This window comes from Curcuma longa, chromosome 10, assembly GCF_044706935.1.
Source record: "Curcuma longa cultivar G26 ecotype Majalengka, Jawa Barat chromosome 10, ITB_CL_G26_1.1, whole genome shotgun sequence".
Lineage (NCBI taxonomy): Eukaryota > Viridiplantae > Streptophyta > Magnoliopsida > Zingiberales > Zingiberaceae > Curcuma > Curcuma longa.
Window position 1 is genome coordinate 5,420,553 of NC_133870.1, and position 114,078 is coordinate 5,534,630.

General features: G+C 38.3%; 15 protein-coding genes and 2 long non-coding RNA genes across 24 annotated transcripts; 8 read left to right on the forward strand and 9 right to left on the reverse strand.

Moving 5' to 3' along the window:
• The first annotated feature begins 1,239 nt into the window (after window positions 1-1,239).
• LOC141836413 (polyol transporter 5-like) lies at window positions 1,240-3,106 on the forward strand. Its single transcript, XM_074723901.1, has 2 exons — window positions 1,240-1,424; window positions 1,531-3,106. The coding sequence occupies exons 1-2, from the start codon at window positions 1,289-1,291 to the stop codon at window positions 2,955-2,957; spliced, it is 1,563 nt and encodes a 520-aa protein (XP_074580002.1). The 5' UTR covers window positions 1,240-1,288; the 3' UTR covers window positions 2,958-3,106.
• Window positions 3,107-4,232: 1,126 nt separating this feature from the next.
• Window positions 4,233-6,056, reverse strand: LOC141835756 (uncharacterized). Its single transcript, XR_012602420.1, has 4 exons — window positions 5,852-6,056; window positions 5,512-5,574; window positions 4,598-4,649; window positions 4,233-4,362 (listed from the first exon to the last, which is right to left on the reverse strand). It is a non-coding gene; the product is annotated as an uncharacterized LOC141835756 (long non-coding RNA).
• A 7,888-nt stretch (window positions 6,057-13,944) lies between these two features.
• On the forward strand, window positions 13,945-15,662 carry LOC141836204 (polyol transporter 5-like). The gene is made up of 2 exons (XM_074723640.1): window positions 13,945-14,129; window positions 14,236-15,662. The coding sequence occupies exons 1-2, from the start codon at window positions 13,994-13,996 to the stop codon at window positions 15,660-15,662; spliced, it is 1,563 nt and encodes a 520-aa protein (XP_074579741.1). The 5' UTR covers window positions 13,945-13,993.
• An 8,038-nt stretch (window positions 15,663-23,700) lies between these two features.
• On the forward strand, window positions 23,701-25,552 carry LOC141835928 (polyol transporter 5-like). Its single transcript, XM_074723334.1, has 2 exons — window positions 23,701-23,917; window positions 24,024-25,552. The coding sequence occupies exons 1-2, from the start codon at window positions 23,782-23,784 to the stop codon at window positions 25,448-25,450; spliced, it is 1,563 nt and encodes a 520-aa protein (XP_074579435.1). The 5' UTR covers window positions 23,701-23,781; the 3' UTR covers window positions 25,451-25,552.
• Window positions 25,553-36,338: 10,786 nt separating this feature from the next.
• On the forward strand, window positions 36,339-38,283 carry LOC141835723 (polyol transporter 5-like). The gene is made up of 2 exons (XM_074723094.1): window positions 36,339-36,563; window positions 36,676-38,283. The coding sequence occupies exons 1-2, from the start codon at window positions 36,428-36,430 to the stop codon at window positions 38,100-38,102; spliced, it is 1,563 nt and encodes a 520-aa protein (XP_074579195.1). The 5' UTR covers window positions 36,339-36,427; the 3' UTR covers window positions 38,103-38,283.
• Window positions 38,284-38,427: 144 nt separating this feature from the next.
• Window positions 38,428-40,092, reverse strand: LOC141835724 (cytokinin riboside 5'-monophosphate phosphoribohydrolase LOG7-like). The gene is made up of 2 exons (XM_074723097.1): window positions 39,829-40,092; window positions 38,428-39,128 (listed from the first exon to the last, which is right to left on the reverse strand). The coding sequence occupies exon 2, from the start codon at window positions 39,046-39,048 to the stop codon at window positions 38,428-38,430; it is 621 nt and encodes a 206-aa protein (XP_074579198.1). The 5' UTR covers window positions 39,049-39,128; window positions 39,829-40,092.
• A 6,913-nt stretch (window positions 40,093-47,005) lies between these two features.
• Window positions 47,006-48,746, forward strand: LOC141836197 (putative serine/threonine-protein kinase WNK11). Of its 2 annotated transcripts, XM_074723632.1 has the most exons (4): window positions 47,006-47,073; window positions 47,170-47,314; window positions 47,410-47,930; window positions 48,097-48,746. In XM_074723632.1, exons 3-4 carry the CDS (start codon window positions 47,427-47,429, stop codon window positions 48,559-48,561), a joined length of 969 nt encoding a protein of 322 aa, XP_074579733.1. In that variant the 5' UTR covers window positions 47,006-47,073; window positions 47,170-47,314; window positions 47,410-47,426; the 3' UTR covers window positions 48,562-48,746. The 2 variants fall into 2 exon arrangements, with proteins under 2 accessions (XP_074579733.1, XP_074579734.1); XM_074723633.1 differs by lacking the exons at window positions 47,006-47,073; window positions 47,170-47,314 and having other exon boundaries at window positions 47,398-47,930.
• Window positions 48,747-50,112: 1,366 nt separating this feature from the next.
• Window positions 50,113-51,692, reverse strand: LOC141836196 (cytochrome b561 and DOMON domain-containing protein At2g04850). The gene is made up of 2 exons (XM_074723631.1): window positions 51,619-51,692; window positions 50,113-51,473 (listed from the first exon to the last, which is right to left on the reverse strand). Exon 2 carries the CDS (start codon window positions 51,307-51,309, stop codon window positions 50,113-50,115), a length of 1,197 nt encoding a protein of 398 aa, XP_074579732.1. The 5' UTR covers window positions 51,310-51,473; window positions 51,619-51,692.
• Window positions 51,693-52,086: 394 nt separating this feature from the next.
• On the reverse strand, window positions 52,087-55,511 carry LOC141836761 (uncharacterized). Of its 2 annotated transcripts, XR_012602486.1 has the most exons (4): window positions 55,323-55,511; window positions 52,831-52,973; window positions 52,667-52,755; window positions 52,087-52,519 (listed from the first exon to the last, which is right to left on the reverse strand). It is a non-coding gene; the product is annotated as an uncharacterized LOC141836761 (long non-coding RNA). The 2 variants fall into 2 exon arrangements; XR_012602485.1 differs by lacking the exon at window positions 52,831-52,973.
• A 211-nt stretch (window positions 55,512-55,722) lies between these two features.
• On the forward strand, window positions 55,723-61,274 carry LOC141836262 (uncharacterized). 4 transcript variants are annotated; one of them, XM_074723703.1, is made up of 11 exons: window positions 55,723-56,103; window positions 56,688-56,762; window positions 57,088-57,141; window positions 57,362-57,440; window positions 57,533-57,654; window positions 59,088-59,171; window positions 59,332-59,415; window positions 59,577-59,728; window positions 59,871-60,021; window positions 60,357-60,710; window positions 60,787-61,274. In XM_074723703.1, the coding sequence occupies exons 1-10, from the start codon at window positions 55,723-55,725 to the stop codon at window positions 60,666-60,668; spliced, it is 1,494 nt and encodes a 497-aa protein (XP_074579804.1). In that variant the 3' UTR covers window positions 60,669-60,710; window positions 60,787-61,274. The 4 variants fall into 4 exon arrangements, with proteins under 4 accessions (XP_074579804.1, XP_074579807.1, XP_074579806.1 ...); XM_074723706.1 differs by having other exon boundaries at window positions 60,793-61,274; XM_074723705.1 differs by having other exon boundaries at window positions 60,816-61,274.
• A 1,011-nt stretch (window positions 61,275-62,285) lies between these two features.
• LOC141836414 (putative glucan 1,3-alpha-glucosidase) lies at window positions 62,286-69,182 on the reverse strand. Its single transcript, XM_074723902.1, has 6 exons — window positions 67,556-69,182; window positions 66,716-66,989; window positions 66,501-66,636; window positions 64,981-65,191; window positions 64,692-64,898; window positions 62,286-62,820 (listed from the first exon to the last, which is right to left on the reverse strand). Exons 1-6 carry the CDS (start codon window positions 69,158-69,160, stop codon window positions 62,452-62,454), a joined length of 2,802 nt encoding a protein of 933 aa, XP_074580003.1. The 5' UTR covers window positions 69,161-69,182; the 3' UTR covers window positions 62,286-62,451.
• A 1,624-nt stretch (window positions 69,183-70,806) lies between these two features.
• LOC141836509 (uncharacterized) lies at window positions 70,807-73,126 on the reverse strand. The gene is given in 3 exon segments (XM_074724015.1): window positions 70,807-71,223; window positions 72,435-72,566; window positions 72,568-73,126. Coding segments are annotated over 3 exon segments (825 nt in total). The 5' UTR covers window positions 73,102-73,126; the 3' UTR covers window positions 70,807-71,064.
• A 1,053-nt stretch (window positions 73,127-74,179) lies between these two features.
• Window positions 74,180-78,404, reverse strand: LOC141836606 (uncharacterized). The gene is made up of 3 exons (XM_074724108.1): window positions 77,859-78,404; window positions 74,700-74,771; window positions 74,180-74,534 (listed from the first exon to the last, which is right to left on the reverse strand). Exons 1-3 carry the CDS (start codon window positions 78,393-78,395, stop codon window positions 74,532-74,534), a joined length of 612 nt encoding a protein of 203 aa, XP_074580209.1. The 5' UTR covers window positions 78,396-78,404; the 3' UTR covers window positions 74,180-74,531.
• A 3,216-nt stretch (window positions 78,405-81,620) lies between these two features.
• LOC141836508 (putative linoleate 9S-lipoxygenase 4) lies at window positions 81,621-85,198 on the forward strand. Its single transcript, XM_074724014.1, has 7 exons — window positions 81,621-81,859; window positions 82,265-82,566; window positions 82,642-82,885; window positions 82,957-83,286; window positions 83,364-83,862; window positions 83,938-84,201; window positions 84,273-85,198. The coding sequence occupies exons 1-7, from the start codon at window positions 81,682-81,684 to the stop codon at window positions 85,039-85,041; spliced, it is 2,586 nt and encodes an 861-aa protein (XP_074580115.1). The 5' UTR covers window positions 81,621-81,681; the 3' UTR covers window positions 85,042-85,198.
• Window positions 85,199-90,347: 5,149 nt separating this feature from the next.
• Window positions 90,348-95,558, reverse strand: LOC141835950 (cyclin-H1-1). 3 transcript variants are annotated; one of them, XM_074723359.1, is made up of 14 exons: window positions 95,452-95,558; window positions 94,736-95,127; window positions 94,433-94,483; window positions 94,072-94,150; window positions 93,824-93,939; window positions 93,672-93,745; window positions 93,124-93,244; window positions 92,977-93,045; window positions 92,759-92,797; window positions 92,057-92,134; window positions 91,170-91,228; window positions 90,980-91,064; window positions 90,790-90,875; window positions 90,348-90,718 (listed from the first exon to the last, which is right to left on the reverse strand). In XM_074723359.1, the coding sequence occupies exons 2-14, from the start codon at window positions 94,793-94,795 to the stop codon at window positions 90,643-90,645; spliced, it is 993 nt and encodes a 330-aa protein (XP_074579460.1). In that variant the 5' UTR covers window positions 94,796-95,127; window positions 95,452-95,558; the 3' UTR covers window positions 90,348-90,642. The 3 variants fall into 3 exon arrangements, with proteins under 3 accessions (XP_074579460.1, XP_074579458.1, XP_074579459.1); XM_074723357.1 differs by having other exon boundaries at window positions 95,412-95,558; XM_074723358.1 differs by having other exon boundaries at window positions 95,360-95,558.
• Window positions 95,559-97,354: 1,796 nt separating this feature from the next.
• LOC141836671 (amino-acid permease BAT1 homolog) lies at window positions 97,355-101,114 on the forward strand. Its single transcript, XM_074724179.1, has 8 exons — window positions 97,355-97,558; window positions 97,662-97,922; window positions 98,573-98,591; window positions 98,679-98,898; window positions 99,000-99,181; window positions 99,673-99,962; window positions 100,071-100,200; window positions 100,585-101,114. The coding sequence occupies exons 1-8, from the start codon at window positions 97,452-97,454 to the stop codon at window positions 100,930-100,932; spliced, it is 1,557 nt and encodes a 518-aa protein (XP_074580280.1). The 5' UTR covers window positions 97,355-97,451; the 3' UTR covers window positions 100,933-101,114.
• Window positions 101,115-102,448: 1,334 nt separating this feature from the next.
• Window positions 102,449-111,787, reverse strand: LOC141836173 (sulfhydryl oxidase 1-like). Its single transcript, XM_074723595.1, has 11 exons — window positions 111,482-111,787; window positions 109,040-109,064; window positions 108,876-108,968; window positions 105,810-105,991; window positions 104,511-104,583; window positions 104,345-104,413; window positions 104,188-104,261; window positions 103,974-104,115; window positions 103,854-103,894; window positions 103,116-103,262; window positions 102,449-103,045 (listed from the first exon to the last, which is right to left on the reverse strand). Exons 1-11 carry the CDS (start codon window positions 111,676-111,678, stop codon window positions 102,562-102,564), a joined length of 1,527 nt encoding a protein of 508 aa, XP_074579696.1. The 5' UTR covers window positions 111,679-111,787; the 3' UTR covers window positions 102,449-102,561.
• Window positions 111,788-114,078: the final 2,291 nt, after the last annotated feature.

Sequence of the window (114,078 nt, forward strand, 5' to 3'; positions counted from 1 at the left end):
TGAGGAAATATCACGATTTAGAACAAGTCTATTGGACTTCTTCTCTCGCCGAAGTTGTGCGACTCATTTCTTATCATCGTCGTACGTTTTTGTCATAAAAAACCATAGTTTGAGGCAGCTTAGACTTGGTTTCAGTATCTAGAGTATGATTTTGGAAGTTGTAATACACGTTTATTGGAAATGAAACTTCAGTTTACTTTTCGATTGTTGGTTCAATTTTTGAGCATTTAAAGTCAAAAATTTTAAATTTTGATTGATTAATTGAGTTATGTTATGTTCTTGAATAGGTGTTAAAGAAAATAACTCCGGGAATGGACAGATCTTTATTTTAACTAGAGCCAAGGGCTAAAATTGAAAATTTCAAATGTAAGTTTGTTTTATATTTTATCAGATCTCCCTGGTAGAGTTAATATATTTTGAACATCAACTTAATAACTTTATTTTTGACATGCAATGTAATAATTAATTTCCTCATATTGCGGGGATTAGCGAGCTTATTAAAAGGATTGTTCAATTGAAGATATATCTAATGTATCCTTTAGTATATTTATTTTTGAAATTAACATTGTTTTTAATGTTTGTAATTGCAATTATAGAGAGAATATTTTTAATAATAAAAATAATTAAAAATTTATTTTGTAAGGTTGAAAGATAATATTTATTTAATATCATATATTAAGCGAGAAATGTTTAATATCATTGATAATAAAATAATTATTTAATATTTTAAAAATATGAAATCCAAGAGAATATTATTGTAAAAATACATAAAATTACTATATATGATTTTTATTATATATTTTATATTATATTAATTTTTTTTAATTTATTAAATCCATCCTGATTGGAAATCCGGACTAACCCATTAGGTGTGTGGTCAAGGATGGAGAAAACTGCCCCCACGGGCGGGGTCAGCTGGTCAGGGCATGGGTGCTTGCAGCATGAGGTGGGCGGTTCGAGGGCTCATGGTTGCATTTGCGATAACATCAATCTGTGCCATGTTTCCAAATCCCTCAGCCACCATGCCCTGGTCAGTCCCGCATTCACCGTGATTTACCTCTCCACAGAGATGGCGGTTTCCAACCTTTTTGCAGCAAGGATGGAGAAAACAAGCAAATAAGAAATATATGTATGGAAAAATAAATAATATTGTTGCCCCTTTTTCTCAGAATTCACGGATCTTCTTGGTCTATTTAAACCCAGCTCACCGCTGCAGTAGTCCACCATGCTTCCTATGGACTAGGAAATTTAGGTCTCTCCTTTAATTCTCTTAATTTCTCTACTGAGAATGGGGGAAAAGAAAGAGGATGGTGAGCAGTTGGCGTCGGTGGAGAAGATGGCGCCGCCGCCGAAGCAAGGCCGCAATATGTACACCATGGGCTGCACCATGCTGGCCTCCTTGGCCTCCATCCTTTTGGGCTACGGTACGTACGTGCATGCGGTTGATCATGGATGGTTTCTGTTTCGTCGTCGGCTTTGATTCTTGGTGGTTGTTTGTGATCGAATGTTTCTGTTTGGGGATTGGATCAGATATCGGAGTGATGAGCGGAGCTCAAAAGTTCATACAGAATGAGCTCCACATCAGCGACACGCAGGTGGAGATTCTGCTCGGCATCCTTGATGTCTACGCTCTCGTCGGTTCCTTCGCCGCTGGATTCACCTCCGACAGGATCGGCCGCCGGTACACGATCGTCCTTGCGGCCGCCATCTTCTTCGCTGGCGCGCTGCTCATGGGCTTCGCCATGAATTATGCTTTTCTCATGTTCGGCCGCTTCTTCGCTGGCGTCGGAGTTGGATATGCGCTTATGATCTCCCCCACCTACACCGCCGAGGTCGCCCCTGCCTCCTGCCGCGGCTTCCTCACTTCCTTCCCGGAGGTCTTCATCAACGTTGGCATCCTCCTAGGGTACATCTCCAACTACGCCTTCTCCCATCTCCGGCAGTCCCTAGGGTGGCGATTCATGCTCGGCGTTGCTGCCATCCCGGCGGTTTTTCTCGGCTTCGGCGTGCTCGCCATGCCGGAGTCGCCGCGGTGGCTCGTCATGCGCGGCCGCCTCGGCGACGCCAAGGAAGTTCTCGAGAAGACCTGCGACTCGCCGGAGGAAGCACGGCTCCGTCTCGCCGAAATCAAGATGGCTGCGGGAATCCCGGAAGAATGCGACGACGACGTGGTGGCGGTCCCCAAGAAGAACAGAGACAACGAGGGAGCCTGGAGGGAGCTGCTGCTGCGGCCGAGGCCGTCGGTGCGCCGTGTGCTGATCGCCGCCCTGGGGATCCACTTCTTCCAGCAGACGTCGGGGATCGACTCGGTGGTGCTGTACACTCCCCGGGTTTTCAAGGCAGCCGGGATCAAGTCGGATGACGCGCAGCTGGGGACGACGGTGGCGGTGGGGTTCACCAAAACTCTCTTCATCCTGGTGGCCACCTTCTTCCTAGATCGCGTGGGGAGGAGGCCGCTGCTGCTGGGGAGCTACGCAGGGATGATCGTGTCGCTGGCGGCGCTGGGGATCGGGCTGACGGCCGTGGACAGGCACGGCGATGGAGGGCATCAGCTCCAGTGGGCGGCGGCGCTCAGCATCAGCTCCACACTGGCCTACGTGGCGTTTTTCTCCATCGGCGCGGGGCCCATCGCGTGGGTGTACAGCTCGGAGATCTTCCCGCTGCGCCTGCGCGCGATGGGGGCCGCCATGGGGGTTGCCATGAACCGGGTCACCAGCGGCGTCATCGCCATGACCTTCATCTCGCTCTACAAGGCCATCACGCTGGGGGGCAGCTTCTTCTTGTATGCTGGAATGGCCGCTGTGGGATGGGTGTTCTTCTTCACATTCTTGCCGGAGACGCGGGGCAAGACGTTGGAGGAGATGCAGGAGCTCTTTGGGGAGGAAAAGAAGACGGCGGCGCCGGAGAATGGGAAGGACGACACCACCGGAGTCGAAATGGTGAACGGCGGTAATTAATACTAGAAAACCACAAGGGCACAATTTATCAATGAACTATTACTCTCTGTAAACGGTATTCCAGCAAACAGGAATATTTTGGGATTTGTAACGTAACACAATTCCATGTTAACACAGAGATCTCAGGATTTGATAATAGCAAAGTTAAAAGCAACTAATAATCAATAATTAATTGCTAAAGATTTATCATATTTGAACTATCAGTTGTTTCTATCATTTTTTTAATATATTTATTATAATATTTTCTATATATTATTTAAACCATCTGAGGTTAGTCTGTAATAATTATCAAATAAAAAAAGAAAATATTTTTCTTCTCTTTTACTTTTCTATATTCTTACTTAGTATCTATTGAAAAGTGGTGGATAGGAGTTATAGTACAATAATTTATATTGTAAAAATAATTTATCTTATAAAAATGATTTATCTTTCATCTTCACATTGTATGACTATTTATACTACTTAATAAAAATTTTAGATCATACATGATACATTATTGATTAGATATATGTATTTATTCTATCTAAATACATGAATTCAAAGTTCATGTACATCAAGCATTTACTATGTTTCATGTAATCATGTTTAACTCAATTTCTATCACTCCCCCTTAAACTTTAATTTTTAACCTCAGTCTTTGAAAAATTATCAAATTTGAATGACTTTATAAAAATATCTACAACTTCATCCATAGTCTTCACATACTCAAGTACTTCAACTTTTTTTTGTGATGTATTCTCGAATAAAGTGATATCTTGTATCAATATGCTTGCTACATTCATAAAAGATTAAAATTTTTATCAAACTTTGAGTTCACTACTAGAAAATTAGGCTTTTGAGACACAACAAAATCTGTCTTAAATTATAAATTTGCTGTCTCAAAATGTTTTTGAGACGGTGATGAGACGGTAATGTAGCCGTCCCCAATACAAGCGTCTCAAAATAATATTGAGACACTTGCACTGTCTCAAATGCGATTTAAGACGGTGAATGAGACAGTTGTTAAATTGTCTCAAAAATATTTAAGACAGTTATTTTTTGTCTCAAATGTTATGTCTTATCCTGTGAAAATACTAGAGACGCCAAATTGAGATGGTAATGTGCTGTCTCAAATAAAAGTGAAGACAGTAAATTACTGTCCCTAATGTTTTTATTTGTTAGATACACCATTTGTGATAAAAATTAACAAATATTTACTATACAAATTAATCTAGATCAAAATTCTTGAATTGTCATTTCAAAATAAAAGGTTCCATGTCGACATTTATCCAATAATAGAAATGTGTACATATCCATCATTAATTTGATAAGAAAAAACTACTATTCCAAAGTTACACAAGAGAAAGCCTAAAAACAACTCTTCATGATCTAGAGATAACTTCTATGATCCTTCTTCATCAGAATCCTGAACATTAAGAAAAAAAACTCTTTTTAGAAATAGACAATTTAACAAAGCCTATTGAATTCTAGAGGTGTGCATAAAATTTATTGTTCAGAAATAGAAAATATATATTGTTCAAAAAAATTAATAAATAGAACTTTTTAATAACAAATTTCATCATCTAACACATATAATCATGTTTCTTGCAATTATATATATTAACAAAAAAAAATGCTTGTGAAAGCAACTATCAATGTACCTGTTGATTTTTTACCCAATCCTTGTTCATGTGAAATAGTATTATCTGCAACCTAAAAAAAAGGTGTACATATTACAAACTATCAAAATTCATCATAAAAGTAAATTATTTAAATAAAATCAAGATACCTTTTGATTACTAAATTCAGTAGATTCCATATGAAGACGGTTCAATGGGGATCTACGATTCTCTAACTTTGATTGAAGTTCATCTATTTGGGATGTCATTTGATTTAGAATAGGAGTCACTACTTTCATACACTCTACTACAGCTTTCTCCATAACCATTTTGATTAACTCATTTGAATGTTCATTGGATAACAAGGGTTGAGTACCATTTCATCCATCCCAACAAAATCATCTTCTAATCCAAAATCATGGCTATTGTTGGCACCAAAAACATCTTGAACCATCCTAACCATATTATCATCTATATCCATATCACTTGTACCTCCAAAAGATGAGGTTGTTTGTTGAGAATTGTAAGTTTCCCCATAGTAAACCCAAACTCTATATTTGTTATAAAAGCCTCTAACAATAATATGCATCTTAGCATCTGCCTTAGAGACAAAATAACGATTCTTGCAATCACAACATGGGCAATAAATTCTTCTATTTTCAGTCTTGTCTTTGTAAGCAAACTCTAAAAATTCATCAACTTTTCTCCTATATTCTTCTAAATTCCTATTCTTTGAATCAATCCAACTTTTTTCCATATCACCGGTCTTTATCGAGGAACAGTTTACTGATAACATTCATAAAAGAAAAACTAGTTTGTTAGATTTATACATTTATGAAAAATAAGTTGTATGCTTTTGACAATTGTATCATTATATAACCGAATAAAAGTTAGTTCTTACTACATGGATAACACTTACAAGTACAATTAAATTTTAACTAATGAATGAACAATACCTTTTCTAGAAGTTCTCTCCAATGCGCTAAAGCTCTAACTTCAGAACTGTCAGTATTCAGTGCCTACAAAAATAGAAGATGAGTATCAGCTTGCATAAAAATTAACTTCAGTTGATGAGTGTTTGTAATAAAAATTAACAAAATCACATCTAACATGCTGAAATCTGAGCTATATCTCATCATGAATCTCACCGTGCAGAATTCTATAATATGCAATCATACCGCAGAACAAAGTAATCTATAAGCAACATATGAAATCTCAATTTGCATATGAAATCTGAGCTATAATACACAGAACAAATTCTTAAGCAAAAATAGAATATGAAACTATGAAACTTACAATTGGCATATGAAATCTGAGCTATAATACAGAACAAAGTAAAGCAGTGCTGCCGGAATCAATGCCTAACGGTTGCTCATCTTAGGTGGGTGCTTCCAGGTTTGCTTCTCTTCGGCGGCGACGGGATTTGTTGAGGCGGCGACGGGATTTGTTGAGGCGGAGCCGGAAAGTAGCAGAGCGACCTTCCCACTCAGCGCCGACGAGATTTGTTGAGGCGGAGCCGGAAAGGAGCAGAGCGACCTCCCCACTCGGCGCCGACGAAATTTGTTGAGGCGGCGACGGAATGCTTGAGGAAGGGATGTTTGAGGACGGCGACGGAATGTGTTGAGGAGGTGACAGGATTTGTTGAGGCGGAGCACTCGACGCCAACAGGATTTGTTGAGGCGGCGACGGGATGCGACGGGATGTTTGAGGACGGCGACGTTAGGGTAGGGTAATATGTTAAAACATTTAATTATAATTAAAGAACGTTTGGGTGTTTGTTAAAACATTTAATTATAATTAAAGAGTTTTAGGGTAATATGTACGTCATATTTTAGGGAAAATTTTTATTTATTTATTAATTTATAAATCTAATAAAACGTTAGGGTAAAATAGATTGTTAAAACATTTAATTATAATTAAAGAGTGTTAGGGTAATATGTACGTCATGTTTTAGGGAAAATTTTTATTTATTTATTAATTTATAAATCTAATAAAAATATTTATGTAACTGATTTTAGATTTGTATTAATTTATAAATATTAATTTATAAATAACTAAAGAGATTTTTTAATCATTTATTAATTTATAAATATAATTAAAATGATTTTATAAATGTAAGTAACAACGATTTTAAATTTTTATTAATTTATAAATATTAATTTATATTTGTCTAAATATTTATATAGGTGTATGGTTTTGTTTCTTTTTTAGACACAATCAAAATAATTTGAGACAAATACTTTTTTACCGTCTTATTTGAATGTCTTATATAATTATATCTTTAACCGTCTTTATTAGGTGTCTTATTTAATTGAATTTGAGACAACATTTTAAATACTGTCTTAAATTTAATGTCTCAATGTAAAATTTTAAGACACCTATAATTACTGTCTTAATTACATAGTATATGAGACGAATTTTATCACTGTCTTAAAATTTTTGTCTCAAAAGCCTAGTTTTCTAGTAGTGGTTGATTTATTATCAATCATAATCTCTATAATATCTTTTTGTTCTAAATGAAGTTCCTTCGATAATCTTCTCAATTATATACCTTGACAAGTACAAAAAGTGTCACAATAGTTTTTTTTTTTTGAACTCTACAAAATTACAACAATGTCTCTCATAAAATAACTATCACAATAGCCCATCAACTTGTACTTGTTAGAGGATGAATAAAGAATGTTATAATCAATAATACCTTTAATGTAACGAAGTATATCCTCTTAGCTGTCAACATGTGAGACTCAATTGGATTTTCCATAAATTGACTTACAACTCCAACTGTAAATAAAATATCGAGTCTTGTACAAGTCAAGTATCTTAAGCTCCCAATAAGACTTTTGAATGCAATTGAATCAATCTTTTCTTCTTTTTTTTCGTTTTAGATAGTTGTGCTCCAAATTGCATAGATGTATTAACTAATTTGCAATTAAGTATTTTGAATTTTTTAAGAACCTCTTTTCCATATCTTTCTTAAAAAAATAAAAGTTTCATCGTCCATTTACTTTACTTGGATTCCGAATAAATAAGTCATGAGTCTCATGTCAGCCATCTCAAATTCATGACTCATGGCTATCTTGAATTTTTGAAATATTTTTTGATTCTTTACTGTAAAATCAGACACGATTTCTCCAAGTCTTTTTATTAATTGACAATAGTTGAGTTCGGTAAGTTTCAATATTGAAAAGAAAAGAATTTTAATATCATTGGCTCGATACCACTTTGTTGGAAGGTGGTGTGATGTCAAATAATTTTCCAAGAAGAGAAGAAGAGTTGTAGTATAATGATTTATATTGTAAAAATGGCTTATCTTTCAACTTTACATTACATAACTATTTATACTACTCAATAAAAACATCTATACCATACAATATTATTAATTAAATACATGTATAATACTATTTAGAGAAAATTTCATATATCATTTCAGTGTGTATGCATCAAATTAATATTTACTATGCAATTATGTAACAGATGGCTCAGAGTCATTGCACTACCTCCTTGTTTGTTTTTTCCAAGCAATGATCATCAACTTTTCCCTATTCCTCCATCATTTATTTATATTTAAATAAATTTTATATTATTTTATTATTGATAATTAATTTTTTATATGAATATGTATATTTGTCATGATTTCAAAGTGAAGCAAAGCTATCAATTGAAACACTAAAATATTTTAGCTTCCACTTGGGCTGGTGGGCTTCTTCAAGGCCCAAAATGACGTGGGCTGGCCCATGTGCCGGCCCAAATCCTAGGTACTGTTTTCATTCATTCCATCTGAAAAAGCAGTTTTTTAAACGAATACAATAATGCACAACCGATTGACTCTTTAAAGCTACTAAAAAACATTTTTTAAAAAAATAACATCAGTGCATGCAGTCGTCGGATGGCCCTGGCATCTTCCTTGTTTCTTCTGCCATCTTCTCGATGACTTCAGCTAGCTCTCAGGCATACATGAACGATCAGAAATGTAATTCTGTTGCACAACTTTCCAGTCATGCTTTGTCCGATTTACCCTGATAGTCAGTGGAAAATTTTTATGGGACCGGACTGATCACTTCCAGGGATTGAGTCCATAAGACTGACTGGGATTTATCATTTTTTTTTATCTTCACTTTCATGTCCTCGGGCATGATGTCGTAGTAGGACATCCAGGTTGTCACCTAAGTACCTGCGGTTCGATCCCAACTACAACGTATTTATAGAAATTTTCTTTCAAATGGGGAGCGCAATCAAAAGATGTTAGACATCTGAAATGGTCACTGCGTGCACTTCCCGATTTACTCTGATGACCAATAAAAAATTTTCATGAGGCCAAATCGATCACCCTCAAAGATAATCAATAAAATTAACTGAAATTTATCATTTTTATCTTCACTTTCATGCATTGTCCGTGTTGTTCACTTTCATGGTCCAGAGAGTCTGATACTCTAAGTTCACTGTTTTCACTGTTGCACAGTCTCTCTCTCTCTCTCTCTCTCTTTCTCTGTAGTTCTTAGTTGAGACAGTCCACCACTCCACTCATTAATCTTCCTGTCAGTTTTCCTTGTCGGAGTTGGGAAGATAAGTCAACGCTTAAGTGAGACTTTGCTATTGTTCTAATTATCTATTAGGTATATTTGGATTACGAACTTAATTAAACATACTCAGTAGCAGCCTATACCTTTAAAATTTCTCTGAGTATTTTATCATTACATCACCCTCGCTCGGGACATTTAAGTGAGACAATCTTGTTCATGTCCATGATCGAGAAAGAGGATTAATCAAATTTTCTATTTCAATGAGATTTTGACGTTGAATAATAGTCTAGCTCACTGTATTCTTGGCATATAGTGTGGTTTTATAAGGATGGTTTTCTTGTCTTTCTTCATGTTTTTTGTCAGAAAAAATATGAAGTCGTCAAATAATTGACCTAGTGAATAAGAAATGCATTCTTTACTCAAGAGGAGAGAAGAGAGATGTGGATATATAGATTTATTAGATAAAATGACGATCGGTTAACAACCGAAGAGAAAAGACATGGAAATCCGTACCGATTTATTTTTGGATTCATTAAAAAACATTTAGTGTATTTTTTTATTATTTATAATAATTTTTTATTTTTAGGAGTTGAGGATATTTTTGACTTCTGGATGTTAAGATTTTATTTACAGTTTATTTTTTCTGAAAAATCTTTATAAAAAATTATTAAAAAATCTAGATTCCAAGTAATTAAATAAGCCCAGCCGATTAATCTTACTTAATTATGTCCTGAAAATAATTTATTTCAAGCACCGAGAAACCACATCGATCGACGTGATCAGTTCAAAATATTCGCCGAAAACCACCTCGATCGACGTGATCAGTTCAAAATATTCGCCCAAAACCACATCGATCGACGTGATCAGTTCAAAATATTCGCACCAGTTTGACTGATAGCAGATGCGACCAAACAGTACCTTCAAATATTTACGCACGATATGAACCATTCGGTCAGTATAATAATTACGAACTGACAATTATTATCAGCAAAATATATATCTATACAAATAAATATAATAAATATATATATATATATATTTATTTATTTAATGTCAAGACATTATTTTAATTTAACGTCGCGTCTGTTCATCACAGTGCAAGACAACAACGAAAAAAACTCCATTAATTATGGCCATCCAGCTTAATTAAGCTGTAAGGCCAATGCTCATCCTGCAGAACAAGTCTACGTGTATAGTATTGGATTTAATCTTTTAAAATAGATTTAATTATAATTTATATATGCGAATTTAATTAAGATTTATCAAATTTTAAATTATTAAATATAGATTAAATAGGTAAAATATGTTAATTTGTTCTATTACTATTGGATATGAATTAAATATGTAAAATTTGTTAGTTTATTTTGTTATTATTGGATATGAATTAAATATGTAGAATAGGTAAATTCATTTTGTTATTATCTATGAACTGATAACGAATCAAATTTTTATATATAGGATTTGGTTCATGAGAGTTTAGAAATTTTTTAACATCCCGTCTTTGTTTTTCATTAATGAAGGTGTTACGGCACTATCATCCAAATTTCCTTGATAGACCACTCTCGCTTCCGCTTCATCTTCTCCCATAGGATAGAGTAATTGATGTTGTAGGACAAGGATAATGATACGCTGTAGACTAGAACCTACTACCCTAGAATATTATTATACTTATTCATCTGACACGGATCTGAAGTAAATATAATAACCATAAACTTTGTCTTTAATTTATTAATGAAATATATGATACAAAAGTTTCATTATTAATCATCTCATAATTAGTTTTAGGATTAACACTTACAATAACGGTCTGATTTCAGATGATGAGCGTAGATCATATACAGTATTTTAGCCTTGTTTTAACGCTCATCTACTTGTGATTCATTGCATATGCTACACTTTGTCACACCTTATTCTTTTATATTGCATATTTCTACTCTTTTGCTCGGAGATCTGCTTTTTGTATTTTTTGTATGACAGGATGCGATTTTGAGCCAAAATGATGCATTATTGATGGTGGAGCAAATAGTGGAGAAAAGAGGCTCACACTGGCCGTGCTCGCTGTCACGGGTGAGTCTCTTATGCAGCAAACACGAAGAAATGGAGGAGAAGAAGAAACAAGACAGAACACGGCCGTGCCTACCAGGCACGGCCGTGCCTCACATACCCACGGCCTAGACACGGCCGTGTCCTCCAACAGAGCGACGACAGCAAGGGCCGTGCCTATCAGGCACGGCCGTGCCCACTTCTTCAGCTAGATCCAGCTAGGGGCCGTGCCTCAAAGGCACGGCCGTGCTTCATTCCAGAGACGCGCCAGGTGTAGGCCGTGCTTCTCAGGCACGGGCGTGCCTTCCAACAGAGCCGCGACCTTCTGAAACCGTGCCTCATAGGCACGGGCGTGCCTAGCAACAGAGCAGCGGCTGTACATGGCCGTGCCTCCTAGGCACGGCCGTGTGACGGAACGTACACGGGCGTGTCTACCTACCATTCTGGACTGCTCTGCAGACTTAAAGTAAAACGGGCATATCTTTCAGCTCCGATTGAACCACGGGCCGTGCCACCCCTCAAAATGAAGCTAACTTCGAGATCTACAACTTTGCTTCAGGGTGTACAGAACGTTGACAGCTCTAGGCCGTGCTAAAAGGCACGGCCGTGCCTCCAAACAGCGGCCGCGCTGGGTATTCTGCCCAAACTGCAGACCAAACTTCGAACCAACATAACTTTCGGCTCAGATGGAGTTATGGGTCGGTCCACCACCCAAATTGAAGATAATTCAAAGCTCTACAACTTTGGTTCAGGGTCCAATTGAAGAAAACCGGGTTTACTTGGTGAAAAACCCCTCGAGGCGGAGCCTTGTGAACCAGGGACAATCTGGGCAGTTTTGGGTGAGTATAAAAGGTGGAAACAAACCCAATCTTGGGTTATCTTGGGTCATTCTCCAAAACCCTTGGTCTTGGCTTGGCGGCTGCGCCTCCCCCTCTCTAGGGGAGGCCCTAAACGCTCCATCCTTCGCCGATCCACCTCGCCATTCATCTCCACCGATCCATCCTACACCGGAGCAAGAAGATCTTCAAGAGGGGATGCCACGCTTCAAAGATAAGTCTTCCCTTTTCTTGTGGATGACTATTTTCATGTATTTCTCTTGTAATCTTCTTGTAATGGAGTAGATCCTTGAGTTTAGGATGTAGGATGAACATCTATGTAATGATGGTGATGTATGAACTTGTTTATGACATTTTCCCTATTCAATGAAATGTTTACCTTTGTTTCATGTGTATTGTGCCTTGAACGTGTTTGATGAAATGTTTGTGTGAGCAAATATGCATGATTATGAGGGGTAGATTACTTTGTAGGGAGATCCTAGGCCGTATACCGGGGCGCCTGAGTGACGACGGGCAGACCTTGAACCGGGCGAGTCCAAAGTGATTCCTACATAGTGGTAAACCCCCATAAGGGATATCTAATGGTTGATGGCCACTAGGACAAGGTCCTTAACAAGATACCCTGTGACAGAGGGTAGGAATCTAGTAGTATTTCCGGGGCGCCTGGGTGACAGCGGGCAGACCTTGAACCGGGCTATCTAGAATCACCTTTACTAGAGGGCCACAACATAGGACTTCAAGGTCAATTGCCAACAAAGCCTGACGAGGTAGAGTTGGTATTTTGGTTAGAATCCCTACAAGGTGGTAGACATTGAGAATAAGGGAATGAACATGAATTAGGGACTTCACCTAGCATGGATGTGAAACCGAAATCCTAAACTTATCCATCTCATCCATAAACCCCAAGCCAATCTCTCTTCTTCTGTCACATACAACACCAATTCTCAACTCAACCATTTCACTCTGAGTCTAGATAACTATATTAGTGACATCACTATAGCTAATACACAGTCCCTGTGGATCGATATCTTTTTATTACTTGACGACATTCCGTGCACTTGCGGAACGCTATCACTCATTTCTTATCATCATCATACATTTTTATCATCGAAAATCATAATTTGAGAAAGCTTAGACTCGGTTTCAATACCTAGAGTGTGATTTTGGAGGTTGTGGTCCACATTGAATGGAAATAAAACCCCAGTTCACTTTGCGATTGTTGATTCGATTTTTAAGCATTTAAAGTCAAAAATTTTAAATTTTGGTTGATTAATTGAGTTGTGTAGTGTCCTTCAATAGGTATTGAAGAAAATAATTTTGGAAGATCGACGGATTATTATTTCAACTAGAACCAAGGCTAAGGTAGAAATTTTCAAATGTAAATTCATTTTAAGTTTTATCCATCCGATTTCTTCCGGATGGAGTTAATGTATTTTGAATACCAACTTAATAAATTTATTTTTGACATGTAAAGTAATAATCAATTCTATTATAAGATTACGAGGATTAGCGAGCTTATTAAAAGAATTGTTAAGATATATTAACTGTATCCTCTACTATATTTACTTTTGAAGTTAGCATTGTTATACTCGCAATTGGAATTATAGAGACTATTTTCAATCATAAAAATAATTAAAAATCTCACTTCGTAATCAATTGAGAGATAATAAAATAATTATTTAATATTTTTGAAATATGAAATCTCAAAAAAGATTATTATGAAAATATATATAATTAATATATGACTTTTATTATATATTTTATATTATATTTATTTTTTAATTTATTAAATTCATCCTGATGGGAAATCCGGACTAACCCACTAGCTAGGTGTGCGCATATGGTCATGATGCAGAAAAGAAGCAATAAGAAATATGTATGGAAAAATAAATAATATTTTTTCCCTTTTTCTTAGAATTCACTGACCTTCTTGTTCTATTTAAACCCAGCTCACTGCTCCACTCCACTCCACAATGCTTCCTATTATCGACTAGGAAATCAAGGTCTCTCCTTTATTTCTCTTAATTTCTCTACTGAGTATGGGGGAAAAGAAAGAGGATGGTGAGCAGTTGTCGTCGGTGGAGAAGATGGCGGCGCCGCCGAAGCAAGGCCGCAACATGTACGCCATGGGCTGCACCATGCTGGCCTCCTTGGCCTCCATCCTGTTGGGCTACGGTACGTACGTGCATGCGGTTGATCATGGATGGTTTCTGTTTCGTCGTCGGCTTTGATTCTTGGTGGTTGTCTGTGATCGAATGTTTCTGTTTGGGGATTGAATCAGATATCGGAGTGATGAGCGGAGCTCAAAAGTTCATACAGAAAGAGCTCCACATCAGCGACACGCAGGTGGAGATTCTAATCGGCATCCTTAATCTCTACTCTCTCGTCGGTTCCTTCGCCGCCGGATTCACCGCCGACTGGATCGGCCGCCGGTACACGATCGTCCTCGCGGCCGCCATCTTCTTCGCTGGCGCGCTGCTCATGGGCTTCGCCATGAATTATGCTTTTCTCATGTTCGGCCTCTTCGTCGCCGGCATCGGCGTTGGATATGCGACTATAATCGGCCTCACCTACAACGCCGAGATCGCCCCTGCCTCCTGCCGCGGCTTCCTCACTTCCTTGCCGGATGTCTTCGTCAACGTCGGCATCCTCCTGGGATACATCTCCAACTACGCCTTCTCCCATCTCCGGCAGTCCCTCGGGTGGCGATTCATGCTCGGCGTCGGTGCCATCCCGTCGGTTTTTCTCGGCGTCGGAGTGCTCGCCATGCCAGAGTCGCCGCGGTGGCTCGTCATGCGCGGCCGCCTCGGCGACGCCAAGGAGGTTCTCGAGAAGACCTGCGACTCGCCGGAGGAAGCAGGGCTCCGTCTCGCCGACATCAAGCGGGCTGCTGGAATCCCGGAAGAATGCGACGAAGTCGTGGTGGCGGTCCCCAAGAAGAACAGAGACGACAGGGGAGCCTGGAGGGAGTTGCTGCAGTGGCCGAGGCCGTCGGTGCGCCGCGTGCTGATCACCGCCCTGGGGATCCAGTTCTTCCAGCAGGCGTCGGGGATCGACTCGGTGGTGCTGTACAGTCCCCGGGTGTTCGAGGCGGCGGGGATCAAGTCTGACAACGCGCAGCTGGGGATGACGGTGGCCATGGGGTTCATCAAGACTCTCTTTATCCTGGTGGCGACCTTCTTCGTAGACCGCGTGGGGAGGCGGCCGCTGATGCTGGGGAGTTTCGCAGGGATGATCGTGTCGCTGGCGGGGCTGGGGATCGGGCTGACGGCCATGGACAAGCTCGGCGATGGAGGGCAGCAACTCCAGTGGGCGGCGGCGCTCAGCATCAGCTCCACACTCGCGTACGTGTCGTTTTTCTCCATCGGCGCGGGGCCCCTCGCGTGGGTGTACAGCTCGGAGATCTTCCCGCTGCGCCTGCGGGCGCTGGGGGCCGCCATGGGGGTGGCCGTGAGCCGGGTCACCAGCAGCGTCGTCGTCATGACCTTCATCTCGCTCTACAAGGCCATCACGCTGGGGGGCAGCTTCTTCTTGTACGCCGGAATAGCCTCCGTGGCATGGGTGTTCTTCTTCACATTCTTGCCGGAGACGCGGGGCAGGACGCTGGAGGAGATGCAGGAGCTCTTTGGGGAGGAAAAGAAGACGGCGGCGCCGGAGAATGGGAAGGACGACACCACCGGAGTCGAAATGGTGAACGGCGGTAATTAATTACTCTCTGTAAACGGTATTCCAGCAAACAGGAACCTTTGGGATTTGAAACACGTCAATTCCACGTTAACACGGAGATCTCAGGATTTGATAATAACAACGTTAAAAGCAACTAATAATCAATAATTAATTGCTAAAGATTTATCATGTTTGAACTATCAGTTGTTTCTATAAGAAATGAGATCACATATCATATTTTTTATTATATATTTATTATAATATTTTCTATATACTATTTACATCATCTGAGGTTAATTAGTTTGTAATAATTATCAATAAAAAAAAAGAAATTATTTTTCTTCTCTTTTACTTTTCTATATTCTTACTTAGTATCTATTGAGAGGTAGTGGATAGGAGTTATAGTCTGATTTATATTGTAAAAATGATTTATCTATTTATACTACTTAATAGAAATTATAGATCATACATTATTGATTAGATTCATGTATTTATTCTATTTAAATACATGAATTCAAGGTTCATATATAAATTTTGCTATACTTCATGTATTCATATTTAACTCAACTTTTACCACTTCCCCTTAAATTTGAATCTTTTTTACTATAAATATGAATCTCAATCTTTGAAAATTATCAAATCTGAATGGTTTTATAAAAATATCTACAACTTGATCCGTAGTCTTCACATACTCAAATTCAACTTTTTTTTGTGATGTATTATTGAATAAAATGATATATTGTATCAATATACTTGCTATACATTTATGAAACATCAAATTTTTTATCAAAACTTTGAGTTGATTATTATCAATCGTAATCTTTATAACATCTTCTTATTTCCTTCAATAATCTTCTCAATCATATAGTATGGACAAGTACAAGAAGTAGTTACAACATACTCAATTTCACAATTAGGAAGTGACACAATAGCTTTTTTTTTTAACTCCACAAAATTACATTATTTCTCAAAAGTTATATATAAATTAGTTGTGTTTTTTCTATCATCAATGTATTCCGTAAAATAACTATCACAATAGTCCATCAACTTATAGTTATTAGAGGATGAATAAAGTATGTCATAACCAATAGTACCTTTAATGTAACGAAGTATCCTCTTAGCTGCCAACATGTGAGACTCAATTGAATTCTCCATAAATCGACTTATATATAATTCCAACTATAAATAAAATATCGGGTCTTGTACAAGTCAAGTATCTTAACCTCCCAATATGACTTATGAATCCAATTGGATCAATCTTTTCTTCTTTTTCTTCACTTTAGATGTGTTCCAAATTGTATAACTGGTTTGTAATTAAGCATTTTGAATTTCTTAAAAACTTGTTTCCTATAACTTTCTTTAAAAATAAAAGTTTCATCCTCTATTTATTTTATTTGGATTCTGAAGAAATAAGTCATGAGTCTTATGTCAGTCATCTCAAATTCATTACTCATGACTATCTTGAATTTTTGAAATATTTTTTGATTCTTTACTGTAAAAATCAGACACTATTTTTCCAAGTCTCTTTAGTTGATTGACAATAGCAAAAACTCTTATAAAATTATCGGAGATATATTCACTCTCCTTTATAAAGAGGGATTCAAACTCAGCCCCTTAGAGTTTGAAATTGTACCTTCTTCACTTTGTCCACTCCCATAATAAAGTTGTGATGCATCTCTCATGCCTTTTTTAATGTTGTCTCATTAGTTATTTTCTCGAACATGTTTTCATCCAAATTTTGATGGATGATAGTAAGAATACATTAATCTCTCTTTCTTTCTTTCTCTAATTAAAATATTATTTTGGTTTTGATGTAGAGTTGTCACATCTGAAAACTCTTCAAAATCATTTTCAACAGTATCTCACACTCCTTGAGACCTGAGTATAACAGCTCCATTCTAAGTGATGAATTCTCATAGTTGAGTTCGGTAAGTTTGGATATTGAAAAGAAAAGAATTTTAATATCATTGACTCTGATACCACTTTGTTGAAAGGTGGTGAGATGTCAAATAATTTTCCAAGAAGAGAAGAAGAGTTGTAGTATAATGATTTGTATTGTAAAAATGACTTATCTTTCAACTTTACATTACATAACTATTTATACTACTCAATAGAAATCTCTATACCATACAATATTCTCTACTTCACATAAATATAGATATTTATGTGAAGTAGAGAATATCATATGAGAAATTGAAAATCAACATTAACAACTAAGTTTTTATCTCATGAGCGCGGCCCGCGTGCTGCGGATGCACCTTTTCGTAAAATTTTCCGCAGCGCGCGTCCCGCGCGCTGCGGATGTATTATAACTTTCAATAGCTTAGAGTTATGCAACACGCGATGTGCGCTGCAGATAGCTTAATTGCGCGCTGTAGAAAGTTAAATTTGTTGTAATGTCACTCAGTGTGATTAATTTTTTTGATCCTCCTATATTATTAGACTCAACCCCTATCACATCATTTATTTATATCTAAATAAATTTTATTTTTTTATTATTAATAATTAATTCTTTTTTTTTTCTTTATTAATATATATATTTGTGATGATCTTACATCGTTTAACTGTTCATTCTTTAGGAAGCAAAGTTTCAATTGGAACACTAAAATACTTTAGCTTCCACTTGGGCTGGTGGGCTTCTTCAAGGCCCAAAATGAAGTAGGCTGGCCCATGTACTAAGTCCTAACTACTGTTTTCATTCATGCCATCAGAAAAAAACAGTTATATAATCGAATACAATAACGTACAACCGATTGAATCTTTTAAGCTACTAAAAAACATTTTAAAAAAATAACATCAATGCAGTCGTCTGATGGCCCAGGCATCTTCCTTGTTCCTTCTGCCATCTTCTCGATGACTTCAGCCAGCTCTCAGCCATACATGAACCATCAGAAATGTAATTCTGTTGCACAACTTTCCAGTCACATGCTTTGTCTTCACTTTCATACATTGTCTCCATTGTTCACTTTCATGGTCCAGAGAGTCTGATACTCTAAGTTCACTATTTTCATCGTCTCTCTCTCTCTCTCTCTCTCTCTCTCTCTAGTTCTTAGGTGAGACAGTCCACCACTCAAATCTTCATACCAGTTTAGGGTTTTCTACCGACTGACATCACTCCGGAGAAATTTCTTTTCCGTGAGCAGTCAGAGTTTCTCAGTTTCCATCGTCGTGGTCGGGAAGACAAGTCAACGTTTAAGTGAGACTTTGCCTACAACTTATGCACACTCATACGTCTACCTTTAAAAGATTTAGACTATGATTTTCTTATTATTTATATGAGTGTTTTATCATTGTATTAGATTAAATTATTTCTGTTTCAATGAGATTTAGACGTAGAAATTTCTTTATGTTTTTTCTTCTTCGGACAAAATATGAAGCCAAATAATTGAGCTAGTGAATAAGAAACAATGCATTCTTTACATGGGCGGAGCCAATGTAGGCCTAGTGTAGGCGGTTGCCCACATTGGGATTTAGATCAAATAAAAAAAATATTAATTAGTTTCAAATTGAGTGGTTGATAGTAATTCTTTGCCTACACAACTAGTGGACCCAAATAAAAAAATGATTTTGTATTCAAAAGCTAGGGGTGGCATAGGAGAGTGGGTGTATGCCATCAAGAGAGGTCATGATGGAAAAGTATTTGAGTATACATTTGATTTTAAATATAAACTTTGGAGGTCACTTGCATCTGCTCTTGCTGATTATTTTGAAGCTCTTGGTTTTAGTTGTGTTGTTCTTGGTGGTTGTTGCCTCTACCTATTCGGTGGTAAAGAACCATCATAGGGATCAATGGGGCATGTAATCTTCTACAATGCAAGGACAAACAAAGGACACAGAGCTCCAAACATGCTTCTAAAATAATATTTCTAGTTCTCTTGATTAAAAATTGAGACATTTAATTTATTAGAGTCAATACTTTCATTTGATTTCGTATTCAATCTACACTTAATGAAATATGTCTTAAAAATTTTAAGTAAAATATCAACGACATTACAAAAGAAAGATTAGGATATTATGAATGTAATGGATTTGATACAGTACGCAAACACCAACTCCAAAGTATGAGAAATCTTGGTTGAAATTCATTTTTAGAAAAGGTTCATTAATGTTTTTTAGCAATATTATATTGATGTTCTTAAAATGGATGATATATTCACGTTTTATTGTATATGTAAAGAAGGATATATTTCTAATGGTTAATAATAAAGCTATTGTATAAAAGTTTCAAAATTTAAAGATTCAAAAAGAACAATTATAAAATAATTATTTTATAATACTTTATAATTATAAAATTATATATATATATATATATATATATATATATAATTTTATTAATTATATTATATTGGTGCCTACATTGAATCAAGATCCTAGCTCCGCCGACTTTATTAGAAGATGAGAGAAAAGATCGAGACGTGAGGGGATATAGACATTTATTAGCTAAAATGACATTTAGGTCGAGCCATGTTAGATTCCGATCGAGCGAGGAAAAGTCTAATTTGACTTGGATTGATTGGGACATCAAACAACTTGAACCCTATTTAAAGGAGTAAAAGAGGAACATAGCAAAATTTGACTAAGATTTGATAATAATCGATATCATGTGAAGATACAAGAGTATCCACAATGAGAGCTCCTTTTCATGACGTGAAGACTTGAATTCCCATTGTGATGTGTCAAATAGAACGAGCGACTTATAAATAAATTGTTGGGAGTTTTTTTTTTACAGTGTAGAGATGAATAAGATTTTTTACTTTTGATGTGGCATTATAGGAGTCATAAAAAACTCTTATGTGACTTCTGACCTCTACTATAGGGAGCATGAATATATACATGAAAATATAATTAAAATTGTTGGATAAGAGTATTAATGGAATAAAATTGAAAACAACATGGACTTTTCAAAATATAATTGCCATTTATTTATTTATTTATTTACAAAAAATGTCATGACAATGACCTTTTTTGTTTTTTTGTTTTTTGGTCCTGCCCACATTATTGACAATGAAGTGTAATAAAAGAAATTGGAATTTGGCCTCTCCTTTTGTGCTTTGATTAGTCCAAAAATGTGAGGCTCCAAGGCTTTTGGATTGTACCTGTGGGCCCTCTCCGATCACCAATCATGTCGTCGGAAAAGGACCCCCACTCCCTTGGGTGCCCTCGCAGCGTACCCATCACCCAAAGACTTTTAAGGCCTGTTTACTTGGACGGAATGGAAAAGTAGAGATTAAATTATAGATAAGGCATGTGCTTAACTAGTTAAATTGAGAACTAGGTCCTTGTTAAAAAATCTTTAAATTATTAATTATTGTTGTTAATGACTATAACTAATGTTGTTGGACTTATGTAATTATTGCCTCTATGTTGTTGGACTTAGATATTAATTGGCCACTAATAACATTAATAACATTTAATGATGAAAAAAATAATTTCTTAATAAAATATTATATTAATAAAAATTAATCAATGTTGAAGTTTACCTATATACAAGCAAAGGCATGCATAGTCCAGAAATTATAATTAAAAAGGAAAATTAATAAAATTAATAATAAATATTAAAATTATAGTAATTAATGAGAACTATTAGAGGATCAGAGAATAAGCTAAAAAAATGATAAATCTAAGCTAAAAGTATTATGAGTGGTGGAATTAACGATATAATTTATAGAAATTTTGTAAAAAATTATAAGATTTTTTGGGAATTAATTTAATAATTTTAGAATACCCTTAACCTAGCCATTTTTATTTGAAATAGGAGGTATACTTGCTGATATTAGCCCATTCTTTATCCAGTTGTTGCAGGGTTGATGTAGGAGAAATTGAATTTTAACGGATCATAATTTTTTGATTCAGATATCAGAATGAGACATAGTCGATTGTTAATCGAAACTCTTTTAGAAATCTCTATTCAACATAGGATGAAACCCATACTGATTCATTTTTGGGCCTATTAAAAATCATTTACTGCATTTTCAGATGCTCTGAACATATTTTTTTAATTATTTATAATAATTTTTTATTTTTAAGGATGGAGGGTATTTTTGACTTTTGGATATTAGGATTTTCTTTAGAGTTTATTTATTTTAAATGACTTTTAATTATTAAAATATTTTTTTATAAAAATTTAGAGGTGACGATGCTTTCTTTGTACTTGTTTTTTAAAATTCTTTTTAATATTTTATTTTCAAAATAATTATTATTCTATTCCACATCGCTATCCGAACTTAAATATAAAATACCCCAAACCCCAACTAAAATCTTTATTAAAAAATTATAAAAAAAATCTAGATTCCAAGTAATTAAATAAGCCTAGCCGATTAATCTTATTACTTAATTATATCCTGAAAATAATTTATTTCAGGCATCAAGAAAACCACATCGATCGACGTGATCAGTTCAAAAATATTCGCCCCAATTTGACTGATAACAGATGCGACCAAACAGTACGTTTAAATATACGCACGATATGAACCATTCGGTGACACATCTATGCAGTAATTGAATACACGTTCAGTATAATAATTACGAACTCACAATTATTGCCAGCAAAATAAATAAATAAATAAAATTTATTTATTTATTTATCGTCAAGACATTATTTTAATTTAACGTCCGCGTCTGTTCATCACAGTAGAAGACAACAAACAAAAAAAAACCTCCATTAATAATGGCCATCCAGCTTAATTAAGCTGTGAATTAAAGGCAATGCTCATCCAGCAGAACAAGTCTCATACGTGTATAATAATATTAAATTTAATCTTTTAAAATGGACTTAATTATAATTTATATATACTGATAGAAAAAAATTAATTTAAATGATCTAATTAAAATTTATCAAATTTTAAATTATTAAATATAGATTAAATATGTAAAATTCATTAGTTAATTCTGTTATTATTGGATATAAATTAATATGTAAAATTTGTTAACTTATTTTGTTATTATCAAATATAGATTAAATATATAGAATAGATCGTCACCCTAATTCGACCACCCACCTTATTTTCGTTTTATTTTTTTCCATAAAGATTGAATAGTTGACGTTGCAAGCAAGGACAATATCTCTCGAATTAAATTCTTTATCATTATTTATAAATTTTTTAAAATCATGTTTCATTGAAACTAATTTTTATTTTATTTATATTTTTAATTATTTAAGTTCTTATACCGTCTATATAACTTATACTATTTAAGATTTATAAATTTTATCAATCGGTATGTTCTACTTCATCATATTTCATAATTTATAATTGGATGAATGATTCATTTATATTTTAATTTTTTAATCTTCTATCTTGACGATGAATTCACCGAGAGACGTGCATAGAACTTAAATCACTTAAATTTTAACGACGAGTTTGAGTTTTCCTTCCTAAATCCTTGTTTTATCCGCAACTCCTTTTTGACAAACGCCTTACATTTATGCATAACATATTGTTGTTCTATGCACCATTTCCACACTCAACCTTTGTTTTTTTTTTCCTTTAATTTTCTTATGTGACACTGCACGTTCTCCAGTCCACAAGTCAAAGCGAGTAGCCGTCAGCCACTTGCGTACCTCAAAGTCGCGCCTCTCTGCGGCCTACAACACAACAGTACTCGATGGCGACGCGAAGCGAAGGAGACAACACTCTCCCAGTCCACCGTGGGGGTCCAAGTCCACGCACGTGGTCAACGTTTACACAACCCTACGTTAAAATAAAAAAGATGATCAATTATTTATCTTTAATCGAGATTTTACTCACCTCTAACTCTTAGTCGGCATTTATAATCAAATGATGGGCGTACACAGCTGTTGTTTGGGGTTGGCTGCAGCACACGGTGAAGCCACGCCCTCAATTATTCGAGACAGCCTTCGAGGGACGACAGAGTAGCAGGTAGTGCAGTAGTGCTAATTAATGTCTAAATGATCAGCAGTAAGAAGACAAGCTTAATCTTTAACAAGGATAATACGTGTGGTCATGGTTGCGGAAAACAAGCAAATAAGAAAATATGTAAGGAAAAATAAATAATATTTTTTTGCCTTTTTTCTTAGAATTCACAGGCCTTCTTGGTCTATTTAAACTTAGCTAGCTCATCGCTCCACTGCACCATGAGAACTGTTATCGACTAGATAGGAAATTAAGGTCTCTCCTTTATTTCTCTTAATTTCTCTACTGAGATGGGGGAAAAGAAAGAGGATGGTGAGCAGTTGTCGTCGGTGGAGAAGATGGCGCCGCCGCCGAAGCAAGGCCGCAACATGTACGCCATGGGCTGCACCATGCTCGCCTCCTTGGCCTCCATCCTGTTGGGCTACGGTACGTACGTGCATGCGGTTGATCATGGATGGTTTCTGTTTTGTCGTCGGCTTTGATTCTTGGTGATTGTTTGTGATCGGATGTTTCTGTTTGGGGATTGAATCAGATATCGGAGTGATGAGCGGAGCTCAAAAGGGCATACAGAATGAGCTCCACATCAGCGACACGCAGGTGGAGATTCTCCTCGGCATCCTTAATCTCTACTCTCTCGTCGGTTCCTTCGCCGCCGGATTCACCTCCGACCGGATCGGCCGCCGGTACACGATCGTCCTCGCGGCCGTCATCTTCTTCGCTGGCGCGCTGCTCATGGGCTTCGCCATGAATTATGCTTTTCTCATGTTCGGCCGCTTCGTCGCCGGCATCGGCGTTGGATATGCGCTTATGATCGCCCCCACCTACACCGCCGAGGTTGCCCCTGCCTCTTGCCGCGGGTTCCTCACTTCCTTCCCGGAGGTCTTCATCAACTCCGGCATCCTCCTAGGGTACATCTCCAACTTTGCCTTCAACCATCTCCGGCAGTCCCTCGCGTGGCGATTCATGCTCGGCGTCGGTGCCATCCCGGCGGTTTTTCTCGGATTCGGCGTGCTCGCCATGCCGGAGTCACCGCGGTGGCTCGTCATGCGCGGCCGCCTCGGCGAAGCCAAGGAGGTTCTCGAGAAGACCTGCGACTCGCCGGAGGAAGCGCGGCTCCGTCTCGCCGACATCAAGCGGGTTGCCGGAATCCCGGAAGATTGCGACGACGACGTGGTGGCGGTCCCCAAGAAGAACAGAGACAACAGTGGAGCCTGGAGGGAGCTGCTGCTGTGGCCGAGGCCGTCGGTGCGCCGCGTGCTGATCGCCGCCCTGGGGATCCACTTCTTCCAGCAGGCGTCGGGGATCGACTCGGTGGTGCTGTACAGTCCCCGGGTGTTCGAGGCGGCGGGGATCAAGTCTGACAACGCGCAGCTGGGGACGACGGTGGCGGTGGGGTTCACCAAGACTCTCTTCATCCTGGTGGCAACCTTCTTCCTAGACCGCGTGGGGAGGCGGCCGCTGCTGCTGGGGAGCTTCGCAGGGATGATCGTATCGCTGTCGGCGCTGGGGATCGGGCTGACGGCGGTGCACAGACACGGTGATGGAGGGCAGCAGCTCCAGTGGGCGGTGGCGCTCAGCATCAGCTCCACGCTGGCCTACGTGGCGTTTTTCTCCATCGGCGCGGGGCCCGTCACGTGGGTGTACAGCTCGGAGATCTTCCCGCTGCGCCTGCGGGCGCTGGGAGCCGCCATCGGGGTGGCCGTGAACCGCGTCACCAGCGGCGTCATCACCATGACCTTCATCTCGCTCTACAAGGCCATCACGCTGGGGGGCAGCTTCTTCTTGTACGCCGGAATCGCCTTGGTGGCATGGGTGTTCTTCTTCACCTTCCTGCCGGAGACGCGGGGCAGAACACTTGAAGATATGCAGGAGCTCTTTGGGGAGGAAAAGAAGACGGAGGCGCCGGAGAAGAGGAAGGAGGACACCACCGGAGTCCAAATGGTGAACGGCGCTAATTAGTACTACAAAACACAATGTATCAATCAACTATTATATCACTCGCTGTAAACAGTAATCCAGCAACCAGAAACCTTTGGGATTTGAAACACTGTTCCATGTTAACGCCGAGATCTTAGGATTCGAAAACAACAGTAATTAAAAGCAAGTTAGCAACTCTTGTATGTAGGGCAGATGACGTACGCGCCTTGTGCCGCACACGCTATAGAAAGCAACTCCCTTTTGTCCCCTCCGCTTTTGGCCGTATATGCAAGAAAAAGCATGGGAGGAGATCGGATTTGACGCCAATATCTTCCTTTTGACGGTATGTGCAGGGCTAAGAGGTTAGAGAGATGTAATGTCTAACGGTTTGATACACCCTCTATGCGGTGGCACAGAAAGGAGGGGTGTCAGAGGGAATCAAACTTGTGTTATTTGCAGATAAGTCCTTCGAGCGGCGGCGCCCAAGGATAGTGTGTCAGAGGCTAGGGACTAGTCTGAGTGAGGTGGAGTGGCTGAGACGGTATGTGGAGGTGAGGTTGGTTGAGATGAGAGCAGCCGAGACAAGGCTAGCCGAGATGAAGTCAACCGGGACGAGAGGGTGGCCGAGACGGATCTGGCCAAGACAAGAGTTACCTAAGACGGAAGGTGGCCGAGACGGATCTGATCGAGACGCGAGGTGACCGAGACGGATCCGACCGAGATAAGAGTCAACTGAGACGGAAGGTGGCCGAAACAGATCTAACAGAGAGACAAGAGTCCACTGAGACGGATTTGGCTAAGACAGATCAAGGTCATATCGTCTCGCGTTGACACTTTAGTCTGAAGGTCCGCAAGAGACCCACGTCATCCATCTTGACCATCCGCATAAGTCCCCATTCGATATGAAGATTCCGCTCGATCCAGTGGTTCAAGCCTCTCTTCAGAGTCAGCGTCTTCAAAAATGAATGGCGGACAGCCATCACTTTCTTTGACAGGTTAACCATGCACACAATTACCTGAATAATAGTCTGTGAATCGAACGGAACCATGCACATGGCTAGTGGTGGCCTCGCCTCTACGATCGCCACAATGGATTCAGGCCGAGAGAATTAAGATGTTGATCGGGTAGACTATAACTGCCATAAAATCGACGCAAGGTTGCCAAAAAAAGACGTGTAATTTATTCGACAATATAATTCTAGAGTGGAGAGGAGATATATATATACGACGAACATGCATTATTGGCAAACGAAATCAGGAATGATCATGCAATTGCGGCGGGCCCCATGGCTTGATCTTATATATATGTGGTTCCTTCGTGAACATCTACAAGATTAAATCATATCCACAGCCCATGCTGTATCCAGTTCTTGTAATCATCTGCAAATACAAGTGAATATATGTTTTGCAATAAATTAATTAATGATATATTCATGCATTAGTGAAAATAGAAACTTGTTCACAGACTTATCAACTGGAACATATATCAAATCATAGAAATATTAATGGATGATCCAAAAAGGAGATTCGATTCCTCGCACTGGATTTTATTGAAATGGTAACAGTTTATATGTTTTGTGCAAGAGGATATGAAAATTTTATTATTATTTTTGATAATTTTTATTCTTTTGTATTTTAAGATTTTGGGTCTATTGATGATTTTTAAGATTTAAAATTTGTTAAGATTTTTTTTTTTATTGTTGGGAATTTTTTTCCTTTTGATTCTAACGTTTTCCTTTTTCTTTGCCTCTTAAGATTTTGAATATATTTAAATAATTATTTAGTTAATATTTAGTGTGAAATTTTTGATTTAATAATATTTTTGATAGTGTCGTTTATTTCTTATTTACTGATATTCTACCGAATCAATAATATTAGAAGATTATTTTCAACGTTCGCAATCAATCAATAAAATCAATACTGCCCATAGGATAATTGCTATCCTTCAATTGATATTAAAGCTCTTTGAAAAAAGATGGATCTGTTATGACCTCAGCGACCCCCTAGAACTAACTCCACAAATATGGAGAAAAATAAATTTAGGTACACAAACAAGAAGCATCGTCCTAAGTTCTCTTATCTTAATTCTGCTTTCACTTTTAAAAACTCCTATCATAATTGCAAAAACCATGGTCGAAAGGAGCGACATGGAGATATTGGATTTCCAATTAGTTTTCTAAGTCTTAGATCAAAGAATTCATTGATTAGTTTAACGAAGTGGAGAAGAATTTTTTATTATGAGAAAGTATTTGATCGTGTGAAAGTGAAATTGGTTTGTTATCAAACTTAGAGGTCAAACATCCACATGGTGAGAGTAATTATGATGCTCACGTCACTGACAAGGTAGAGCCTGTTGGTGCAATCAACCTCAGGTCAATGTTGACCAAGTTGGTCAATCTCGGTTTGACTCGAGTTGGATTTTGATGTTTGATCAATGTGTTGATTAGGTGTCAAGTAAGTCTAGGTTGACTGAATACTTGACGGTGGGAAGTCCAAGAGGGTCGAGGAGCGAGCTCTTGGCATGAGAAAACCCTTACAGGGTAAGACAAATGGAGGAAAATCCTTGCGGATAAGGAGACCGGACGTGAGACAAAAAGGAAGTCCAAGAGGGTCGAGGAGCGAGCTCTTGGCATGAGAAAGTCCTTACAGGGTAAGATAAATAGAGGAAAATCCTTGCGGGTAAGAAGACCTGACGTAAGGCAAAAGGGAAATCCAAGAGGGTCGAGGAGCGAGCTCTTGGTACGGGAAAGTCCTTACGGTGTAAGGCAAATGAAGATCAAGAAGGTCGACGATCATACTCTTGATCAAGCGAGGAAAGAATACGGTAAGACTTCATTTCAGCTACTTAATCCTGAAATCAGTCAACTGGCATGGTAGGTCCAGTCGACTAATAGTAGGTTATTATGCCTGATACTTTGCTTTAGTTGAATGATAATCACACCAGTCGAGTCAGTTTCTCTGATCAATCGACTGATATTGTTTCAGAAGCAAACAGAAGAGAATCGACTGGACTGGTTCTCCACATCATTTGATTGACATCAATAGACTCGACTGAATCCTTGCATCAGTTGACTGTCTCTGTTTCGGAAGTAAACAGAATGGAAATTGACTCGACTGATCATTCACATCAGTCGACTGATAGCATAACAGTCGACTAATGGGAAAAATCAGTCGACTGGGATTTGAAATTCCAACAAAATCAGACATGACTTTAGCAGTTCAGTGGTCGTTTTCTGACATTGACCAAATCAGTCGACTAGCATGGTAAAACCAGTCGACTGATGACATAAAAAACTGAACCTGTTTAAATGGTGAAGAGCTAGACGTGGAGGGCTTCACCCATGACTGTTTTTGCTCCAAGTCTTTGTGCTATAGTGATCAAGAAACCTGCTGGTGTTCATCTATAAAACTTGGAGCAATCTCTTGAAGAAGAAGAAGCATACTCATCACGTTTTGTGTAATTTCTACTCTTCTTCTTCCTTGTATTATTTGGCTATTTTTGTACAACTTGTAATCTGTTGTAAGAAGGTTTCTCCGCCTTCGAGATTCGTCCGAGAATGAGAGGATATAGTGGAAGAGTGAGCTGAGTGAAGATCCTTGGATTAGTCGCCTCAAGAAGGCGGATACCATGTAAATCCCTCGTATTAGCATTGTTGAGTTGAGAGACTGTGTAACAAGAATACTTCATCGACAAAAGTTCAAATTTGTTCAAGTGGAGCTATTCAACCCCTCTTCTAGCTCATAAGGTCCTAACAAAGCCAAGATCATAGATTGGGAGAAGATGAAAGATCATTTTCTTCCCTTTGAATATACTTAATCTCTATCTCAGTAACTTAATACATTGAGACAGGATGCAAGTTCCAAACATATCTTAGTTGATGAAAAGTCACATAATCGAAAGTCAATGATTATGAGCAAACAAAACCGTTGGTCAACTCATCCTCAAGATTTGCATTCTATCAAGCAATCATCACAAGATAAAAATTTATTGATTGAGAAAGATATGAGATCGAGGCAACTAATGAGCCAATGTATCACAATGATGAGATTGACAAGGTATTTTATGATGATGACCATGAGACCTTAGTCGTTTGCGAGAGTCTGCTGACTCCGAAAGGGAATTCAGAGGATGATGACAAAAGTGGGATGATCAAAAATAGAGATGTTGCAGATTCGAAAGATATTTCTCAACTTTCTAAATCTCGTAGTGGTTGATTTTGTGGATGCTTCTTCAATTGTTGGAAAAGAAAGGAAATATTTTGAGGTCTACTGAACTTCTTCAAACCAGATAAAATATTGGTTACGTTAATAGCTTTGAACTAGCGAATCAGGTGATGATGGAAGCAAAGGAAATAAATTTATTGCCTGATACTTCTCCAAACAGTGCTCCACAACCTTTTATTCCTTTACTTGCTCCTTCCCCTATGGCAACACCATTACAGGACTACAAAATTATCAAGACAATATTCAGATATTCAACATATTCTTGGAAGTCAGGGTGTCACTAGTGACCTTCATCCTTCATGATATTTGTTCCATCCACTCTTCTAACCTCTCTGAAGGATCCTGCCCTATTAATGATACCATTGGGTTTGAGAGTGTTGTAGACTCTTCTAAACTCCTTGTTGCATGTTCAAAGGATGCTACTGTGAATGAATGTTGCAGACAAATCTATAAAAGTGTCATGCAAAAAAGCTTGTCTTGAAAGATAATTTGGAGGAAGAATTTGATCAGATGATTTCAAACCAGAGAGGTATGATTCTATTCCAAAAGAAATTCCTGACGCAAAAGAGAAAAAGTCTGACACGTGAGATGTGGATGAGGATGGAATATGGAAACCATCGAAAGATTCGAAGCCAAAATACAAGGGACCATGGAAACGAAGGAGGATCAAGAACCCAAACTACAAAGGGAAATGGAATATCCTGTAGATTGATAATCCTAAGTTTGAGGATTTTGACAACGGAATGGTGAACCACTTCGTGCAGGAGTTTAGGAAGCACAAGCGCAATCAAAGGATATTGGAAGCATATTTAAAATTAAAGGACATCAGTGGAAATCCAAAAAGGGCTCTATGGCGGCTCAGAATGACTTATGAGAGAACCAAGAGGACTCTCTCCTCCACTGCACGGATCACTCTCGAAATTGCTTCCCTGTTTGAGGGCATCGACTTCTACTCCACGATTGCCTGAGCTCGATTTGAGGAGCTCAACATTAACTCATTCACGAAGTACATAGAGCTGGTGGAGAAGTCCTTGTGGGACGTAAAGATGGACAAGAGAAGAATCCACGATGTAAAGATTCTCAAAGTCCAGCAATTGCTAGTAGATTTTACTAATTTGATGTTAGAGGATCTTTCTCCTAAACTACCACCTAATACTATTTTAAACTTGAGGATGAATTCAACTCGAGATGAGATGATATAGGAGGATCTGAATATTTTATTACTATTTGATTTTTTAATTTTTTGATAAATTTTATTTTATTTTTATATTTAGAGTATTTTTATAATTTTAATTTTTTATATTTTAGAATTTTTTTTATCCATTTAGAGTTTTTAGGGTTTAGAATCTGTTAAAATTTTTTCTGAAATTTTCTTTTCTTTTATATTTTAGGATTTTAAATTTATTTAAATAATTATTTAGTTGCTATTTAAGGATGAAAATTTTGATTTAATAATATTTTTGACAGTATCATTTATTTTTTTTATTTCTTAATATTCCTGCAAATTAAATTAACATCTTTTAAAAAATTATTTTCAACACTTACAGTCGATCAATAAAATCAATAATATCTGCAATAAAATTATTATGCTCGACATTATTTTATTTATTGATGGATTTTACGACATGAAGTTAAATAATGAGAATTAGATCCCGATAACTACCACTTAGACGACGAGTCTGTTCACCGTCGCATCCTCGACTGACAAAAAAATTATCAATTTATGATCAAATTAATTTTGTTGATCAAAATAAAATTTGATTGTTAAATAAAGACAAATGAATGATGGAGCAAAGATGTCGTTAATTTTTTTCCATTTCAATTTATATTTTATTATTTTTATTATTTTTAAAATAGATCGTTATTTTGTTCGTTATTGATTTTTAAAACCGTAAAATAATGACTGATCAGTCATTAATTTTTCGACTTTACTCTAATTTATGATCGAAATAAAATTTGATCGTACATTAACATTTTTTATCGCAAATAATGATAGAGCAAAGATACTTTATCGCTAATTTTTATTTTATTTGTTTTTATCATTAATGATCAATTTAAAAAATTGAATGATAAGCGGTAGGGCTTTTCCATGAGTCTTTTCTAATTACTATTTTAATGATTTTAAATTTCATATAACACAATGTGATTCAGACACCCTAACTAATAATTAAGGTGTTTGTGTAAAATGATTTAGCAACATCACTACCAGACAGACTTGACGAAATCATTGAGGTGGATTATCCTACTTTACCCATAAAGATGTTAGTATTATTCAAATATTCATAGTATAATCTAACCTCAAGAACTGATACGAGTGTATATTCTTTTTCTTTTGCAAAAAAAAAAAGTTAGTTGAAGTCAATGCAAATATAAGATACAATAAGTTTGAATATTTCATTTTCGTAGTACATGCGGGACATGTTTTCTATGTTAAGAAGAAGATCTAGTAAATGACTAGTAGTCTGTCGAATGAAGTCTTAGTCAATCATAGAAATGTCAAGTTCCATTATAACCCACAATCATGATGCATTTTAGAATGAGGAAGCAAAGAAATATTCAATTGATTCATGAATTTAAACTACATCTTAGTGAGTTATTTGTAGATATAAATATTACTTATGAGGAATTATATGATAAAGAAATGTTCGGTGAAGAGTTTGATGTACTAATGAAGTTAGGCCCTCAATGACTTAGAAATTATTAATGTCTATGATTCAAATTATGCTGACGATTAAAATTGTAGGATTGAAAACTAACTATGATATTGTAGTTTTTTAAAAATTAATTATTTCTTTCGTGATGTTTTTTTTTTAAAATTTGCCATCAATGTATTTTTGATATCATGTATGAGAGTAATAGTTAAGATGATGTTAAAATTGAGTAAATGTAAGATACATGTAGCAAATCCAACTTGCATGTAAACCTAACTATATCAAACATGTCGAATATAGTTTGTATTGATAATCTAATGTTAATCATTTATTTTAAAATACTTGACGTTTTTGGGGGTATGTCAATTCTGATTATTCCACGACTTTATTATTTGTTTGTTGTACAAAAAAAACTTTTTGAACGTCCGGTAGAAACCGATTTCGCTAAAGAAAAAGCTTTACTGCAGCTAAATTTCCTTTTTTTCTTCCAAATATTTTTATGAATACGTTTTTGACATAGAAGTACGTTTTTTGTATAAACTTGTGTGTTTGAATGACATTTGAAACTAGTATGTGTAATAATGTGATTTCCTAAGTATCATCATGACAAATCCCACACAAGAATAAGTTGATGATCGAATTGTGCTGAAAGTAATTGATGATAAGTATTTTTATTATATTTTAAATAATATTATTATCAATCCATTTTCATATAGTCTTTTTTTTATTATTTTAAACTATTTGAAGAATCTTTTTTTCATCAATTTAGATTATAAGATTAAAGAAGGACCATGAAAAATACTCATCCACTTCATGCATCTGAACATCCATGTTACCCCATATGTAAATCTGCTAATCCGTTAGGGTTTAGAAGCGTAAGGCTATATAAATAACGTTAGTAAGTGAAAAGAAGAAGATATGTTTACACTAATACTAACTTAAGTCTTCTAATCTTTTATATCTTGGAGTACGTGTGATGACTTAGGCATTAGAACAGTCTCGTCAGGACAACTCCCGACGAGCCCTCTAACCTATGTTATTCCTCACAGAGTCGATCATGTTACAAGAAGAAGACATCCTCAACGATCATAAATGAGGCGACATATTTCTAGCATATTATTTTGGCAATGTATGTGAAAACATAAGTGAAAGATGTTGTGAAATGCTAAAACAAAGAGATAAGAAAAGGGTCTAGGGTCGCTTCTGAAATTGGGGGTTTTCGATCCCTATCTTCTCCAAAATATCCTCTTCAGCCTTCGAACTTCCGGAGGATCCAGTGTCTTCACTTTCATATAATGTATCTCTATTTGTTCAATCATGGTTTAGAGTCTGATACATTGAGTTCATCCATTTCTCCTCATTCTAGTTTTTAAAAAAAAATTTACTCGTATTCAGATCTTACCTATCCAACTAATTTTGAAGATAGATGATATTTTCTTTTCCATCAGATAAATTCAAAAGTATAAGTGACTCTACGTCGATTCTTTATCCAATAATTAACGTCTTAGATTTTTTATTCTATTAAAAGAAAAAATTTTACAGTGTATCGTAACTAAGATTTAAATAGTTGATTAATCTACTAATATCTTGCTATTGTATCATGCTTGGGTAGATATAATCAGGGGCAAATAATCTTCCTCTTTGATTTATTTATTAGATAAATTTAAAATATAATTACACATATTCAAAAATTGAATTTTAAAAGATTATTCGATTTTTTTTTCAATATTATTTTTAAGTGTTTAATCATTCCACCCCACCGGAAGTGGATGAGACAAACTGATTCGCGTGGGTGATTAGAATTAAAGGTCAAAGATGACTGCGTGCGTCAATTAAACATTCTGTTCAATGAGATTTCGACGTGTGTATAAAATTACACTAATTAAATTTGTCCGTCTCTAAGTGAATTGGAATTGATATGTATGATAAATTCAGGTGGATTGATCAATTCGGATTCGCGACCCTTACTTCTTCAGTATAAAGGTAGAATTCATCATCTTAGCAGATCTGATATCGAACTCACGACCATCTATAAAGAGGTAAATTGAGAAGCTACAGTTGACCTTCAACCCTTACAAGTCATGCAATGATGAAATTGAATTAGTTCGCTGATCGAAAAATTTATCTTTATCTAAAATTTAATATAAAAATAAAAAATTTAATAGATTCATGAATTTCACTCATCTAATCCACAACTAAATTTAAAATTTTTAATATTTTTAATAGATTTGTGAATTAAATCCACTTAATTTGTAATTAAAAATAAAAATTATATAGATCCGTCTTTCTTTTAGAGATTTAACAATTCATCGACGGACACTTTCAGGGTATGATTGAGTTGGTTAATACGAGACAGATTTATTGAAACGACCGAAATAATACTCTCCTTCATAATGGTTAACTGTAATTTTCTAATTTACCTTCTCGCAGATAATTTTGAAATAGATTATGTGAGATCATTTAGAGACGGAGTCATGTCAGGACTATCCTGAGCTATAACCTAGCCCTTGCATGGCTCCAGCTGCATTGGAAAGCATGACTTGTTTGAAATTTAAACTAGTAAAAATGATTAAATAATATAATATTAAATTATAATATAATATTGTTTATTAAAATTAATTTTTAAAAAATTTTATGACTATTTTATTCTTAACTATTAATCAAATATTATACTTAATAAATAAATGAATTAAATCATCGAACACGAAGTGAAGATGTTGATTTAAAATCAGATTATAGTTAAACAAAATTTATCGGTAGGTGCGAAGATAAGGAATATGTTGGTCCAAGTTGGAATTGATTTAGATTTGATTTAGTAAAGTTATGGTCGAACCAAATTTAATTAGATTAAATCGGTTTGATCCATTTAAAATGAGTAAGGAAATTTTTAAGACTTTTTTTTATTCTCTTCCAAGTACACAGCAACTTGCACCTATATCTCATACGCAAGCCTCCACGTGCCAATTTTTCTTCTGAGCTTCCACTTGCGGTCACAACTACTCTCTCCGTGGCTAGACCCTTTCCCCTAGAGATGTAGTTGTTGACATGACAACCCTCGGTTGCGACTGTCATGACCGGATCAACAAATCCTCTACACCAATGTACCCTTACGAGTTCCATCTACGCCAGAGGCGAGCAATTGTGGATTGAGATCCTACGAGATAAGCTCAAGCACGACCTTGTGCTGTACTCGCGGACCGACTACATCTACTTGACTGTCAGTAACATGCTCTCTAATACCGCATCAGTGGCCAGGCCTTCCACCATGGCCCTCAAATTTCTAGCGTCTATGAATTAGATATCATTACCGGTAAATTAATTTAACAATTTCATAAATAAAGAAAAAATTCATTCAATAAAAATTTAAAATTAGATGAAATATGGGAAAAAAATAAGATGGTAACATGCTTGCATGAAGTGAACTCAGACCTCTTGACAGACTCGGCTAACTTGAGATTAGCTCAACCCAGCTCTCGTTCTTAGATTCGTCCTTAAGATCGTTGGAACGATGAATTCTATCTTTTATTGGAGTAATTCATCGACGGATCTGTTCAAATCCGTCTCGTTATAAAATTTTAATGAAATGATCCGTATCACAGTACTTGATCTGTTTGAGTGTTCCAACTCTACAAGACAAAAACTCCTTAAATGATGGCCATCCAGCGCCATGTCCACAATCAACCTTTACCTTTGTCTTCTTTATCTGACTGAGCATCTTCTCTAGTCCACAAGTCAAAGCAAGTAGCCATCAGCCATTTTGCATACCACACAGTCGCGCCGCTCTGCAGCCTGCAACGATTCGATGACGACGCGAAGGAGATAACGCTCTCCCACCCCACCGTTTGCTCCCGAGTCCACGCACGTGCTAGCCGGCTTTTCATAATCAACTGGACGTACACAGCTGTTGTTTGTGCTGCTGCAACGCAAGGTGAAGCCATGCCCTGAGCAGCAGAAGGCCTGGCCCTCAATTATTTGAGCAGGTAGTGCAGTGTTAATTCTAAATGATCAGCAGTAAGAATTCACAGACCTTCTTGGTCTATTTAAACCCAGCTCACCACGCCACTCCACTCCACCATGCTTCCTATTATCGATTAGCTAGGAAATTAAGGTCTCTCATTTAATTCTCTTAATTTCTCTACTGAGTATGGGGGAAAAGAAAGAGGATGGTGAGCAGTTGTCGTCGGTGGAGAAGATGGCGGCGCCGCCGAAGCAAGGCCGCAACATGTACGCCATGGGCTGCATCATGCTCGCGTCCTTGGCCACCATCCTGTTGGGCTATGGTACGTACGTGCATGTTACCATCATGTTCTTAATTTCTGTTTTGTCATCGGCTTTAATTTGATTCTTGGTGGTAGTCTGTGATCGAATGTTTCTGTTTGGGGATTGAATCAGATATCGGAGTGATGAGCGGAGCTCAAAAGTTCATACAAAGAGAGCTCCACATCAGCGACACGCAGGTGGAGATTCTAATCGGCATCCTTAATCTCTACTCTCTCGTCGGTTCCTTCGCCGCCGGATTCACCTCCGACTGGATCGGCCGCCGGTACACGATCGTCTTCGCGGCCGCCATCTTCTTCGCTGGTGCGCTGCTCATGGGCTTCGCCATGAATTATGCTTTTCTCATGTTCGGCCGCTTCGTCGCCGGCATCGGCGTTGGATATGCGGCTATAATCGCCCTCACCTACAACGCCGAGATCGCCCCTGCCTCCTGCCGCGGCTTCCTCACTTCCTTCCCGGAGATCTTCATCAACGTCGGCATCCTCCTAGGATACATCTCCAACTACGCCTTCTCCCATCTCCGGCAGTCCCTCGGGTGGCGATTCATGCTCGGCGTCGGTGCCATCCCGTCGGTTTTTCTCGGCGTCGGAGTGCTCGCCATGCCGGAGTCGCCGCGGTGGCTCGTCATGCGCGGCCGCCTCGGCGACGCCAAGGAGGTTCTCGAGAAGACCTGCGACTCGCCGGAGGAAGCGCGGCTCCGTCTCGCCGACATCAAGCGGGCTGCCGGAATCCCGGAAGAATGCGACGACGACGTGGTGGCGGTCCCCAAGAAGAACAGAGAAAACAGGGGAGCCTGGAGGGAGCTGCTGCCGTGGCCGAGGCCGTCGGTGCGCCGCGTGCTGATCGCCGCCCTGGGGATCCACTTCTTCCAGCAGGCGTCGGGGATCGACTCGGTGGTGCTGTACAGTCCCCGGGTGTTCGAGGCCGCGGGGATCAAGTCTGACAACCCGCAGCTGGGGATGACGGTGGCCGTGGGGTTCACCAAGACTCTCTTAATCCTGGTGGCGACCTTCTTCGTAGACCGCGTGGGGAGGCGGCCGCTGCTGCTGGGGAGCTTCGCAGGGATGATCGCGTCGCTGGCGGGGCTGGGGATCGGGCTGACGGCCGTGGACAGGCACGGCGATGGAGAGCAGCCGCTCCAGTGGGCGGTGGCGCTCAGCATCAGCTCCACACTCGCGTACGTGTCGTTTTTCTCCATCGGCGCGGGCCCCATCACGTTAGTCTACAGCTCGGAGATCTTCCCGCTGCGCCTGCGGGCGCTGGGGGCCGCCATCGTGGCGGCCGTGAACCGGGTCACCAGCGGCGTCATCACCATGACCTTCATCTCGCTCTACAAGGCCATCACGCTGGGTGGCAGCTTCTTCTTGTACGCCGGAATCGCCGCGGTGGGATGGGTGTTCTTCTTCACATTCTTGCCAGAGACGCGGGGCAGGACGCTGGAGGAGATGCAGGAGCTCTTTGGGGAGGAAAAGAAGACGGCGGCGGCGGACAAGGGGAAGGAGGACACCACCGGAGTCGAAATGGTGAACGGCGGTAATTAGTACTAAGAAACTCAAGATCAATGAACTATTTCTCGCTGTAAACAGCAGCAAACAGGAACCTTTGGAATTTGAAACATTAAATCAACAGCCAATTCTGTATCCAGTTCTTGTAATCATCTGCAAATATAAGTCAATATTTTGCAAGAAATGGTGAATGCATTAATGAAAATTAGAAAGTTCACAGACTGGTCAACTGGAACATAAAAATCAAAGAAATGGATGTTCTTAATCCAAAAAGGTGATCGATTTCCCTCGCACAGGAATTTATTGAAATGGGTAACAGTTGCAGGTTTTGTTTATTCTGCTGCATGCAGCTGAATAAGAATTAGATCCCCGACGACTGCCACTCGGGTGCGAGTCTGCTCGCCACCGCGTCATCCACCGGCACGTACTCCTCCAGCTCCCGGAGGAGCCCTTGCGCGTCGCCGGCGCAGACGAAGAGACGGCGCTGGTGCGGCGCAATGAAGCCCTCGGCCACGGCCTTGTCGACGAGCGCCAGAAACGAGTCGAAGTAGCCGTCGACGTTGAGCAGGCCGACGGGCTTGGTGTGGATGCCCAGCTGCGCCCAGGTGATGACCTCGAGCAGCTCCTCCAGCGTCCCGTACCCGCCTGGCAGCGCCACGAAGGCGTCGGCGCTGCGGGCCATCTCCGCCTTCCGCTGGTGCATGTTCGCCACCACCCTCACCTCCCCGAATGTCTCCCCTGTTATCTCCTTCGCCATGAGCGACCGCGGGATGATCCCCACGACGTGGCCGCCTTCGGAGTGGACGGTGCGGGAGACCAAGCCCATGAGCCCGACGCTGCCGCCGCCGTACACGAGGTCCACCTTGCGGGTCACCAGTTCCCGGCCGAGCTCCAAGGCGGCGTCGCGGTAGCAGTCGCGATTCCCCGCGCTGCTGCCGCAGAACACGCACACACTCTTGAACCTCGACGCCGTCTCCACCATGGCCGCCGCCGTCGATTGACCTCCAGCACAGATCTGATGGAACAGCCACAGAGGTGGAAATTACAGATACGTAAACAATTCTGCAAGTAAAAAAGAGAGTTTCAAGCTCAAATTGTAAAGAAACTTATTTTGGAAAATATTAATCGATCATGCATTCATGCCTAGTTTAGAATTTGTTTCCAAATTGTCTCTTTGAGCAGATATAATTTTATATCTTTTTTATGCATTTTGAAGTTCTTTCTTTCCACTCTGGTCAAATTTATGAAAAATAAAATGGGAAAGTTGAATGCAATATAATTCTTTCATCATTTCCGTTCCCAATAAAGAAAAGAAAGTGATAAATTCATTCCTTTGCCAGATTATCAAACATTTCTTCCTATTTTACCATTCTTATCATGAAACTTCAGTACTCAAGGAAAATAATAATTCACAAAGATCCAAAGAATCACACAAATAAGAAGAATAATCTACAGCACAGGCATAAGCATATATCTACATCAAAAATGCCCTATTTCCTAAACCAAACCTCTAAATCATGAGCACACACTTAAAGAAACAGCAATACATCATCAGATTGGAATAGTTCAGCATAACTTCTTGTTTCAGTAGCAATTTTATTTTGATTAGCAATGATTTATTATTGTAGAGCTGGCAGCTAATCCTGTGTAAAAGTATCAATCAGTTCATCTACTTGAAAAGTACAGTAATCTTATGGTGTTCCTCACAACACATTAGAAGGTCATAAAGTTAGCACCATGAAAAAAGAATGGCATGACTTACCAAATGAGAAGAGTCATGAGGTCGGCCGAGCTTCAGCTAACGGCATGCTTTTGCATAGCTCGCACGCATGTCAGATCATTATCTTTTCTCACTTGATGTCTTGATAATTGTAGCATTGAACAAAACTAGTCAAAATTCTTAGAAGACATCTTCTTGCCTGAATTATGTCTGCCGGTGAGATTTACCATACATCTCTGGTAATGCATCTCCAGACTTAATCAACATGTTTGCTGTGTTCTCCATTTCTTGGATTTTTTTAGTGGCTTCAAAGCTGCGAAGAATTGTTGTATCATTTACCAATAAGAATGATGTTTCAAAAACTGAGAAGAGAAAACATGAAGCACATAGAGAACATGTAATTTGACCAAATCTAAAACAAAATGCAAGAAAGTTTTGGTAGACTAGTGGAGTCTTCATTTCTGCTTACACATGATTGAGTCATCTCAAAATGCTTAGAGGAACCAATTGATGGAGAGTACAAAAAATGAAAAATACCCATCCACTTCCGGCATCTGAACATCCATAAAGCAAGCATCGAATTTGTGAGGAGGCTAAAAGCCTTCTAATAGCTTCCTTTCCACAGTTTGCACATTGCACATGTAACTATCGCGCCAAACCTTGTCAGGGTACCAGCAGCAACTTTTTGGTTGACTAGGTTGTCATCAACAACTAGGATGTTTTTTTTCCTCTGAGAATACTTCGAAGCGCCATTGGTTTCATCTTGGTGTGCTGCCGTTTCTGCCCCATGCCTAGTGCTTTCTGAAGACAAACAACAATCATACTCAAGCGCAGTGGTTTCAGCATACCATCAACATATCCTGCCAACCTCCAGTCATAAACCTCATTGGGGCTTAGGGAAGTCGCTATCAGAAACATCTTTAGTTGATGTTCTTGGTGCATCACAACACCATTCTTCTGATATTCTGAAAGGAGTCATGGAAATGAAATGCCTGATCCCTCACCCCAAGCATCTTTGTCGACAAGAATCAGGTCTATACGACTCCTGCCACATAAGATAAAATACATTACAAGTACTTCTAATCGTAAGATTTAACAGCTTCCCAACCTTATGTATATTGAAAGGTCACAATTAGAAATTGGAACATATCTAATAGGTCCTTCTATTAATTGAAAACATAATGGAAGGTCATGATTGTATTTCAAATTCAGATTCTAGTAAAAGAGAATTCTAATGAGAATCATCGTAGAGTGGGAGAGATATCAGAAGGGCTAAGATGGTAACAGAAACAAACGAAGGAATCAATCTAACAATAGTGACTCCAGATCTCTTTAGGAACTTCTTGTTAGTTATCGAGTTGGGTTATTAAGCACATTAACAACATAAGGGCAAACTGTTTGTCAAACTTACTTCATTCATACCTGGTACTGCAAGAGTCAAATATGGTTTCAAGTGCAGTTTTTTGTTTAATTACAACCTCAACAAGTATTCCTAATCTTCACAAATGATACTTGATGATTCTAGCACGGATATATCTCCCATCAACAACCAATGCTCTCATACCTTGGAAATCTGATACAGAAGAGTCAGCATAATGCCTTTTTACATCTCCTGAACTTTTGCTTCCTTCCTTGAATACGGCAGTGAAAGAAAATGTACTACCAATTCCAGGCTGACTGTCGAAGCCAATTTCTCCTCCCATAAGATTTACCAAACATTTGCTAATGCTCAGACCATACCAGAGCCACCATATATCAATGAAGTAGAACTGTCAACTTACATGTGTGAAAATACGGCTTTGAGCATCTTGAGGTATCCCCACACCAATGTCTTCAACAGTGACTATCAAGTTAATAGCATTATCACCTTCAGTTGAAGATTTCAACAATGTAAAATTGTCCCAGATTTTTTGTTTATATACCACCTGACTCCCACTCAGTGTTTCACGGATGCCATCTACCACACTTTTTACTTCTTTGATATGATAAACTGAGACAAATGCATGCCCCTCTTCTGTGAACTGAACAACAACAACAGGATAATTGTCAGATTCCTCAGTAGTAGTAACTGGTAAGACAAAGTACAAATGATGCAACTTCCAGAATGTATACATATATCCCGATGTATGATAGTTGAGAAAATTACATCACCAATATTATCAGTGTCAGCCACAACAACAAACCATGTTTTTCCCAACTATTTGGAGGTTGGACACATGAATCTTCCCTTCAATTGATATTCAACACAAGACTACATCACTACTAATATCCAAATCAATTAAATCATTTTTTGTTGCACTAAATAGAGTTTCTGTCTTCTCCTCTCCACCCCTCACATCTTCAACTCTAATAATGCAACTTATCTAAATATAAAAATATTTGTCTCCTTTAAACTTATCCATCTCATCTCAATTTATTTCCTTTTTATTTTAAGTAGGTCTAACGAGTATAGAAATTTAAATTTTTATCAGTGAATTCAAATTCCAAGAGTAGAACCAACATTAAATGGGATGAAAGAAAGAAAAGCAGTTGGACCAGATGATATTCCAATAAAAGTATGGAAGCACATTAAAATATGATAAGTTCAATTAAAGAAGCAACTAGAATTGATCTCTGGTTGATATAGACAACATTACAATTTCATGCCTACTAGTTACTTTTCTTCTTGCCGATTTGAATATATCAAAAAGTGTAAAGCATCTCTAGATTATGAAGAAAAACTAAGAAAAAGAAAAAGCAGCTCTATTAGTTAAAGCTGGCGTTACTATTAGTTCTTGTCACTAATTTTGCAGTAAAATAACATGACACTCAAAAAAGAAGCTACAAGTAGTTATTGACCTCAGAAGTTCAACTAGTAAGCGTGACAAAGGGTTCAACAAACAGATACATGAATGTGAACAAAAATATCCTTACTCCTTGTACTTGATTTACAGAATTCCAAAAGCTAGCTAGTAATGGGCAAAATCTCCATAGTCACACCATATCATGTTTGAATTATAGACCAAATTGCAATGGACAAAAACCAATAGTTGGGTGCTTTGTTGCATAGACTTGCTTTGTTAAATGATTTAATTGGCACATCAACAACATTAAGAGATGACACTGCCAGCAAAATTTCAATTTCTAATTTTTCTAGCACTCCTGTTAAACAAATGAGTTAAATCATCTAGTAACAAATAAGAAAATTTATCTTTCGATAAGTTTGAGGTGCATGTTAGGCAAACATTGACATAAAGAGAGAGATATAATTGTAATTGAACACGCACAAGAGTATTTCTATATTGAACATAGATTTGAGAATCACTACCATACCGATAACAAGGAATCCTACAAAGACCCGGTAATTTATTTTTTCATATGAGGCAGTACTACTCAGTAAATGCAATGGAAGACTATCATAGATATTATTCTGATGTTTTGGTTAAACAAGTATAAGAGAAGGATTTACAATCCACGTTCTTGATTGTCATAAATCTCTTAAAATACACGTGCATATCTGTAAATATATAATAAAAGAATAGCCTTCAATGAGTTCCCAACGAGATTTGTAATGATCTGCATGAAAAAACACATTTCATCCTCCAGAACCCTAATCCGAAGTAACAAACAGCAAGAGGATCTAAAGAGGGGAAAACAAAATACATTTTCACTGCGAGCAAACAACTATACCCAAAATGCTATGCTCCAAACTGATTCAAGAATCTGTAAGATTTCGGATTAGGGAACTCGAGTGATCCGCGGCCAGATTTGCGTACCTGGAATGGAGCTAAAGTCTTCCAGGGCAAGGGACAGTGGAAACAGAAGATCGGGGAAAATGAGAGGAGAGGAGCAAAGTTGAGAGGGGAGATTTCAATCAATCGTAGTAGAAAAAAAGGGAATCTTGTTGACCCGTACCGAAATCGAATGTTTCGCCGTACAGTCCTTTCTTTAATTATTTCAAGCCTAGATATTATCTCAGCTCGTGTTTCTTGGTGCGGATGCTGAAGCAGGGGGTGCATACGGTAGTGGGCATCGCGCGACGACGGAGACGGATGGCGGGCAGTGGTGGAGACGGAGGATGGGATGGTGGAGCGAGGCGGCGGCGGGGGAGGACGGTGCATGCAGCGGTGGAGATGGGTTTAGGGCTTAGGGTTTTAGGAGATGGCGAGGTGGGAGCGAGGGGGCGAAGATGATGTTCCGGGTCAGGATCTGCATCGGAGACGAGAGACAGATCCGGAACCGATTCAAAATAAATAAATCTCAGTTAACTCTATTGATTATCTCTAGAGTGATCAGTCCGACCTCACGGGATCCGAAACCGACTCAAACTTATCCAGCACATGGTGCGAGCGATTACATACTAAACGATGACGACATACATGGGTAAAAAACGACAATATAAAAATAAAATATCTAAATAAATTAATTAATTTAAAAATTAATATTTTAAAATAAAATTAAAATTAAAATAAAATATATTTTTGAATTTCTTTCTCTTTATTTAAATCCCAAATCGAAATGTAAAATTTTTTAACGATTTATGAACATAAAAAAGGTAAAATTTACCTTTCTTTTTCCTTCCCCTCGTTAATTCACTTCATCCCAAATAAAAATCAAAATTCTTCTTTCTCTTATTTATCCTCTCTTCTCTTTCCCTCACTTCCTCCCAAATAAAATATAAATATATTCAAACAACTATCAACTCATATATCACTATTATTTGAATCAATTAAAATTAGTAACTATTAAATCATAGGATAATAATTCTATACATTGTGGCACCCTTTTATCATGAGCATTTTATTCTGAATAAAAACAGTTTCATTTTAACTTTGATTAATTTGAGAAAATATTTAATCAATTATAATTACTACCTAAAGGATGGTACAACTAAGGAATCATAGGTTTTGAGACATAATTAATATTTCAATTTGATTTTAAATTAAGTTGAGATGCTTAATGAACATATTCAGTCAACTAAGAGGCCTACACATGCATTCATAAAAAGGTTTGAATAGCTTAAAGATTTGATCGGTTGATTAATTAAATTTAATTAGTAGTTAGAAGATAGATAACATATTGTCTTATTCATTTGAGTTGATTAATTAGAATGATTGTCAATGGATTAAAAGATACAACAATTCGATTAGTATATTGTTTAATCGATTAGAGAGTTGATTATTGGGAGATAAAACTATATATAACCTTAATTAATTGCAAGCTAAAAAAAAAATTCTATTTCAACCATAATCGTTGAAAGTTAGAGCAATCAAAGAGCAAAAGATCCCTTACAATACAATGGTAGAGCAACTCATTGAAGCAACCTCTTGATATTTAATGACTCCATCTTCCAATTGACACCTTTAATATCCATAAAATTGCTATGAAGACTTTTTATTTTTTTCTTAAATAATTTCACTAGTTTTGATCAACATATATTATTATTATTATTAAAAATTCTACGGTTAATAATTGTTATAATATATGTATAAGTAAGATGAGTAATTGGTTAAAATCGAATGGACCGAATCGAACAAATTGAATTTTTTTTGGACAAACTAAACTTTACAAAAATCAAATAAATCAAACTAATAAAAATCAATTAATTCCATATTTATTAAATTAATAGGATAATCAGGGTTATGAATCGAGAGTATTCTAGAGTCGCAAGTCAAGAATAACAGTCGACTACTATTGATCAATTAAAGTTGTAAATCAAGAGTATTCTAAAGTCGAGAGTTGGGAATAATAGTGATGTATCAATCAATTACATTTAATCGATTTAATCAAATTTAAATTTAAAAATCAAAACAAAATCAAATAAATTGATATTTAAAAAAATAAAATAAAATAATAAATTAACTAAATCAAACTTTCAAATTCGGTTAAGTCGGTTATTTCGATTTAATCAAGATTTTATTCACTCTTATATACAAGTGGTAAAATATTTATTACAGTAATTACTAAACTTAATTAATTGTGATAAAGGTATTTGGGTGAAACTAATTAATGAAAAAGAAAAGTCTTTTAATTTTTGCCAATATTATAAAATGATAGCTAGCTAGCTAGCTAGTTAGGTAAAAGGGTAGATTAGTTTCATATTTAATTAATCAAAGGGGAATGGATTCAATGAATGCCCACCATTTTCCCTTGATCAAGTGCAATCTTAATGTATCATATGTGATGTTTCATGTGAGTCGCTAGCAAAGAGAAAAGATCTCGTAGCAATTAGATACATATTATATGGCCAAAATATGTGTCATTTTCCTTTTATTTTTTTTCCTTTCTAAGTAATGTGACAATCACACAAACAAATTAAAATATCTCATCTTTAATGTCAAAGGGGGAGGAATTTGTATCTTTAAAGATTTAGGAGTATTTAATGTTAGATCAGTTGGAATTTCTTAACGTCACCTCTTATTAGGAGTCCTCAATCATTCCTTTATGAAGATTCTATATGATACCACATAAATCTACTCTGATACCACTATTAGATCTGATAGAATCTATATATATCTCCATAACAGTATGATATTGTCCATTTTAGATTCACACTTTCATGATTTTATTTTTCAATTTTACCCAAAAAAACTTTATATCAATGAGATATTTTCTATCTTATAACCTTAAGATCTTTTCTATATATTTATAATATAAGACTTTAATTGTATCTCAACATTTAAATCTTAAGAGAAATTCATAATTGTTTTTACTTTGTACAAAAACTAATATATATTTAATAATTTAGATATTCAAATTCTTTGAACAATTAATACATCAGTTTCGTCTGGTCCCACGGAAAGTTTCCACTTATCCTTAGTTTTATTTGATAATTATGTCTTATAAATGATTAAATTCGATTCACATTTTATTTGGTTAAGCAATTAATCAACTTCAAGAAATAAATATTCTTTTTAATACGCTCACATAATTAGTAAATAGTCGAATATGTATATATTTTTTCTATATAGAATATTTTTTAATAGTGTTGAATCGTCGTTAAATTAAAAAATTCTGAAATTTTGGAAGGAAAATGAAAATTTCGCAGAAGAAAATTTGCATAAAACGGTCAGAAAGATAGGAAAGTACGGAAATAGCCCTGGAGGCGAGATCCGAAGTGAAAACCTGCGCCCGCCTTATAAATAGCGCCTCCACTAGGCCGCCTTTGCTTCCCCTCCATGTGGCCGGTGACTCTTCCGCCTCCTCTTCGGCGAGTGTACGCCCGCCTCCGTCGTTCGATCTCGCCGCCCTCGCTTCCAGCCCTCCGCCGCCGCAGCAGCCGCCGCGGGATCGATTTAAACCCCCTCGGTTCGGATTCCGATCTTCTGTGTTTGTTTGTTTCTTCGGTTCCGTTCATAAACTGTGATCTGTTCTTTCTGATTGTTTTTGTGTTGATTTTTGCAGGCTTCTGGCCACGATTTCCATGGCTCTGACGGACTTGCATCTCAAGGAATCGAGAAGCTCCTATTTCCTTGTGATCTGTTTCCTCTTGGTCTTCATCTGATCGCCATCCCTTTGCTCGAGATATTTCCCCCCTTTTTTGGTCCAGGTATGGATTTTGTTCTAGGGATTCAGGTTTTTGTTGATTTAGGGTTTCGGGAGATTTTCTATCGGTGTGTTTTCCGTCGATTGCAAAAATTTTAGGTTCTTTTTGTTCGAGGATGCCGTGCGTTAGGCCCGATCCGGCGGACAAAGATGCTGAGCCATTCGTGGAGATTGATCCCACCGGGAGGTACGGGAGATACGACGATTTGCTGGGCGCCGGTGCTGTGAAGCGGGTGTACCGTGGATTCGACCAGGAGGAGGGCATCGAAGTGGCGTGGAACCAGGTGAAGCTCAGGATCTTCAGGGAGGACCAGCCGATGATGGATCGGCTGTTCGCCGAGGTGCGGCTTCTGCGGTCGCTGCGGCACGAGAACATCATCACTCTGTACAGCGTGTGGACGGACGACGAGGGCAACACGCTCAATTTCATCACTGAGGTCTGCACCTCCGGCGACCTCCGCGAGTACCGGAAGAGGCATCGCCAGGTTTCGATCAAGGCTCTCAAGAAGTGGTCGCGCCAGATACTGATGGGCCTCGAGTATCTGCACAACCATGAGCCCTGCATCATCCACCGCGACCTCAACTGCTCCAACGTCTTCATCAATGGCAACGTCGGCCAGGTTCAATCCGCCATCCAATTCAATCCCATATTTTGCACTTCGATCTTACGAAAAAAGGATCTTTTGTGGGTGTTTTATCAGTGAAAATGATCGATCGCGTTGTTTGGAAATCGTTTTCCATCAATCTCATCATTTAGGTGATGATGGCTTTCCTCATGCTTTACAGGTGAAGATAGGGGACCTTGGGCTGGCAGCGATCGTCGGGAAGAGTCACGCAGCGCACTCCATTCTCGGCACGCCGGAGTTTATGGCGCCGGAGCTGTACGACGAGGACTACACGGAGCTAGTAGACATCTACTCGTTCGGGATGTGCGTGCTGGAGTTGGTGACGCGCGAGATCCCCTACAGCGAGTGCGACAGCGTCGCCAAGATCTACCGGAAGGTGACAGCGGGGGTGCGGCCGGCGGCCATGGACAAGGTCAAGGACCCCGAAGTCCGGGCCTTCATCGAGCGTTGCCTTGCCAAACCGCGCGCTCGCCCTTCCGCCTCCGAACTCCTCAGGGACCCGTTCTTCCTCGGCCTGTACGACGACTGCTACAACGCTGGCCTGCAGGAACCACTACCTCTTCCTCAGCCTCGCCCCCGGCCGGCGACAGACGCCGTCGCCATCTCCTCCCGCCGGATTGCATGAATGGATAACAACCATAATAAACAACTCTGACCAACTGCACATATTAGTTTGACCTCCTTTTTCTAGTTTAAATTTGGTTTCCAATCCGGTGTTGCTTCCGAGTATTGGATCCAGATTTGTTTACTTGTTGGTTTTCCTTGACTTAGTTAAGCTTGCTGTTTAGAAATTATTTGATTTGTTTTAATTTTTTCCCTTAATTATTTTTTAAATTCTTCTTCCCTTTAACACTCCGTTTGGACAGAAAATGAGAGAAGATTCATTATTAAAAAGAGAAGAGAAGGGAAGAAAAAGAAGAAAAATAAAATATTTATGTATTTTTTTTATTTAGAAGGGATGGAAGGTTATTAACGTAATTTATGTTACCTGTTTGAGAGAGAACTGAAGAAAAATGAAGATTAAATATATAGAATTATAAAAATACTTTTATTTCTTAAAAAATATAATGTATATAGAAGACGGATAGAAAATTATAAAATTTTATTAATATTATATGTAAAAGTTGAAATACAAAATGTCCTTGAAAAGATTTACAGCGAGGGTTGACATTGATGCTAATGTCGTAGAGTGTGAGCGGTTAGACAATGAGTGGTGATGGCGCACGTTGTGCGTTGTGTGAAGAGCGACGACGTAAAAATTAGATTTTTAAATAGATAAGTTAATTTGAGAATTAACATTTTAAAATAGGGATAAAATTACAATAAAATATTTTTAAGTTCTCTTTCCCCTTCTTTACATCTCAAATTGAAATGTAAGAAATTCTAACAATTCATGAATATGAAAAAGTAAAGTTTATCCTTCTCTCCCTTTCTTCTTTTTAACTCATTATATCCCAAACAATGATCAAAATTCTCCATCTCTTTAGTTATCTTTTCTTCTTCTTTCCTTACCTCCTCTCAAACAAAGCATAAGTAATTATGTTCTAGACTTATGCTTTGTTTACTTTGAGGTGTCTAAGAAGAAAAGGAATTTAAGATGGAAAACATATTAAAAAAAAAAGGAAATAGAATAGTTGCATAGGGTCACTCGTGGAGTCTAGAGGATTTCTAATGTTTCACATGTAGTCTATATTATCACATTAGAAGAAATGACCCAGAAAAGAAAAGAATGTAAAGACTTTGTATACTAAGAAAGTTAAAAGGATTTTATTTAAAGCTTGAATATTTGATTGAACTTGTGTAATATATGCATATACTTGAAAAGATTCGTTTAGTATATTTGAAGTTTCTTGTGTAAATTCGGTCGACGGATGAGAGTATTAGCGAAGCCAGATTCGAACTTTTATCCTCTTCTACAATTCTATTTCGTCGTAACCAACTCAGCTATATCCTAAGATAAGATTGTTTACTTGTAAAACCATAGAAAACAACACAATTTACTAAATTTGCTACACAAAATTGCGATCAAAATGTAAATTATTTCGAACACAATCAAGACTCCTCCAGGACTACAAAGATCTCGCCCGAAACATGGCATTAACAAATTAAAAGATCAAATATATTAGAAGAATAATCAAACTCCATTAATTTAATTATGCCTCAGTACGTAGTTTCCTTAGCCTACCAGCTTGGTCTCCGTCCGGCGTCGCCCCTCGTCGTCGTCGTCCTCAGACGCCGCCCTCCGGCAGAAGACCACCCACGAGTTCACCTCCAACGCGACGCAGACGCCCACCACCGTGGACAGCCCCAAGCAGTAGGCCAGCTTCCAGTACGACCTCCCCATGCCCATGACGTCGAACCCCTGGAAGACGTTGACCACCCCCACCACCACGCTGCCGTAGCCCACCAGGTGGTGGTACGACTTCCAGTACTTGCGGTACTTGTTGGTGGTCTTCGGCCGGAGCAGCAGCGCGGCCGACTGCAGCCCCCCGCCGACGACCGCCGCCACCCCCAGTCCCCGGTGCAGCCCGTACTCCACCCCCTCCGACCGCGCCCCCATCACGATGCCCATCGCGAACCCCGCCGCCCCCATCAGGTACCCGGCGATTTGCACCACCGCGTGCAGGTAGAACCACGACGGCCCGAGCGGCCGCCGGAGGTACCGCGCCACCGCGACCCCCGCCGGGAGGAGGATCCCCCAGGCGGCGGCGTTGAGGGCGGCGTGGGCGGAGCGGAGCGCCGCCTCCGAGGAAGGCGAGGGCCCCGCGGCCTCGGTGGCAGTGGAGACGATGTCGATCGTGATGCGGGAGGCGAGGTCGGCGGGGGATGTGGGGTGGATCGTCGGGGAGTAGCCCTGCACGTAGAGCCCCCTGTTCCAGACGAGGTGGAGGCGGGTGCGATTGGGGGAGAGCTTGAGAGTGGCGAAGATGTGGACGCCGGCGCCGGCGCTGACGACGCCTGCGTGCCGAAGGGCGGCGGCGGAGGAGAGGAGGTGAGGGCCGAAGGGGCGGGAGAACAAGGGGGACTGCTGGAGCTTCACGGAGGGGTCGAGGAAGAAAGGGAGGAGGATGAGTCCGCCGGAGGAAGGGTCGGAGAAGGCAGCGAGGACGCGAGCTCCGGTCATGGAAGGGGAGTCCGGGTTGAGGCCCCAGGCGACCCACCCGGAGGGGGAGATGAAGTCGCCAGAGAAGGCGAGGTCGAGGGTGGCGTTGCGGGCGTGGTAGGTCCAGGCCAAGGCGGCGCCTTGGGTGGCCAGACCGACGCACTTGGCGAAGGTTCTCCCGAAGACGGTGGCGGTGCAGCGGGAGGCGGCCGCGGGGATCGCCGGCGAGTGGAGGAGGACGGCGATGAGGAAGATGAAGGGCGATGACATGGTTGAAGGAGATCAGTGGAATGGGAGGACTGTGAGTTGAAGCTGAGGGAATAAGACAGTGCAGTGCCATGCAGTAACGTTGGCAATGGCTTGGCTTCCAAGTGAAGGCAACTAAACGTGGGAGGTGAGATCATGGTGGGTGCAATCGAGTGAGTTCCATGCTTCTAAAACAATTAAGAATGATTATTTCAGGATTAATTCAAGAATTACTATTGCCTTGCCTTCAAAGGAATGTGATATCTCGTTCATGTAAAGAAAAAAAAACAAAATAAAATTGAAGACATGAAATGGATAGTGAAGTAGTTTTACCTTGAAATGGTGGTGTGCATGTGAGCTGACTAGGTTTTGATTTTGGAAGACATCATCATGTACTTTCTCCAAATCAGTAACCTGCAGAGAGTTTAAAATTCTACAGTTGGGAGACAATTAGTGATGGAAACCTTTAATTATGTTAAGAGATTAATATACTGATAGTGGGCATAATGATGAACTTCTAGTATGAAAAAGATAGTCAAGCCATGGAGATTAGCAATGTAGTTTACATAGATATCTTTTCATCTTCTTCACAAATTTAGTGTTACCTCAATGAGATGCTCAATGCTCATGGAAGAAGCAATGTGCCAAACCCTGCCAAAATTCAATGCATACGAGCAACAAAAGTTAGATTGTCCACTCAAATGTCAACCCATCATTTTCTTTGAATCCAAGTTGGACTTCCCAGAGATATCAGCAAGAATCACAATCAAGTAGGTTGCTAGTGTATAATGGTGCCAAACAGAACACTAGAGAAGACAAAAAGCAGACTAGCTTCCAGGCATTCCAGATAGATTGGATCTTGCCAGTAATGCAATTAAGTTTTTGAGTTACTACGATCTCATCAATCATGCTGTATAATGAATTTTTCGAGTTCCTACTGCCATTTTTATGAGATGAGCCTTACACAGGCACATCCTACATGCGCCACACCAATCTATGGATTACATTACCTGATCTCCAAATAGATTAGTATCTCCAGCATACTCATAATGTGAACTAATTCATCGATGAGTATGCTATCATATCCTTTAGGATCAGAAGATGCAAGCATTAGCCAGATCCAAGTCATTTGCAAATAATGGCATCGCATCTTGGTCCAATACCAGGGAAGGTCTTCATACTTCTGGGCAGATGAAATGTCACTTTTCCAACAAGGCAGCACTTCACAATCAACCTACATTAATGCAAATATATCAAGGACTGAGAGCCGGAACTAGAAAGAATAATTCTATTTCCAGTCATTAATTAGACAAACTTCAAAAAGACTGGGAGGTATTTCAAATGACTTAGAAGTTAACTGTAATGATCTGAAAAAACATGCCTGTACTTGCTCAAGAAGACGAAAATCAGCAGGGAATGATTTAAGTTTTTCGCCATCCGTTTGCAGATAGGAAATACCAAGCTTGATTTCTGGAAGTTCAGATAGCACATCAAGCTTGGTGAGATTGAGAGACAAAGAACCATTTATCTGGCAGGAATACTAACGCAACTATATCAAGCCAGCCATAGCAGCGAGGACAACCAGTTGTTGTTCCAAACTCCACAGCAACCCTAAAAAGGTCACCATCTTTACCCAAAACTTCAGTTGGAAATGGGCCAGAGCCAACCCGAGTTGTGTAAGCTTTCACCTACTTAACATTGAAGAACAATTTGATTATTGTGTGAGCTTTCACCATTCACAACCCAATCCTACCTTCCCAGTTAAGTTTGATTATTTGATAATCAAATATAATTCAAAAATTAATTCATTTCAAGTTGAACAAGAAAAACATCTACTTGTATAGTTTTGATACCATTTCAAGTTGGTGTGATGACCAAGAACTTGGAGGATTTAGTAGTGAACAATACCACAACAATACAAAATACAGAGAACTATTTGAGGAGAGTGTAGCACACGTACAAAACAGATGTAAGGGGGGAGAAATAATTTAATTTTAGAAATATTGACATTCTGCAACCAGCTTTAATTTGCAATATAAAGAGAAAATTTAGGTCAATGTTCTATCATCTATAACATTAACTAGATGTAATTGTATAATGATGAATCTCCTGGTAAAATAATATATATATTTGGAAAACAACATTACCAGATGGCAGCGATAAATCGAAATGGAAGCATGAATACTTCTCTCAATCTAAGAATATTGTATATGTTAATGAACATGTGAAGTCCAATTGCCCACACTGGGTTCTAGATAGATCTGTCATTCCCAACAGTGCAGCATTAAAAATGGAGGAAAATACGTGGGTGGAGATAGGAGACAGAGATTGAGGAAGAAGTATGCAAGGGTTGTAACGGATAAATAATTTATGTGTTTTAAAAGATTGAAATACATATAATAATTTACAACAAGCCAACCCATCTAACACACATAAATTGTTTATGTGTGGATAATCAAGGAGCAAACTTGTTTAAGACCAGAAGAAAGTTACACAACATCTGAAACCCATATTTAGCTATATGTCAGGTCACAAAGTGTAAAAAATAATCAACTCTTTTGTCAGCATATCTGAATGTTTGTTCAAAAACTCCTCTTGACTGAATGGATTAGGGATATGGAAGAAACGTGAACTCAAAACTGAATATAAGGCGACAAATCAAACAAAAAAAATCATTTCAGTTTGGTTCGGTTTTGGAATTTTCCAATATATTCAATTTTTGTCTGTCTTATCTGAATATTCCTATAAAATTGCTGTTGAGGAATTGCTTAGGGGTATGGAAGAAAACAAACTCAAACTTGGATATAAGAAGAAAAAAAATTGAACCCCCCAAAAATAATTTCATTTTGGTTGAATTCTGGATTTTTCAACATATATTGGATACATTATATTATCTAATATTTTATATAACTTTATATATAATATTATATTATATATTATGATATAATATATAACTTTATGTATAGTACATATAACTTCAGATTTTCAGGTTTTTCTACAAAGACCCAAATCCAAACACCACATATTTCAAAACCTTAACCCTACAACAAGAAATCCACATTTGGGTTGACTTTTCTATCCAGGCCAGTTTTCCATTTCAGTTTGAGGTTATTGACACTTCTATGTATAAATGATTAGTCAATTGGATATGTGCACCATTTGAGTAAAACTTATTGGTTAAGTTCAACTCTAATCCAATGTCAAAGTTCTTAGCATTCTTCATTCTTAAATTGCTATAGAAATTATCATATGCTTTGACTTCACCATACTTAAAATTTGGTCTAATGGTAACCAAGCTATATCGGTAAAGATTTCAACCAAAGGTCAAGATTTCGAATCTGTATAGTGTCACTATTGGGAGGGACTTAACCTTGTCGCTCTTGCACTGAATCTAATGTAGTGTGATTTAAGTATTATAAGTTATTTTCATCTCAACGTGTTTTCAATCTATAAAACATGTTTCTTTAACAAAAATAGTTTTTTCCCTTCAATTTCATCACTCTATTCCTGCAAATATGCCCTGTTGTTGACATCGCCATTCTCAACAATGGGTAAGGATCACTAGGGGCATGACATGAAGAACATAATCACTTATAATTATCAGGTATCTCCCTTCCTAACTACAGCTCACAAGGCATAATTACATCTCAAAATTCTCTTCATTTTTGTAACATTATCCTTAAATCCTTATCAACCACAATAACTACTACAGTTTACAACTAACTATTCATTTCTATAACACTATCCTCAAAGTCCTTATCCACCAGAATAACTACTATATTTTACAACTTCCCATTATATGAAATTTGGATCATCTATCATCTACTTCTTTAGTCTCTCCTCTCATCTTTTTCTATTGATTATGTTTGTTCTCCTACTGATCATCACTTTACCAATTCCAACTATTTTCTTAAATGTGTTCCTATACTTCCAAGTTTTTATCACCATGTACTAGCTACTTTACACTTGCTCAGTTCTACAATCCCCTTTTTGCCCACTTACCAATTGTCTGATAAAAAATAGGACAGAAACTTTACCTGGCACCGGGCAACGATATCAAAGCTCTTAGCGAGAATATCAACGAGTTTCCTTTGCCCTCGTCGCCTGAACTGACTTAGCGACGCCACACCCTGTCGACGGCGTCTCCGCGGCCGACCTCCTCAACGGCTGCGAGGGCTGCGGCGGGCACCACGGCTCTGGCCGATGGATCGATCTGTTACATCGGCTTTGGATTTGCGCCGGTGAACGGGAGTGGAAACCCTGAAATAGAAATACGGTCTTATTTTGTATTTTCAAAACATGAAGGGGCATTAAAGTATTTTGTAAAAATAAGGGTCATTTTATAAAAGAAACAAATTTCAGTAAATTTGGAGGGTAAAGTAAAATGTTACCTTGTTATCGTCTCGACTCTCAAGCGGAGTTGCGACGGCGACGGCGATGCGCAGAGCGACGGCGGCCCTCCCTCGGCTGCTCGCCAGACCTATTGTTTTCCCGCGTCCTCGCTTGACCTCCCTCCCTCCTTTAATCCCTCGAGCTCTCCCATGTTTGCGCCTCGGTTCCTCGCGGTCTCTTTCTTCTTCTTCTTCTTCTCCGGTCGCCACACTTGCCCCGTCGCCAACCGCTGGGGATCCTCCACGACCTTCGAGCGTATCCCATGCATACGCTGATCTGGAGCCTTATCTTGGATGCTCGATGCCGGGGAGGCGCCTCAGGGTCGCCGTCCTCCTCAGCGGAGGCGTCGATAGCAGCGTCGCCCTACGGCTCCTCCACGCCTCCGGACACGATATCACTGCTTTCTATCTTAAGATTTGGTTTCAGGTACTTTTTCCATTTCAACTTTTCTTCTCTACTCACCTTGCGTTTCGATGGATCGAGCTCTTTCACATCCCAGGCTGTGTTTAATTTATTAAAGTCTACATCTTGTAGTGATTTATGTTGTTTCTTACAATGGTCACTAGTAATTGCAAATTGGAGGCAATTTGAAGAAATTTGGACAACTAAAGAACATAAGGGTTTTCATTCGCATGTTCTTAACTGCCTGTCATCATTCAGAGAAGTAAACTAATAGCCTCTCGTTCTCTTGTAAAACACATTGGGGGAGGGAGGGCTTGAAAGGCTATTCCTTGTGTTATTTTCTATGGATATCCATAATAACGTTCTTCTAATCAAGCATTGATCTTATAATTATTAAATGGACCGATTCTAATTTGTATTTATAATTGACATATGGCGATTGAAATTTCCTTATGAGTATTACACCTTGCTGATGTTGTATCCTCAGGATCAAAACTTCTGTGTGAATGTTTTTTTGTGCGTGTGTATGTGTGTTACTACTTTCATGAAATACATATTCATGTCTATCAGACAACACAGTAGTTTTATTAATACATGTTTTTCTATAGGAAGATTTTGAAAACTTTTGGTCTGAATGCCCGTGGGATGAGGATATAAAATATGCTACCATCGTTTGTGACCAGGTGAGTTGCTTATTTTCTTTTCTCCCTATATGTGTAAGGTCAAGTTTACAGCAGTTACCTGTATCACCGATATTGAAAGAAAATTTCCTGTTTAACAATCAATTAAGAAATTCGAATAATGGTTTTGCTATGATCTATGAAATAGAAGTAATCAAGCTTTTTTTAGTCACCTCTTTCAGAATATGAACTAAAGTTTGTTTTTCCTTCATCTTGATTTTATGTTTAAAAGAAAAGGTGCAATGCCTCTTTAACTTATGTGCACTAAAGCATAGTTTGATGATGTTGCAAAAGGTCTCCAATCATGTGAGCTATTTTATTGACACAGGTTGATGTGCAATTTGAGGTGGTCCATTTAACAGATGAGTATTGGAAGAATGTGGTAAGCTTGTGCTGCTCTGCATCTGGTAACTAGTTTCTGAGCTCTAAAGTATATGCTGAAACTTGAAATGAGAATAATCTTGAATTTGAGCAATCAAGATATATATACCATGAATTTTGGTGATTCCTTTAATAGTTGTAGAACCAACAACATGATTACGTTGACTAATATCCAAAAATTCACCTCCAATACTCATGAAGTTGAACACTTACTGTCTTAGGTATCTCACATTATCAACGAGTATCGTAGTGGTCGAACACCTAATCCTGATGTTCTTTGTAATACAAGGATAAAATTTGGTACACAACTAACACCTTTTTAGTCAATTACCTGATTGTAATTTATGAGCTATTTTTTGAGTTTGAATAATGTCAAAGTTTATTTGTCTTAGGTGCTTTCTTGGAAGCCATTGGCAGTAGGGGGTTTGATTATGTTGCTTCAGGACACTATGCCCATGTTATCCACTCTTCTTCAAAAGATGGTCTTTCCATTCTGAAATTGTCAAAAGACATGGTACCATTTTGTAACTCCTGCTCAGTTTTTGTACAAGGCACTAAGCTAATTGATGTAGTTGTCCCGTTTTAAGTTCTTTCAGTAGGTTGAGTTATAAGCTTTGTATCCTTATGAACATGACAATTACTGTTAGATTGTTAAGAAATCTTTACTTTTGTATTCTTAATGAGGATTGACAAAGTTTTATTATATACAAAAACATGAATCATGTTTCCTAGGTGAAAGTCCAATCTACAGATGCTTTTATGTAGCTTCATAGTTGGCAATTTGTTAAAGAGACGCCTTGAAGTTTAATCTAAAATTTCAACAGCTATACTTTTTGCAAGTTGCTTGTTTTGTTTATCAAGCTTGTCATCCTTATATTTATTGCCTCAAATTTCAATCCTCATTAGTTTCCCTCCTACAGACAATTAGTTCTAGTGGTTGTGAAATGAAAGTTTTGCAAACATTTAATTGTATGCATGTTCCTCATATGATCTGGTCTACCTTATTGGATAGTACAGATTATCTATTGTGGCTTCTGCACAGTATGGTGTTGATATATTTATGGAATGGATAAGTTGATAATATACTGTCATTTATTCTTCATTGTTGTCAATATAAATAATTTTAATAATTTTTGGATATGGATTGTATATTCTCCCACATATATGTTATGCAATGTGTCGACCACATTGCACCTATATATAATTTTATCCTAGCATCAAAATTACTTAGTTAAATGTGTGAAGTTAGTAGTGTTGCAAAGAAAGTATGTAGGAGAAATCTAACCGACTTATATCATTCAAGGGATTTTCTAAAATGTTCTTACTAAATTGAGAATTTAAGAAATTGAAATTCTTTGTTCTCAGAACGTTGTTGTAGTAGACCCAGTATGCAGTAGCTCCATGCTACTTAATTTCCCTTTTCTTCACTGCACAGTATGTTCTCTTAATTCAGAAGTAAACACTGTAATAACTCAAATAGATATTAATTTTCTACGATGGATTTCATAATCTTATGTCAACTAAGCATTCATGTCAAATAAGCATGCAACAATAAAAAAACAAAATAATAGCATATTTGTCCCATCATCCGATAAAATATAAGGAGTTAAGGACTATATAAGAATATAAGATTAAGGAAACTATAAATGATATACTAATCCTAGTTCTATGTCCATATTGATAAACGATGGTGCCTTTGGAGTCCATTAGTAATTTCTGTTAATTGATTTTTCTTATCAGAATCAATATGCATAATATTTGTGCTATATACTAACCTGTCTGGCTGATTTTTCTGATAATTGATTTTCTTTGTGGGAATGAAAGGGAGATTTAAATGGTGAAATGTTTTCATTTCATGTTTGACACGATTATTAAGTTGATTAAGTAGATTGATTTATTTACCTCAAACATTATTAAGTTGATTTATTAAGCTAATCAATCTTGTAGGTCAAGGATCAAACCTATTTTCTTTCTCATCTATCCCAATCTCAGCTCAAAAAGCTTCTTTTTCCACTTGGATGTATCACAAAGGTAATATGACTCTAATTGATAAAGACCACTTGATATCTTAAATAATGATATTGAAAATTAATTATTTGCCTACATTGGGAATATATATGTGATCCATCTACCTTAACAAGTTTACTTTTTCCAGCCTTTGGTTGATATTATATTTGGTTGTTTGAAATAGGAAGAAGTGCGTCGGATAGCTTCTCTAATGGATCTACCAAACAAAGACAGAAAAGACTCCCAAGGGATATGCTTTCTTGGAAAGGTAAATAAGATACACCAATGAACAAAATACAAGGATTAAGTTGCCTTGAGGCCCAATAATGTTATATATCTTAGGTTTTGACAAGTGCTTCCCAATAATGTTATATATCTTTAGGTTTTGACAAGTGCTCTTATCCATGTTTTCTAAACCATTCCAAGTAGGTTAAGTTCAGTGAGTTTGTTGCAAAGCATATAGGGGAAATGGAAGGTATAATGCTTGAAGCTGAAACTGGAGATTACCTAGGAAAGCACCATGGGTTTTGGTTCTACACCATTGGTCAACGCCAAGGCCTGCGGCTTCCTGGAGGACCCTGGTATGCTGTATTGCTTCAGCATTACAATTGTGATAGAAATGCTTCTATTTTATTATCTGATATTCACTGCATCACATGATTCAGCTATAACTTATGGCTAATGTTTACCTCAGTTTCGTATTGCTTGAATCGATCATTGTAGGTATGTTGTTGAAAAAGATGTGCAGAACAATGTCCTTTTTGTATCAAGAAACTACTTTTCATTAGATAAAAGGCGGCGGACATTCCGTGTTGGATCATTGAATTGGTTTAGTGGCTCCTCTCCTATTAACGCTGAACAACTACAATGCAAGGTAAATGCTGAATCATGTCTCTCGCCTGTATAATATACTTTTTAAACTCGCTAGATTGCTTTACTCATGATTCTAATTTTGGTAGAATGTATTAGAATTTAAGGTCAAATATCAAGGTTGACGAATTGGTTGGTGTTCCACATGTAATTTCATATGATTTGATTAGAAAATCTTACTGAAGAAGACAGCAGTTTTCTAAAATTGGCTTTTAAGAATTCTGGCGAATCTTTGCTATTATGAAATATCCTCAAAGTAATTTATGCTTGGTTCAAAGTTCAAACTTCGAGTTTTTTTTTTCAAGTGTAAAAATACTGACAAAAGAAATTTACTATTAGGTCCGGCATGGTCCTGGTTTCTATGAGTGCAGCATTACAAGTGGATCAGGGATAAGTGGTGAAGAGAGTTTGGTTGTGCATCTATCCGAAGATGACCAGGGTTTGGCTGCTGGGCAATTTGCAGCTTTCTACCGCGACAAAGTGTGTGTAGGTTCAGGAGTTATTTTGGACTCCTGGGATGAAAAGTGCTTCCCCATTTGTTCAAGGGCTTTGGAGATTGCAAGGATGGAAGACAAGTCAAAACTTGGAAAACCAGTTAGAATAATGAACCTGGAAACGAGTAAAAATACAATTTGTCAATCAGAATGCTGATGACAGATTTGCAGGAGTATCAGATTTATGGCCCAGGCTCAGGTATTCATTTCTAAAAACTAATGTCCTTGCATGTTAGTTGTCTTAGCTTTGATTATTCTCCCCTATTTATTGGTAGCTGAAGCCTTTGGAAAGAATGGGGTGCAGGTGACTTGAACGATCATTTCGTACTTTTGTAGTCAAAATCCTGATACAAGATGAATTCCTGAAAGAGTCTTGATGGGTAAATCACCAAAAGTGTCAATTGTCATCGACATGCCACTGGAAGAGATTTAGGATTGCGCGACTAAATGCCCAAGTAATGTGGATCCTTGCATAGTAGAATGACTGGTAGAGCCCTTCATCAATTCATGAAGATAGCTGGTACACTTTGGAGGCTTCCACCAGTTGAAGGAGTTGTTGCCTCAAGTAATCTCTTCGTCCCCAAAAGAGTAGATTTCTGTATCATTTGCAGAATGATTGAAACTGCTTTCGGCAACTCATAGTTTGCTTTACTTAATTCAGCGTCGAATTCTATGTATCATATGTTTCGCTCACAAACTTGGTATTTAAGCAGAATGCCTTGAGTTCTTTTAAATAGGAATTGCTTGTGAGTTGCATGGTTTAGCAGAGTTCTGTTTCATCAATTCAGGTTTGAATTTTTCTTCTGTCAGGAACCTTTAAGCCCTTGGCTGATGAAAAACTTTCATAAGATCGAATCGGTCCGCTTCAAAATTAATCAGATCATAAATAGAATCATGTGATGGAAGACTGGGATCAAATAAAAGTAGATTCTGTCAATTGTTATGTACGAGTTTGATATTCTGCACGACTCTCTCGTGTGTGACACAGCGATCCATCGTCCATCACGCGATCACGTGCAGATCTGACTGTCCAAATGTGGAGAATGCACAATATTTCGCGCTCGACCCTGCCGCTGTCGCTGCGTCATCCGACCACCGCCGGCCTGGGTGCGATCGACGCGCCGCTCGCCAGTGCGTCGGCCGACATCGGATTCCGATCGGATTGTGCGATTGACGCGCAAATTGGCCGGAAATGCGGCCGGCAGCACGTCGGTGCAAATCGAAGTCGGACGACCAAATCGGTATGAGATCTGACCGAGGAAGGATCAAATGCGACCAGTCGGATTGTATCGGCCACCGCCGTCGCACGCCGATCCTTCCTCGGTCGGTCAATACACCGACAATCCGATCGAAATTTGGTCACCGACGAATCCGATCGAAATCAACGCCGATTTGGCCCGGCGAAACCGACGGACACCACTACCGGCCGCGTTTCCAACCAAATTACACCGGATTCTGACCACAATCCGATCAAAATCCAACACCGGCCGAAGCACCGACGAGTGGCGCGTCGATCGGGTCTGACCCGACGACCAACGGTGGTCGGACGGCGTGGCGAGGGCAACAGCAACAACGATGGGTCAGCTGTATCGTGCACGGAGTCGCGCAGCACGGATCGCACAGAATATCAAAACTCTTGTTATGTATATTAATGACTATATTTAATATATAATCAAATCAATTAAGACTCGATCGACAAAGCAGATAAAAGACTGAATTTATTAACTTGAAAAGGATGAAAACATAAATGTAGTCCAAATGAGAATGCAGGACGAAGATAAGCAGGAAGTAAAATCCAAATTTTCTACAAATACGATGTCTACATGAAGCAGGATTTGTGGAACCATAAAATGCATAAAACCAGAGCTAAGTTTCGAAAATTATACCGGTATATCTAAGAATAGTGTTAGCTGATCAACCAAAATTCATCACCAGCAAACCTATAATATCCTAATAGACCAGTCGTCTGCAACCCGAACGTTGGGCTTCCGGATTGTGCGCGCAATTGGCTTAGAACCTTTCCGGAGAGTGAGCGGACCAAGTTCGATGTTCATCTCATGATTTCCTGGTGCAGCCACTGCTTTTTTGGCTCCAGATGGTAGCCCAAGGAGTATAATTCTCTCAATGGTGCAATCTGAAGAGAATTTCTTCTCGCCTGCACGGGAAGGGCGGATGTCTATTGATGTTAGCCTATTATCGGCAAACACGAAACGGCGGTGGATGTAGGCTCCCTGCTCGAAGTCATAGCTTTTGCCATCGTCAATGTAGAGCTCCCCCTCCACAGCAAGTGAACCATTGAGAGCAATTACCTGGTACCACAATTCAGTTTCACAAGTTACTGGACAAACAACTGGAGTACTCTAAAGTGAGAAGAAGAAATAGCCCAACAACCGGAAGAGAAGGAAAGATAGTTGAGACATCTTAACATGAAAAATTTGCACCACAAACAAATCATTTATGATGGTTTCATAAGTATGAGTATAGAAAATAATTTTCTTAAAAAAATAAAAAGACAATGGAAACATGTGCGTAAGCGATCTGTCTTTCCCGACTCCAATGACCCATGCGATCTAGCCACCCTTCTGTTGGAACAAGGGTTCCTTGTAGGTAGGTTTGATCACATTATTTTGATAGTTTGACAATACAATTTAAGTTATATCGAGCTTGGACTTGAAGATCAAAGAAAAGTAAACTATGGATTATGCATGTTGTAATCTTGATTTTTGTTTCAAGGCTTAATATGCAACGATGTCGTGATTGCCTAGTAGGAGTTGACCACCTATAGTTGAAACATGAGACTTTGGAAGGAAGTCATGTTTGTTAGCGACTCAAATCATAAACCTTAAATGCATGTGACATGTAAGTGGTGGAAAGGTGTGTCAAGGATGCAAAGCATTGGGAAAACAAAATATTTTTGTGTGAGCAACAATTGACTAGAAGCATTTCATTCAGCTTGAGACAAGTAGTTTTCAATCGACTGGTGATACAACCATTATAGTCTAAAATCGACATTGTAGTGGTCAGCTAGAGGCGTCTAGTAAGTAAACATTGGAACCTCAGGTATAAGCTCTTATAAAGTTCAGAACTAACTGAAATAATCTAATTCTCCTGTGATTGAGTTGTTCAAGTGTTTAAAGAAATCAAAGAGCAAAAGATTGGAAGACTTCTTGGAGAAACCATTCTTTCCTCGTGGTTGAGCTTAACCACATTCTAGTCCCTTGTAATCCGATGTAAAATACCAGTGGGTTTGCAACACTTGAAAACCATACAATTTGTACTGAATAAAATGATGAAAACACGTCTACATAGGAAAGAAAAGGCAGGGACATGGGAAAACCAAGCAACACTCCTCTCTTGTAAGGTTACGAGGACAAAAGATGTGATTGCCACTAAAGCAAGAGCAGTCCAGTTTCAGAGTTTCTATTCCTGATCTCAGTGTTGTTGTGTCACAAACTATTTACAACTTTCAAAGATTGAGTTTGAATGTAGCCATGAGTGGTCAGCTTGCACAAGGAACTATAAGTAACACAGAATAAAAGCCTACGTGTATTTGTATATATCTAAAAAGAATAAGAATACAAGACAAAGTGATTTTTTTCCAATCTAAATTCCTTTTAGTATAAAAAGGATCCTTTCCCCGGACCCCGCATGGCGGGAGCTTCGTGCATCGGGCTGCCCTAAATTCCTTTTAGTATAAAGCTGAAACACTACCAGCTCACTTATGACAATTTATCATAGCAAGATTACCATGTCTCATCCTGAAGGAACACATTAGCACTTCCATCTTGGGGCAACGAGATATTACATCCTGTGTATGTAATGGTCTGGCCAATTACACATTTGCAATAGATGTAAGTTTCATATGATGGAATACTTATGCATTACCATTTTTTGGAACATAGCCCAATGGTTAGGAACTTTTTACAATCTTCCCCAGTTAAATTCTTGGAGTTAGCAATGATGCAAATATTGCATATAGATAATTAAAAACCATCAAATGTTTTGTGAGCATCCTTTGTGGTTAGGTTAATAGTGGTATAGTAGGTTTAGTCTTCTGCTTCTTGATTTAGGGGTTAACAGTATCTAACACAAAAATGTTTCAGAAGTAACTATAGCAGAAACCAGATTCTAACTAAATAGATAAAAGAGATAAGGCATATTTATTTGTATAATAATATACCAATGTGTAAGGATCATTGACCATCTGGGTGGAACTTCGCCTGAACCTGTCCTTTCTGGGAATAATAGTACCAGCTCTCTGGAAACTGGGTATACTATCTTCTGAAGCATCCAGTTTGAGTGAGACACCGCCATCAGACTTGACTCCATTTCTCAAATTAAACCAAGATGCTCCAGCAGGCAAATAAACTGATACTGACTTTTGATTCTGTCCAGTAACAAAAAAAGAAGAATTGATTACCTAGCCAACTCATATCAATAGAGGAGGCATATGCATGAATCATGTATACCTTCTCATAAACACCCTGGACTAACAGACTTGATCCAACCATGAAAGCCTCACCATTGTCATATGTTTCTTTATCAGCAGGAAATTCCAGCCACAAAGGACGCATGACTGGAATGCCACTTGTAGCAGCCTCTCTAAATAGTGTGTAGTAGTATGGCAATAATGAGTACCGGATATGTATTGCCTCTCTCATCAAAGCAGTATTTTCCTCTCTGGATTAATCAGAACAAAAGGTTACATGTGTCATGCTGTGTAAAATCAATTACGTTACAAAAAATATAGTGCACATGAGTAGGTACAACGCAAATTTCATTTACTAAACTGCCTTATTCAGAACCTGGTTAGAAGCGGATTCAGTTTTGTAGTCTACAAGTTGATGAAAACTAGGCAAATCAGGTTACCAGATATGATTTCAAGATTTAAACAAATAATCCATAGAGAGAAATAGCTACATGTTTTTTTAAAACAAAATATCATTGTGCAATAGAATTGTCTCAACAATTTATGGAAATAAAACTGTCAATTGAGTCTCAAGCCAGGTTGGAAAAAAGTTGGCAACCAACATAAAAAGTATCTTAACCTTACGAAGTTGATCCCATGTAATTGAAACAAACATGGCTTCTTATTGTTGTGATGTAGAGAATAATTGGGTGCTACTGTCATGACAAGTAATTAGACATGAGACCATCTAGATGTTGTGCATATTTCCTGAAGAATTCAGCTAAGAAGGATAGTGAGAATCATACCATATGATTAAGAAAAGCTAATACATTCAGATCCTTTTCTTTTCATAAAATTCTCTAAGAACCAACCAAGATTAGCACAATCTCTATTTCGATTCAGATCTAATTTCCAGAAGTTTCTCAGTGATGTTAGTGCCAATGACTATTTTCAAAACTACAAAGCATTAACCTCCTGAAAGCACATATACACAATTCTATGCCAAATCTAGTATGCCAGCTTAGAATGCTTTTGGGCCAGTCCTTGAAGCCTTTAACAGTCCTTATTCTTTGGATATAGAACTACATAAAAGTTTGCTGAAACATAGCCCAAACTTTTTTGTTATTTTCTGATGAAAATTTCGCAGTAAATCAATTCAACTTACAACAAAGCTTAAATGTCGGATATCTTGAGTACAGACGGCTAAGCAGCAAACTTAGATAGACTGGACATATAAGGACCTATAAACTCACCAGAACTTGGCCAAATTACAAAATAGTCATAAAGTATCTTAAGATAAATGAATCCTAGAGACAAGAATATATTAACTGAGTAACAAAAAATCACCATAGGCCTTTGCCTTGCTAGAAATTTGCACATTGTTAAAGTTAGAAAAATTCCAGAGCTTAAGAGCAATAGAATATGAAACTGGGGCATTTTAGCAAAAATCTATAAATGAATAGAACAAAATATGCCTAATTATCACAAAGGGACCCATTATGGTTAGCATACATAAGCTTTAAAAAAAGTGTTAGGTATTGCATCTAGATTGGACAATGCAACAAAGTAACTGATGAATACCCAAATAGCCAAGGTTCTCGTCGCTTGGTGTCATGATGTGCATGGCCTCTGAAGAATGGATAATAAGCACCAAGCTGGTACCATCGTACTAACAAATCTACTTCGGGGTTGCCAAAAAACCCTCCAACATCAGCACCTGTGACATTATCTTGGTTTTAAGAAAACTGGTATAAACTATTCAACATGCATCAAGCACTGAGTTGAAAATTACTTACCAGAAAATGACATGCCATTAAGACCAAGGTTTAGGATCATTGGAACAGAAACTCTGAGATGATCCCAATCTGCTGAATTATCTCCAGTCCAGATTGCCCCATACCGTTGACTTCCAGCAAAAAAGGCTCTTGATAACACGAATGGCCTGTCTTTTCCATTACCCCTCTTTAAGAGTCCATCAGCTGTAGCCATATGGAAATAGTAACCATATGCATTGTGTAATTCTCGATGCTCTACCTGCCCATGATGTATGGCATCCCTGGGCATGGTTACCTAATAAAGATGGATATGATTAGAATATAAAATTTATTTGCAAACCTTGCGAGACATGGGGCTCAAGGCTAAAATTTAAATTTAACTACTAGAAAAATCTGCAACTATGGATTAAAGTCTGATGATTGAGCAACTAAGCTGAAATTGTAACCTGAGGAAAAACTACTGATGACCAACAAAAGACTTCAAATTTCTGGAAAGAAACAAAAACAAAGAAAAAAAAAGAATAAAATTTGTGTCTAAATGGCCTCAGCTATCATGTATCCCTACACTTTCACTTTGATGTAAAGATAATGGAGCTTTCAAGTGTTGGCCTAGAACTTTACATTGCATTTAGTAGTCAACCTGAACGAGAATGAAATACTAGGCACAGAAAGCAAAAAAGTAGACAAAGAAAAGATGAATGCAAAATCATTAATTATGCCCGATTAATAGTTTGTACCCCTACTAAATGATAAATATTAATTAATCATCTCTGACCTGTAACCAAGATATTATGAAACAAAAAAAATGTTTCAAGTGGTAGTTATAAACATAGAACTAAAAGAACAAAATATCATGATTACCTCAGGACCATTGAAGACTGAAGGCTCATTCATGTCATTCCATATATATAATGATGCCGTTGAACCAACATAATTCTTGTAAGAGAATTTGTCAGCCCACCACTCTCTTATCTCTGGGTTCAACATATCAGTATACGATGAGGACCCTGGCCAACACCATCCATCAAAATCATTCCCTGATGCATCTTTGACGTAGTAACCCTTCTCAGTTGCCTCTTTATGCACATAAAAGGAATCATCCCGCTTAATGTGAGGGTCGACGATTGTCACCATGTGCCTCCCTTTGGCAGCCAACTTCTTCTGCATCTCCTCAGGATGTGGGAACAGCATCCGATCCCAAGTGAAGTATCGCTTCCCATCAGTATGTTCTATGTCGAGCCACAAAACATCATAAGGTATATCATGTTCGTCAAAAGCAGCATCCACAGCTGCAACATCCTCTTCATCCCTGTAATTCCACCTGCATTGGTGATACGCCACAGCAAACTCCTGTGGCATGGCCTGAGTCCCCGTCACAGACGCGTACTGTTTCAGCACGTCTTTTGGGCCTGGACCAACGAAGAAAAATGCATCTACCACTCCAGCCTCGCTCATCCAAAATGTGTCGATCCTCCCAGCGTTCGGCGCGGCAGAATCATCCCACCCAGGCGCGAGGACATCAATCTGCATCTCGGCAGCGTTAAGCCAGAAGAATCCGGAGGTCGAACGGGTGCCATGGGAGAGCATGAATGGAATGGAACCGTAGATGCCGAATGGGGAATCATGGAGGTATTCGAAGACGTCGAGGTTGAAGAGGCGGTAGGGTTCGGATTCGTCTACCCCAGGGCCTCTCGTCGGGCGCAGCGAAAGTGACGGAGAAGCGTGCTCGGGGATCCCGTACACAAAATTAGCACCGTGGAATGAAACATCGAAGCTTATCGACTGCGGGCCGTGAGGCCGCGAGTCAGTGTGGCTTCGAAAGCTTTCCGCCCAGTCTTCACCTTCTTTCTTTTCCCTCAGCTGCTCGTAATCGAACAACCCGTGGGAGTTAAAGGAGAGGACGGGCTCGCCCTCAGAACCAGTACGGCGGACGACGATCTCGAAAGGGTCGTGGCGGAGAATGCCCTCGAATCCATCGGCAAGGTAGAAGGAGGTGGCGGCGACACCGGAGGGGGACGACAGGCGGGCGAGCCAGAGGCGGCGATCCTCGAGATCGGGAAGGAGGACATCAGGAAGGCGGAAACGGCGCTTGGGAGTCGGCGCGGAGGACGGATCCTCATCGATCTCCAGGCGTAAGATGCCCCCATGGTAAACGGAGAGGCGGAAAAGGAGAGGCCGCTGGGCGGCGTCGTCAACGGCGGCTTCGGCCGAGGGATCCTCGTCAGTGACCTGGCGGATGGAAGGGGAGGGGACGAGGCGACCGGACACAGAGCCATCGGAAAGGGATACGTCGGAAACGGAGAAACCAGGCAGCGAGTGAGGGGCGCGGGTACGGGCGCGCTTGCAGAAGGGGGTCTGCTTGCAGGATCGGAATTCCTCCTTCTTCCAGGCGGCCACCGGCGAGGAAAAGACAAGGAGCAGAAACAGCAGCACGGGGGCCGCCGATCGGCGGTCTGGCGAGGTCATGGAGGCCGGTGCTGCAGGCGACGGCGACAGATGGAGAGGGAAATGCTCCTCGCACCATGAGAAGAAGGGTTAGTAGTTCTCCAGGAAGATAGATTTGCGGGTCGGATCCGCTAAAAACAATCGGATCGAATTATTTCTATAAATAGTTAAAAGATCATGATCGATAGCGATAGCGGGCTTCCGGTCCAAGAACTCGGGAGAAAAAAGCCCGCTAACTTCAAGCCTGTCGCTGTTCCGGACGCCGGTTGTGTCCTCGTCGGCGAGGACCAACCGAGCGGAGGAAGTGACTGCGCCGCTGGGCGTGGGCGGCGCCGCTGTCCCTGAGATCGTCTCCGTTTGCCCTGCTTCCAGTCAACGCCAGGAAATGCAGGTCCAATTCTAAAGCGGAGTCGTGTCTGACATGTACAAGGGGTTAGGGTTTAGGGATGTTAAAACGGAAAGACTTATGTTGAATCGAAAAACATTTTTAAAATTTTGATTTTTAATTTTTTATACATTTTAATATTACTAGCATACAAAATAAAACTAAGTTTCATGAATAATTAGGAATCTATTGTCTTAATTCGAAAAAAAATATTTGAATTGATTTGATTAAGTTACTAAGTCTGGCTTGAGTTTGATTTCAAACTTAAAAATATTATGGAATTGAACTTACGCTTAACAATATTTGATTTGTGAAGACTCGTATATGTATAAAATTATATTATATATATAGGACATTTGCTTTGTGCACCTCTTCGTATGGGTGAGCTTCGATTCGATTATTTCAGAATTTTAATTTTTTAAAAAAATTCAATTACTACTGAATAAACTAAATTAATTAAAATAAAAAAATAATCAATAAATTTCTAATTAAGTGAAATTATAAATCCTTAACTAATTAATAAAACTTCAATAATATTTTTAAAAATTCAATTATTTTAATTAATTTGATTTTTGACCAAATTAATTAATATATTATCGGTTCAATTTATTTAATTTTTTAAAAATTTGATCGGTTCAATTAGTTAAAAAAATTTGATTCAGTTAGATTATGTTTAATTCAATTTGATTCAATTTTAATCAATTACTCAATCCTACCCATCCACAACTCAGGAGATGCTCGGATCACTTTCAAACGTCCCGAGATGCCCCCAATGCGATCTTAGTCGTGGATATTACACACATGAAAAAACACTTGTACATCTTCCCCTACAAATCACGTCTAAGTGCACATCAAAATGCCCGAAAGTGATTCAGACATCCTACGCACTCTTTTCTTTAACAAAAAGTGAAATCCGTCATTCCAATAGCCCCTCACAATCAACTCCACGACCATCTATGAAAAAATAAATCATAAAAAAACTACAATTGACTATGACGATATCCTATGCACTCAATTATAAATAGATATCACACACAAGATGACACAAGATATCAAAGTATATAGCTCAAACTAAGCTAAACTCTAACTTAAGAATTAAAATTTGAATCAAACTCAAACTGAACTAGAGCTTAAAAAAAAATGAACCGAGCTGAGCCCATACCTCTTACCGGAGCACAATTCAATTACACCCCGATGAATAACCACATTCCTTCGTGTCACTTTCAAGATGTAACTCAAATTCTCAACCCACTTTTACTATATGGTTTGATTTATTCGATAATTACATGAAAGGATATAAACCATTATCAGAATCAATTGTTACGACACTTGAAAGAGATAAACACGCTCAGAAATATCGTCTATGCCAAAAGGAAGCACGTCATGGATTGTAGGATTGCCACACCCAAGCAACAAACTAAACCAATACATAAAATTCAGGAGATAAACAAACAAGGGTTCCAAGTCCTTAACTCACTATTTAAACATAATTGTTGGAGATAAAGAGGTCTCTGGTAGGGAAAACTGACTTCTTGAGATCCTAAGCTTCAATCCTCTCGGTGCTCTCGATGAGAATCGCCTTGGTCGGCTTGGCGAGCAAGTCGGTGTACTCCTGGAAGGGAGATTTGCTGAAGCGAGTCTCAAGCCACAGGTCAGGAGTGAGGAACCCATAGGTCTTCATGAGACAATCAAACGTAGCCTGCAAAGAAATAAAAACATCAGGAGCAAAAATGTAAATAGTTGTAGCTCTATTATCAATATCTCATATATTATTTATGACATCCCGCAAGATTATAGCATCGAAAAAAAAAAGAATTTCCCAGAAGAAAATGGTATTCCGTATGTTTGTCACTATTGTTAGAGATCTTTCTACATGAATCTTGCAACTATTAGAGATCCCCTACATGATTATATTATCTCACAGAACAATATTAGTAATGTCACTAATTGCATTCAAATTAATTAAACTATTTTTTTAGTGTATTGATTAATATTTCTTTGATCTTCCTTTAGCTCTTAGAGGTTTCACTCTGATAAATTCAACTTTTCTAACAAAAATATATTGATTGTCTTTTAACATGTCAATACCAAATCTTCTCTCATTTTATGAGTTACTGGTGGCACCTAATTACTCTAGAATATAAGTATTTTTTATTCAATCATTTCTAATCTCTGCACATTCGCATTCCCGTTCCGAATTCATCTATGAAACAAAATCTTTTTATGTGTTCTTTTCGATTGGTCCAACTCCAATTGATAAATGATAGAGACTCACAATACAAGTGTGAAAGTTTCTTCTATACTTGAGGGACACAACGAAAACATAGGACTCCATAAGCTTCTCCCTATTTCTATCTCTCATTTTTCATCCTATTCTCTTTCTGAAAGTAAATATTAAAAACCATGAGATCAACAAAGTCTAAATTGTACTACCTTCTTTATCTCTAGCAAAATCCAAATTATACAACCTTCACTCATAAATCATAAGTATACCATATACCATGAATGATTTCATCAAGGCTCTCCCAAAACACTCTTTTGATTTGGTTATTTGATCCTAGTTAAGGAGAAAGCAGTTATAATATTTACTATCTCATTTCTGAAAATCAATTTTCACACAACAATTTCATCTAGAGATTTCTTAACTCTGTCAGCCCCTTATCTAATTAATATTTATCAAAAAATAAATAGAATATCAAACCTAAAGCATGCATAATTAGGTGAATATGTAAACGATATTGGTTGTTTTCCATTAGTTCAACATTTTTTATGCTAGTGCAATAGCAAGGAAGAGGACCCTTCTCCAAAAATCCCGTTCTAATTCAGTACGATAAAGATTTTGGAGTACACTTGATCATAAACCTTCAAGACGAACATATAAAAATTAATAAAATCAATGAAAAAACTGACCTTGACAAAGTTTCCAAGAGTCTTTGTCGAACCACGGGATGAAGTGTACACGTCCTCGATTCCAGCAAACTGAAGAACCTTTTTCGGAACGCGAGCAGCAACAATCCCTGCCCCTCTCGGCGCAGGAACCAGAGCGGACAGTGACTGATCCGCACTTCCCAGTAACCTTGCACGGAACAGTGTGAGGCTTCCCGATCTTGTTCCCCCAGAATCCCCTCCTCACAGGAACCACTGAAAGCTTAGCCAGGATGATTGCGCCTCGGATAGCCGTGGCGACCTCCTTGGCACACTTGACGCCGAGGCCGACATGGCCGTCGGAGTCACCGACGACTACAAAGGCCTTGAAGCGGGTGCGCTGTCCGGCGCGAGTCTGCTTCTGCACAGGCATGATCTTCATGACCTCGTCCTTGAGGCGGCCGCCGAGGAGAGTATCTACAATCTGGTGCTCCTTGACAGGGAGGGAGTGGAGGTAGATCTGCTCGAGGCTGGTGATCTTCCCCTCCTTTACGAGGCGACCAAGCTTGGTGACGGGCACCCACTTCTCCTCCTCATCGCGCCGCCCGCCGCGTCGCCCACCGCGACCGCGGTCGCCGCGGCCCCGATCCCCGCGGCCCCGCCCAAATCCACGGCCAAAGCCTCCACGGTCTCCAGCGCCACGCTCCGCCATGAGGGATCTCCAGACAACAAATTGCAGTGATGGAAAAGAAAACGGCGGATAAGCCCGCAACGAAAGGTCTTTTATAGTACAGGACTCCTAGGGTTTCCTCTGAGTTACCACCGCAAGATTGGAAATCGGTCTAATCGGGCCGGGGACAAGGCCGGCCCAAATTTTAAAATCACTTTTCTGCAAAGGTGGCCGGGGACAAGGCCGGCCCAAATTTTAAAATCACTTTTCTGCAAAGGTGAATCCGCCACCTTAGTGACTCCATCCGGTCGGCCCCACGATCATCTGTGAGGAGATAAATCGAGAAACTACAATTGATCACGATACAGGAGGGTGTTGCGAAGCCAGGATTCGAACCCTTGCCCTCTTCTGCAACTCTGTTACGTCGTAATCAACTCAGCTATGCCCCGGGGGCTTTAAAATCACTTTTGATGGATATAAAAGTGCCCATTTTTTCAATAATATCAAAAGTGTATGCTTGATTTAACCATGAATGAAAGTACCAAATTCACTTTATTATTTCAATAATCCATCGCCTATGAAGGGCGTAACCGAATTAGTACTCGAGTGACAAAGTTGTTTTATTGAACAAAAATTGATTCCCACTAAATTCATTCCCTTGATAAGCTAAAATCCTCCCACCTAAGTTACTTGATATCATGATTTTTTTTTTGCCCCCGAAACATAGTTGAATTAGTTACAACGAAACAGAATTACAAAAGTAAATAAAGTTTCAAATCTTGATGAAATCGAGATAATACTCTCCTCCGTCGTTGTCAACTGCAGCTTCTCAATTTACCTTTTCATAGATAATCGTGGAGCCAACCGTGTGAGAACCACTGGAATGACGGATTTTACCTTTTGCATAAATTGATACCGTGATTTACTTTCATCTCATGGGACCAACGATGAGAGACGTTTATAGTGAGCGAAATCACCTTTTTACTTCATTTGTTATGTAGCTCCAAAAGGTAAGCACACATTCACAATTTAAGAGAGCCAGTGCAACCAAATAATACTTTGACAACAACATAATACATTACACCGCGCGGAAAGAAATGATGAAGAAGATCTAACCTCAACGAACAAAGGAAGATGAGTGTTTCATAAGGTAGCATGGAGTGAAAACTCTGGCCATGACACAAATAGTCGATAGTCTATCGACTCCATTGCATTCTTCATTCATTACGATAGCTCAAAAGAAGTAGATGAAACAATATAATAGTTCCGTAGTTGCTAGCTCCTTGCTGCACATCTCTATCCTGATGAAGAATTTTGGAGGAGAATGAATGCTCTTGCCGCTTGCTTTCTCGATAATAATACAAGGCTAAGTAGTGCAGACATCATTTCTTCCACATAGGGGAGCTGGAAAAACTTCTCAGCAGAAGAACAATTTGCTCCTTCAAGTTGATGTCGTCGTCCATCTTTCACCGTCACTAGAGAAAGTATAGAGATATGGATATTAGCAAGTTAAAGAGAGAGCTTAATATTGGGTTGGCATTGTCCATCTTTCACCATAACGAGAATGCATAGAGAATGTGAGATTAGCAAGTTGGAAAAATAAGTTAACATTCAGAAATCAAGAAACACAGTTTGCCCACCTCAATGTAGCAGTCTTGTCGAAGAAGAGTCTGGGTTTGTGCATTCACTTGAAGTGTGCAAGAAAATTTACCCTGTTCCAGGAACAGCGCAAAAGAGGTCATGTTTAGATTATCATATCATGTATCAAATTAAAATTAATTGTATGATTAAATTTATATAAAATTTTCAATTGAGTAATATTTATTAAGTAAATTATTAAATTGAAAATCTCATGGGCAATGTGCACAAGTAACATTCTAGTATACCATTAGGCCAAAACTTCAAATCTTTGTATAAGGGGAAAAAAAGTTGACAGAGAAAAAACTTCCATAAAACATTACGAGAATCTACAGTTAAGTACAAAAATTGTAAAGCTTGGGTGCAAAATAGCCTCGCAAGTAGAGGTGTCAATAGGTCAAGCCGGTGTCAGTCCATGAGAAGCCATGTTAGGCTAGGTTAGACCTTTAGTAATTTGGGTAGTACATGGCCCATGGGCTGCACCCGACCCATAGGTCTCAACTCTTACGCCCAGCACCAACCCATATTTGGTATCAAGCCCAATCTGACCCGGTCGAGTTGACACCACTACTTGCATCTTACATGTCTATTTGAAGATATGCCCCTTAAAGAAGAAATATGGTTTTAAATCTATCATGGGACAAACATTATGATTATGCATCATAACTATTTGATGAATTCACTTATAATTTATCACACCATCAAGTGTCGGAAACATACCTAAGGGATCCCAGTTCATAATTATCCCCAAATTACCTAATCCTAATTTCACCCTTTCTTGGATCTGATTCACAAGCTGACGCCAGTCCTCCCTAATTATGCTTCCAACAATTAAGTCTTACTCTCTCTCTTTACATTCATAACTTACCTCCTGTACATTCATTTTTTCTTCAACCTCCTAGGCCTTACAATATGAATAACTTGATAAACTGGAAGAAATAAACCTCAGAGGACCTTTAGTCCTTTTACACGTAGATTGAGTGGATGTAGTTCAAAAAGTAGGCTAAATCCACTAACAGCTACAGATTGTTCAATTAGCAAATGATAGTTAACAGAGCCTAAAAGTGGTAATCACTAGTTAGAGATTTGGGAATTCTTAGCTGATTCAGGATTTGGCTTGTGGAAGAAATTTCAAGTTCTTGAACCAGATCCAATAAAGGGTCATAACAAGGATCAACAGCAGGTTGAGGATAAATGTGAAATAGGTTCCATGAATCATTTAGAAAATCTAGATAATTTCTGAAGAAAAAGAAGAGTCGTACTAAAAGAGAGGACATATGAATCTAAAGTTTGATGATAAGTAAGAAGACCATCTTTAGCTTAGCAAACAGTAGAACTACTTGTCAAAATTTGGATCCAGTTAGCTTACAGGATTAAGTAGAAGACAAATAACCTAGAATAGGGTGTGTATTATGGTGGGGAAATAGCAAACTTCGTATAAGAAGCAACAAGGATAATTCTTTATTACGTGCAGCATCATAGATATGTTGTATTTTCCAGACATAATTGGGAAAAAAACATGTTCAACTACCAAAATCACAGACAATGGGTGGATTTGTTGTCTTCGAAAAATCTAAACAATGAAGATTTAGCTTCCTTTTCATTCTAATTACTTCCTCTATTTAGTTAGCATCATTTTCATTCTAATTACTTCCTCCATTTGCATGCCATAGCAAAGGGCAACAAACAAGATAATAGTTGCCTTCTCTAAAAGTCTATTTAGGAAAGTCATTTTCTTCTGCATGTCACAAATTTCTGGTGTATATATAGTAGCACAGCTCATGAAAGCTGCACCAAGGAAATTCTTTATGTTGTGAACATCAAGATGCTAATGTGAGGATGTGAGGGCCATAGTTTCAGGATTTGACTGGTAATGCTTGGTGTAGAAAGTTAATATCTGAGAAATAATGGTACCATCACCATTCATACTGAGAGGATAACACTTTTTTTGCACAATTTGTAGGAGCGCATGAAGCCATACAGCCTAATATAGCATCTGGGACCAATGTAGGTATTCACAAATAGGGCCTGAAGCAAAACAGGCAGCAACATCTACCAGATAAAAGAGATGTAATGAGCAAGGTCATATGAAGAGCAATGACACAAACACATTAACGTAGCTGAATCCAAGCAGTTGACATGGTTTGTTCTTCTTGTAGGAAGCTATATTGGAGTCTAATTACAAAGACCAATACTCAAATGTAATAAAGTCCATTGATACAGTAGCAAACTATGACTAACCAGGTTAACTCCTCTATTTGACGATACTAGGACAAGCTAAATTATATACATAAGAACTTATATAGCTTATAACTGTCTTCATGAAATTCTCATAGGAATAACTCCCAACTTGCCTACACAAGAACTATCCCACTTGATCTCCTGAATAAACCAGTATAACAGAATGATATATCTTACAGTCATCTGATTATATGAAGTGAAACCCCATCGAAATAGAACACATAATCTTCTACCCAGCAGCTCTAATGTATGAACTCTTAATCTAGACCTTTAATATCTGAATCATACATTGAGTTGGAGACTTAACATCCAGTTGAGCCTGTGTTAATATTTGTTCCAACACTTACATTAATACTGTGTCGGATACTCATCCCCAAGTCTGAGTATCATTGTGTCATACTCCAAAATAAATGCTTATGTCAGAACTACCAGATGGAAAATCAACTTGAATCCATATCATTTTTCACTTTGCAAATGATATGTCCAGAGTGAAAATTAAGTCAGAAAGCAAGCAAGCCACCAAAAAGACTCTTGGCTTTTCCAGTAACCATAAATTGAGAATTTGGTCCTCTAATCTACATTTTTGTCATTAGTTATTACCATCAACCCTTGCTTAAAGCTCAAGAGATAGACGAGTAGTCGTTAGGAAGCCTGATGAATAAAAGTTAGGTAACTAGGCAATAATGCTACGTGGTTAGTAAAGATGGACGCATCAGAAACGATTTGAGGATGTTGAACTGTCACCGTAGTAAGGACAACAATTCGAGTTTAACACACTCAAACCTAACTATAATTTTGTCATTCCTGTGCATTTCTAATCCACATTTTGATCTTGTTGCAGCTGTCACAGTCGCTGAGGTTTAAACTAGTTAGACAAGATGGGCATATTAAAGTCAACAAAGTTCACACCGTTTACCTACCTGAACAGGGACGTCGATGAAGAAAAGTCGCAACTTGCCCTGCACCTCCGTTATAGTTTCAAAGGGGATGGATCCCCTCCTATAATCCTCGAGCAAGTAGAACATGTCGTGAATCACCCGGATCCCATTCAGCTGCAGGCCGGCATCGAGGTACGAGACCCGGCGCGCCCCGACGCGCCCACCCTCCGACGTCACGGATCCAAGCTGCCGCCCCCGATAGCCGATCGCGGCGACGAGGGAGTCGTAGTCCAAGGAGAAGAAGTTAGGGTTGCGGACCTTGACGGAGAGGCTGAGGGAGACGTTCAGGCAGAGGGAGGGGGAAGTGGAGAGGTGGACGCCGTCGAGGCGGAGGCGGGCGACGCGGAGATCGGGATCGGCGGGCCAGAGCAGGAATAAGGCCGCGCCGAGGGCAGCGAAGGCAAGGGCGAAGAGAAGCACCGAGAAGCAACGGAGGCGGAAGGAGTTGCGCCGACGAGGCAGAGGAGAGAGGAGGGGATGCGTGCCTTCTACTTGCTCTTCGACGACCGCCATGGCCATGATCGATGGGGGAGATCATCGCGAGCAAAGCTTCGAACTCGATGGTTTTATTTAAACAAATTAAACAAAAGAATTGGGAAATTAACATTAAACACCTTGTTAATCTAATTAATTTTAATTTTGGCAAGTTTTAGCATTTCTTCCATTTTGCACACTACACTTTATTATTTTCAAAGTCACGTACATCCCTTTTTATACCTATACTGCCCCTGGCAGGAATTAAAACTAAGAATCTATTCTCTTATTCTCAAAAGGTAGAAGAGGTAAATCGAAAAATTACAGTTATCACAACATAGGAAGATATTGTCTAATTTCGTCAAGATTCGAATCCTTGTCCTCTTCTGCAATTCTACTGTGTCATAATCAACTCAGCTATGCCTCAGAGCCAGGATCATTAAAATCTATTCTATTCATAAATGTCGCCTAATCATTATTGAAAATGTATGGTCCTAGGAAACTCTATCATTCGATCTAATAATTAGATAAGGAGAATCTCTTGGGACATGCACATGTGTTATAATTAAGAATTGACCTGTAGATGTGATTAATTATTGAAATGCCTAATCATTCACTCAACATTATTTGAATATGGACAAAAAAGTTGAACTATTTATGGTTGTTTGGAAAGCCACTTAATAAATAATTAAACTTGTCGATAGTAACTCATCCATGAGTATCATCTTGCTGATAAGAATTTTCGTCTAGCACTTGGTAGAAATGTATATCTTGTATGTAGTCGAGTATTTAGATATAGAACCATTTTATGAAATAAAAAACACTAATAAAATTGTTTATAGTATAATCGTATCGATAAGCTAGTGGATTATATTCTTAATAGATATTGGTGTTATCAACTTTCATGAGCATTTGTAGGTTTGGAACGGTTAGACAATTGATTTTTCTAATCAATAAAATTTTAAAATAATTCAAGTGGGTTTCGTCCAATTTATCTAAAAATTGAAATCTATATTTTAAATAGATAATTTTTGAATATTTATTTTTTAAATTAATTTTGGATGAATAAAAAACTAATTATTAAAGTGAATTTTGGACGTAAGATTGTCTCACATAACATCGGAAAGGAAAATTTTTAAACCTTTTTTTTTTAATTATATTTTACTCTCAACCTATGCCTCCATCCTGTAGTGGGTAGCATTGACTGAGGACCCGCATGCGGGTGCACGCATAGAGCGCTTTAGGACTCGCTTTACACGCATAGCTCGAGCAGTCTTTCTTATTGGAAAAGTTGGCTCTCAAGTCTAAGTTGGTTTTGGTATAGATTAGTGGTATGACACGCTAGGCCACTTCGACGATTAAATCAGTCCACCGATTAAAGATGAGGTAGAGGAACAGACGATGAGAAGAAAGTGAAGTATGGAGAGTGATCTGTGTTTGTGTGTACTATAGATGGTCATCTAAGAAAATGTCACATCGATAGTAAAAAAAATATTCCATCGTTATAGAAGAGGATTTCATCGTCCATGTCTAGTACTGTTGAAGACCATGTTGTATTAATAACGTGTTACGTTATTTACTGTTCTGTGTACTATACTATCACACATATCGTTTAGATAGCTATCAGATGGCTGAATGAGGGGCATCGTGCTGACGGAGCGGAGTGACTTGATGAGGTTGAGTCAACTGAGGAGTCGATTTTCGTCAAGAAAATCATGGAGTCGGTCAAACATGGAACTAGTCGGATATGAATTTAGTCGGACATGGAGCCAATCAAAAGTGGAATCAATCAGTCAGCAAGTCAGCAGAGGAGTCAATTGAGCATGGTGTCAATCGGGCATGGAGCTAATCAGACGGTTACTCCTTCTTTCATCAGGCGTGTTATTCCCATCTAGATTGGATTTTGATTTCCTTGACTAGGGTATATCAGTCCATAACATGGTTTAATCTAGCTCGTTAGATTACAATAGATGGATCAAGTTCATTCAAATGAAGATATAAGTGCTGGTTCGGATGACTCAATCTGAGCCTTAGAATTCAAAATAAAAGATTCAGACGTATCAAAGTGAAAGGGATAAAGAGATCATTCTCTTCTGCAAAAGGTGGATCCGCCACCTTAGCGGCCCCACACGGTCGGCTCCAAAAGAGATCCTCTATCTGAGTGAAAGGGACGTATCAAATTTCTACGGAGAGAAAAGAATCCGTATAGGAAAGAAAGGGAGAAAGTAAACTATAAACTCGTTTAGTTGAAGGAGATGTTACGGAGGAAGCTCGTTTAGTTGAAGGGAGAGGTGTTGCAGAGAAAGGAAATGACTTTCCGTCCAATTTAAAATGATAAAAAAATAAAAAAGTGATCCATCGATGATTTTATAATTACAAGTAAACGGGTCATGAAATAAATAATGAAAAACTTTCTATGCTTAAATTTGTCTTCCCAAATAAAATAATAAACGGGGCATTAGGATCTCATTTTAGGGCTGATCAACATTTTCATGATCATTTTACACGTGAAAAACAAGAAAGAAAAAAAAAATAACAGTTTAATTTTACCAGAAATAATTAACTTTTGTACGTATATATTCCAATAATTGGATCTGACTCAGCAATTGCTGAGTCACGTTAAACACGCAGGTTCAAAGGACTGGGACCAAAAGCTACGTACTCGCACGTTTGTCATGCCTCTTTAATTTTCGGTGACTTATTGGAGGGCCCATGCACACTGTGCTAGGTTATATTAATGTGTTATCTTAGTTTTCGTTTCAGCGATGATGTCGATCACTATATAAAATTTATTTAGATTATTTTTACTTCAAAAATATAATTGAGTTGATTACGATAAAGCAAAGTTACATAAGATGATAAAGATTTGAAGCTCGACGAAATTGAGACAATATCCTTTTCCATCGTGAGTCAACTGTAGCTTCTCAATTTACCTCCTCACATATGATCGTGGAATCGATTGTATGAGGCCGTTGGGTTCGAGGATTCCACAATTTTTTACAGAAGAATAGATTATATTAAAAAAATATATTTGATAATTAATTAGATGTTATTTCAATTGATCGTTAGCTATCAAATATAGTTTAAATATAAAATATTAATTAAGTAAAAAATAAGAGCCGCCCATTTATTTTGTGTTTTAGTTTTATTTTTATTTTTATTTAAAATAAAATAAAATAAAAATATTTGGAGAAATAAGATAATTTATTATTTCCATTTTAAAATCTATAAATAATCCCCAGCTTCCCCTCCTGCAAACCACACCCACACCCGCACCCGCACGACTCCTCTGTTCCTGCTTCAACCGAACTGCAAGGGAGAGACCGACAGCATGGCGACCATCGCGAAACGGCGCCACGGGGAGGCGGCGCCTCCGCCGGAGAAGCTGAGCGCGAAGGTCGTGCTGATCAAGAAGAGCGACTTCGGGCCGTCGCTGTTGGACAGAATGGATGAGTTCGTCGGCCACCACGTCTGCTTCCACCTCGTCAGCGCCACCGCCGTCGAACCCGGTACGATCTCGCCCCCCTCCCCCCCGCGGTTCCTCTCCTCGCTCGCTTATTTGCTTTCTTCGGTGCTTGGATCGGGCCGAAGAGTCGACTCGCGAGCTCGCCGGCGAACCCAGGATGATCTCGCCCACAATCCCTCTCCTCTCTTATTCGAGTTCGACCTTCGGTGTTTGAATCTGCCGACAGACTCGGAGCTCGCCGCTCTGACGATTTGCTTTACCCGGTCGTTTGACCTTGACGTCTACTAAGTCAAGTCTTCCTCAAAGCAATTCTATCGGAATTAAATTGGATAAAAAGTACTTACTTTTTGATAAAATTGTCAATTTCAACTTTTTTTTTCTTAAAGAGATCAAGAATTTTGGATGATCTTAAAGATCCTTTTTGACTTCAATAATTGGTGCTAAATAGGTAAACTGAATCGAGGAAGAATGAGTCCGCCGGCGAACTTGGAGCAGTGGACGTCGCCGAAGCTGATGACGTCGGTGATCGAAGGCGAGGCGCAGTTCAACCTGCACTTCGAGTGGGACGAGAGCCACGGGGTTCCCGGCGCCGTCATCGTTAAGAACAACCACCTCTCGGAGTTCTTCCTCAAGACCGTCACCTTGCCGAAGGGCGTCCCCGGCAAGAGTAACAGCATCACTTTCGTCTGCAATTCCTGGGTTTATCCGGTGAAGAACTACAACTACGATCGCATCTTCTTCGCCAACGACGTGAGTATTTGATTTGCTTAATTAGAATCGTGTTTCGGTTCTGGTAGAATAAAATGAGTTGTGTTCTTGATGCAGACGTACCTGCCCAGCCAAACGCCGGAGCTGCTGAAGGCGTACAGAGAGGAAGAGCTCGTCCATCTCAGGGGAGACCACGTCGACGGCGAACTAAAGGAGCACGACCGTGTTTACGCCTACGCCTACTACAACGATCTCGGCGAGCCGGACAAAGGCCGCGACTCCGCCCGCCCTGTCCTCGGCGGCTCCCAGGACTTACCTTACCCTCGCCGGGGCCGCACCGGTCGCCGTCCTACCAAGACCGGTAAGTTAACTCGAGCTAACAATTCAAACCAGTTTCTAAATTTAGTAAGATCGAAATCAATACAACTGCAGATCCGAAATCGGAGAGCCGGCTGTGGACGTTGAACTTGGATATCTACGTGCCCCGCGACGAGCGGTTCGGCCGCGTGAAGATGTCGAACTTCCTCGGAAACGCGCTGAAGGCGCTGATCCAGTCGCTGCTACCGTCGCTGAGCATGGTGTTCGACGCCACCCCCATGGAATTCGACTCCTTCCAAGACGTGCTCAATCTCTTCGACGGCGGCCTGCGGCTGCCGCAGCTCGACGATACTGGCGACCAGGTCAACAACCAGATGCCCCGGGAGCTCGTCCAACCCGACGGCGAGAGAATCCTCAAGCTTCCCCTCCCCCATGTCATCCAACGTAAGCTGTTTGGGCTGTTGTCGATCGATTAGAATTTAGAAGCAGAGCTGATGTTGGTTTACTCTGTTTGGTGGCAGAGGACACGGAAGCTTGGAGGAGCGACGAGGAGTTTGGAAGAGAGATGTTGGCCGGAGTGAATCCCGTTATCATCCGGCGCCTGCAGGAGTTTCCTCCGACCAGTAAGCTTGATCGCAATTTGTACGGCGACCACACCAGCTCGATCACGGCGGCTCACATCGAGAAGAACTTGGAGGGCAGAACGGTGGAAGAGGCTCTGAAGGAGAACAAGCTGTTCATTTTGGATCATCACGATGCGTTGATGCCCTACTTGAACCGTATCAACTCCGGCGACAACAAGATCTACGCCACCAGGACTCTGCTGCTGCTCAAGGACGACAGCACGCTGAAGCCGCTGGCCATAGAGCTGAGCCTGCCGCACCCCGAGGGCGAGCATTGCGGCGCGGTTAACCGCGTGTTTACGCCCGCGGAGAGCGGCGTCCAGGGCTCCGTTTGGAGCCTCGCCAAGGCTTACGCCGCCGTCAACGACTCCGGCTACCACCAACTCGTCAGCCACTGGTACCGAAAAAACACTCGCTCGATGCGAATTATGCAGTTTCCGATTCGCCTGAGACGTGTCTGATCAAATTGCAGGTTGAACACGCACGCGGTGATGGAGCCCTTCGTGATCGCCACCAACCGGCAGCTCAGCGTCGTCCACCCTGTGCACAAGCTTCTCAGCCCGCACTACCGCGACACGATGAACATCAACGCCTTCGCTCGTCAGACACTCATCAACGCCGGCGGAATCCTGGAGCGCACTGTCTTCCCCGGGAAATACGCCCTGGAGTTGTCCGCCGTCGTCTACAAGGGCTGGAAGCTGACAGAGCAAGGGCTGCCCCATGACCTCCTCAAGAGGTAGAAGTGAAAACCTACGTCGATCAGTTGGCTTTCCATTTCAAAAATTTAATTCTGTTGTTTTACAATAGAGGAGTGGCGGTGGAGGATCCGGCGAGCCCTTACAAGCTCCGGTTGCTGATCGAGGACTACCCGTACGCCGTCGACGGCCTTGCGATATGGTCGGCGATCGAGACGTGGGTGACCGAATACTGCGCCATCTACTACCCCGACGACGAAGTGGTCCGCTCCGACGTCGAGCTGCAGGCGTGGTGGAAGGAGGTGCGCGAGGACGGGCACGGCGACAAGAAGGACGAAGCCTGGTGGCCCAAGATGCAGACCGTCGCCGAGCTGACCCAGACCTGCACCACCATCATCTGGGTGGCTTCCGCCCTCCACGCCGCCGTCAACTTCGGGCAGTTCCCCTACGCCGGCTACCTGCCGAACCGCCCCACCATAAGCCGGCGGTGGATGCCGGTGCCAGGCACGCCGGAGTACGCGGAGCTGGAAAAGAACCCGGACCTGTTCTTCCTCTCTACAATCACCAACCAGTTCCAGACCATCCTGGGCGTGACACTGATCGAGATCCTGTCGCGTCACTCGTCGGACGAGGTGTACCTCGGCCAGCGGGACACGCCGGAGTGGACCTCCGACAAGAAGGCGCTGGAGGCCTTCGAGCGGTTCCACCACAAGCTGGTCGAGATCGAGAACCGGATCCTGAGAATGAACCGGGACCCGAAATTGAAGAACCGGACCGGACCGGTGAAGATGCCCTACATGCTGCTCTACCCCAACACGTCCGACTTAACCCGGGTCGGTGGTCTCACCGGCCGCGGGATCCCCAACAGCGTCTCGATTTGAATTGAGTTCGAATCTGATTTGAATTGAGCTCGAATCCAATTCAAACAAATTCAACTCGAGTTGATTCGAGCTACATCATCTTATCCTTCGAAATAAACTGTGTTTACTTGTCCTACGGGACAAATAATGTTCTAGGGTTAATGTATGTTTGTGTTTAGTTGTCCTAATGTTGTTGCGATAAGTGTTATTTTGCATGGAATAAAGAAAAGTGGATTGTTAGATAAAGATTGTGATTTGATGGATTTTAAAGTTTTAAAGCATCAATAGGATAAATAAATAAAGTTAAATCTCTTTTAAGATCCTCAACTTGTTGACTTTAGAAAAGTTTTTGACGTAGATTATCACTAGAAAAATCTTAGTGCTATCATAAATATGGAATTTTAAGTAATTAGATTATTTTAAATACATGTTGTATTTAACTATTTTTTTAGATTAATTTTACTTAAATGATTTATCTATTTTATTTTAGGGCACTCTAATTATCTTATTCAACTTGCTAGATAAATCATTCTAGTTAGGGAGGGTAATTTCCTAATTCGATGGAGGATTTGATACCTGATCCTTTCTCTTATAAAATTTTAATTTGAGCGTCAAAGTGGCTTGTCTAAATTCACATCCGGTGTCATTCTAACTCTCCATTGAATGCTTTTCAAATCCTTTCACCTTTTCGACGACTACCTCTCTAGAGCGTGCATGTCAGTCCGTTCGTTAATCGATGGGTGAATCATTCACGATATTTGATCAAAATACATATTATTGTGGAAATATATATATATTCCATTAGTCAATAAGTGGTATTAGAGTCATAGTCTAAATGGAGTAATATTGGAAACCTTAAGAAAAAATGAAAGAGGTTGAGAAGGCTCGGATCACGAGAATAATGGTAAGGGGCTTCTAGTAAAATACATGATAAATTCTCAAGGTAAGTGGTGCTCTAGGTATTTTACGTAAAGCGTGCACCCAAACGCAATGGAAATGAGTGACCTTGATTGGAGTATAATGGTCCGTTTGATGAGGAGATTGTTGGGATTACAATCAAAGTTTCACATTGAAAATATATGGAGAATATCATAAATTTATAAGATGAAAGATTTCTTCATTGGTTTAAGGTCGTTTGATTAAAGTTCAAAAATAAAATTATGAGGGCTTCAACTCAAAATGGACAATAGTATACCATTGTAGAAATATGTGAATTTCATTGGTCAACATATATTTCCTCCAAAATTAAACATATGTCCTATAGCAACTATTGACACTAGACAATTTTTTTTTACGATGATGGAGAGGATGAGAAATTAAAATTTTGAGCCTTCTATGATTACCACGGTAAAATATTGAAATCTGACTCTCTATCTACTTCTAAAATTAAAAGAAGTTATAAAATAATTCTAAAGTTCCCATTTGGAACATAAGGATTCTCGTTGACATTTCGTCCGTTCTTTTAATAAAATTTGTGCTTTTATAAGTTTTGAACTACTACTACTAATATTTTGTGTTTCATATATTAGTTTACACTCTATATTTTATATTTAATATTTATAAATTTTATATAAATTATTTTTATATCACTTGTAATAATACTAGTAGAATCAAGAAAAGAGAAATCTTTAAATGAAATTAAAGTATTATAATACAACACTAATATTTTTCATAAAACTTCTAATTTAAATCTAAGATCTAAAGTAAATGCAACTAAATAAATTTTAAAAATATAAAAAAATATTTTTTTTTTCATTTTACTTTCACTGTTAATACATAAGAAAATAAAATTAATTCATATGATGTTCATTTAAAATTAATAGTATACAATAAAAATTTACCATAACTAAATGAGAAGTAGGATAATAAACACTAGAAAATTATTTAGTTGTATCGTTAAATATTTTTAAAATTTCACAAAATAGTATACATATATTTGTTTGAAAATAAATATATATTAATATTATTTGTGTAAAAAAATGAAAATAACAATTTTCTATATTGAATTAATCTTGTAATAATTGATATGTTGAATTCTAACATATTGGTACATCATGTAAAAATTTTTTATGTCTCGTTCTATTACTTTTATAAAATCTAACGCACTATTTCATTATAGTAGAATGTGATCATAAATAAGAAATAGTAAGTCTAATTAGTTTAATATAATTTTTTTAAAAATTTTAATCCATCTTGAACATATAAATTTAAAACATGACATGCGCAGTGCAACGAATATAAAAAGATAAATCACTAATAACAAGTTGATATATAAATTTAAGTTGTTCAATATTAACTAGCATTATAAAATGATATTAAAAATATTTTAGAAGCTAATCCATATTTTTTAAAAAAAATTAAATATAATAATTGAGAGATTTTGTAAGTACTATGTGATTCATAAAAAACTTTATAAGCTAACAGATGTTTTTTAAATTTTTTCTAGAGTTATCAATCTAATGGCAAGTCACACTCATCTACGAATATGATTGTCAATGATCACTCTAAATATTAGAATATAAATAAACTTGATTATTTAATTCACTAAATTCGTTAATTAATTTTTTTTCTTTTGCCTTACTCATCTTTTAGTTGTACAAGTATTGTTCAAGGAACACATTTAGCAGATGGATTAAATAATTCTGGACAAAAATCTCCAAAAATATATTTAGACCCCAAACTAAAAAAATAGGCATTCTAGGAAAATATATCTAGCTACCGGTTCTCTTAATTCATTATTAGAATACATAAATAAACAGGAATCGATACCTCCACTACTAGTCCAGGAAAATCTCGATAATTGCATTTGAGAACCTTCAATTAGACCCGATCATAGTTCAAAATCGATGGTTTAACTGTTCAGAATCATCGACTTGATGGTTCGAAACAGCCGGTTTGACTCTTAACCTTAACGGTCCAAAACGATTATAGTTCACAATTCAGGACTGCTGATTCACGGTTCGACACAATTCATCATGGTCCAAGATTATTAATATTTTAAAATTATAAATTTATAAAAAATATATATAAAGAAGGACTTTCACTCGTTTAAGTTGCTTAACTAACCACTATGATTTTAAAAGAGTATCTTGAACTTTAGAAGTATCACCATCAATACTTTCTTATAGTTCGGATGTTGAAATTTACTTGGATTTGTCATCGGTAAAATAAATATTATGATCATCATTCGGATTGACTATTTCTTTGCTCCTCCAAGATCGAGATAATGAACCTCCTCCTTTCATTATAATTGGAGAATTGAAGTTGAAAATGATCAAGATTTCAAAATTGAGAGATTAGAGTGAAAAAGATGGTGTGAAAATAATGAAAATAAACTCTTTATTTATATAGTTAGGAGAACAACGAATACTAAATCGTAATTATTGATAAAAAATAATCAAATAATCTTAACCGTTAATAATAATTAAATAATTAACTAATAGATAAGGATGTTAATAGTTGTAATCTAGTTGATTTGGATATTAGGTTCTTGTTTAAGAGACTTAGGCTTAGTCTAGACAATCAATTTATTTTAACAAATTTTCACTATAATAATAAAAAAAACCTACAGAACTGGTAATTCAAACGGTCAATTCGATAGTTAATTAGGCCAATGACCCGTAATCGGCCTGACCCCTACTAAGTCGGTTACAGGTTAGGCCTGACAACCCAAGTCAACGAGTAACCAACCTATTAGGACCCGGCTTGTGGGCAAGTCTATGTTTGATTTCATATTCCGTCGAATGCTTTGTTTCGACATGTCGTTTCAACGACCCATAATCTCTGCTTGAAATTTGTAGGAGGCTTTTGCAATGCTTACATTTTGCACATAATTCTCTAGATAGAAGAGTGACATTCTTAAAACATTTTGTAAAAATAGATGTTTTAAAGAAGAAGTATCCCGAACTTTAGAAATATTATTATCAGTACTTCCTGGTGTCTCGAGTGTTAGAACTTGCTTAGGCTCATCATTAGTAAATTGAATATTGTGATCCTCATTCGGATTTCAATATTGAAAATGATCCAGATTTCAGAATTGAAAATGAGAATAGAGAAGCTGATATGGAACTGATGAAATAATCTCTTTATTTATAACAGATACTAAATTGTAGTCATTGATCAAATAATCTCAACTATAATTAAAGAAAAAACCCCTTTCTCCAACGGTTCCAACGATTGAAACAAATAATCACAACTGGCGTTTTCAACAATCAATGACTATAAATAAAATAAATTTAACTACCACCGAACTAGTGGTTTGAATTGCTGATTGAACCATTACCAACCCATTTGGGGTCTGGCCGATTACAGTTTAGGCTCGACTAATCAGGTCAATAGGTAATTGATCCATTATCCCGATTATGAATCCGAGCCGGGTCCGATTCAAATCCGATCGGGGTCATGTTTACTTGTTAGTGTAATGATATTCTAGAAATAAAATATAAACTCGATTAAATTTAAATTACACCACCTAATCCAAAGTTCAAAGTGAGTCGATCATCACTTTCAAATCCAACTTACTGTTGGTGCAGAAAGCATCCAACATAATTGAATTTGTCTTTTGATATTTGATAAAAAATTTAAAATTAGACATTATATGTTTGATATGCAAGGTAAGTATGCAAGTCACTTAATAGGTTAGAAGATCGGACATTAAGCATTGAAAATTTTAATGGATAAGAAGCTAAGAATCGATTATCAGATACTAAATTAAAAAAAAAAGAAATTCAAATATATCATCTAGATCATATGTTTGGCAGATAGATTAAAGTAAATCATTAAGATATCTTTATGATTTGAAAGAAAGCAAGATGTCTCCTGATTCAACCGGACACGTTCGATTCATTTATAGCGACTTAACCGGAGCCTATTAATTAGGGTCCCATTCCTCCGCTGGACAACATTTTCATGATCATTTTGCACGAGAAAAACAAGAAAACCCAGCAGTTTAATTTCACCAAGAATAATTAAATTTTGTACGTATAATATAATATTCCAATAATAAGATCTGACTTACATCTCAATTATTAAGAATTAAATCAATTATGAAATAGTTTGAGAGAATTAGATCAATCATGGAATTGTAAGGTATGGAATAGATTGAGTGAATTGAATCAATCATTCCCTCTCAAATTATCTATCCAAATATTAAAATAAAATTATAAAAAAAATGATCCAACCTTCATTACTTAGTTGGTTAGCAACAAACACTTATTATACATTGAAGCACCCACAAAAAATATATATAACCATTATGTTCTTCAGTGATTAATTTTCATGAAATAAACATTTCTTTTTTCCAAAAAATCACACACAAGAGCACATACTGAGCAATTTAAACTTACAAATACTTATAAAGATGCATTTTTTTAAAAAAAATACACAAGGATATAAAATAATGTGTTTCGCAATAAAAGCAACTCATGTTATATTAATGTAGAGCACCCACAAATATAGAATGGTCTGTCTCAACAAAAATACAATGAAATGTCGAATTGAGAACCGCATTGATCGACCACACCAGTTCTGAATAGATAGAACTTTGTTTAGGGTGTGAACCTTGCATCCACAATGATCACTTTCCGATCTGGTGCGAACCTTTGCCGGTTTAGCAGGACTTGTTCATGCCAGTAGCCCTTGCATCTCACTAGCAGTTCTTTTCGACTTGTGTTTTGATCTTTTTTCTCGCTTCTTATTGCTGCATGATGCGTTTGGATGAGGGGAAAGAGTTCAAGAAAATGGAAATGATAGAGGAGTTGAGGGAATTACTCTTCTGTGCTTGGATCCCAACAGCTCTTCAGTTTTCGATCAATATGCCTCATGTCTTTTGCGGTCGGTATGTTAAGTTGAGCAACCTGGATAAGGAGTGGAAGTTAACAAACAACAATAATAATCATGCGGCATTGAAAAACCAAAATGAGGGGGTTTAAGTATGCTTTTCGACTTTGACGACAATTACCAATGTATCAATTGAATTCAAAGCTTCGAAAAGCTGAGAAGTCGTGTGGGTAGACCGCTGGCGAGACACTAAGAAATTCAAGTATCTGCAATGTTCATCAACATGGAATATAAGTCTCACTAGGACCAAAAGAAAAAAAAAACAGAAAAATCTTTTCTCGTATAAACAGAACAAAGAAACATCTAAGTACCTTTCAAAATCAAGGAATCTATGTACCTCGTTTGCTCTGCGCAAGGCAGCCAGTGCTAACTGTCACCGAAAACAGATTTTTTTTAGAAATTTCAAATTGTTCGAAATTACAATAGGATTACACTATCTATAACTTAAGGGCCCTTTGAAACAAAATGGCTCAGGAATAATGTTGGAGGCAAATTCAGACTATTGTGCAACACTGTTAAATGTCAAAGGAAAATGAAAAAAAAAAGAAGTTGGAACTAGAGCAGAAACTTACATGAATAGCCGGACATGGACAATTTTCCTGTAGGTCTGTTCTGCCTATGTTATCCCACTTTCAGCCGCACAAGGAAGTCGTGGGCCAACAAAGGGGCCGTATAAGGCTTACTATACTCATACAACTGTTAATCTGAATTTTAGCACTTTCAACTAGGAATCTAGGCCCAAGCATTGAATAAGTCTATAATCCCCCAGAAGGGATGTGGCATTGGGTGGGGCGCAGGGGGTTAAAAGACCAAATGAAGGTCCCCAATCAATTACTGGTCAAATTTCTCATTTTGGTCAGGTTGGCACATGGTATGAAAGTAGATCTTTGGGTTTAATGAGATGGGAAACACCGTTGGATCTCACATACAAACGGCTGCAAATTTAGCCCTTAAGTGTACGATGTTATGATGGTAGTTTAGTTCCACAATTTAAGTTGTGGACTAGTTACAGAAGCTCATAAGGCCTAGATGAGTGTATTTTGAGACATTAACCTAGTCAGGTCATGTCAACAATTTTCTGAACAGGATCAGGTTGTGATGGTCCAATTTATAGGTGAATGTACTTGAAACAAAGCAACAGCTATGCACTTTCGGACAAAAAAAAAATTAGTGAAATACACTTGATGAAGTAAAGCACCTGCCCGGGAGGATAGAGAAGTGGTCCATCAGTCAACATCATCCTATCTACCTCTGAATATGAAGTTTGTAGTAAGTCCTGGAAATGGAACAGAAAGTATTGGTGAAAAACATATAAAAAAACAGCAATCACATTCAGCCAATTAAATGTTAAATAATTGGTATGTTCTGGTAACCAAAATAATATCACAATGAATGATGATATGTTTCCAGCATCTAAATAGCTAATAATTAAAGCTAAGCAGTATGAATTAAATCTACGAACAAAATTGGTACCAAAATAACGTTGGCAGGGTCTATAACCTCCATGACTTAGATTCATGGCATTATCAATTTTAAAAGTTATAGGAGATTAACAGGTAGAAATATGGCAGAGAAAATTGTTGGAGTTTTTGCTTATTTTCCAAGAACAGTGAGCAGAGGTTAATGCTATGTTTTATCCAGAAAAGGAGAAATTACATGACTCGTGTAACAAAGAAGTGAAAAAAAATTTGTTAGTAAAAGTGGAATGCTATAATTATGAAAAAAGATTGTAGGGAAGGTTGGTGTTAGTTATGCTAAGTAATTTAAGATCACAAGGTATATCATACTATTGGAACTAGGGTAAAAAACATGAAAATACTAGTAAAAGCCAAAAGGGTTCAAATATGCAAAGCAATATAAAAAACATATTAATTTGATTGTTGGGAACAGAAGAAAGCACCTGAAACTTCTCTGGTTCATCTCTTGCATGGAAAAAATCCTTAAAAATCAAAAAAGGCAATCAGTCATTCAATATTGACACGATAGGCAGTGCCAATAATGCAGTAAAATTAAGGCCCAAAAAGAGAAATACCCAACAAATTACAATGCCCAAAGTAGCTGAGACCTCTTACCCAACAAATGGATCTCAAAAGTACTATCACAAATAGAACAAATCACCTGCATGCCCTCGAGGAAACCTTCAATTGAGCGGTACGGAGCGTAAACAATTAAATCAAAGCCAAGACTCTGAAAATTGCAAATAGCAGAAGGAAATAAGACATAAACAAAGCAAAAAAGGAATGTGGAATACACATTGAAGCATACTTGATAAACAGCCATTTCATTATTGAGGATAATCTGATGATCCTGCTGAATTCCCTTCCCAAGTTCCTCAGCAGAAACATGATTTTCTTCCACTTTACATGAAGCATATATGCAAGTTAACCTGTTCAAACAGGAAAAATTAACTGCCAAAAAAGTAGATTTAACAACTTAGCACAACAAAATCGAACTCATCAAGACTGGCAGCTATTTGTTGTAGCTATCAACATGTTGCTACCCACTTACTAAAATCAGTATTTTATGGAAAGATTCTCTTGATTTCACCTTTTTTATTTATCCAAAATAATGAACATAATAATAAACAGCTAGGACAGAATAGCAGCCAAAGTTTGCATATATGCCAACAGAAACATGAGACTAAATCGAAGATATGCTAAAACTTTTAGATATTGGGAATAAAGTGTTCAATATTAAGTGTAGAATCCCTTCTCAGAGTAGTCAGAATTATCAGCCAAACTTTGCATATATAAGATAATATGAGAATAAATAAACAAGTTATCAACAAATGAATACTGCAACAGGGATCTCACATTATATGTTTCGGGTGATGCTCCATGACAGACCACTGCAAATAAAATCTTTTGAAGTAGATAATTGCTGTTGCCTGCAAGGTCAAAAGACATAGAACAAAAATTTTCTCTTTCACCAATTCCATACTGCAAAAAATAAGAAAAACAATCACCTGAATCTTGTGGGGAAACTTAAATGCTTGACACACTTCTTGAATTTTTTGCTCATAGAAGATCCGCATATGCTGCTCCTCTTCACAATTAAGAGGCTTGGGAATGGACCTCTCGGCTAACAGAAAATTATAGAAGCAGCATCACAAAATCAAGCTCCAATGATCAAACAGCAAAAAAGGGCTATGAAGACACAGAAACAGCAATATCGAAGCTAGATCAAGACATCTAGAAATTGCTGTTTCATTACCATTATCTTTTTGGTCAAATATAGGTTCAGGGTAGGAGACAGACCCATCAACATGAACTTCCAGCCGTGTGATGCCAAACTGCATGGAAGTCGAGTGATACATACAAATATTGAATGCCATGTTCCTCCCAAAAAATAATACCCTTGAGCATGAAAGGTTATGTAAAACAGCCAAAAAAGGGAAGATCACTTCAAAAAAGATAAACAAGGCAGAGAATAGGCTCATAGCCAAATGCAAAAAAATAATTGACCATAGTGCATACATGTATTAAGAATGCTAGCAATGTAATATGGACATTCTATGTCATTACTCAGGCAGGAAAATCTGCCTTTGGTATAATTTCTACAAACTGAAAAGCACCTGTTCAAGCAGCTTTGAGGCTCTTTGGTTTGCATTCTTATGCTTTTCAAACTGCAAAAAGAACCCAGATGCCAGAATATAATTAATAAGGAAGATCCAAGTTCTACAACAATGTCAACAAACATGGAAAAAGTATAATAACTTGCTGAGCTCAGAAGTTATCCATACGAGAATCAAATACAAGTTTAATATATTTAACAAAGGCTGCTCATTTGACATCAAAGAGATGAACTACCCTGTAAACTCAACCATGATCAAGGAAAAACATAACCTGAAGAAAAAGAAGCACAAATGGTGAATTACCAGCTCTTCAAGTGAAAAAATCCACCTTGAACCATGGGTAGAGCTCTGAAAGTCCACCATTGTTTACCCCAGAAAGATAATCAAAATCAAAATAAAGGGAAACTTATCAAAACTGATGGGGCTTTCGCAATTTAGGGTTTGTATGTTGTTGAGTATTCAAAGAAGAATTTTGGGAACACTTTAAAAGCAACCTATGATAAGATAAGTTTCAATTTTCAATTCACTTGAACTCAGCAGGCAGAGATATTATAGATTGATGAAGGGAGTGTCAGATCCTTCATCATCGACTAATAAGGAGCTGGATGACAGTATTGAAGGAGGGTTTTGGAGTTAGTAAAGTGAGCAAATAATGTAAACTTGATTTGTAGTCTCGCCAAATTAAGTTCCAGTACCTGCAAACGGAAGACATCTCCGTGAAGTGGTTATAAACAAAGAAGCACAAGAAATGCACATAAATAAAGAATCTTTTACACAAAAAAAACATATTTCATGAGGCGCAAATCATTAACACTCATTTTGAAGTTTGAGCCTTTTCAAGATCTTAAGGACGTAATTGGTATAGAACTCTCACTTCGTTGAAATGTAAAAGCGCCTAGATTTCTCATAACAAAACCAAAAAGATACCTAACCCACAGGCAGCGAAGATAAAGGAGAGATCGATATTATGTCCGCTTACGAATTTAACAGTAACGATTTTCCAAAGCCAGGATTCCTACAGTGCCAAATTTCCTAAAAGATCAGCGACCGAATACATCCATCGGCAGCGATGAAGAGATGCGGCGGCGGCAGAGATCGAGGGGACAGGCGGCGCGGAGGAAGCCAAGCGGCACTGCGGCAGGAACAGCGCAGAGGGCTCGGGGGATTTTGACAGAATAAAACCGAAAATTCGACCGTCTGCCAGGGGCATTTTAGGGATCACAATTCACTCATGGGCCGGGGCAGTCTACTGGGCCGGATTCGGCCCATAATAAAGCCCACTGGTACCTATAAAAAAAATTCATATTAATATCACAAAAATTAATATGTGCCCATATTAAAAAATCAAAAGATATCCTACTATATTTTTCACATTAAAAATAAATCGATTTAACTCGATTAAAAATCTTTATATAAAGTACTTTATATTAAAAAAAATCTTTATATTAAGTAAAAATTATTTTAAAATAATCATAAAATTATATATAACAATCAATAAAAAATTTAATCTAAATAAGCAAGTTGATAAAGAATTTTTTTTATATAAATATATATTATGTATAATATTTTTATCAAATTAAATTAAAAATAGTAGTTATTGATAACGTCGAAAATAATGATATTTTAATTTGAACTGTCCTTTTATTTTCTTTTCAAAGGAAATCTTTTGATGATTTCATTAATTTGGACTATCTTGATTTGTACACTATAAATAATACAAATTATTCCCTAATTTATAAGTTAATTATTATTTATTTTACTCAGTCATGGCCTAAAAGTCATCCTAATTTGGATTTTGGTGTGCGTTAACATCACACAATAAATTTGGATTCAAATTTCATTCAAGATATATTATATTTAAAGAATTTAAAATTTATATGATGTTAAATTGTCTGTCAAAATTTATATTTTTTTTATTTATCTAATGATAAATTAGAGTTCTGATATTCTGCATGACACAGCTTGCACGATCCTGTGCGCGACACCGTCGACCCCCGCCCTTCCGCCCGCTCTCACTGCACCGTTTGACCACCGTTGGCCACCGGACCGGACCCGATCGACGCGCCACTCGTCGGTGCGTCGGTCGGCGTCAGATTCCGATCGGATTGTGGTCGGAATCTGACAAATTCGATCGGAAACAATTGAATCCAGCGCACGATCAATTCCGGCAAAATCACAACTGGAGACCAACCGAGGAAGGCCGGTCTCCGACGGCACGATTTGGCCAGAAATCGACCGCGATTTGGTCGGAATCCGACGCGGGCACTGCTAGGCGTGATTCCGGTCAAATTGCGCTGGATTCCGATCACAATCCGGTCGGAATCCGACATCGACCGACGCGCCGACGAGTGGGCGTCGACAGTGGGCAAGGGGCTGCTGGCGATGGCCGGACGATGCGGCAAGGGGCTACGGCAGCAGCGGGGGTCAGGGGGCGGAGCACTGTACATTCCCAATTTTGGACGGTTAGATGCGGCGCGCAATCGGTGATGAACGGTGGATTCGACGTCGCGCACGGGTGTGCAAGAAACAGGCGCGCAGAATATAATTTTCGTGATAAATTAATCAATAAAAATTAAATATCTAAATTATTAAAAAATAATAATACTAAAAAAAATGTCCACTAGTTAATAACGGCTTTGCATCACGAAGCAGTTCGCATCGCAACCCAGTCTGAAACCTCACGTTGACTCCGACAATCAATCGACTCCAAAGTCAACCACGTGTCTTCTAACAGCATTTAATCATGTTTCTCAATCATTTTTTTTTCTAAATAGATTCCAAAGGACACTGTTTCGTATCTAATTAATTCATTAGATATTTAAGCATTTTTCTGGCTTTGACTGCCTTGTTTAGTCTACGCACGCCTTTCTATATTTATATATGTGAGCATTAAACTTCCAGCCATGCAGATCTCAAGCGAATCTTTCTTTTTTAATTCCCATGTGGAAGAAGATCGAGAGTCGTTTGATATCATCGTTCAGAGTCGCTGTTTGAACCATTGCGGAGATCGTCGCTGATCATGTCAGGGACGGAGGAGCGTAATGGATCCACAATCATCGAGGTCGACTCCGGCGGCGCCCGCCTCCATGAGCTCGGGTACAAGCAGGAGCTCAAGCGCGATCTCTCGTAATCATCCTGCTTTTTTTTGTTTTTGTTGTGTTTTTTTTTTCAAAAAAAATGTCTTTTTTATTCTTTTTTTGATACGAATTGGGGGATTGGTTGCTTCTAGGGTTCTGTCGAACTTCGCGTTCTCGTTCTCGATCATCTCGGTGCTGACCGGCATCACCACGCTCTACAACACCGGGCTCCGGTACGGCGGGACGGTCACCATGACCTACGGGTGGTTCGTCGCCGGCTTCTTCACCATGTTCGTGGGGCTGTCGATGGCGGAGATCTGCTCCTCCTACCCGACTTCCGGCGGATTGTACTACTGGAGCGCCAGGCTCTCCGGCAAGGAATGGGCGCCCTTCGCCTCCTGGATCACCGGATGGTACGCCTACTTGATTTCATTATTGTCGGATGAAAGTTTAGCTTCGATATTCTGATTTGTCATTTCTGATACTGCTATTTCACAAAGGCAACTACTTTATCGTCTTTTCTGTGTTAGTTTCTATTGATAAAGTTTCAGGAAATTCTCCAACGCAAGATAACAAATTGTGAATCCATGATAGTTGGAACCCTAACTTTTAGCTCTATTTGCACTATCTTTTAGTGCCTCTGGAACACCTGAACATTGATAGAGAAGAGTTGTTCCAAAAGATGTGTCATGGAAGTGATGGTTCTAAGGGATGAAGCAAATTTTAAATTTTGAATTCAAATCTCAACCTTGAAAGTTCATGTTTTCTCATAAATAAGTAGAAAGAAAGAAGAAAATAGATGAGTTTTGCATTCTTAGAAGCTCCAAAATTTCAATTATTCATGAGAATACCTGTTCCTTGTTCTATTAATAGTTTGATGCTATCTACTTAAGACGATCTGATGTGCACGGGGATTTGTTAATTGCAATACTTATACAGTCCCTATTTTATTTTGATTTCAGAAAATAATACTTGAGAAGGATAAAATATGACAACTGTGATTATCTTTCATCCTTGGCGATAAAGTTAAAATCCTTAACATCTATGATCTAATTCTATGCAGGTTTAACATTGTTGGGCAGGTAATCAAATAAGTAATTCCTCGGTTCGATTGTTGACCGCAGGCTGCCTCTTCTGATGGTTATTAAGAAAGAAATTTTTTCTTGCAGTGGGCTGTTACAACCAGTGTAGACTTCTCGCTAGCTCAGTTACTTCAAGTGATTATCTTACTTAGTACTGGTGGAAACAACGGAGGAGGGTACTCAGCTTCCAAATACGTGGTCATTGCTTTCCACGGAGGAATTCTCTTCGTCCATGCTATAATAAACAGCCTTCCTATTAGTTGGCTATCATTATTTGGACAGTTAGCTGCTGCATGGAATGTATTAGGTATGTGCCAATTTATTCTCTTCCCAGTTCTTGAATTTTCATATAAATCTCTGGAGATTTTTTCTTTCTTGTCAAGATTTTAATAGGATGGTTTTCCTCAGGTGTGTTTGTCCTAATGATCCTAATACCTACTGTTGCCACTGAAAGGGCCAGTGCTAAATTTGTCTTCACTCATTTTAACACTGAAAATGGTGTTGGAATCCACAACAAATTCTACATCTTTGTTTTAGGACTGCTAATGAGCCAATATACAGTGACGGGATACGACGCATCTGCTCACATGGTATGAATACTTGTCTAAACTTACAGAATTTTCTAACTATTAGTTTAGTAAATCAGATAACTTATTTGTTATTGGGAATTTACTATCATAATTGATCACCGGCTAGTAATTAGGTACTTCTCTGATTGATATATGAAATGTTTGATGCATGAAAGCCTTCAAAGACCATCAGAAAGATTAGAGAGTGGAGGAGTAGAAGGAGACCAAAGAGAAACCATATTTATGTGGCCCTAACTAGAGGGGACTTGATCTATTAGTTTCTAAGTAATAATTTGATTTCATATTTTATATTTGATCTGCATTCGAGGTTCAAAACTTCTATCAGAACATCCTATTTGAGTTTCATATTAACTAGATGACTATTGCATTGATTTGTAATTGACTGAAGCTGTATAGCACACAAACTGAACATATTTGTAACCTTTTGCACTATCTCAAGTGTTTTACTGAATTGACAATCAAAGAGTGCTCTTCACATTTTGCTATTTCAGACAGAGGAAACTAAAAATGCAGACAAGAATGGTCCAAAAGGAATAATTAGTTCCATTGGCATATCGATCATTGTTGGTTGGGGCTACCTCCTCGGAATCACATTCGCAGTTACCAATATTCCCCATCTTTTAGACCCTGACAATGATGCCGGTGGTTATGCAATCGCTGAAGTATTCTATCTTGCCTTCAAAAATAGATACGGAAGTGGCGTTGGTGGAATTGTTTGCTTAGGTATTGTTGCGATTGCGATATTCTTTTGTGGCATGAGTTGTGTGACAAGTAACTCCAGGTAATTGACTATATATTGCCAAAGCTTTTGTGCTAATTGACATCTAAAATTTGCTCTTACTACTAAGTACAAACATCCGTTGAGATCTCATCATATGCTTGGATGTAGAATGGTATATGCATTCTCTCGAGATGGAGCCATGCCTTTATCATCATTCTGGCACAAAGTCAACAAACAAGAAGTTCCGATAAATGCAGTTTGGCTCTCAGCTTTTATAGCATTTTGCATGGCATTGACGGTATTATTTCTATCTCATTATCCTTACCCCTGTTAATTCTGTTATTGCTTATAGAATCATGTGATTAGGCGATACTTGTCTTTCGCTCTTCGTAAGGAAGTCGAAAGGTTACCAGGCTATACCCATTTTTTTTACATATAGGTTTATTTAGACTTTGTAGTTTCACAAATAATAGTGGCACTTGCTACTTTGTATGCTAAAGCAATTGCTAACTGTTAGATTCCTTTGATCATCGATATCTTTGTTGGCAATACTACATTTGAAGTTCATTTGTACACAAAAACTTGACCTTTGTAGATCCACATGTCGATAGTAAAAACAAGCTTAAGAGGTTTTCACCATAGATGAATGCCAAACAAACTAACTTTTGTTTTGTTTTTGCAGAGTCTGGAAAGTTTGGTGGCGTTCCAAGCAATGGTGTCGATAGCTACCATAGGACTCTACATTTCCTATGCACTGCCTATCTTCTTCCGAGTGACCTTGGCACGCAATAGGTTCGTGCCAGGACCCTTCAACCTCGGCCGCTATGGTGCCTTTGTTGGCTGGGTTGCTGTCCTTTGGGTCGCGACCATCACTGTCTTCTTCTCCTTGCCTGTTCAGTATCCTATAACCAAGGACACCCTCAACTATACTCCCGTTGCGGTCGGCGGCCTCTTCGTCCTCACCATCTCATCTTGGTTGCTGAGTGCAAGGTACTGGTTCAAGGGCCCTATCACCAACATCAATTCTTAACAGAAAGATCACACAAGAGCAATAGAAAGTTTGCACAATGCCGATTGTTAAGCTCGATATGCTTGATGCCCATTCAAGATTCTTTCAACATTGAAATGTCATCATAAAAATATCAAGACGATTATGTAGAATCAAAATGAGTATGGAATTGATTACTTGAATCCAAAGCATGTTTTTCTTTTTCTTTGAAGCACCTTAGTTATCAATGTTCGTATCATAAGTTATATTTTAGAGTTATTAATAGGTGGATGGCAAACATCTTTTCGTTTTTGTTCTCGATGAACTAAGGGAGCAATGAGTTCTTGTTATCGATGGAAAATATAAGAGAGAAGAAGAAAAGGTTCGTAAAATTACATAATCTAAATTTTCTTTTTATCTCTTAATTTGGAGCTGTCATGCATTTAATGGCATGGCCATCTTCATTCTTCATTAACATCCATTCTTATCTTTTCAAATGCTCTACCAAACAAAACCAACTTGGAGTAGCTTGTTCTTTTCCCTTTGTTAATGTCACATTTTAATTATTATTATTTTTTATAATTTAGATATCGAAAAGTAGAGGTGTAATCGGACCGAGCCGAGGCAAACAATAAGAGGCTCGAGTTCAATTCGAGCTTTAATTCTTAAGTTCGAACTCTACTCGTAATGAAATTAAATAGTTCGTAAACGGCTCGAGTTCGGTTCAAAAATAGCTCGTTTTAAAATTAAATGAGTTTAGTTCGAGTTCGGTTCGAAAATAGTTCGTTTAAATGTTAAACTAGCTTAGTTTGAGATTGGCTCGTTAATATATAATATTTATAATTCATGTAATATATACACACGTTCGTGAGTCTCTTAACGAACACGTTCACGAGCCTTTAAATGAACATGTTAGTGAGCTCACAAACCAAATACTGTTAAGTTCAAGTCCGGCTCGATAATATTTTCGAGCTTGAAATCAGACTCGAGCTCGACTTGTTAACTTAATCGAACAAATTTTTTTTTTGAACCGAAACTGGAATAGCTCGCGAGCAGCTTGATTCGTTTACACCCCTATCAGAAAGCTCGGATGGTCCTAGTAGATAGTTCAGTGTCGTAATTTTTTTAAACTTTCTAAATATAGTATACTATGTATGAGATTTGAATTCTCATTATCTAAAAGAATCTATCCCACCTCTTACTATCCCATCATACTCCCAAGGACTTAATTTCGCCTTTTAATAATCTTTGAGAATGATGTAAAGATGTAATCAGTAGGTTAAGTTTGATCTAAGTTTTTGTTTATGATTCAGAAAAGAAATCAATGAGAAACAAACAAAAGATATTATTATTATTATTATTATTATTTTAAATTTAGTTGAGTTAACTATCTGTCTGCTCCTCCAGTTTGTATTTAGAGATTTGCACTTGAAACTGATTTAGCTCTTATTTGGCTTTCTGACTCTTTCAGAGATGTTTGTTTAGAGTGAGGCATAGCAAGTAACCGAATGTGCTAGACGATCTAACCGAGTTGATCAATGGATCAAGAGTGCAGGACTAAGTGAGGATAACTTATGGAAATTAAACATTAAAAACTTAAGAAAAAAGAGTTCATCATCTTTTCCAGACAAGATGAACATCAGATGGAATGTGATTTGCATTCCAAGAAGATCATACGTCCTTAAAAGAATGAAGTTGGTGCAAATATTTCTTTTTCTTCTGCTGGACTCTCCAGAAGCAAGCCAAGGCACCAAATGTGCAGCTAGCCAGAGCAATGGCCAGCGCAGCTCCGATCGGCACGGCAACTGCATTGCTCGAGGTTGCAGTATCGGTCGACTCATCAACATCATCCATCTTCCAGCTCAGAGTTGTATTATCTCTGGATGAAGATGCAAGTTTCTTCCCGTAATAATTCACCAAAAACTTATACACCTCATCCTCGTTCCAGTCGAGTTGCGCGTTGTCGCCTTTTTTCGGGCTCGAAGAAGCATAGCATGATGGGCAGAGCTGGTTCGGAGGCCATATTGTTTTGGGAAACCTTGGATCACTTGTGCCCATGTCCTTTTCCACCTTCATGAGTCTCTCGTTAACTTCGTTATGAGCTCTCCACAGCCAAAGGCTGAGGCCTCGAGTCGTGTTGAATGGTGCCTGAAGACTGCAAACTGGCTCATGTCAGATATAGTTTAGTTAGATGCGAAGAAAGAACACATGAATCTTTTAAGTACCGCAAAGACATTTCATTGAAATGCCTACGACAGTCGTCGCAAACAAAGAAGTTCTTGATGAAGTCGCGGATTGCAGTGAACACCAATTGGCTCTCTCCGTCAGCAACTCGAACAGACAGGGAGTGGAATAGAACCCACAGGCCGCAGCTGTTACAACATGAATGAAAAATGCAAGCAAAATATCACTGCCTTGGTTTGTTTGATCCATCTCAAAGACAATTGTAGCATAAAATTTATTCATTCCATTAGTAACATGATCACCTAGGCATATTAAGGGACAAAGCAAAACCTTGCATAAGTTCGGGCAAACCATGGACTCGAGATTGCCAAGGGAAGATCATAAATTGGCACGAGTGCTCGCAACGAAGTGTTGCTAATAATGGTATTGCACAAAATGTAAACCAGTGATTATGCTTGTGCAATTTTTTTTCTTTCAGTTGGTGTTCCTTTCCAACTCTCTCTTCCTCCCCCTTCAATCTTTCCCTCAAACTAAACTCGGCCTTGAAGATGCACAGAATTTGTTGATATATAGTTCTGCTATCAGCATTCAGGATTTTCTAATCCATAATCTTTGTTTATGGTAAAAAAACAAATTTACTGACTAAAATGATTCAATCTCCAGCCATCACAGGTTCCATCACAAACAAAAAAAATTGGTACTCGTTGAGCACAAAAATGACCAACTATCGATTAAAATTAGTGGTATGATAGCAAAAGGATAAAGTAGGAAGTTTCTACCTGAAGCCTCTTGAATCATCTTTACTCCCACGACAAAATATCTGCTCAAATGTACAGAGATTAGAGAGAGGTAATTTTCTAACTACACTGTACCTATCCAGAAACTAACAATTTCCCCACCCAATATTGACGAGGAAGTTCCTTGCCACAGATTCGATAGGATTTAAGTATGTCATAGTCTATAGGGGCCTTTTCTGAAAGTGGACCTGAAGGCAACAGATCATCAAAGCTTACGAGTAGGTCAGCAATTCCTCTTCGGCACCTAAAGCAAGTCAATTATAATCCTTAGGAAACTAGTAAATATTTTCCATTTATGAAATGTCGAGTTTTTAACCTTTTTGAAGGGTGATGTGCAACCAAAAGCTGGAGAAATTTTATAAATGGCGCTCGAGTACTTGGCTTGATCATCTGCATGATGCACACATGAATGTATCACTTTTGAAAGTTTTTACTTGAAATGATTCCAAATGTAGGCAAGAAATAGGCTCAACCTTGTTTTCTATGATTATGTCAATAGCTAATGCTGTAGCTTCTTCAACATCGTAAATAGCACGAGCAATCTGTGAAAATAGAAAGTTTTAGTTGGAAATAATGCAAGTATCAAGGACAAACAATGTTGGTTATCATAATAATCTAGAGTAAATGAGATGTAAATACCTGTTCAAGATCCGAGGCATTCTTAGCTAATGTGTTTTCATTTTCATATCTGGCATCATCGAAGTTGAATGAACTGCACAGAACAGAAGTGCCACCAGCAGTGAGATGACTACAGTATGTTTAGTAATCCTAGGACAAGTAAATAATGGATACTATCACATGAACTAGGTAACCCACCCTCAGAGTGAGACAAAAGGAGTATTTTGTGTTTTCATTTTCCAATTGTTTAATGTTTTCGATTTTTTAATTTTAATTTTCCAACAGTTTTCTTATTTTTGGGAAAGAACAAGCATCTTTTTGATGGTGTCAAAAAGATGATGAAAACTGTCTTTTTATTTTCTTTTCTGGAATAGAGAACTGAAAACAGAGAATTTTGAATGAGCCAAAGTACCAAACTAAAAAAAGAAACAGTGAGAACCTTGATTAACAAGAAATGACCTTCTTTTGTTTTATCGAAGAGAACCCAACCGAGAATGGCACATATTCGAAATGTCTTCCTTAATAGCATTTCACCATTTCAATCTCCAAGCCAACCAGTGGATCTCTATATGCAGCAATCTAATTGACAGCATTATCAACTAATTACCCTAACAGATCTGATGTATCTCTATATGCTTTATTTGTATGAATTAGGAAGTTACTTGTCTTATCCGTAAACGATTTATCACACCTTAATTAATCATCTTCCATCAAGTTTACAAGGAAATCAATGAGGCCCTATCGGCAGCTTCCTAACTTTGTTATAATGCTAGATAACTCCTGAACACCTCTGTGGCAAAGTTCAAGTTTAAGTCTTTAAGTGGACAAACATCAACCATTTAGGAAAATATATCCAAATTCGTCATAAGCAAAGACCCTGAGATGATTAAACAAGCACCGAGACATTTTAAACTTCATCATCAAAAACCCGAATTATGAAACAGATGTAATCCCTCACAATGCTAAAGAGATACGTGACACTTATATTAAATTTTATGACCACTAATTGGTTCCCAATATATCTCTGCCTATTAACGGGATACACACCTGCTAATTGAGTTTAAATAAGAATGGAGAGTACTTAATACACCATCAGAATCAGCGAAATGCTCCTTCACAAAGGAGCAGCTACCTTGGTAAATTAGTAAAATTTCAACAAGTTGTACCTGTATCAGAAAACTCAAAGTGCAGGTAAAAGCTAAGGAGAACTTCTCAGAAGTTCATAAGTCACACAAACTAGTTTCATGCACAAGCACGTTGATTGAATATGACGATAATAACTTGCAATACAAAAACTAAACAACAAAAATGACAACTTGCCTGCCAAGTTTTTTGTTTATCCAATTGAGTAATCGATCTGCTGTCTTTCCATCATCAATCAATTGTAAATCACCATTTTCTTGTTTAGGCACCCATCTACCAGACACAAATTTAGCCGGAGGACCCCACAATAGCATAGGATAGAAACCAACTGAAAATCTATCACAAAGATTCGTATTTATCTGTACTGTCAAAAAGAAAGTATGAAAAAGAGACGACTGACTAGAATCCTCAAAGTATAGTTATTAAACAGACAAGAAGCAGCAACAATAATTATATCAAGTGGACAATTGAAATCAAGACTTATTTCATGGCTCTAACGTTGGACTATAGCATTTTTAATGATAGGCAATATAGGCAACTGACTGAAGGCTTAGTTCAGAAAATCCCTGCTTGCCCAGTAGGATCCATCAAAATTTACTATTAAAAGTCATCTCATATTAACTATCTCTTCTATTTCCTTGCATGTATATTTTTGAACTTCTGCATTAGATCCTCTGCCTTCTGCACCATTTTGCTTATTTCAAATAGCAGTTCCAAAATGAATTACTATGATACCATCTATAAGGCAGGAAGTGAAGTAACTAAAGCAAGATAAGCATTACACATCATTATGCTACTCAAACGATAAAAAGACATATATATATATAAGAATACTTATCATGCTATCCAATCAATAATTCCATATAAACAACTAAAACAAATATGTGCCACCATACATTGCAGAAACATGATATGCTATATATATACACACACACTAACAAGTTACCACACCAAAATCTTATAAGAGAACCAGAATTAATCCTTAGGAAAAATATCATCTTTATTTGATTTGGTTCAATCCAGATGGGATGGGATAACCATTTCAATTTTTTGGATGTCTGATTGAGCGACCATTTGTGCTGTATATAGGATCACATTGACTGTGGATAGAAGGCCAAAAATACCACATATGTGGACACATAGACCTCTTGGTCCACATGTCGAAGCCAACTCGCATTTAGAAGACTACATATGCCACATGCAATGCTCTTAGGGGATTATATAAAATAAATTTTCAAATTTACTAAATCCACATATTTGACTATGTTACAAGTGTAACGACCCGGCCCCTCGGCCCCTTACTGGCGGCCCCAAGTAATCCTGGTAGCCAAGTGAGAAGCGCTCACTTGGCTACCCAGGATTCATAAACTCTAGTACTTATCCTGGAGGTCTAGAGTTCGAATCCTGGGGAAGGCAAAAATCCACTGGCCAGGGGTGGAAAGACCTAGTGAGTAACGGTACGGCCAAGGGTCGTCGGTTGACGACATAAGAGGTCGCCAGTTGGGCCGCCCAAGGGACCACCAAGGGGCCGCCAGTCGGGCCGCCAGTTGGGCCGCCCAAGGGGCCGAGGGGCCGGGTCGTTACAATAAAAAGGCGCCTTTTTATTGTAACGACCCGGCCCCTCGGCCCCTTGGGCGGCCCAACTGGCGGCCCGACTGGGCGGCCCCTTGGTGGTCCCTTGGGCGGCCCAACTGGCGACCTCTTATGTCGTCAACCGACGACCCTTGGCCGTGCCGTTACTCACTAGGTCTTTCCACCCCTGGCCAGTGGATTTTTGCCTTCCCCAGGATTCGAACTCTAGACCTCCAGGATAAGTACGGTGAAAAGACCTAGTGAGTAACGGCACGGCCGAGGGTCGTCGGTTGACGACATAAGAGGTCGCCAGTTGGGCCGCCAGTTGGGCCGCCCAAGGGACCACCAAGGGGCCGCCAGTTGGGCCGCCAGTTGGGCCGCCAGTTGGGCCGCCCAAGGGGCCGCCCAAGGGGCCGCCCAAGGGGCCGAGGGGCCGGATCATTGACTACATATGCCACATGCAATGCTCTTAGGGGATTATATAAAATAAATTTTCAAATTTACTAAATCCACATATTTGACACTATGTTACAAGTCAATGATCTATAACATATAATTCAAGTTATAATTATATCAAAGGACGAAATCACGTTGAGCATATTTGGGATGTATATACATATATTTTTCACTTTTTGAGTTCCATAAATACAGTTTGGAACAATTTTTCTCCTGATAATTAAGTTTAATTGTTTTATTAATTATTTATCATTCTTTTGTAGTTCCTTAAATTTTTACAGTATGTCATAAATCCAAGTGTTATACACAGAATTACTGTACAAAATTGGGCACAATTTCATGGTTCAATCAATCCATGAAATTCACTCAATAAAGAAATAATAGGAAAAGTGAACATTAGGACAATCTAGATCAGTCAAGTTTGACTAGTTCTTGACTTTTATAAGTTTGGATCTTAGTTTACAGTACTTAGAAAATTGATTTTCAATTATATCAAAATTCATGGGAATCAATTAAATTCATTTGCACCCACTAAAATATTTTTCTGCCTGACCACTACATCCAAGAATTTAAAGAAGAAAAATAGTAAAACAAAAGGTAGAGACTAAATAATCAAAATTTAGACAAAAATTAGCATCTTAAGTGTTGATCGGTTAACAAACATGTATCAATATCATGTATTTTTGCTTGTTCCAATTCAAGTTGTGTTAGTCTAAGTCCAAGTTCTAGTGATCAACCAAGATATATTTATGGATATGTTAAGAAATTAGTTATAATACTAGATGTATACATATCGTGTATTTTTTTTAAAATTTTATGAGGTTGACTTCACTAACCAATACTTTCATCCGATGCATGATAATTTGTTCAGTATTCATAATATGCGATCATTAATTGAAATGCTTGTTGTGTTTTCACAACCAGCGCTTCAAAATTTTAATCAATTGACCTTCTAATTGCTATGGGCTTATATTTGATGGTAAACAAGCTAGGTGGAAAGCGATTGCAAGATTCAGATTCATTTGATTTGATCTTGAGTCTCAGTGTGCTTTGAAGCATGCGAAGTATCGATAAGGCATGATACCAGAACCCTACCATTTCGTGATGAAATTCTGGCAACTACAGATACTTTAATTCCAGCTTCTAAGGACTAGAATATTCTATGCCAGATAAAAGGAACCAAAAAAGCTATTTCAAAGCTGGAGAAAAAATTACCTTCATCGCACAATCAACTCGTGCCATCAGAACAATTCCAGGATGCACAGCATCAGGCCCATTGAACATCCTTGCAACTTTCTCATAATGAGGCTGCATGCTTATGGTTAAAGTATTTTTGAAGTTTGTGACTTAAGAAAAGCAGGAGCTAGAACTTCATATACCTTATAGTTTCTGCACGCAGGACACCTGTTTAATAAAAAAAGTATTAAACTAAAGCATGTCAAACAACCAAACTTAAAAGGAATAAAAAACTTACTAGCCTAAATCAGCTATGAACTAAAGACATACATAAGACAAGCAGCACCAAGTGTATCATCCATCCAAGATCAACATAAGAAAAACAGTCCATTTAAGCTCAAAATGGGTCATCAAACCAAACAATTAAGGAAATACCAAAACAAAGAAGCACTGCTCTAATTGTTCAACTTGAGTTCACATCACCAGAAACAGCAGATGTGCTACAGTCAGAATATATGAAATGATCAAGTGGCACATCTAAAAGATAATATTTTCTTTGAATGTCAACAAAATATATATTAGGGATCTGGTGAAGAACACACGACTTAGATGGATTAGAGTAAAAAAAAATGACAGCCTTTTGATTAACTTGCTTGAATTTATCATTACTTGATTGACTCTACAAGAAAAGCCAAAGAAAAAATGTAAAATGTATCTAAAGTGGAATCAGTCAAGAAGGCTCAACCTTCGAATACATCTTTAAGATATTTAGGTCGAAGATCAACAGCTTGAATTTTCAGACCAAACAATCTAAGACCTTGTTTTATACTGGACTTTCATACACCCCTGATGTTTTTTACAAACAGTGATATAGATACGACCGAATGATCATAAAGTGTGGCATAATTGACCAATTAGAATACTCTTTCAAGTACTTAATTATGATGTTGGATAACATGTATGAAGATTCCAAATTCCCAGTTTATAATATATTTAAGGAATATGGATGAAGTCCATACATACAAATAACAAGACAAGAAGTTCATATGATGAAAAAGTGAAGTAAGAGAGAGAGATTCCTCAAGCCTTAAATCTAGGAATCTAGGGATAAAATTAACACAGAAAGCACAAAATCATCTGTCTTTCAATTTTAATATATAGGTCAGCTTTTAATATATGAGATCAATAAGAAAAAAATTATGGGGACAAATACACAATAAATTGAATTTTATGGTTTCCAAAATTTTAGATTGATTCTTCTTATCTTCAAATGGTTTCAGTATTGTTAGGGGTTGTTTGTGTTTCTGTTGGATATTTTGGATGAATTCCTTGCTAATGGTTAGTAAGAATGTTGATTCACTCTAGTGTCACAAGAGTTTCAAGTTATTGTAGTAAAATCAGTTCTGGTATATTTTATTGGTTACGAATGACGTAAGGTGCCAAGTAGCTTTGGATCTTAATTGTGTTGCACAAGGTCCTGAAATCAAATCCAACCCTTCATCACTTGTGGGGATGATCCTTTCCTTTCTCGAACAAGAAAAAACACACTAGAGACGATGTTAAAATAGATGGGTTTGGCATATCCTTACAAATGGTACAAAAGGATTCTGTCAGCATGTGATACAATTTAGATACAACATGCAATTTTTAATTGGTCAGAAAATGAGCTAAGGCATGATGTTCGGAGAATCTTGATGATCTTCATTCCACTAAAGCACTGGATAACTAGGGCAACAAAATGCATGGCTATGGGGGGGGGGGGGGGGGGGGGGGGGACTATAATGTCTGAAGTTAGTGAAAACATTGATTGTGCATGGTAATATCTGTAGTTGACAAATAGGATAGCTCGTGGCGTTGTTAGCCTCTACAAGAATTGACAATGAACATGTCTTGGTGGTTATGGGGGCATATCTAGGCCATTTGGACAGTCAGCTTGCAGGTCCTATTTTTCATGTTTCAATGGGGCACCAGTAGTTTTTTTATTACAACGGAACAGTGAAGGTAAAATGATTGACAATGATTCTTCCTCCTCTACGATCTCTCTAAAGAAACAATAGGTATCAAAGTTCATCATTTTCTTTCCCCTTGAGAAACAATGTGAAGGAATCACGGGATAATATCTCTTCCTTCACATTTCCATCCCTTCTGTTTCTCTATCTCCTTTACATTTATGCTCTATCAGTTCCATGGCAAAAACACAGGCAAAACTTTCCTCGTAACACTAAGAATACTTAATTTTTTTTGGTTTAATGACTCCATAAGAACAATGCGTTTTGCATAAAGACAAACCAATTATAAAATTCCAAATGCAATGACCCGTCATTAAATTCCTTGTAGTTGTGCGACTATCAGGAATCTGGTTCCAAATGCTCAACTAAGCAGTCACTACAACAGGTTCTGATTGTGCGCCTATCAAAGCATGGATCAAGTCCAACTGACTCCACTAGTAAAACGACCATGTCAGGGCAAACATCAACATCATCAAAAACGAGTCTTAACCGAAGAAATGTACATAGCTCAAACAATTCATATCGCCTGAGACTTTTTTCTTTCCATAAAATCCTCAACGATCAAAGCGATCTAAAAGCCATAACTTTCGGATCGAGAGGAGAGAACGGAGTGAGAAAAGGGAGGAACGGCGCTACCAGTGAGCGAAGAACTCCACGACGGCGAAGCTGGCCGGAGATTCCCTCAGCACCGTCTCGAAATCGGAGACGTTGAGGTCGACGCCGGCATCAGGGAGATCGGCGCCCTCGCCGACGGACCGGACAGCTTCGAGGCCGCGGGCACCTAAGACGAGGACCAGAAGAGAGAAAAGGAACGCCCCGTCGGCGAGACGCATTGGAGAGACGGAGAAATGCAAGCAGATCGATCACAAGCGAATTCAACGGCAGCGCGTCTCTGCGATCGATTTCGAGGCAGAGAGAAAAAGGGGGAGAAGGCCGAGGAGCGTTTCCTTTCCTTTCCAAGGGCTCTTCAACGTCCTCCCTCAGTTCATGTAACTAAACAGGTATAAAATTAATGTATTTCCTTTTATACGTAATCGGTTATAAATATATAATATTAAATAAATCGACGGGAGGAGTTATTTATGGTAAATTCATATATTTCCTTTTGCATAATCGGTTACGTAATAGCATTTATTAATGCATAATATTAAACAGATTTGCAGGAATTATTTGTGGCAGGAAACTCCTGCAGATTTGTTTTTTTGGATGATTAATTGAGTTTTTTTATGTTCTTATATACATTATTTTTTTAGAAAAAATGCCCTTTTTATAAACGTCAATTTTTATTAACTGAATTATTTCTCTTTATAAGACCGGCCCAAATGTTATCGTAACGGTAAGTCTTGACTACTATAACGCTTAATAATCTATAACATGTATGTAAGTTAAATATTTAACATATCGTATTATAACAATAAGGTTCATAGCTACTACAACACTTATGTTATTGTTAGATAATCTTCTTATCAGAGATAGAGAGAAAATCTAAATTACAAATCAGTTTTAGATTTATCTGTGAAATGACTTGAGTTGATAATCAAGCTGTTAGTGGGGCTAGTTCGATGGAGTTATTCCCTTGTGTCTTTCTGAGTTTTGGTTGGGAAGAAAAGTGTTGCAAAGTCTGAGCTTTAAGTAAGCTGAATGATGAATGTTGCCGGGTGCTTCCCAAGTCTGAGTTGAAAATGGAGCATCGAGTTAGGAGAGCAATGCTGAAACAAAAAGCCTACAACGTGCTCGCCCTGGAATCCAAGTGCTCGAGAGGAACATCCGGTATTATCGAGTAAACACTTTGCCTCCACCATCGAGTCGGAAAAGGTTGCTCCCTAAATGGCTAAATTAGGAGATCAAAAACTGTCGAATATCACCCTAGCTTGAAAGGTTTGATATATCAAGTCGATGCAAAAAAATATTGAAAGCTACCTTTGACGTAATTTTCTTAAAACAGATTCGGCCACTATTAAAAATAAGATCTATCATGACATTTTCTTAATGATAATTGTTTTAAAATATAATTATAAACACTTTATAAGATCATTTATTAAATATAATTACAGGAATTTTCCTCCAAATAAAAAGGATACTATTAAATTCATTATGCACTTTCCGTATATCGAAGTTTGATGTGCCGCCTCCATGAGATTATAAGTCCATGAGACTGACTGAGATTTATATGTCAACATTAAATTCATTATATGTATATCGAAGTTTGATGTGCCGCCTCCACGCCCGTGCACGAGTCAACGCGCGCCCTCTGACCAACGGTGCCAGGTGAGCGTGCCCGTTCTTTCTTTCCTCTTCGCAGCAACAAGATTTCTTCCCTCTCAGCAGCAAAGAGGAGGTTGTTTCTTACTGTTTACAACCAGAGAAGAGAGTGGCTGGGTTTTTTGTTTCTTTTCCCTTCTTCATGTCTCTGCATCTGTCCCTATTTATCACTCATGATGCAGAACAGAACTAACCCTAATGAACATTGTGCAGGTACAGTTTGTTCTTCTCTGTAAATTGAAGTGTACCATATTCATTCTTTCGTAGGTCGATAGTTTTAGTTTCCAATATAAAGCTGTACTTTTGGTAATCAGAAACTAGAAAGCTTTGACATTTGTCATTTGGTCGTCAATACTATTCGCGCCCTTGTGATTGTGGCAACAGACTATCCGTATGTTGTGTCATGAGCTATCAAAGTATATATTATTATATATATTCTTGTATTTTCTTCTCTTTTTGTTGAATAATTATATAGTTTGGTAGATGGCAATGAAACGGAATTGTACGAAAGTATGGGAGTGGTCCGAGTGGAAATAGAATGGAAGATGAATGATTCATTTCCTTTAATTATTTGGTTGCATAAATGAAATGACATGTCATATGGGATGATTCATTTTGTATTTCCCCTCCCCTTCAATTGGATTTAAAATATCAGTTTAGTATTCTTAATTAGTACGTCTAACTTGACATGTTTAATTTATCTAATTCTTAACTTTTTAACAATTTTGATTTGTTTTAGTTAGTTGTCTATATTCCGTTTAAATTTTGACAACATTAATTTTTAATTATTATTTATTTATGTGTAATGTATATATATTATTAACTTTGTATTTTATTTCTCTGTCTTCCTAATATATGAATGTTTATTTTATTTTTATTAAATTATTTTTTTTGATATGATAATAATTTTACTATACTTTTTGTAGAATGATGATGTAATATGAGAATGAAAGTTAAATATTCATCCTCTA

Excerpts from the sequence above, each read along its gene's own strand:
- LOC141836413 (XM_074723901.1), top strand. The coding sequence starts at position 1,289 with ATGGGGGAAAAGAAAGAGGATGGTGAGCAGTTGGCGTCGGTGGAGAAG. Across the intron at positions 1,425-1,530 it reads CTCCATCCTTTTGGGCTACG|ATATCGGAGTGATGAGCGGA; the intron begins GTACGTACGTGC and ends GGATTGGATCAG.
- LOC141836204 (XM_074723640.1), top strand. The coding sequence starts at position 13,994 with ATGGGGGAAAAGAAAGAGGATGGTGAGCAGTTGTCGTCGGTGGAGAAG. Across the intron at positions 14,130-14,235 it reads CTCCATCCTGTTGGGCTACG|ATATCGGAGTGATGAGCGGA; the intron begins GTACGTACGTGC and ends GGATTGAATCAG.
- LOC141835928 (XM_074723334.1), top strand. The coding sequence starts at position 23,782 with ATGGGGGAAAAGAAAGAGGATGGTGAGCAGTTGTCGTCGGTGGAGAAG. Across the intron at positions 23,918-24,023 it reads CTCCATCCTGTTGGGCTACG|ATATCGGAGTGATGAGCGGA; the intron begins GTACGTACGTGC and ends GGATTGAATCAG.
- LOC141835723 (XM_074723094.1), top strand. The coding sequence starts at position 36,428 with ATGGGGGAAAAGAAAGAGGATGGTGAGCAGTTGTCGTCGGTGGAGAAG. Across the intron at positions 36,564-36,675 it reads CACCATCCTGTTGGGCTATG|ATATCGGAGTGATGAGCGGA; the intron begins GTACGTACGTGC and ends GGATTGAATCAG.
- LOC141835724 (XM_074723097.1), bottom strand. The coding sequence starts at position 39,048 with ATGGTGGAGACGGCGTCGAGGTTCAAGAGTGTGTGCGTGTTCTGCGGC.
- LOC141836197 (XM_074723632.1), top strand. The coding sequence starts at position 47,427 with ATGCCGTGCGTTAGGCCCGATCCGGCGGACAAAGATGCTGAGCCATTC. Across the intron at positions 47,931-48,096 it reads TCAATGGCAACGTCGGCCAG|GTGAAGATAGGGGACCTTGG; the intron begins GTTCAATCCGCC and ends CATGCTTTACAG.
- LOC141836196 (XM_074723631.1), bottom strand. The coding sequence starts at position 51,309 with ATGTCATCGCCCTTCATCTTCCTCATCGCCGTCCTCCTCCACTCGCCG.
- LOC141836262 (XM_074723703.1), top strand. The coding sequence starts at position 55,723 with ATGCGCAGAGCGACGGCGGCCCTCCCTCGGCTGCTCGCCAGACCTATT. Across the intron at positions 57,441-57,532 it reads TAATACAAGGATAAAATTTG|GTGCTTTCTTGGAAGCCATT; the intron begins GTACACAACTAA and ends TATTTGTCTTAG. Across the intron at positions 60,022-60,356 it reads CTGAACAACTACAATGCAAG|GTCCGGCATGGTCCTGGTTT; the intron begins GTAAATGCTGAA and ends ATTTACTATTAG.
- LOC141836414 (XM_074723902.1), bottom strand. The coding sequence starts at position 69,160 with ATGACCTCGCCAGACCGCCGATCGGCGGCCCCCGTGCTGCTGTTTCTG. Across the intron at positions 66,637-66,715 it reads TAATGGCATGTCATTTTCTG|GTGCTGATGTTGGAGGGTTT; the intron begins GTAAGTAATTTT and ends ATAATGTCACAG. Across the intron at positions 65,192-66,500 it reads CGAGAACCTTGGCTATTTGG|AGAGGAAAATACTGCTTTGA; the intron begins GTATTCATCAGT and ends TGATTAATCCAG.
- LOC141836606 (XM_074724108.1), bottom strand. The coding sequence starts at position 78,395 with ATGGCCATGGCGGTCGTCGAAGAGCAAGTAGAAGGCACGCATCCCCTC. Across the intron at positions 74,772-77,858 it reads TCATCGACGTCCCTGTTCAG|GGTAAATTTTCTTGCACACT; the intron begins GTAGGTAAACGG and ends TTCCTGGAACAG.
- LOC141836508 (XM_074724014.1), top strand. The coding sequence starts at position 81,682 with ATGGCGACCATCGCGAAACGGCGCCACGGGGAGGCGGCGCCTCCGCCG. Across the intron at positions 81,860-82,264 it reads CGCCACCGCCGTCGAACCCG|GTAAACTGAATCGAGGAAGA; the intron begins GTACGATCTCGC and ends GGTGCTAAATAG. Across the intron at positions 84,202-84,272 it reads CCCCATGACCTCCTCAAGAG|AGGAGTGGCGGTGGAGGATC; the intron begins GTAGAAGTGAAA and ends GTTTTACAATAG.
- LOC141835950 (XM_074723359.1), bottom strand. The coding sequence starts at position 94,795 with ATGGTGGACTTTCAGAGCTCTACCCATGGTTCAAGGTGGATTTTTTCA. Across the intron at positions 94,484-94,735 it reads TTTTTTCACTTGAAGAGCTG|TTTGAAAAGCATAAGAATGC; the intron begins GTAATTCACCAT and ends TTCTTTTTGCAG. Across the intron at positions 91,065-91,169 it reads AGATTCCTTGATTTTGAAAG|ATACTTGAATTTCTTAGTGT; the intron begins GTACTTAGATGT and ends TGAACATTGCAG.
- LOC141836671 (XM_074724179.1), top strand. The coding sequence starts at position 97,452 with ATGTCAGGGACGGAGGAGCGTAATGGATCCACAATCATCGAGGTCGAC. Across the intron at positions 98,899-98,999 it reads TGCTGCATGGAATGTATTAG|GTGTGTTTGTCCTAATGATC; the intron begins GTATGTGCCAAT and ends GGTTTTCCTCAG. Across the intron at positions 100,201-100,584 it reads CATTTTGCATGGCATTGACG|AGTCTGGAAAGTTTGGTGGC; the intron begins GTATTATTTCTA and ends TTGTTTTTGCAG.
- LOC141836173 (XM_074723595.1), bottom strand. The coding sequence starts at position 111,678 with ATGCGTCTCGCCGACGGGGCGTTCCTTTTCTCTCTTCTGGTCCTCGTC. Across the intron at positions 109,065-111,481 it reads GTGGAGTTCTTCGCTCACTG|GTGTCCTGCGTGCAGAAACT; the intron begins GTAGCGCCGTTC and ends TTTATTAAACAG. Across the intron at positions 104,116-104,187 it reads GCACATCACCCTTCAAAAAG|GTGCCGAAGAGGAATTGCTG; the intron begins GTTAAAAACTCG and ends GACTTGCTTTAG.